General features: G+C 39.8%; 1 protein-coding gene across 2 annotated transcripts; it reads left to right on the top strand.

Annotated features, from left to right (window-relative positions):
• The first annotated feature begins 5,509 nt into the window (after window positions 1–5,509).
• homer1b (homer scaffold protein 1b) lies at window positions 5,510–104,006 on the top strand. 2 transcript variants are annotated; one of them, XM_057831299.1, is made up of 9 exons: window positions 5,516–5,916; window positions 35,794–35,950; window positions 45,284–45,415; window positions 61,405–61,497; window positions 71,099–71,247; window positions 93,906–94,062; window positions 99,744–99,854; window positions 99,927–100,007; window positions 100,093–104,006. In XM_057831299.1, the coding sequence occupies exons 1-9, from the start codon at window positions 5,543–5,545 to the stop codon at window positions 100,282–100,284; spliced, it is 1,446 nt and encodes a 481-aa protein (XP_057687282.1). In that variant the 5' UTR covers window positions 5,516–5,542; the 3' UTR covers window positions 100,285–104,006. The 2 variants fall into 2 exon arrangements, with proteins under 2 accessions (XP_057687284.1, XP_057687282.1); XM_057831301.1 differs by lacking the exons at window positions 93,906–94,062; window positions 99,744–99,854; window positions 99,927–100,007; window positions 100,093–104,006 and adding an exon at window positions 71,464–73,453 and having other exon boundaries at window positions 5,510–5,916.
• Window positions 104,007–110,177: the final 6,171 nt, after the last annotated feature.

Raw genomic sequence — 110,177 nt, 5'->3', positions numbered from 1 at the left:
GCAATGGCTGTCCGCTTTGCAGTCGACGTCAATCATGACCAATCAAAATGGCTCCTCTCATTACCTTTTAATATGTAGCGTGCTAGTCCTGTGATGACAACTTTCACTTGGGGGACGACGACCACATTTTTCTTGTAAGTAAAAACTGATTTGCTTGTCTCGAGAGGTCTAAGCACACAAAGTACATTTACACAGACCAGCAAGCAGACTCCCCCAGGCGGATGATGTAAAGTTAGCTTGAGAAAAGGCCACAAATATTGTGAATGAATTGTCTCACGGCTCACTGAGAACTGATACCCAGTGCGAGAAGCGGTTCAATGATGTAAGATATGGGCCAAAAATAAACTTGTGTCCACAAAGTGCCGTGGGCAACGTGTGGTGGCCTATTTCTCTTAGATGTATTACATCAATCTGCATTAGCCAACATGATCCACCCACCTCAGGTATGTATTATGATGCTTATTATTACTGTAGACAAAATGTTTAATGCACGCGCATTATAGATTGTTCGACGATTGAACAACTGGACTGGAAGGTTCGAGAATGGTCAATAACAATCTTCTGTGACCACCGTTTGCTACATGCAATTCACCCTTCTCCTTTAATTAGTTCTGTGGACACAAAATGTCTAAGAATTAATAAAAAAAAAAAGTAAAACTGAAGAAATAATATCTACTGAGAACAGTTGAAAAATACCCACATTGAATGTAAGTGATTTTCAGATTAAGCAGTGAAAATATTAAATGCCTGAAGTATGTGGGTTTTTTTATTTATTTATTTTTTTTCCGGCTGACACAAGACCCATCTCCTCTGTGACTCATTCTTGTTGCTGACAATTTTATGGATGATGATCTTGTCATTCCTCCATTTTGCTGCTTTCCCACCGACCTCATTTCAAGATCTTAACCCCATATTGTGAATGATTATTGCCAGCCCTCTCAATCAAATGAATTGGACGTCAAGCACCTTCAATGGCACTGAAAGACAAACATTCACAGCCAGTCCAACGTTATAAATTTGAGGTGTGAAAGTTAGTACAGATTTACTTTGCATTAATTATTTAGCCTATCAATTAATTAGATTCATATTGGGGAGAAATGTAGCCCGATTGGCATAAGCGGATTTTAAGGGGGGGGCCACAGGGGTCAGGCCCCCCTGGTGGCCGAAAAGTGTTATTGCACGAAATTGACTTTCCTATATATATAAAAGTTGTAAAGCAATAAAACTGCAACAAAAATGAAATAAACAAAAAAAAATTTTTTTTACATTGGGTCAAAATTATTGTCGAACAGATCATGTGACTAGCACCTTTAACGGTCATTAACGTTGCATATAATTTTCAATAACAACAACAAAAATTAGGTGAGGGCAATTTTATTTTTCAAATGATTTTTTTCTTTGATTGAAAGTTTTTTTTTTTTTTTTTTTTTATTGAAGCAACTTTTTTCTGGATTGAATGATTTAGAAACAAATGTCCTACCCCATAATATGGCCCAAACACAAAAAGGATTGCTTCAATCAAACTTTTTCAATGAAAAATTAAGTGGTCAAATGCAAATTTTTAGATCTCAAATATTTTTTCGCATTCAAAAACATTTTTCTTATGATTGAATTTTTTCTTTTTTTGATTGAAATGATTTTTCTTTTTGAAAAAAAAAAATTTTTTTTTTGATTGAATAATATCAAAAACAAAAACGTCCTAGCCAAAATGTGGCCCAAACACATATCAACATTACTTCAATCCAAAAAGTTGCTTCAACCAAAAAAAAAATAAATCCCCCCCCAAAAAAAATCATCACAGAAAAATAGCTTTCACATGCAGTTTTTTGAGTTCCAAATTTCTTTTTGCATCCAAACACTTACTTTTTTTTAATTGAAGTGACTTTTTTTTTTTTTTTAATTCAACACTATATATTTTGATTGAAGCAACTTTTTTTTAATTGAAGCAACTTTTTTTTTTTTTAATTCAATAATAAAGACACACATCTACCTCCATATGGCTCTGCCCAGGGGATACAATTTTTGACTGGGGTAACTATATTGGCACGACACCGGCGGGCATACCATATTCAATTGATGACGATCTTGGCGAAAAGTATTGCCTAAGCAGCCTGATTTAGAATTCCCCTCAAGAATGATAGGAAACAAAAAACGCTCATTGTCAACTTATTATTATAAATATTCTTGTAAGTTAACTTTATTGCTGACACTGCGTTTCGTGGTCATCAACATGTTGTGCCTCCCCTTGCCCCAAAAGTCAAACTCCGCCTATGATGTTTGGTCTTATTAATGTTTCGTCCCCAGCAAAAAGTGTACATGAAGGTTATGCTGTTATATGGTCCCTAACCAAACCTAGTTTGGTACAGCTCTGCTTCACTTTAAACTTGGTCAACAATACTTAAAAAAGAAACGAGTCTCTAGAGTAGCTGTGCAGTGATGTCACTGCGGGGGATGGGGTTGTGACGTGGAAGTTCGATAGTGACACGCTGCTCTGTGGGAGGAAAGGACGCATCATAATTCTCAAGCAAATGTGGAAATCTAATTGAATCGAACCTTCAGCCCTACGACACAGATATAGGTGCATCGTTTTTAATTCATGCTTTGTCACGATAAAGAATTAATTTCCAAATAAGAGTGGAAAATAAGTATTTGGTCACCTACAAACAAGCAAGAATTCTGGCTGTCAAAGAGGTCTAACTTCATGTCTAACGAGGCTCCACTTGTTACCTGTATTAATGGCACCTGTTTTAAGTCATTATCGGTATAAAAGACACCTGTCCACAAGCTCAGTCAGTCACACTCCAAACTCTACTATGGCTAAGACCAAAGAGTTGTCGAAGGACACCAGAGACAAAATTTTACACCTGCACCAGGCTGGGAAGACTGAATCTGCAATATGTTAAACGCTTAGTGTAAAGAAATCAACTGTGGGAGCAATTATTAGAAAATGGAAGACATACAAGACCACTGATAATCTCCCTTGATCTGGGGCTCCATGCAAGATCTCACCCCGTGGCGTCAAAATGATAACAAGAACGGTGAGCAAAAATCCCTGAACCACACGGGGGGACCTAGTGAATGACCTACAGAGAGCTGGGACCACAGTAACAAAGGCTACTATCAGTAACACAATGCACTGCCAGGGACTCAAATCCTGCACTGCCAGACGTGTCCCCCTGCTGAAGGAAGTACACGTCCAGGCCCGTCTGCGGTTCGATAGAGAGCATTTGGATGATCCAGAAGAGGACTGGGAGAATGTGCTATGGTCAGATCAAACCAAAATAGAACTTTTTGGTAGAAACACAGGTTCTCGTGTTTGGAGGAGAAAGAATACTGAACTGCATCCGAAGAACACCATACCCACTGTGAAGCATGGGGGTGGAAACAGTTTGTGGAGTAAGGATGTGGAATGCTCTGAATGTAGAGTTAAAACAATGTCAAAGTATTTATCCATTTAAGAGAATGTTTTAACAGTCAATAATTCAGTGTTACATGTGTGAACCTGTGTAATGATGTTTTTTGACGTTTTTATTTATCTTTTAGTGTTTATTTACTTATTGATTTATTTTGTGATATTGATATGCATGTACAGCATGTAACGTTTTGAATTATATGGAGATGCGTGTTATGTATAAAATTCATTGTATTTTGAATGTGTAGGGGTGGGGACCTTATAAGCCATGCCTCTTGACTCCTTTTCAGGTGTTTTTGTTATTATTCCAGAATCGAGAAGTCATGAAAGAATTACAGCTGATGCGCGCTGAAAACGAGAAGCTCAAGCAAGTGGTTGAGGAGAAGGAGGCTCGCATCAAAAGGCTGGAAATTCTGGCTGATGATCTCGACCAAGGAAGACGCGCAAATGATCTCATCATCTCTGGATTACAACTGACGCCCAGATCATATGCCGAGGCCGCTAGCCCACCTGTGGCTCAACAGGCAATTGCCAAGCTGCAAGAATTTGGAATAAAGGTGGACCCGCAGGACATCCGTCACTGCTTTCTGCTCCCAACTGGGGGGAGAAGACTGGCCACAGTGGTCGTGAAGTTGGCAGACCACAAGAGCAAGGTTGCCCTGCTTGACCAGCGCCACCGCCTGAAAGGAACGAAGATTTTTCTGAATGACAACTTGACTCGCCGAAATGCCCACATAGTGAGAAAAGCACATCAGCTCAAAAAAGAGGGGAAAATTGCCAGCACCTGGGTCTCTGATTGCAAAATCCTTGTCAAGTCACAAGACATGAAGATAAGAGTCGTGAGAAGCCTGGAAGAGCTGACCTCATTCGAAAATTAATAATGACACCTGTTACCACCTTTTGGATGACCAGATTGATGAGTACCATGATGACCCAACTGATAATCTTGATCCTGACCTCTTACAATAACGTCGAACAACTGTAGGTACTACACAGCGGAACAGTACTACAATTCCATGGATGTGGACGGTAAGCTGAAACAAATCCACTTCAACGCCAGGAGTCTATACAAAAATTTTGAAAGCATTGACGAATATCTACAGAGCTTCAATAACAAGTTTGATGTTATTGCCGTATCCCACGAGACAAAGAATGCAAAACAAACCATGGATGACCAAGACGCTTATCAACGCTTGCAAAAAGAAAACAGCGCTGTATGAGTATTTTATCTCCCAAGGACAGGGCCTGCGAGGAGAAGTTTAAGAAATATAGAAATAAGCTAAACTCCCTACACCAACTTGGACATCAACTGATACAATGAACCCACTCAAATTGACAATATGTGAAATTCCATGGCAATCAATGACTTTTGAATGATATGTGAAAAAAAAAAAAAAAAAGATAATAACTGGACTGTAACACAAACATGGTTGACTGTGTGTCCCGGGCTGTTGAGGGACGTGTTTCGATAAGCATTTGCTTTTTCCCGTCTTTCCTTTGTCTGTCATTGTCTTTCTTTCGGGCAAATTCCACACTCTGAAACTGTCAATGATTATGATGATGATGATGATGATGACAATGACAATAAATTCATTCATTCATTCATTCCAATTAATTATTTTTGTGTGGATTATTTTGTTTTAACACCTGAAATAAAATCAATCCAATCAATCAATCAATCAATCAATCAATCAATCATTTAATCAATATCGTCCCTACCAATATTGAGACCAAACCTTCGCCCTTGTTTCTAAGTTTGGTACAGCTTTGCTTCGCTTTAAACTTGGTCAACAATACTTGAAAAAGAAACGAGTCTCTTGAGTAGCTGTGCAGTGACGTCACTGCGGAGGACGGGGTTGTGACGTGGAAGTTCGATAGTGACACGCTGCTCCGTGGGAGGAAAGGACGCATCATAATTCACAAGCAAATGTGGAAATCTAATTGAATCGAATCTACAGCCCTAAGAAACAGATATAGGTGCATCGTTTTTAATTCATGCATTGTCACGATAAATAATACACATCGACTGCAGGCTTACAAATGCAGTGCAGAAGTGATGCACTCAGAAACGTGGGGGTGTAGCCTGTGAGCCAATGGTAATAAGGGAGAAGGAGGCGGGTGGACACTGTGATGCTGCTGTGTGTTATCCACTGCCTCTGGTTTGTCTTTCCCAGTCCACGCAGCGGGGCTTCTCCACCCTCCTCTGCCTCCTCCGGCTTGGAATCTGTCATTGACGCCCTGCAACCTCGCGGATCTTCAGCCTCGGATTCGGACTGGAGCCATGCGCACGGCGACGTTTCTGCGTGGGTCCGCGCAGTGACAGCCAGCCGCGGGGGATGGAGCACTTGTCTTCACATTCCTGCAGAAGCAACCGACGGTGATATAGCGGGGAGAGGCTGCGGTGTGGACAAAACAACATCATATATACGCAGCGTCTTATCCGACGAGGGAGATTGCTTCTTGTTACCAGAGGTGTCGCCTTGCGTTTCATCCTCAACAATGGGGTAAGTGATTATTATCGCAGCTTGGCTCACGCTACCCTCCATGGCACATGCAAAACACTGCGAAGACAGCGCAATGGGTGTATTTTATATCAGGAAAAAAACTATTCAAATGCACTGCCAGATTATTGCCAGGAATGTTATGCATGGCTGATCATAAAATGCCATCCTAATAGTTCTATTTCTCATAATTAGGTTTGTTACTAAGCCAGACTTGAGGCCCAACATGGAAAGTTGCATTCATTCCTTAACTTTCGAAATCCTAATTGAGAGTTTGGACCCAAAGTAACAAGAATCTGAAGTCTAAAAGTTTTTTCCCCCTAATTTCATACACTATTATGACCATAGGCGGAGTTTGACTTTTGGGGCGGGGGGCGGGGGGGGGGGGGCACAACATGTTGATGACCCCGAAACGCAGTGTTATCAATAAAATTAACTTCCAAGAATATTTATAATAATAAGCTGACAATGAGCGTTTTTTTGTTTCCCATCATTCTTGAGAGGAATTCTAAATCAGGCTGCTTAGGCGATACTTTTCGCCAAGATCGTCATCCATTGAATATGGTACGCCCGCCTAAGTCGTGCTAATGTAGTTACCATAGTCAAAAATAGTATCTCCTGGGCGGAGCGATATGGAGGTAGATTTGTGTCTTTAGTATTCAATCAAAAAAAAAAAGTTGCTTCAATTAAAATATATTTTTCAACCAAAAAAAATGTCGCTTCAATCAAAAATAAATGTGTTTGAACGCAAAAAATAAATTTTAAACTAAAAAAAAAACTAAAAAAAAAAATGCATGTGAATGCTATTTTTCTTTCCAAAAAGAAAACCACTTGAATCAAAAAAAGAAAAATTTCAATCGATAAAAAGTTTTTGAATGCGAAAAAATATTTGAGATCGAAAATTTTGCATTTCAACACTTAATTTTTCATTGAAAAAGTTGTCTTTGATTTAGGCAATCCTTTATATGTTAGAACGTTTGTGTCTAAATCATTCAATCCCCCCCAAAAAAGTTGCTTCAATCGAAAAAAATATATATTTTCAATCAAAGAAAAAAATCATTTTTTAAAATATTTTTTTCTAATTTTATTTATTTTTTGTTGAAATTCATATGCAAAGCAAATGACCGCCTAAGGTGCTCGAAAAATAATTTTGACCCATTACAAAAATATATTTTTTTGTTCGCTTCATTCATTTTCGTTGCAGTTTTATTGCTTTACAACTTATATATATATATATATATATATATGAAAATGAATTACATGCAATGACACTTTTCGGCCACCAGAGGAGGCCTGGCCCCCCCTTAAAATCATCTTACGATTATGACCTCTTACGCAACGTAATGATGGCCAATAGAAAACTGAAACGACGTTGCTCAAACACTGTAGGTATTCGTTTAACATGCACTTTATTCACTTGAATTATTATTATTATTATTATGGATAGTTTTCAGCAGAAGTGGGCAAGGGTTTGGTCTCAATATTGGTAGGGACGATAACCCTAACAAAAATAAATAAAAATTGAGTCTTCCTTTAAGTAAAACACTACTGCGTTTTTCCACAAGCACAGCCAAACTCAACTAAAAAATGAAAGCTCCTTTGGGCTCCTTAAAGGCAACATAAATAAAATAAAAATGAAAACTGGGGAAAAGGGGCTAAACCTTGGTTCACTACATTTCTTAAAGTTTAATTAACTTAACAGTAGAAAAAATACAGGAGGATATTTCTCTCAAAGCAGCTTCCTGCTAGAGTTCGAGAAATTCATATAGATGAATGTTATCCTAACTCAGATGCAGGTTGGACTTTCAGTAGCAAAATTAGTGGTGTGTTCCCCACATCCACAACATTGACGTCTTTTCACATTACTTACAATGGGTGCTGCTGGCGGAAAAAAAAACGTATATCCGTTGTCTTCCAAGGGAGTGGAGGAGGCGACATGTTGCATTTCTGTCGGGGCTGTGAATGCGTGTGTGTGTGCCAATCAAACATGTGTTAAAGGAGAAAACATTCAGCAAGTGAAAAGGGGTCAATGTACAGTAAGTCTGAACATTATGACAATACTGTAATTCACCTAATAAAGCTAGGGTCTATTCCATCCTTACAACATATCCTATATACCTGAAGTCATGATATAATACAAATAAGGTTGCTTAAAAGTTGGTGGGGACAATTTCAGCATCCTTAAAAGTTGCTAGTGTTATGTCCCTACCGTCCCTATGCAAACCTACGCCCTTGGAAGTGGGTAGTAAACCGTTACATGTACTCCGTTACATTTCCTTGAGTAACTTTTTGAGAAAAATGTACTTCTCAGAGTAATTTTACTAATCCATACTTTTTACTTTTGTTTGAGTAGATTTGTGAAGCAATAAGCCTAATCTTACTCCGCTACTTTGGGTTTAACAGAGTCGTTATATTTTTCCTCTTTATTCTACATATTCGATTTTTTGTTTTTTGCCAGCGGTGTCAAGTGTAGCTATACTAATTTCACCAATGAGACGTCGCAACAATAATCCCGACTCCATTACACCAATCAGACGCAAGCTTGCCGTTCTATGATCACGCCAGCCTGTTCAATCAAGTGGCGTCTTTAAAGCACCGTAAAAAAATGAGTATTCGACATAGAGCGCTGCTCTCAACATGACTCGAAATCGCGGATTAAACCTCTCTCCCAGTTTTTATTTGGCACCGATTGACCAAGGAAAAGTGGAGATATGATCATTTTAATTTCATAATATTAACAATGAAGGAAGTATTCACTAATCTAGGAACAATTTTTTTTTCCACTAGAGGGCACTCATGCTCTTTGGATGAAAAATGCTTCATTTCTGTCTTTTTTTCTTTTTCCCTCTTGCCAGAGCTCAATTTTTTGTTGTTGTTATTGTTGTAATTTTTTGGCTTAATGTGGTTATGTAATGGGTTATTGTACAGGATAATTATAACAACAGTTCATATTAAAAAAAAAAAAATCAAAAATAAATTAAAAATAAATAACAGTTCATATAGATAACTTGGTGCTGAGAAAAATACCATTGTTAAAAAAAAAAAAAGATGTCTCAACAATAACCCCGACTCCATTACACAAATCAGGTACATGCTTACCATTCTATATTCACAACAGCCTGTTCAATCACGTAGCATCTTTAAAGCACAGTAAAAAATGGAATATTTGACATAGGGCGCTGCCCTCAACATGACTCGAAAACGCTGATTTAAACCTCTCTCCCAGTTTTTATCTGGCACCAAGGAAAAACGGAGATATGATCATTTTAATATCATAATAGTAACTTTGAAGGAACTATTCACTATTCAAACTAGGAACATTTTTTTCCACTAGAGGGCACTCATGCTGTTAGGACGAAAAATGCTTAATTTCTGTCTTTTTTTCTTTTTCCCTCTTGCCGGAGCTAAATTTTTTGTTGTTGTTGTAATTTTTTGGCTTAATGTGGTTATGTAATGAGTTATTGTACAGTATCATTATAACAAAAGTTCATATAAAAAAAAATTGAAAAAAATTAAAAATAAATAATAGTTCATATAGATAAGTTTGTGCTGAGAAAAAAAAATACCATTGTTAAAGAAAAATGAGACGTCACAACAATAATTATATGACTCCATTACACCAATCACACGCAAGCTTGTCGTTTTATGATTACACCAGCCTGATCAATCACGTGGCGTCTTTAAAGCACCGTAAAAAAAAAGGAGTATTTGACATGGAGCGCTGCCTTCAACATGACTCGAAAACGCAGATTTAAACCTCTCTCCCAGTTTTTATTTAGACCGATTAACCAAGGAAAATTGGAAATATGATCATTTTAATTTCATAGTAGTAACTATGAAGGAACTATTCACTATTCAAACTAGGAACTATTTTTTTCCACCAGAGGGCACTCATGCTCTTTGCACAAAAAATGCTTGATTTCCGTCCTTTTTTTCTTTTTCCCTCTTGCTGGAATTCAATAATTTTGTTTTGGTTTTTTTTTTTGGTAGTATTTATTTATTTATTTTTGGCTTATTGTGGTTATGTAATGGTTTATTGTACAGTATCATTATAACACCAGTTCATATATATATATATATATATATATATATATATATTTTTTTTTTTTTTTAAATTAAAAAAAAACAGTTCATATAGCTTTGTGCTGGAAAAAAAAATACCATCTTTAAAAAAAAAAAAAAAAAAAATCAAAAATCAAACATCGTACGCAGTTACTCACAATGTTACTCATTACTTGAGTATTCTTTTCACTAAATACTTTTTACTTGTACTTGAGTACATTTTTGGGATGACCTGCTTTTAATCTTACTTGAGTAATGTTATTTTGAAGTAACACTACTCTTACTTGAGTAAAATCTTTGACTACTCTAGCTACCTCTGGTTTTCAGTGATGTGGAACTACCTAACCCTACTCACTGATACGAATTGTTCATAACATTTGTCCTCATGCTTGTACTCATAGAATGTGACAACCAAAATACAAACTCATTAAAATACGTTCGTCAGTATACACGTCACTTAAAAAACAACAAAAATGCTGAACATATCTCGAGGCAAAGAGCATAAAAAGAACAAACCTCCGCCAAGGCGTAAATATCCATCCAACGGTTACTATCTAAAGGTATTAAATTTGATTTTCCATGGTAACTTTTATTGCCAAAAGAGCTATCTGGATATGTTAACATTACAGCTTCTGACCCTGTATGCACATAACACATTTAATTCCAATTCAATAAGATTTAATGTGGTAAAAATATAGCCCTCTATTGTTTTAAAGCTTCATTTAATTTCATGCCATCATCATTAGCGAAACATGCTCTATTCATGAAACAGTCAAAGATGCTATATTTGAAAGTAAAGCAACACACGAGCAACTGGGAGAACTTCCTTGACAGAGGTAATAATGCTGCTTCGCCATCGCGATGCACGCTCCCTCCCTATGTTATAGATGGTTATGTAAGTTTTGAACAGTGGCATAAGTAACATAACACTGGTTTTTCTCCCATGTTGTCAGGCATCTGTGCTGTGATGCTCTGTACATCCTGTTCCGGGTAATGCAGCTCCAACGCCGAACACTATTTCTGTGACCGTTAGTGGCATCCTGTCTCCATGGCAGCAGCTGTAACCTTAAATATCTCCCACAAAATGCGCCCACCAGCAAGATATACCTGCTTGGTGTGCAACAGTGCTCATTTTCATGCCTCCTACCCGGCCATCTTGAGCCCAGTGGTCCCTAACCCCCACCAGGCCTTACTTTCATTAACAGATGTCTCCCACAGTTTAGTGGGATTAATGACCCACTAGGAGGTTGATAATATTGTGCGAGGCATGCTGCAATTTCAAGCCCAAACTCCTGCATTAGCTCTAATACACAGAAGGCTTCTACGGAGCGCTTTCACACCTCCCACAGCGTGGGCAGCACATCATCCATCCATCTAACGGTCTCCCACCTAGCGCCAGCTCTGCTATGCTGGTGACTAAGTTACTCTTATGCAACTGACTTACTGAGTCAATTGATCCACAATGGAACATATCAAATGCGATCGAGAGCACAGCGGGCAATCACGCGTCGGTATATGAATACGTAGCAGCGGAGAAGGGTAGAAGGTGTAACGACTCAATTAAATCCTATTTGATGTTTCAACCTCCTGGCTCACGACCAAGCCTGTTGCAGTTTCTAGCTGGCCTGATAATGTCAGTGCTTGCATTTCAACCAATGACAAAAACTGTTGTCATGGTAACATGTAAGTATTGATGTTAGCAGTTTCAGCTGCACGTCTGCCATCCATTCATTTACTACGCTGTTTGTCCTCATTAGGACAACAAATTGGAAAATTTACTTGCAACGTGTTAAAATTTTAGGTGCAAGATGCCACAATTTAGGAGTCTGGAGCCATGTACCTGGTTTTGAAACAAGTAAATGAGTAATCTTCAGAAACTACAGTCCCTGACAAAAGTCTTGTCGATTATCCATTTTGGAGAAACAGTTGCTAATAACCTGACTTTTAATTATTCAATTGGTTTCAGAAATGGCACATACAAAAGCTAAGACCCTCCCAAATGATGTTGAATGTACAAAAATATACCGTACTTTTTGGACTATAAGCCGCTACTTTTTTCCTTCGTTTTGAATCCTGCAGCTTATAGTCCAGTGCGGCCTATTTGTTGATTTATTTGGGATAATAGGTAGCACTTTATTTGACAGCAGCACCATAAGAGCGTCATAATTGTGACATGACACTATCATGAGCATTACTGAATGCTTATGACTAGAGATGTTCGATCACGTCATTTTCAAAGTATCGGAATCGGCAAAAAAATATCGGCCATGCCTTTTTTTAATATATATACTGTATATTTTTTAGTTAAATCGTTTTCTAATTGTATTTAACGTTACAGACATAATATGTTACACTCATCCAGAGTCTTTAGTTTGGGCTTAAGGTAGGATTATCAAATTTATCCCTATGACGGTGGTAATTAATTTTTTAAAAAATGTATCACGTTAAAATATGCGCTGCACGACCCACTCACGCATTGTCGCGCCCAATCTGTAATGGCGCTGTTTTACCTATACAGGTATAGACCCTACTCACGTGACGTCACAGCCACGCCCCCGCGCCATGTTGTCCGTATACTCGTCACGTTAATGCATTAGCGCTTCGTAAATTCCTCCTATTATGGCGTGTTTTTCAGCTCGTTAACATTAATAATCAAAATGGTGAAGTCGTGTGTGGCGGTCGGTTGCAAAAACAGAGAAGATAGACGGAGAGACTTGAAGTTTTACCGTATTCCAAGAGACCCTGAGAGGAGAGCGAGATGGACTGCTGCAATTCGACGAGAAAACTGGGCTCCAAACGACTACCACAGATTATGCAGTAGTCATTTTATATCTGGTAAGATGCATTTAATATATATTTAGAGGGTTTTGGGCTGACAACCACAATTAAGATCGTTGCTAGGCTAATCGCCGACAACATACACTCAGACGTTGTGAATGAACTACCTGAAAATATATAATTATAAGGGGATAATAAGACAGTTGTCATACAATTAATTTACAATTTCACCATTGAGGTCAAAAGCCAAAAAATAAATTCAACTAGGGACAATCTGGAGTAGTGCTATCGCACTTCATATTTATTACATATTATAAATGTATGTAGTGAGAGTGCTATCGCTAAACCATATAAACATTAAAAGCCTTAGCTCCATTGACAAATTACATGAAATACATTAGACTTGACAGTGGATGTTAGCAAGAACTAAAGATTTTGAATTGAAAATTTCGTAACTCACCTTCCCGAGCACAAGATTCCTGCCGAATTTTCGTGTACGAGGACCTGTTTCACCCAACCAGCAACGTAGCATTTATAAGCCTCCAAGCTCTTAAAGTTTTTCAAACTTTTGTGAGAATAGGCTGATTTTGTGTGGACAAGATAGTTGTAAATATCAGGGTTAGGCAAAGACGGCGAAGACAGCGGGTCGAAAAACATCGATTTAGGCATCAAATATGGATCTGGCGAATGGATAAACTGAAGCTTTTCCACATAACGCCTTTTATGCAACGCATCCAATGAGTTTACTTCGTCAGATAACACCGGGGCTTCCATGAATTGCTCTATAACTTGCACGACTAATTGAAAACAATGAGAATAGGTCTAAAAAATACGGACAATATGGCGGCCGGATACAGCAACACGTCATTTTGTGACGTAGGTGAGTAGGGTCTATAGAGAGATGAAAGGCAGCGTAAAATGAGTAGAGTGAATTTTGGCAGCCTTTGGAGCCTTTTTTTAATTGGCTAAAGCCTTACAATCCCTCTCTTTACGATTAGAAATATCATGGGAAGCAATGTGGGGAAGCAAGGTAGCAATTGATCTTTTTCTTAACACCTTATGTTATTTCCCAACGCAGAGAAGATATATCAATTGGTAGAACTACGCACAGTCATTGTTCCACTTCCCATCATGCATTTGTGCATGGCTACAGTATCATTTACTGAAAGCTCAACAAATACACTAGATGGGAATATTTAGTCACAATATACAAATTCACAAGTCTTTCTATCCGTGGATCCCTCTCACAGAAAGAATGTTAATAATGTAAATGCCATCTTGAGGATTTATTGTCATAATAAACAAATACAGTACTTATGTACTTACTGTATGTTGAATGTATGTATTCGTCAGAGTTTTATTCATTTTTTTCTTAATGCGTTGCCAAAATGTATATGATCGGAAAAAATTATCGGGAATGATTGGAATTGAATCGGGAGCAAAAAAAAGCAATCTGATCGGGAAATATCGAGATCGGCAGATACTCAAACTAAAACGATCGGATCGGGAGCAAAAAAACATGATCGGAAAAACCCTAACTTATGACAGATGATGTCCATTTATGTCCAGATTGGATCTTTTACATCCATTCAAAAGTGAGATAATTTGCCGGATAACACTAAATGACATCTGTTATATGCATTCATTAACGCTCATGACAGTCTCATGTCATAATTATGATTGTCTAATGACAGTCTTATGGCTCCACTGACAAGTAAAGTGTTACCAAATACCATAACTAGCAGTTAATGAAACAACTGGAACAGTAACTGAAGAAATAATTAGCACAGAACATGAATTTTATTGTTATTTACATCTCAGCACTGCAATGCATGCTAGGAGGCGAGTTGGACAACAAGTGTTGATAGCAGGTGGCAGCAGAGGTTGACTGTCTCCCCCAAGGGAGCAGTGATGGCCAAATGAAGCTTCTCGAAGCAATGCAGCTTTACGGCCAATTGTTTCAAAGCTTCATGGTGGTTCATTCCCATATTAAAGTAAGGACAGCTGCGACTTATAGTGTAGTGCGGCTTATCTATGAACAAATGTTGTTTTTGTGTCAAATTTGGTGGGTGGCGGCTCATAGTCAGGTGCGCCTTATAGTGTGAAAATTACGGTATTTGTTTCAGTGAAAAAAGATTTATCATTTAATGAAGACATACAGGTCAAATTTTGTCAAGACAAAAGTTTTGTCGCCTAAGGAAAATAGTGTGAAAATTGAAGAAAAAATGTAGTTCAAATACAAAAATATGTTACATAACATAAGCGAATTTAGTAGGGGTGCTGTGAGATCCAAATTTAATATTTTGTATGACTTCCATGGCATTCGGCAAGGATTCATACACTTTATTGATGAAGTCATCAGGATCATTAAAGAAAGCAGTCTTGCATGCCTCCCAGAGTTCATCAACATTCTTGGGTTTCGTCTTCCATGCTTCCTCTTTCATCCTACCCCAGACATGCTCAATGATGTTCATGTCTTGTGACTGGGCTAGCCAGTTCTGGAGGATCTTGATCTTCTTTACCTTGAGGAACTTTGAGGTAGAGATTGAAGTATGCGATGGAGACCCATCCTGCTGCAGAATTTGTCCCTTTTTATGGTTAGGAATGTAAGAGGCAGCTAAGATTTGTTGATATTTCAGACTATATATGTTGCCTTCCACCCTGCAGATCTCTCGCACACCCCCATACTGGATGTAACCCCAGACCATGATTTTGTTAATGATGTAACCACCAAACTTCACTGTTTTCTGAGTGAATCTCGGATCCATGCGGGCTCCATTAGGTCTCCTACAATATTTGTGGTGACTGTGGTGTAATTTAATGGAGGATTCCTCTGAAAAATCCACCCTTTGCCACTTTTCCAGCGTCCATCCTTTTGACAGGCTGTGGGCCTTGGCAAATGCCACACTGTTTTTTAATTGTCTGCACCCTGAGAGATAAATAGTATGAATCTGCATCTGATTCAGGATAATACATGGAGTGGAGGTGGACTTTTCATCGGCGGACTAACAGGTCTTTCAGGGTCAGAATTCTAGATGATAGACAGGTGTTCAAATACTTATTTGCAGCTGTATCACACAAATAAATTGTTAAAAAAATCACACGTTGTGATGTCTGGATTTTTCTTTTCAGATTATCTCTCTCACAGTGAACATGGACCTACGATGAAAATTTCAGACTCCTCCATGATTTCTAAGTGGGAGTAATTGCAAAATAGCAGCGTGTTCAAATACGTATTTTCTTCACTGTACATGTGATAACTGGCGAATGCATTTATTGCTTTCCAAAAGGATCATTTCTGATAGGGTCATTCTCCCATATTTTCTCCCCAACTTTCTGTAAATGTAGTGTGACTTTCTTCAGTCCATCAGCATTCACAGTTCAATACTAACACTCTTACTGCTTGCTATTATGACACATTTGGAGAAAGTCCATTTCGGACAATATCTAGCTCTCTATCAACTTCCAATGGGAAAATACTGTCTGTTTCTGTCTTTCTCTCAAGAGTGCGTAGAGTGTTTTCACAGTACAACACGGGTCATCTAAGGCACTTTCAGTAAATAGAGCAACTTGAAGCGCACTCATTAATAACCGTATCCTGCCTAATATGTGAGCTCAACTCTCTCTCATGCTCTTCTCTGTGGAATTAGTAATAATTAAATAAAAAGAAACTCCAAAGAAGGGAAGCCTCTTGGGTGCTGGTTGGGGGGGTCAAGGTGTCTCGGGAAAGTGAGCACTCCTGGGGCGGACCACTATTATGTAATGCTTGTGTTTTTTTCCAACAGAAATAGGGGCAGCTGCATAGTTAAAGGGGACACACTGAAGTAGAAAATAGCATGCAACCGTTTGTATGATAAAGTGACTCACGTGAAAGCAGTTTGGTTTCACAAGGTAATTGTGCATCTGTGCGTCAAGCCCCTGCAGTGCTTTGTATAGACAGCACCTGTCACCTAACAATTGTAGAGGTTTATATTTGTGTGTTCGTTATCGTCGTGTCCTTTATGACACGTTCTCCTAATGTTCCCAAACAACAAAAGTTCTTGATTAGTTGTGTTTCGAACATAATATTTTCTACACAAATCAGTGACAAGTTTATTGTACAGCAATTTGAGCTCAGGGCTTCCTGCCATGTTGTGGCACAGAACAGAAGAAAATAAGTATTTGAACACATGGTGATTTTGCAAGTTCTCCGACTTGGTCATTTTTGTGTGAGACCATAAATACATGTATTTTTGTGTGAGACCAAAAATACAGCTGGGACCGTGTTGTGTGAGACCAAAATACATGTATTTTTGTGTGAGACCAAAAGTACATTTTTTTGTGTGTGTGTGAGACCAAAAATACACACGGTCCCAGGCTTCAACTGGGACCATGTGCTTTGGTCAGATGAGATCAAGATTGAGCTTTGTGGCAACAAACACTCTCAGTGGGTCTGGCGTGCCACGAAAGATGCGCATGCTGAAAAGCACCTCATACCCACTGTGAAGTATGGGGGTGGGTCAGTGTTGCTGTGGGGCTGTTTCGCCTCCAATGGCTCTGGGAACCTTGTTAGGGTGCATGGCATCATGAATGCTTTGAAATACCAGGACATTTTATATCAAAATCTGTTGCCCTCTGCCCGAAAGCTGAAGATGGGTCGTCACTGGGTCTTTCAGCAAGACAATGACCCTAAACATATGGCCAAATCTATACAGAAATGGTTCACCAGACACAAAATTAAGCTCCTCCCATGGCCATCTCAGTCTCCAGACCTTGTTTTGTTGGCAAAAGGGGGTTGTACAAAGTATTAACACCAGAGGTGCTAATAATTGTGACACACATTATTTGATGTCAAATAATTTTTTCTTTATGTGGGATTTTTTTCCTCACTGAATGAATGCACTTGTATTGAAGGTTGGATTTTCTCTTTTTTCCATTAAGGTCCCATATTATTTGAATAAAAAAACATATACTGTATATTAGAAGCTAAAAAACACATCTTTTTCAGGGGTGCCAATAATTATGGAGGGCACGGTATTTTCCTCACCATATGTGTTATTTTTTTCTTCTTGAAACTAACAAGGAAATGTCCATAATTCCAAAATATTTTTTGGTTGAATGTTGAGAAGTAGCATTTCCAATCTGCAAAGGGAGGGGCAAAACAACAGTAGTTCATGTTCACTAATAATATCTGAAAGAAATTTTATGACATCTTCTCTCCATGCAAATGCATATATTGTAGGGCTGTCAAAATTATCGCGTTAACGCGCGGTAATTAATTTTTTAAATGAATCACGTTAAAATATTTGACGCAATTAACGCACATGTCCCGCTCAGACAGTATTCTGCCTTTTGGTAAATTTTACAGCAAGGCTTTTTGTGCTGCAGCACAACAGCGAACTCTTGTGGTCGCTTTGCGACATGGTTTATTTTTTTTCTTGCCAGTTCATATGGCTGCACGACGTCTCGGGCTGATAATGTTGTGCTTATATGATCCTTGGACAAGATTTGTCCGTAAGTATGGTTGTTGTAAAGAATGTACGTATTATGTTAGTAAGCGAAATGTTCTATTTTTTGTATGAGACGCTTTTCGTTTATGTTTAGTGAACCTGTATAGCGTGCTAAGCTAACGTTGTTGCTAATGCAATGCTTGTGTACTTTTTTTTTGGTAGTTTTATAACGGTCTAAAGAGGACAATGGTTTGAGGCTATTTTATTAATAAATCAGATGAAAAAGGAAGAAGTCTAATTATTAAGGCGTTGTTCACTAGCTGTCTAGCTTTGGAAAAAGTAGACGCTTCGGAGTGAGGACAGCATAGACAGATTTAAATGACAGTAGAGTGAAATGCCCACTACAGTCCTTATGTACCGTATGTTGAATGCATATATCCATCTTGTGTCTTATCTTTCCATTCCAACAATTTATTTTACAGAAAATATATAATTTAGAGAAAAATATGGCATATTTTATAGATGGTTTGAATTGCGATTAATTACGATTAATTAATTTTTAAGCTGTAATTAACTCGATTAAAAATTTTAATCGTTTGACAGCCCTAATATATTGTTGTTGCAAGTGTGCACTAACAGTTGATGGAATCCTTTATTTGACAAAAATGGCTGCATCATCAGCTCCTACTCCTTTGCATTCATCACATAACCCTTTTTCTCTCCCTTCACTTGGCTGCCTTCAGTCTCGTAGCATCACCTGCTCTTGTGTCACGCAGTGCACCCTGCACGCCAGCCAAAATCTCTCTACTTCCCCTTTTTATACGTCAAATCTATTATTGTAAATGTTTTTTTATCTAAATCGGTGATGTCCAGACTGCGGCCTGGGGGCCAACTGTGGCCCGCGCCGTAGTTCTTATTGGCCCGAAGCAAATTATGAAAATATTATTGAATTTGGTCCGCACAAGAAGCTTAAATTCAGCCAACATTCTGTTGCGCTTCATACTTTTATCACTAGATGGAGTTTAAATAGTTAACTACTTGTGGTACCTCTACATACAAATTTAAAGTGCATGTGACACGAAAAAGCATGTTTATTTCATAATACACGCGGTATTTTATGCTCCTGAATGATATGGACCGCCTGGATGTGTGTGGAAGCGATCGCTATATTTATTTAGTTTTTTTAATCCCGCGCCATGAAAATGAGTGACTTCCGGCTTCGGTCTTGCATTGAGGAGGAGGGCGCTGTGACGTGTACGGGTGAAGGCATCCTCTTCACTAAACAGCCGTACTGTTGTGTATGAGGACAAAGGATTCAGCTGATTTTGCCGATTAATACGTTTATTTTTCGCATCACGCCAGCCAAACGGCTGCAGAAAAATCTTGCTTTATGAGGGAGAGGCGTGTGCACTTTTTGGAGTTTCAAAAGTTTCCCATTCACCGTGGATATTGGCCAAGCCCTACTACTGTGGGACTATTGGACTTACGAGGAAGTGAGTAAACATCTTGTTTTGTATTATGTCAAATATTAATACAGCGATTACAAAGTAAACACTACAAACTTTCTTTAAATAAAGGACTACTTACGTTTGATCATTGATTGGCAAGTAAAAAGCTCTCCTCGTGCACATTAGCTGGACGTTAGCTGCACAACAACTGCAGCCGCCCTCCTCCGGGGAACGAACTGTAAATTGCTCTCTGCCGGGTGGTTTGCCGATCCGCAAAGACAATCGACAACCCAGTCGTCATGTCAAATAATCCGGGCTAGTTATGTGTGATTTTCCGCTTCAAAGACTTTGAAACATCACTCAGTTCGGGCTAGCTGTCACGCCTCTTGGTTTGTTTACATTCTCCGAAGCCGGGGAAGGGAAATGACATACGTCCGATTTAGGTGTCATAAAATATCGTTCGGGAGGTGCGACAGTAAAGGTGAAGTCGACAGTTTTGACCATTATGGAGTAATTTTGCCATGTCGTCCTAAAGAAGTGCATTTTTATTATTTCATATTCCATTTAGCACAAGACTGTTATTTGTCATGACCATGCCATTTATTTAGCAATTGGGGAAAATACTTGGATAAAAAGAATATCCTGTAAAAATATTGAAGTAAAGAGACAGAAATAATGACATTCTGCAGCTCTCTTCATCGCGTTTTCCTCGTTGTGAATAGTTCCCCCTCGACGGGCTGACTGGTCCTTCTCAAGCCATTTATTTAGCTATTGGGGAAAAATACTTGGATAAAAAGAATATCCTGTAAAAATATTGGAGTAGAGAGACTGAAACAATGACATTTTGCGGCTCTCTTCGTCGCATTTTCCTCGTTCTGAATAATTCCCCCTCAATGGGCTGAATAGTAAAACCGATGAGCCCAGTCACCTGCTGACGTCATCCACCTGTTGGGGACGCTAGAGCCCTATAATGGTAGGCGTGGCTAACCGGCAGATTAAAAGACTAATTTCTCGTCACCTGCGCTTTGCTAAATTGTTGTATATAGTCGAATCGTCTCAAAATATGATTGTAATTCACATAATAATGCTATTTAAGACTTTTTTTCTCATGTCGTATGCTCTTTAAATCATTCCAGGAGCTGGTTTGTAAGTAAAAATATTGGTATTACGAGCAGGATTTTCTAAAAGAATACATTATAAATAGGTAAATTCGTCCGACAGCCATAAAAACCTACGCTAAATCCTTCATCAATACTGTATGTACAATGACAAATGGCAATTACACATAGCAAAATAATTGAATTAAATTTAAAAATTTGAATAATAATAACAATAATGTAACGAATCGGGTTCTAATGTGGTAGTTGTGTTTTGCAAGCTGTTCATAAACAGTGACTGACGAGAAAGTGAGCGGTGCGGAAGAGTTGGGAGCTTTTACTTTCTCTTTTCATCTTCTGTTGCTGTTGGCTATTTTATTTATTTATTCTTTTAACTTTTGTAGTTCTTTCTTCACCCCAATATTTGCTGCAAGCTATCGACATAATCATAATATACTGTCCCTGACAAAAGTCTTGTCGCTTATCCATTTTATAGAAACAATTGCTAATAACCTGACTTTTAATTATTCAATTGGTTTCAGAAATGGCTCGTATGAAAGCTAAGAGCCTCCCAAATGATGTTGAATGTACAAAAATATATTTGTTTCCCTGAAAAAAGATTTATCATTTAATGAAGACATAAAGGTCAAATTTTGGCAAGACAAAAGTTTTGTAGCCTACAGAAAGTAGTGTGAAAATTGAACAAAAAATGTACTTCAAATACAAAGTATGTTAATAACATAAGCGAATTAAGTAGTGGTGCTGTGAGATCCAATTTTAATATTTTGTATGACTTCCACGGGCTTGAAGGACTGCATCCATGTGGTTCGGCAAGGATTCATGCAATTTATTGATGAAGTCATCAGGAACATCAAAGAAAGCAGTCTCGCATGCCTCCCAGAGTTCATCAACATTCTTGGGTTTCGTCTTCCATGCTTCCTCTTTCATCCTGTTCATGTCTGGTGACTTGGCTGGCCAATCCTGGAGGATCTTGATCTTCTTTGCCTTGTGGAACTTTGAGGTAGAGATTGAAGTATGCGATGAAGCACCATCCTGCTGTACAATGTGTCCCCTTTTATGGTTAGGAATGTAAGAGGAAGCTAAGATTTGTTGATATTTCAGACTACTTATGTTGCCTTCCACCCTGCAGATATCTCGTACACCCCCATACTGGATGTAACCCCAGACCATGATTTTGCCACCACCAAACTTTACTGTTTTGTGCCAATAGGTGGACTTTTTCAGATGAATCTTCCATTGAATTACAGCACAGTCATCGCAAATATTGCAGGAGACCTACTGGAGCCCGCATGGATCCGAAATTCACTCAGAAAATAGTGAAGTTTGGTGGCGGCAAAATCATGGTCTGGGGTTACATCCAGTATGGGGGCATGCGAGATATCTGCAGGGTGAAAGGCAACATAAATATTTGGAAATATCAACAAATCTTAGCTGCTTCTCACATTCCTAACCATAGAAAGGGACATATTCTGCAGCAGCATGGTGCTCCATCGCATTCGTCAATCTCTACCTCAAAGTTCCTCAAGGCAAAGAAGATCAAGATCCTCCAGGACTTGCCAGCCCAGTCACCAGACATGAACAGGATGAAAGAGGAAGCAGGGAAGACGAAACGCAAGAATGTTGATGAACTCTGGGAGGCATGCAAGACTTCTTTCTTTGATGTTCCAGATGACTTCATCAATAAATTGTATGAATCCTTGCCAAACCTCATGGATGCAGTCCTTCAAGCCCATGGAAGTCATACAAAATATTAAATTTGGATCTCACCGCACCACTACTTAATTCGCTTATGTTATGTAACATATTTTTTAGGGCTGTCAAAATTATTGCGTTAACGGGCGGTAGTTCATTTTTTAAATTAATCACGTTAAAATATTTGACGCAATTAACGCACATGCCCCACTCAAACAGATTAAAATGACAGAACAGTGCAATGTACACTTGTTACTTGTGTTTTTTGGAGTTTTGTCGGCCTCTTCTGGCGCTTGGTTGCGACTGATTTTATGGGCTTCAGGAGCCATTAGCATTGTGTAATTATTGACATCAACAATGGCGGGCTAGTAGTTTTTTTTTGTGTGTGTTTTTTATTATTACAATTTTTTTTTTTTTTTTTAATATAAAATTTCTATAACTTGTACTAACATTTATCTTTTAAGAACTACAAGTCTTTTTATCCATGGATCGCTTTAACAGAATGTTAATAATGTTAATGCCATCTTGTTGATTTATTGTTATAATAGACAAATACAGTACTTATGTACTGTATGTTGAATGTATATATTCATCTTGTGTCTTATCTTTCCATTCCAACTATAATTTACAGAAAAATATGGCATATTTCATAGATGGTTTGAATTGCGATTAACTGCGCTTAATTACGATTAATTAAATTTTACGCTGTAATTAACTCGATTAAAAATTTTAATCGTTTGACAGCCCTAATATTTTTGTATTTGAAGTACATTTTTTGATCAATTTTCACACTACTTTCTGTAGGCGACAAAACTTTTGTCTTGCCAAAATGTGACCTTTATGTCTTCATTAAATGATGAATTTTTTTTCAGTGAAACAAATATATTTTTGTACATTCAACATCATTTGGGAGGGCCTTAGCTTTCATATGAGCCATTTCTGAAACCAATTGAATCATTAAAAGTCAGGTTATTCGCAACTGTTTCTTCAAAATGGTTAAGTGACATGACTTTTATCAGGGACCATAGGCGGATCTACTATTCAGGCGAAGTAGACGATCGCCTTAGGCCCCCAACCAGTAGGGGGACCCCAACCAGCTGCCCTTGCCCCAACAAGCAACGGCTTGGGCCCCCGGAGCCAGCAGCACCCCCAGCTATTCGTCATGTATAATTATGTCAGCATAGCAAACAAAAAAATAACAAAACAAAAAAAGAAAGCCATCTGAATGTGGAATTTATATTACACCCCCCCCCCCCCCACACACACACACACACACACACATACACACACACACTACAATGGACTGTTCCTTGATGACGGACTGAGTATCAGCCGCTTAGCTTCATTTAGCACCGTTTAGCATCGCTTAGCTCCGCTTAGCTGTTCGTTAGCTTCACTGAGCTCTCCCGCGGTTTTCACACCACTAAGCTCGCTATTTTTACAGCTCACTTGCTACTTTGCACGTCGGCTATTGTTTATTTAGAACACATGAGCGAACGTGCTCTCCATGAGAGCCAAAGTGCAGTGAGGGAGAAGTTGAGAACAGGCCTCTAATGCCTCTTTTAACCTTCTTCTTCTTCTTCACACCGAACATAAAATACACGACAGCACACCGTGTGGCGAAAACAATGTAGTACAGTTCCAAACAGTCAAACACTCTACAGCTGGTTTACAGCAAAAGCACGTCATATTCGTCATATAAATAATGATTTCTGGAGTTAATCCCACATACTTCAGAATTAATATTATAATATGTTGAGTAAATACTACATAATACAGATACTACACTAAGAATAGCTTTCAAATGACACTCTTCATGACGAATATGATTGGCAATTAATAATTATACTACTATTACATATAGTAGTATACTATAATAATATTGCTAGAATTTTTTAAAGAATTGTTTTGAATAATGTTGGAAAGGCAAAGTCATTGTTCTGAATCTGTTTACTTTCCATTCTTTTACACTAGTAAATGCTATCAGCATTTAACCTCATTGTTTGTTTGTGATTAATGATTGTTATTTACATGATTATTTGTACTTTAATAAAGAATTTAAGTGTTCCAAAGTAGTTTTGTGAATTAATAAGCGTCAACAAAAATTTATTTGCTAAATTAGTAAAAAAAAGAAAATTATTAGATTAGTCGATTAATCGTAAAACTAGTCGGCTGACTAATCAGGAGAAAATTTGTCGTTTAGGACAGCCCTAGTGTACCAAAACATATTTCCTCCACACCCTTCTCACCTTTTTAACCCCTGACCCATGAAGAGGGACCCTGGATATGTTCGCCTTAGGCCCCAAAATCGCCAAGTCCGCAACTGGATGCGGGGCCGATAAATAGGGGGACTGCATTGTTGGCAAGGCCGTCAAAGCTGACCGAGTGGAATCACAGACAGATTTTTTTGTTGAATTCTTGTGAATAAATGCTTAAATCCCCAAATTCTTTATAGAAATGTACGGTAAACTGTCTGGATTCTTTAAACGCAAAAAAAAAAAAAAAAAAAAAAAAAACACGTGCAGTTAACATTTATTTTTACATAAATATGTCGAAGTACAATGCTAGTCTGTTAGTAAATGTAGCTAGCGGCCGCCTGATGTAAAAAGAGCTTTTCCGGTGAAAATTCTTGTGAATAAATGCTTAAATCCCTGAATTCTTTATAGATATGGATGTAAAACAGTCTCGATTCCTGGTTAAAAGCAAAAAAAAAAAAAACGTGGAGTTAGCATGTATTTTATGTAAATATTTCCAAGTACAATGCTAGGCTGTTAGTGAATGTAGCTAGTCAGTCCGCCACTGTCAGGGACTGTACATTAGAAGGTTAAAGCAGCAGAAAGACGTCTTTTTTGTAGCAATTGGAGTTCTAATCTACAATATTTTAAACTTCATAATAACCTAACAATGACAATAGTAATAGTATTAATAAACAAATTTAAATCATACTTCTCTGAGCGTTCCAATGAGAAAAACACATTAATTTTATGCATCTGGATCTGATGAGCCTTAAACTAATGAAGTGCCTGATGAATATACTGTAATTTGCTACTGATGACCATAGCAAGGTCATTATGAGTGCAAACGAGGTCAGTTGTGATTGTAATGGACCTCCAGGAAATAACTTTTAGGTAATTTGGCTGCTGATTAAAAATTAATGCAAAACTGTTCAATTTTATAGGGCATGTGAAGATTTTTATTCATACTTAATGTAAAAAAAAAGAAAAGGTTATCTAAATCTAATCATTTGCATGAGGGAGTCCATCGGACATCCCCCCCCCCCCCCCCCCCCCGGCAACTGGTGAGTATCATGAACAGTTTTTAACAAAATACTCAGGTGATTGCATTCATGTGAGAATCAAAGCTCACGAATGTTGTGGTATTTGATGTGCACACAAGCGATGCCAAATTAGCCACAGCTTTGTGGAATTATGCAATGCGATAGGACGCCAGTTGCCAAGCAGCTATTGCACAGATCACACAGACAGACCGTGCTTGTGTGATGTGCGCACAGTTGAAATGATTCACAGTTCTGCCACTAGCACTGCTGTCCATGATTATGATAATTTGCACTCCGCAAGCAGCTTTGTGGAGGAGCAGTAATCAGCCCAAATTCACTCTCATACTTCCTATAACCCTCCAACCCCCACCCAAACCCCCACTGTGCTCCACCCGATTAACTTCCCTCTGTTTCCATGTTGTTCTGTCTTTCCCAGTCTGGGCTAATCACACACAGGAGGGGTACTGCTGATGAATTTTAATATTCATTTATACACCAAGCCTTTGATGTCCCACCATCACCCCCTCAGTGCAGTGTAAGCACTTCTCTATCTCCCGCTCTGCCAACACTGCCAGCTTAGAATATATCCCAATGCACCCTGTGCGTTGACTATGTGAGTGCGTATGTGTGGATTGACTGGAGATTCCACCCAAAAACCCTACACAATGCCATAAAGGATGACAGCATTGTCAGAGGTTAAAACCAGTGGCGGTTCTAGGATTTTTCTGAAACAGGGGTCAAGAAGGAGCCAAGTGTCGCTGCCATCTTTGTTCAGTGTTTGTTTTGGTCAACAAGGTAATACGCAGATTATCCTGCATGAGGTGACAAAACATCTGGTAGGAACTACTACTGGTCAAAAAACAATAAAGTTTATAATACAGTGATCCCTCAGTTTTCGTGATTAATGGGAACCAGAACCCGCCACAATAAGTGAAAAACCACGAAGTAGCCCCCCCCGCCCCATATTTTTTTTTGTGTGTTTGTGAGATCCCGACAATCCGGCCTGAAGGCCAAACTCTGCATGTTCACCTTAAGTCTTAAAGAGCATACGACAGGAGAAAAAAAGTCTTAAATAGCATTATTATGTGAATTAGAATCATATTTTGAGACGATTCGACTATATACGACAATTTAGCAAAGCGCAGATGACGAGAAATTAGTCTTTTAATCTGCCGGTTAGCCACGCCTACCATTGTAGGACTCGAGCATCCCCAACAGGTGGATGACATCAGTGGGAGACTGGGCTTATCGGTTTTACTATTCAGCCCATTGAGGGGGAATTATTCAGAAGGAGGAAAACGCGACGAAGAGAGCCGCAAAATGTCATTGTTTCAGTCTCTCTACTCCAATATTTTACAGGATATTCTTTTTATCCAAGTATTTTTCCACAATAACTAAATAAATGGCTTGAGAAGGACCATTCAGCCCGTCAAGGGGGAAGTATTCACAACGAGGAAAACATGACGAAGAGAGCTGCAAAATGCAAAATGTTTCTGTCTCTTTACTTCAATATTTTTACAGGATATTCTTTTTATCCAAGTATTTTCCCTAATTGCTAAATACATGGCATGGTCATGACAAATAACAGTCTTGTGCTAAATGGAATATGAAATCATAAAAATGCACTTATTCAGGACGACATGGCAAAATTACTCCATAATGGTCAAAACTGTCGACTTCACCTTTACTGTTGCACCTCCGGACGATATTTTATGACACCTAAATCGGACATATGTCATTTTCCTTCCCCTGCTTCAGAGAATGTAAACAAACCAAGAGGCGTGACAGCTAGCCGACATGCTAACCCGAACCGAGTGATGTTTCGAAGTCTTCGAAGCTGAAAATCACACATAACTAGCCCGGATTATTTGACATGACGACTGGGTTGTCGATTGTCTTTGCGGATCGGCAAACCGCCCGGCAGAGAGCAATTTACAGTTCGTTCCCCGGAGGAGGGCGGCTGCAGTTGTTGTGCAGCTAACGTCCAGCTAATGTGCACGAGGAGAGCTTTTTACATGGCTATCAATGATCAAACATAAGTAGTCCTTTATTTAAAGAAAGTTTGTAGTGTTTACTTTGTAATCGCTGTATTAATATTTGACATAATACAAAACAAGATGTTTACTCACTTCCTCGTAAGTCCAATGGTCCCACAGCAGTAGGGCTTGGCCAATATCCATAGTGAATGGGAAACTTTTGAAACTCCAAAAAGGCGCACACGCCTCTCCCTCATAAAGCAAGATTTTTCTGCAGCCGTTTAGCTGGCGTGATGCCAAAAATAAACGTATTAATCGGCAAAATCAGCTGAATCCTAAGTCCTCATACACAACAGTACGGCTGTTTAGTGAAGAGGACGCCTTCACCCGTACACGTCACAGCGCCCTCCTCCTCAATGCAAGACCGAAGCCGGAAGTCACTCATTTTCATAGCGCGGGATTCAAACAACTAAATAAATATAGCGATCTATTCCACGCATATCCAAGCGGTCCATATCATTCAGGAGCATAAAATACGGCGTGTAATATGAAATAAACATGCTTTTTCATGTCACATGCACTTTAAGCCTTTGTACTGACTCTGTTTTGAAAGGTTTAGGGAAGGTTCACCTAAAACAAGTTGACAATTTATTCAGGTTGACAGCAATCAAAACGGCAAAGCGAAACAGAAACACTCAGGCAGGCAGGCAGGCAGGCAAGGTCACCCTATCCCACGTTAACAAAAGGTTCCCGAAAAAAATGACAACACTTAGTTAAACATTCCGTCTTTTGAAGGCTCTCGCAGGGCGGCTGTGGGCAGGAAGAAGGATGTGTTTAGGTTTATTGTCTGTTTGTGGATTGGACAGGAGGATTTGGGAGTTACTGTTGTCCGGGGAACGAGGGTTGTGGATTTTGTCACCTCAGCGTCAAAGGGGCTCTTGGAGTCTTGTCAGTTGTGTTATCAGTTGGATATCGGGTAGTGTCCAGTGCTCCTTGTGTTGGGACAGAGTGTCCCGCCATTTGTTCTGGACTGTCCGGGAGAACTGATAGCGAGAGTTGGTGCGTCACTCTTGCTCAGTCAGTTGCATGAAGCACGCTTCCGTGATAAGAAGGAATTGTTTATGTCTTATACCCTTTCCTTAAACAATGGTATAAGTGTAATTTATTTTATTTTATATTGAGTGTGTTAGAGTAATACAGACAGTAAATACGAGAAACTTGCCTTTATTAAATGCTTCATTCAGTAAGTCCACTCAAACTGCTCACTTACACACATTCAAAACTCACTCAAAAAATGCATGTGAAAGCTATTTTTCTTTGATTGATTTTTTTTTTTCTTTCTTGGATTAAAGTCAAGTTTTTTTTTAATTTAAGTAATGTTGATTTGTGTTTGGGCCACATTTTGGCTAGGACATTTTTGTCTTTATTATTCTATCAAAAAATAAGTTGCTTCAAAAAAGTTTTTTTCAAAAAGAAAAATCACTTTAACCAAAAAAAAGAAAAAAAATTCAATAATGGAAAAAGTTTTCTAATGTGAAAAAATATTTAAGATTCAAAAATTTGCATTTGAACACTTAATTTTTCATTGAAAAAGTTTCCTTTGAATGAAGCAATCCTTTTTGTGTTTGGGACATATTATGAGTAGGGCATTTTTGTCGAAATCATTTAATCCCCCCAAAAAGTTGCTTCAATCAAAAAAAAAAAACATTTTCAATCAAAGAAAACAATCATTTAAAAAATAAAATTGGCCTCGACTAATTTATTTTTGAAAATTATATGCAAAGCAAATGACCGTCTAAATTGCTAGTCACATAATCTGTCCGAAAAATAATTTTGACCCATTATAAAAATATATTTTTTGTTGATTTCATTCATTTTTATGCAGTTTTATTGCTTTACAACTATGAATATATACAGTGGGGCAAACGAGTATTTAGTCAACCACTAATTGTGCAAGTTCTCCCACTTAAAAATATTAAATAGACCTGTAATTGTCAACATGGGTAATCCTCAACCATGAGAGACAGAATGTGGAGGGGGGAAAAAAATAGAAAATCACATTGTTTGATTTTTAAAGAATTTATTTGCAAATCATGGTGGAAAATAAGCATTTGGTCAATACCAAAAGTTCATCTGAATACTTTGTTATATACCTTTTGTTGGCAATCACTGAGGCCAAATGTTTTCTGTAACTCTTCACAAGCTTTTCATGCACTGTTGCTGGTATTTTGGCCCATTCCTCCATGCAGATCTCCTCTAGAGCAGTGATGTTTTGGGGCTGTCGAAGAAGTTAGACCTCTTTGACAGCCAGAAATCTTGCTTGTTTGTAGGTGACCAAATACTTATTTTCCACTCTAATTTGGAAATAAATTCTTTAAAAATCAAACAACATGATTTTCAGTTTTTTTTAAAATTTTATTTTTTTATACATTCTGTCTCTCATGGTTGAGGTTTACCCATGATGACAATCACAGGCCTCTCTAATCTTTTCAAGTTGGAGAACTTACACAATTGGTGGTTGACTAAATACTTATTTGCCCCACTGTATTTGCAAATTGGCAGATATTTACAATGGCGGAAGACTTTACGAAAGTAGGCTAATGGTAGAGAGGAAACTAGCTAGCTGTCATGGCATGGTAACTAGCCATGTTATTGGCCTCGTTAACAAGCTTACGTTAAAGTACCTTATTGGCCCGAATATAAGACGGCCCTGATTATAAGACGACCCCATCTTTTTCAAAACTCAAGTTTGAAAAAAGACTTTTTGAACACCAAATTAATCTTTATACAGAAGATAATTACAGTACATCAGAAACAAATGATTATAACAATATATTTGAGAGAAAAAGCATGTTATTTGGCCTCATTCAAATCTTAATATCTGAACATTTAAATATGTGAAACTAAAGTGCAATCACATTCGTAAATGAATGGCTTCTGGTTTTTGAAATGTAAATAAACCAATCTATTGTGATAAAACAACAACATTGCAATAACTGCATTAACCATCAAAGTGAAGTCTAACTGTAACCGTAGTCTTGAAACAAATCTGAATAAGGAAAAACATTCTAATAAAATAATGCAAACTGGTTAAACTAGTAGCTGAGATCTGTCATAACAGAACATCGCTTCAATGATATATGGCGTCATCTTGCGTCGTGGAAGGGTATAATGTCTAGACCGCGAATATAAGACGAGCCCCTCTTTTTCAATCTTATTTCAATGCAAAAAACACCGTCTTATATTCGGGCCAATACGGTTTTTGTTTTACCATCGCTAGACACACTAATCCAGTTTGAGTGAACTCTCATAGCTGGTGGGAAACATTAATGACAGCGTTTTCTTATCACTTACGTAAATGTGAAATCATGTTGGAGGTGTTGCCTGCACGTCATTTGTCCTTCCTCTTCAAAGCCGCGGCCGTGTGTTTTTTTTGGTTTGCAGAAGTACTCTCATACTAGCGACTTTGTCTATTTTTGAGCGGGGAAAAAGCTCAGGTACAGTGTCACTGACCGACACAGGACAGAACAACAACTGGAAAGGAATGGGTGAGCACTGAAGTTTCAAGGCACGGATTTCACGCTACATTTTTGAGACCACGAAAATGGCTAGTACCGTAACTACCGTGACGTTTTCATACCACGATATACCTTGAAACTGGTAATCTGCACATGCCTAGTATGAACTACTACTGGTAAAACCCAGTAAAGTTTATAATACAGTGACCACTTATTTTTCACCGTTAATGGGGACCAGAACTCGCCACGATAAGTGAAAAACTGTGATGTAGCGCCCCTCCCCTCACCCCCAGACATTTGTGTGTGTGTGTGGGGTGGGGGGGTGGGGGGGTGTATCCATTTGTATAGGAAGAACATGCCTTTCATAACACAGCAGCAACATGGTTACAAAAACACCCAAACTTTGTGGTGGCACGAGTTTGGTTCCACATCTGCCTTCATTAACATGTTGTCCTCCCCTGTCGTGATAATGGCAAATGGATGCGGTATTAACAAATTGTCTTTTTTAAGGGATTTTGATGAGTAACGTTACTCCAGCTCCACTGTTGTTTTGGATGGATAAATTCTAAAACGGAGGTTTTAGTCAAAATTGTCCTACATGCAGGAGGGCATTTAAAAAAAAAAAATTAAACCCTGAAACCCAAACTGGAGGTGAGAGCATGAGAGAGTAAAATCAAAGACACCATAAGTTTAATTAGATATTAAAGCGTACTTACCTCTTTTCGATCCAAAAACGTGTAGCATGTATCACAGAGTGTCAAGACACAGCTGTGAATGGCCACAGCCGGATTTTGGGGGGATCTTATGGGTGAAACATGGTAATATAACAAGGGTAGCGATGCAGAAATCGCAGACATCAAGGAGTGGTTGACATTTTCTTTTTCATATATTTACCCTTTTAAACGTTTTTTTTTTTTATGTTTGTTTTTTCTTTGTTTGGATGGATTATTTATCATCCAACATATCGGAGAAAATGCGACAGTAACAAACAAAAAAAAATTCAATTAAGCGATAGTTATGAGGTAGATATCCGTGACTTATTTACAGACACTATTTTTTTCATCATGACATAATCTGTTTAAAACTTTAAAATATGCGAGTGAATAATTTTTAATTTTAAGTTTAATTTTAATTTTTTTCAACTAAATATTGGACATCAATTAATGATTCTAAGCTAAAAATGACAGACATTTCGAATAATAAATATAATTACTTACCTTCTTTATATGGCTTGGTTGAAACAAAAGCGGTCGCACAATGTCTGTAAACGGGGGTCTCCAGGGTAAAACGGACAAATTGAAAATAGTTCGGGGGCTTAATGCGCCATGAATCTGCTATGGCAGCATATGGCGGAAAACACTCAGGTGATTTGAAGTTCCGCTCTGTGTACCCCAATTTGGCCAACTTTCAAAATTGTCCGATATGCATGTGTGATACATCATTGGAAAGCTTAAAATCTCCATTTTCTGGGGGAAGAAAATTTTTGAACAGCAGGACATTTTTTGTTTTAGAAAAAACCTATCTAGAGGTGAGAGCACGCGAGAGCAGAATTACAGACGCCATGACTTTAACGACATATTATCGCGTGCTTACCTTGTTTCGATCCAAAAACACCATGTAGCATGTATCACTGAGTGTCAAGACACAGCTGTGAATGGCCATAGCTGGATTTTGGGGGGATTTTATGGGTTAAACATATTAATATAACAAGGGTCGCGATGCAGAAATCGCAGACATTAAGGAGTGGTCGAGATTTTCTTTTTCATATATTTATCCTTTAAAATTTTTTTTTTTTTCAATTTTTCTTTGTTTGGATCGATTGTTTATCATCCAACATATCGGGGAAAATACGACAGTAACAAAACAAATACAATTAGGCTATAGTTATAAGGTAGATATCAGTGACTTATTTACAGACACCATTTATTTAATTGTGACGTAATTTGTTTAAAAGTTTAAAATATGCGAATGAATCATTTTTTAAAGTCGTTTTTTTTTTAAACGAAATATTAGACATCAATTAATCATTCTAAGCTAAAAATGACAGACATTTTGAATAATAAATATTAGGGTTGTTCCGATCATGTTTTTTTGCTCCCGATCCGATCCCGATCGTTTTAGTTTGAGTATCTGCTGATCCCGATATTTCCAGATCCGATTGCTTTTTTTTTGCTCCTGATTCAATTCCAATCATTCCCGATAATTTTTTCCGATCATATACATTTTGGCATTGCATTAAGAAAAAAATGAATAAAACTCGGACGAATATATACATTCAACATACAGTACAAAAGTACTGTATTTGTTTGTTATGACAATAAATCCTCAAGGTGGCATTTACATTATTAACATTCTTTCTGTGAGAGGGATCCACGAATAGAAAGACTTGTAATACATACATGTGACTTGTATATTGTGACTAAATATTGGCATCTAGTGTATTTGTTGAGCTTTCAGTAAATGATACTGTAGCCATTTAACTGTTCTGCCCAAATGCATGATGGGAAGTGCAACCATGAGTGTGCGTAGTGGCACCAATTGATATATCTTCTCTGCGTTGGGAAGTAACATAGGGTGTTAAGGTAAAGATCAACCACTACCGTTCTTCCCCACATTGCTTCCTACGATATTTCTAATTGTTGATAGAGGGATTTTAAGGCTTTAGCCAATTAAAAAGAGGCTCCAAAGACTGCCAATATTCTCTCTACTCATTTTACGTTGCCTGTTAGCTCTACAGTGGGGGTATATATATGTGAAACGGCACCATTATAGATTGAACGCAACAATGCGTGAGTGGGTCGTGCAGCACATGCGTTAATTGCATTAAATATTTTAACGTGATTAATTTTTTGAAAATTAATTACTACTGGTGTCAACAATAATCGATGCGGCGATGCATCCCGATGCGGGCCATGGACGATGCGATTCGATGCGGGCAACAAGCCGAATCGATTCAGCACATATTAAAATATATAAGTCCGTTCAAAAATCTTCCAGTGATGCAATGGATTTGGTTTCCACATTTGTATTATTATTCTCATGTTTACCTTTAGAGGGAGCTTTTGTACAAGCAACGCAGGGGGGACGAGGAACTCAAATCTGTTTCCTCAGGGGAGTAACGTCACAGACATGCGCAATTGCGCAGTGGCACTCAAGAAAGCAGAGATAAGACATACTAACAATGGCTGAAGCGGTGAAAGAGGAAGCGCGAAAGATTACTGACGCACCAAAGACATTGAAAGCAGGCATATGGAGACATTTTGGCTTCTATGAGGTTGGTGGGAAACTTGACCAAACTTATGCGGTGTGTAAAAAATGAAAGACTGCTAGTGTGTGTAGAAAAAAAAAAAAGAAAGCCCTGGTCTCATTCAAAGCACTAATTAAATGCTGTGATGTTTTTTTTATTATTTTTATATATATTACTATTTTCATTTAACTACAACCAGGAATGACACAAGAGCCTATAAAAAGGTGTTTAATGTCTGACCGCTTGTGTTGCCTCATGATTCACGAAAAATATGCTTTGCTTTAGCATTTTAATGCATCCCAGGCTTTAATGCATCGTGATGCATTGCCGAATCGAACTGAATCGAATCGTGGCCCTCTTAATCGAATCGAATCGAATCGAATCGAATCGTGGCCCTCCGAATCGTAATCGAATCGAATCGTGAGGTCAGTGCCGATGCACACCTCTATTAATTACCGCCGTTTACGCGATAAATTTGATAGCCCTACTTTAAGCCAAAACTAAAGACTCTGGATGAATGTAAGACATTTTGTCTGTAACATTAAATACAATTAGAAAACGATTTAATTAAAAAATATATATATATTAAAAAAAGGCATGTCCGATATTTTTTTGCCGATTCCGATACTTTGAAAATGACGTGATCGGACCCGATCGATCGGGACATCTTTACATTTGATCCCTTATTTTTTGACATTTTGGGGGAACTTGAACTTCTCTTGCAGTTTTACAGCAATGCCTCGTATGGAACTAATGGTGTTTCTCTATCTTCTGATTAGTCAACCAAACTATAGGGCATGTTTCACTGGGAACTGTGCTTCTTCTTTGACGGTGTTCCTCAGGGTCTGTTTATATATACACACACACATACAGTAAAGTCAGTCCATGTGGCAAGTGTAGTCCAGTGGGGTGTGTCTTTGGCAGTAAAGCGTAGCCTACTGTCTATATTTAGCCTTAAACGCTCTCTTTTCTCCCCTGTGTGACCCCCGCTCCTTGCTGCAGACATTCCCATATCGGCGCATAGAGAGAAGCCACTGCCTGCAAAGAGGGCAAACACAGTGAGAGTTTATGGTGCAGTTGGATGGTAGTGATGACAGAACGACTCTCCACCTCGTGCACTCAGTTATAGTCAAGAATACACCTGGAGCATGTGCATTCGTAGTTGTTTTGGCTAAAAGTTTATTTCTATGCGACGATGGAGCACGGCGAGTTGGCTATTCGGTTGCCAGGGCGATCCGACTCTCCAGTGGACAGCAAGCGTTTTGCCGGCGGATTCGGACAGACGTTGGTACTCAGACACAAGGAAGTTCATAACTTTTTTTTCATTCCCTTCAGGGAACAGCCCATCTACAGCACGCGGGCCCACGTCTTTCAAATTGACCCCAACACCAAGAAGAACTGGCTGCCTACCAGCAAGCACGCCGTTACAGTGTCCTACTTCTATGACAGCACGCGCAATGTCTACCGCATCATCAGCCTGGATGGAACCAAGGTGAGCTTAGATCTTCTCCTGCAGCTTGCGTGCTGTACTTTTTTAGACTGCTGATCACTGACTTGCTTTTATCAAGATATCCTCCTCTCGCACAATCTTGCAGGACGTGCTTTTGCTCTTAAAACGCTTACCGCTGTGAATGCACTGCACGCTGTCACAAGACTTCTAGCTCATGTTTCAATGTGTGCGTGCATATAAATACTATCTGCACGTGCTATATCTGCAAGTCCGAAGAGTTTTGTGAACAACACTCTATTTGAACATGCGTTTCGTTTTGACCTTGTTTTAATGTGCTATACTACTGTGTAACAGTATTATTCACTTATTTTCAAGAAGGGGAATTTACATTGATTTACCACACCATGGAATATATGAACTAGGAATATGCAATGTGCACAAAGGAAGAGTAGAAGAATATTAGCCGTTTCAGGGACAGTGGTTACTTCAGTGGACAACTCTTCAGAAGTTGACACTTAAAGAGCATACGACATGAGAAAAAAAGTCTTAAATAGCATTATTATGTGAATTAGAATCATATTTTGAGACGATTTGACTATATACAACAATTTAGCAAAGCGCAGATGACGAGAAGTTAGTCTTTTAATCTGCCGGTTAGCCACGCCTACCATTATAGGGCTCTAGCGTCCCCAACAGGTGGATGACGTCAGCGGGAGACTGGGCTCATCGGTTTTACTATTCAGCCCATTGAGGGGGAATTATTCAGAACGAGGAAAACGCGACGAAGTCCAAAATTTTTACAGGATATTCTTTTTATCCAAGTATTTTCCCCAATAGCTAAATAAATGGCTTGAGAAGGACTAGTCAGCCCGTCGAGGAGGAACTATTCACAACGAGGAAAAAGCTGCAAAATGTCATTGTTTCTGTCTCTTTACTTCAATATTTTTACAGAATATTCTTTTTATCCAAGTATTTTCCCCAATTGCTAAATACATGGCATGGTCATGACAAATAACAGTCGTGGTAAATGGAATATGAAATAATAAAAAAACATTTATTCAGGACGACATGGCAAAATTACTCCATTATGGTCAAAACTGTCAACTTCATCTTTACTGTCGCACCTCCCGAACGATATTTTATGACACCTAAATCGGACATATGTCATTTCCCTTCCCCGGCTTCGGAGAATGTAAACAAACCAAGAGGCGTGACAGCGAGCCGACATGCTAACCCGAACCGAGTGAGGTTTCAAAGTCTTCGAAGCGGAAAATCACACATAACTAGCCTGGATTATTTGACATGACGACTGGGTTGTCGATTGTCTCTGCGGATCGGCAAACCGCCCGGCGGAGAGCAATTTACAGTTCGTTCCCCGGAGGAGGGCAGCTGCAGTTGTTGTGCTGCTAACGTGCAGCTAATGTGCACGAGGAGAGCTTTTTACATGCCTATCAACGATCAAACGTCAGTAGTCCTTTAATTAAAGAAAGTTTGTAGTGTTTAATTTGTAATCGCTGTATTAATATTTGACATAATACAAAACAAGATGTTTACTCACTTCCTCGTAAATCCAATAGTCCCACAGTAGTAGGGCTTGGCCAATATCCACGGTGAATGGGAAACTTTTGAAACTCCAAAAAGGCGCACACGCCTCTCCCTCATAAAGCAAGATTTTTTTGCAGCCGTTTGGCTGGCGTGATGCGAAAAATAAATGTATTAATCCGCAAAATCAGCTGAATCCTTAGTCCTCATACACAACAGTACGGCTGTTTAGTGAAGAACGCGCCTTCACCTGTACATGCCACAGCGCCCTCCTCCTCAATGCAAGACCGAAACCGGAAGTCACTGATTTTCATGGCGCGGGATTAAAAAAACTAAATAAGTATAGCGATCGCTTCCACACACATCCAAGCGGTTCATATCATTCAGGAGCATAACATACTGCGTGCATTATGAAATAAACATGCTTTTTCGTGTCACATGCACTTTAAGACCTTTAACCAGGGGTGAAAGTAGGCTGGAACGGTCCGGAACGCTGTTCCGGTATAAAATTTGGGGCCGATCACCGTTCCGGTATAAGGTAGGGTGACCATATTTTGATTTCCAAAAAAGAGGACACTCAGCCCGACCTCAAGATACTTGAATTTTATTCGAAGTTCACTCAAAGATGCCTATATCAACTTTAATATATTTATAGTGTTCCCCTCCCTCTGGATGGAAAAATGCAGTTTGAAAAAAAAAAAAGACTTTAAAAAAAAAAATATATATATATATATATATATTAGGGCTGTCAAACGATTACAATTTTTAATCGAGTTAATTACAGCTTAAAAATTAATTAATCGTAATTAATCACAATTAATCGCAATTCAAACTATCTATAAAATATGCCATATTTTTCTGTAAATTATATATATATTCTGTAAAATAAATTGTTGGAATGGAAAGATAAGACACAAGATGGATATATACATTCACCATACGGTACATAAGGACTGTAGTGGGCATTTCACTCTACTGTCATTTAAATCTGTCTATGCTGTCCTCACTCCGAAGCGTCTACTTTTTCCAAAGCTAGACAGCTAGTGAACGACGCCTTAATTATCAGACTTCTTCCTTTTTCATCTGATTTATTAATAAAATGGCCTCAAACCATTGTCCTCTTTAGACCGTCGTAAAACTACAAAAAAAAGTACACAAGCATTGCATTAGCAACAACGTTAGCTTAGCACGCTATACAGGTTTACTAAACATAAACAAAAAGCGTCTCATCCAAAAATATAACATTTTGCTTACTAACATAATATGTACATTCTTTACAACAACCATACTTACGGACAAATCTTGTCCAAGGATCACATAAGCACAACATTACAACGTAGGCGTCAGCCCGAGATGTCGTGCAGCCATATTGAACTGGCAAGAAAACAATAAACCATGTCGCAAAGCCACCACAAGAGTTCGCTGTTAGACAGCACAAAAAGCCTTGCTGTAAACCTTACCAAAAGGTAGAATACTGTCTAAGCGGGACATGTGCGTTAATTGCGTCAAATATTTTAACGTGATTAATTTAAAAAGTTAATTACCGCCCGTTAACGCGATAATTTTGACAGCCCTAATATATATATATATATATATATATATATATATACATACATACAGTGCCTTGCAAAAGGATTCGGCCCCTTTGAATCTTGCAACCTTTCGCCACATTTCAGGCTTCAAACATAAAGATATGAAATTTAATTTTTTTGTCAAGAATTAACAACAAGTGGGACATAATCGTGAAGTGGAACAACATTTATTGGATAATTTAAACTTTTTTAACAAATAAAAAACTGAAAAGTGGGGCGTGCAATATTATTTGGCCCCTTTACTTTCAGTGCAGCAAACTCACTCCAGAAGTTCAGTGAGGATCTCTGAATGATCCAATGTTGTCCTAAATGACCGATGATGATAAATAAAATCCACCTGTGTGTAATCAAGTCTCCGTATAAATGCACCTGCTCTGTGGTAGTCTCAGGGTTCTGTTTAAAGTGCAGAGAGCATTATGAAAACCAAGGAACACACCAGGCAGGTCCGAGATACTGTTGTGGAGAAGTTTAAAGCCGGATTTGGATACAAAAAGATTTCCCAAGCTTTAAACATCTCAAGGAGCACTGTGCAAGCCATCATATTGAAATGGAAGGAGCATCAGACCACTGCAAATCTACCAAGACCCGGCCGTCCTTCCAAACTTTCTTCTCAAACAAGGAGAAAACTGATCAGAGATGCAGCCAAGAGGCCCATGATCACTCTGGATGAACTGCAGAGATCTACAGCTGAGGTGGGAGAGTCTGTCCATAGGACAACAATCAGTCGTACACTGCACAAATCTGGCCTTTATGGAAGAGTGGCAAGAAGAAAGCCATTTCTCAAAGATATCCATAAAAAGTCTCGTTTAAAGTTTGCCACAAGCCACCTGGGAGACACACCAAACATGTGGAAGAAGGTGCTCCGGTCAGATGAAACCAAAATTGAACTTTTTGGCCACAATGCAAAACGATATCTTTGGCGTAAAAGCAACACAGCTCATCACCCTGAACACACCATCCCCACTCTCAAACATGGTGGTGGCAGCATCATGGTTTGGGCCTGCTTTTCTTCAGCAGGGACAGGGAAGATGGTTAAAATTGACGGGAAGATGGATGCAGCCAAATACAGGAACATTCTGGAAGAAAACCTGTTGGTATCTGCACAAGACCTGAGACTGGGACGGAGATTTATCTTCCAACAGGACAATGATCCAAAACATAAAGCCAAATCTACAATGGAATGCTTCAAAAATAAACGTATCCAGGTGTTAGAATGGCCAAGTCAAAGTCCAGACCTGAATCCAATCGAGAATCTGTGGAAAGAGCTGAAGACTGCTGTTCACAAACACTCTCCATCCAACCTCACTGAGCTCGAGCTGTTTTGCAAGGAAGAATGGGCAAGAATGTCAGTCTCTCGATGTGCAAAACTGATAGAAACATACCCCAAGCGACTTGCAGCTGTAATTGGAGCAAAAGGTGGCGCTACAAAGTGTTAACGCAAGGGGGCCAAATAATATTGCACGCCCCACTTTTCAGTTTTTTATTTGTTAAAAAAGTTTAAATTATCCAATAAATTTTGTTCCACTTCACGATTGTGTCCCACTTGTTGTTGATTCTTGACAAAAAATTAAAATTTTATATCTTTATGTTTGAAGCCTGAAATGTGGCGAAAGGTTGCAAGGTTCAAGGGGGCCGAATACTTTTGCAAGGCACTGTATATATAATGCAGACCCATAGAAATGTAGTCCAGTCAATACACATACACACAGTAGGCTATATGCCAACCAAACATTTTTATAAATTACTATCACGTCAATTGTCCTTGACAAATTGTTATTCCCATTCAATTGATATTCTCATTCAATGTTCTAGATTGCACACAAACAAAAACAGAAATAAACTGACAAACTATTCAACCAGCATGTTTCCAAATGTAGCAGTTCAAAACTACGTTTCCCATAATGGAAAATGGTTGACTAAATACTTATTTGCCCCACTGTAAATGAATACAACATTAATGAAAACTAAATAAAATGAAATTGAAATGAATTAGAGGTACACACTGGTTACAACTCCAACTGAAACTCCAAAGTTTATTTTTTTAATTATTTTTTCATTTCAACGTAGTTAATTGATTGTATGCAAATGATGGCTATAACTGTTCAATTCATTCCAACCGGGAAGACTGGCTGTGAATGTTCATGTTGGAGTGCCTTGAGGACTGAGAATCATTGTTGACTCATCATTTTTTAAGTTCAACCACCAACCAGACAATTCATTATGTGGCTCAGTGGTGTACCTCAGCATCTGAGACGATCATTACTTCATATATTTTATTTCATCAACAGTTTGTGTGTAATGATTGTGATGCCGGGTCAACATTCTGTCATCCATCTCGCATCGCATTAACCCGAGCAAATTAATTGATCACGTAACACACACACACACGCTGAATGTAACCCTTCCCATACTCTTATTGATGTTAGTTCATCAGAATGTTCCACAACATCACCACCGATTGATCAGCTTTTAATTAGCTCTGCTTTAGGGATTTCGGATTACAGTATGGAACACTCTAAATGACCCCCCACCCCCACACACCTATCGCTGTCAACAATTCTCATTAACAGACCAAAGTGTACTGAGTAAAGTCTCTCAATAATTCATGACCTTTCAACACTGTGTCCATCTCTCAGTTAGCTAAGTAGATATTCAGGAAGAGTCGCTTTCTACTACTTGATTCTGTTATAAACTGTAACTACCAAAAAAAAAAAAACATTCGTTTTAAATAAATATATAAATATGTAGACATTAAATTTATGTTGAAATACTTGCATTCTTGGTTGCCAGGATTGTACTTACCATTTTACTTACAACCTTAAACCAAAACAAACAGAAAATTGCTAAACATTTCTGTCAAATTTACAATAAACTACTGTAAAAAGAACTAGAAACTGCAATTTCTGGAGAAATTACTCTGGGTCTTTGCTGTGTGGAGATACAGATCTTAGCCCCACCCAAGGCTATCAATAGAATGGACGAACATGCCTGTAAATGGCATTAAACAAAGTAAATGCCATTAGAAATCAATGGGAAATTTGAACGTCCATGGCCGTCAATGGCAGCACCCTCCATAAGCGTCACTGGAATCGGCGAAGTTTGGGGGACACGTCCAATTGATATCTAGTCATTTCCTATTGATTTGGGGACATTGGTTTTTTTGTCTTTGAAAATGAATGGGAAAAATTTTGGATGTCCATGGCCATCAATGGCATCGACTTACATAGGCGTCAATGTAATCCAAGTATATCGGCATCAATAGAATGGAAAAACATGCCCTTCAATGGCATTAAACAAAGTAAATTCCATTAGAAATTAATGGGAAATTTGGACGTCCATGGCCGTCAATGGCAGCACCCTCCATAAGCGTCAATGGAATAGGGGAAGTTTGGGGGACACATCCTATTGATATCTGGTCATTTCCTATTGATTTGGGGACACTGTTTTTTTTTTTTTTGCCATTGAAAATGAATGGGAAAAATTTTGGACATCCATGGCCGTCAATGGCATTGACTTACATAGGCGTCAACGTAATCCAAATATATCGGCATCAATAGAACGGACAAACGTGCCCTTCTATGGCATTAAAAAAAGTAAATTCCATTAGAAATGAATGGGAAATTTGGACGTCCATGGCCGTCAATGGCAGCACCCTCCATAAGCGTCAATGGAATAGGGGAAGTTTGGGGGACACATCCTATTGATATCTGGTCATTTCCTATTGATTTGGGGACACAGTTTTTTTTTGCCATTGAAAATGAATGGGAAAAATTTTGGACATCCATGGCCGTTACTGGCATTGACTTACATAGGCGTCAGCGTAATCCAAGTATATCGGCATCAATAGAATGGACAAACATGCCCTTCTATGACATTAAAAAAAGTAAATTCCATTAGAAATGAATGGGAAATTTGGACGTCCAAGGCCATCAATGGCAGCACCCTCTACAAGCGTCAATGGAATAGGGGAAGTTTGGGGGACACGTACTATTGATATCTGGTCATTTCCTATTGATTTGGGGACACTGTTTTTTTTTTTTTTTTTTGCCATTGAAAATGAATGGGAAAAATTTTGGACGTCAATGGCATTGACTTACATAGGGGTCAACGTAATCCAAGTATATCGGCATCAATGGAATGGACAAACATGCCCTTCTATGGCATTAAAAAAAGTAAATTCCATTAGAAATGAATGGGAAATTTGGACATCCATGGCCATCGATGGCAGCACCCTCCATAAGCATCAATGGAATAGGGGAAGTTTGGGGGACACGTCCTATTGATATCTGGTCATTTCCTATTTATTTGGGGACATTGTTTTTTTTTTTTTTTTTTGCAATTGAAAATGAATGGGAAAAAAATTGGACGTCCATGGCCGTTACTGGCATCGACTCACATATGCATCAATGAAATCCAAGTACATTGGCAGGATGCATTGTCATCTTGGAAAATGACAAACATATTTTCAATTGAAGGGATATGAAAGTGGTCTAAAATTTCAATGTAAACTTGTGCATTTATTGAAGATTTAACCAGAGTGCCTTTGCCTGACATGCAGCCCCATATCATTAAGGACTGAGGGGAATTTAGATGTTTTCTTCAGGCAGTCATCTTTGTAAATCTCACTGGAACAGCACCAAACAAAAGTTCCAGCATCATCACCTTGGCCAATGCAGATTCTTGACTCTTGACACCTTGTCCAATGCAGCTTCTTGACTCTTGACAAGGTGATGATGCTGGAAATTTAGTTTGGTGCTGTTCCAGTGAGGTTTACAAAGATAACTGCCTGAAGACAACATCAAAATTCTAGAGGCGTGCAAAATTTCCGATTCTTAAGATTATTCGCGATTCGGCCGTGGAAGATTCGAGAGCGATTCACAAACATCCAAATTCCGATTATTGAATTATACCAGGTAAAGCGGAAATAAAACGCAGTCAGTGTGGTCTTCCGGACCCAATGAGGAACGGACTGAGAGTAAATATCATGTGCAGCTCATGCCGCTAGGTAGAAAAAAAACAATAATACCTGACTGCGGCCATCAACCGTTACAAACAGCGCCCAGTTGCTAGTTGCTACAAACATACGGCAATATACGGCTATGGTAGATATCACATATATCTAGACTAGATGTGCAATGACAGACTTTCCCGCGCTAGTAAACAGGCGCCATCTTAAAGCAGTAGACTTCTCTAGAAGGCTCTGTTGTAGAGAACCTAATTACTTTTTATTTAAAATACCCCTAAATCGGCAAAATCTTGACTTGAATCTATCTTTAAATGATGAAACAGTTTTAAAACTTTCACATGTCGAAAGTAGACGTGAGGGAAATTATGGAATAACGGCCGCAATTTTAGCAACTTTAACGGTTGATTCACAACATTAAATTAATTGAATGAAGTTTAAAGCTGCTGATACAGAATGGGGACTTGAGTATTTTATTTACTGTTTTTAACCGGTAACTTGATACTAAAATAGTAGTTTGGTTTATTTAGCCTAAGAGGATTTTTGAACAATTTTGGAACAAATATACAAAACCAGGGCCGACCCAGGCCATTTGGGGGCCCTAAGCAAAATAATGCAAAGGGGCCCATATTTTTGGCCCACCATTTCATCACAGTGTACTGTGAAACCATACATGCAATCCAACCCATTCGTCCATATTTTATATATTAATCAGATTTTGTTGCACTGCATGCTTCAAACTTCTCACCCCAAATGATTGTCATTACGTACAGTAGATAGCGCCAAACCTTTTTCTAAAAGAGGAAAGAAAGAAGTTAAGGAAGAACTTTTATTTTTTTAAGCTTGTAATCAAGTCTCAAAACTCACAAAAGTCAAATAAAGCAAACTGTAGTAAACAAAATAGAACACAAATTAAACAATTGCCAGATTGGGGCCCCCCTGGTGGTTAGGGGCCCTAAGCAGCTGCATAGTCTCCGTATAGGCTGGGCCGGCCCTGTACAAAACTTTTTTTTTTTAATGGGGGAGGGGTGGGCATCAATAATCGATTCATAATCGAATTGGAGTCTCTGAATCTTAATCGTAATCGAATCGTTAGGTGCCCAAAGATTCCCACCTCTACAAAATTCCCTCAGTAAGTAAGTAATAGCAGTGAATTCTTTATATTGCAAAAGTGTTCCCATGAATTGCTTTCCTTTTGAATCACATGGACTTGCACATGCATTAAACACACTGGTGTAAGTTAAATGAAAACGTAAGTGGGTTTCCTCTGTGCCGTAGGCAATAATTAACAGCACCATCAGCCCCAACATGACGTTCACAAAGACCTCCCAGAAGTTTGGCCAGTGGGCGGACAGTCGAGCAAACACCGTCTACGGCCTGGGTTTCTCCACCGAGCATCATCTGTCCAAGGTAGCACAACCAACAAACACATGGCTCACATACATATATTGGATTTTCTTACACTTCCTCCACCCACCCTTTTTTTTTTTTTTTTTTTTACATTATGGTCGCTATAGCTTTTTTTCCCTCTGAAACCATTTGGCTTTTTACATTAATGAGGCTTTTCTTTTAATGGAAGTCATGTATCTGATAATGTGTGTAGGTGGCGGTTTCTCGCTTCTTCAATATGATTAAGCGCTGATAAAAACTCAGACACACTAACCATAGCTAAACTCAGCAATAGGACCACATTCTAAAGTGTCAGCCAAGCCAAGCAGAAATGAAGGTGCTTATAACACAAGCTGATAAAGAGGACCTTTCCTGTTTCGCTTTATATGTTGGACATTAATATTATGTACTGTGGTTGCCTCTTCCCCTTCCCTCACTAGATTTTCTTAATATCACCCATAAATCCTTTCACCTTTTTGCTTCAAGTTATTTATAGCCAATGGTTTGAGAGTGCATGATTTTTTTTTTTTTTACACAATCTGATGTGGTTTGGTCATCTGCCAGGCTCTCAATTTTAATGTAAGGTAGACTAATACTCGGGTAAATTATTGGACTATAAGCCACTACCCACCAAATTTGACACGAAAACGCCATTTCTTCAAAGATAAGCTGCATCGGAGTACAAGCCACAGCTGTCCTCACTGAATATTTTGCACTAGAGATGTCAATATGGGCAAAGAAATGTGCATCGGTATCGGATCGGCCAACACAGAAAAATTTCGATCCAGACTTCCGATCCAGTTTTTTCAAAGTCCGGTCTGGGTTTTCCAGCGTACCGATTTACATAATCCATTCCAGTTTTTGCTTTGGTTTCCCTAAAATCCGGTCCGCATTTTACAGCACACGTTCAACACACTACATTTACATTACCGTCTCCCAATTTACCGGAGACTTTATCGGTAAAAATGTCAGCTGTGTGGGATCATTTCACCTTAAAGGACGACAAAGACGAAGAGGCAGTGCAACATATGCCGCAATAAAGTCAAGCGTAGTGGTAAAGCTGTAAGAAGTTTTAATACAACCAACCTAATCAAGCATTTAGCGAAATACCACCACAAACAATATGAGGAGTATGTTAAGAAAACCGAAGACAAAAAGAAAGGTCCTACGCAACGAACACTGGCAGAAACTTTTGCTATGCGTGACAAACTGGCACTCGACAGTCCCAAAGCCCAGGGAATAACAAGAGTCATCGCCGAAGAATTCATTCTGGATGACGAGCCATGATCTCTCGTGAGAAAAGTCGCACCATCCGACACTTAGAACTACGGTACAACATGCCTAGCCGTCATTACATCGTTGAGCGATTCGGCCGTGGAAGATTCGAGAAAGATTCACAAACATCTAGATTCCGATTATTGAAATATGTCAAGTAAAGTGGAACTAATACACAGCGCGGTCTTCGGGACGCAATGAGAAACTGACTGCATTGCGTCCCAAAAGTAAACATAATGTTAGGTTTTGTGTTGGGTTTTTCCTAGTGTGACTTGTCTCTGTGATTACCCATTGATTTCACCTGTGTGTGTTCTCCCAGTGTATCCTGCAATCTGCATCCACCTGTGTTACCCAGCTGTTCCTCGTCTCGTTACCCCTTGTCTGCGTGTGTATATAATGACCCAGTTCCTTGTCACCCCTTGTTGCGTCATTGTCTATGTCAATGTCTACGTCTATGTCTACGTCAAAGTCCGGTCCAAGCCTTCGTGTACCAGTCCCTCCGATTTAAGTAAGTTTTGTTTGAATCTTGCCCTTTTGATCCTCAGTGCTTTCAGTTGTACTTTGTGTTTTTGTTAGATATCATTAAACGTTTTTTGAGTTCACCTGCCTTGCCGCTTTTGTTTCCCTGCAATTGGGTCCACACAACCTGCCTGCCTGCCCGCGTCCCTGACAGAATGACGCAACCAATTGTGGACCCAGTGGGAAAAAGCCGGCACCGGCGTGCACGCCGACGACCATCCGCCCGTTCCCCCGATTATGTTCTGCCTCGCCACGTTTTTTTTGATTCAGATTTTTCTGATTTTGAAGAATATAGCAATTCATATGATTTTCTTTCTGACACCGACTCCGACCCAGATTTTTATTCCATGCCCTATTCTTCACCCTCTCAGTTTTTGTCACGCCTCAGTCATTCCACGTCCCCTTCCCAGCCTTTTTCTCTGGACCCTTACCTGGGTTCCCGTTTGGCCATCTACACTGGACCTCCGCGTGGTGGCCAGCGGGGGCGCCCAGGTAAGGGCCGTAGCTCCTTCACCCCTCCTTCAATCCCACCATGTCAAGTTCCTCCCGCGCCGGCTCCCCGCAGTCAAGTTCCTCCCGCGCCGGCTCCCCGCAGTCAAGTTCCTCCCGCGCCGGCTCCCCGCAGTCAAGTTCCTCCCGCGCCGGCTCCCCGCAGTCAAGTTCCTCCCGCGCCGGCTCCCCGCAGTCAAGTTCCTCCCGCGCCGGCTCCCCGCAGTCAAGTTCCTCCCGCGCCGGCTCCCCGCAGTCAAGTTCCTCCCGCGCCGGCTCCCCACAGTCAAGTTCCTCCCGCGCCGGCTCCCCGCAGTCAAGTTCCTCCCGCGCCGGCTCCCCGCAGTCAAGTTCCTCCAACGCCGGCTCCCCGCAGTCAAGTTCCTCCAACGCCGGCTCCCCGCAGTCAAGTTCCTCCCGCGCCGGCTCCCCGCAGTCAAGTTCCTCCCGCGCCGGCTCCCCGCGGTCAAGTTCCTCCCGCGCCGGCTCCCCGCGGTCAAGTTCCTCCCGCGCCGGCTCCCCCCGGTCAAGTTCCTCCCGGGCCGGCTCCCCGCGGTCAAGTTCCTCCCGCGCCGACGTCCAAGCTGCCCGAGGTGCCAGTCCCGGCGCCTCGTCGCCTAGTCCCTGTCCCGGCACCTCGCCGTCTGGCCTCCGTTCCAGTGCCCGCGCTGACTCCACGCAGTCCAGTGCCTGCGCCAACGTCCAAGCTGCCCGAGGTGCCCGTCCCGGCGCCTCGTCGCCTACTCCCTGTCCCGGCACCTCGCCGTCTGGCCTCCGTTCCAGTGCCCGCGCCGACTCCACGCAGTCTAGTGCCCGCGCCAACGTCCAAGCTGCCCGAGGTGCCTGTCCCGGCGCCTCGTCGCCTAGTCCCTGTCCCGGCGCCTCGCCGTCTGACCTTCGTTCCAGTGCCCGCGCCGACTCCCCGCAGTCTTTTGCCCGCGCCGACCACTCCTGTTGACTCCTGCGACTCCGCTGCTGTCCCGCCAGCAGACGACGACGACAACGACTCCGCTGCTGTCCCGCCAGCAGACGACGACGACAACGACTCCGCTGCTGTCCCGCCAGCAGACGACGACGACAACGACTCCGCTGCTGTCCCGCCAGCAGACGACGACGACAACGACTCCGCTGCTGTCCCGCCAGCAGACGACGACGACGACAACGACTCCGCTGCTGTCCCGCCAGCAGACGACGACGACGACAACGACTCCGCTGCTGTCCCGCCAGCAGACGACGACGACGACAACGACTCCACTGCTGTCCCGCCAGCAGACGACGACGACAACGACTCCGCTGCTGTCCCGCCAGCAGACGACGACGACGACAACGACTCCGCTGCTGTCCCGCCAGCAGACGACGACGACAACGACTCCGCTGCTGTCCCGCCAGCAGACGACGACGACAACGACTCCGCTGCTGTCCCGCCAGCAGACGACGACGACAACGACTCCGCTGCTGTCCCGCCAGCAGACGACGACGACAACGACTCAGGCGCTGTCACGCCAGCAGACGACTCCAAATCTGTTCCTGGTCCGCCCGACGACGACTCTGTTCCTGGTCCGCCCGACCCCGACGACGACTCTGTTCCTGGTCCGCCCGACTCCGACGACGACTCTGTTCCTGGTCCGCCCGACTCCGACGACGACTCTGTTCCTGGTCCGCCCGACTCCGACGACGACTCTGTTCCTGGTCCGCCCGACTCCGACGACGACTCAGTTCCTGGTCCGCCCGACTCCGACGACGACTCAGTTCCTGGTCCGCCCGACTCCAACGACGACTGCGTGCCTGACTCTCTTCACGATGACGACGACATTGCTCCCCGCTTCTTGCCACGGCTTGGCGGCATGAAAGACCGAGCACTGCCTCGTCTGGGACGCCCACCTGATCGGCCCGTGCGGTCGCCCAACGTCTGGCGCCCTGGACGCCCTCCAGATCGACCCTTGCGGTCAACCCATGTCTCGCGTCCTGGACGCCCGCCTGACTGGCCCTGACGGGCTGGTGTTGCTCCCTCCCCCGAGCAACCTTCTGACTTTTTCTTTCTTCAGGACGTCTGGGATCCGTCCTTTGAGGGGGGGGTACTGTTAGGTTTTGTGTTGGGTTTTTCCTAGTGTGACTTGTCTCTGTGATTACCCATTGATTTCACCTGTGTGTGTTCTCCCAGTGTATCCTGCAATCTGCATCCACCTGTGTTACCCAGCTGTTCCTCGTCTCGTTACCCCTTGTCTGCGTGTGTATATAATGACCCAGTTCCTTGTCACCCCTTGTTGCGTCATTGTCTATGTCAATGTCTACGTCTATGTCTACGTCAAAGTCCGGTCCAAGCCTTCGTGTACCAGTCCCTCCGATTTAAGTAAGTTTTGTTTGAATCTTGCCCTTTTGATCCTCAGTGCTTTCAGTTGTACTTTGTGTTTTTGTTAGATATCATTAAACGTTTTTTGAGTTCACCTGCCTTGCCGCTTTTGTTTCCCTGCAATTGGGTCCACACAACCTGCCTGCCTGCCCGCGTCCCTGACACATAATGCTTTTCATAGACCCGGGTAATGCCAATGCTCAACTCACGGCTTTAGCTCAACTCATGCCGCTGGATAAAAAACACAATACCTGACTGCTGCTGACAGCCGCTACAAACTACGTCCAAGTCGTTTTACTAGAGATAATAGATATCATATGTATATAGAACTAGATGCAAAACGACAGACTCGACTGCGTTAGTAACATTGAAGTATTGAAAACCAGATGCGTTAGTAAACAGCCGCCATCTTAAAACAGAAGATTCAGATTCAGAATATTTATTGTCATTGTCTAAAATACTCCTAAATCGGCAAAATCTTGACTTGAATCTATCTTCAAAACAGTTTTAAAACTTTCACATGTCAAAAGTAGACAGAAGGGAAATTATGGAATAACGGGAGCAATTTTAACAACTTTAACAGTTGATTCGCAAAATTAAATGAATTGAATGTAGTTTAAAGCTGCTGATACAGAATGGGGACTTGAGTATTTTATTTACTGTTTTAAAATGTTAAGTTGATACTGAAATAGTCGTTTATTTAAACCTGAGAGGCTTTTTATACAATTTTTGTAACTAATGCACGAAACATTAAAAGCATCTAATAGCTTGGGGGATTTGTGGGATTTTCCGCTGAGGTTGTTGGTGTGTTTTGCTTTTTTAAGACAGTTTACAATATTATTTGCATGTTTTACTGACTGACTATGCCATTTCTGTTTGTTATTTATAATGTTTTGTGTTTGTCACTGAATAAACAGGTCACTTTCTTGTTACCAACTGTTGTGTGTTATTCAAACTCACCTGATTCAGCTGGCTAGTTGTTATCAAGAGTACTAAAACCTCTTTCAACATGAGTCTGACAACTAAGTAAGGAGGCTAAATAACTTTAACACATGCTCAGATAGGCCGGTATCGGTATCAGCCAGTATCGGTATCAGATCGGAAGTGCAAAACATTATTGGTATCGGATCGGAAGTGCAAAAACCTGGATCGGGACATCCCTAATTTACACCAAAAGATATTAACCGGTAAGACTTTATTTGACAGCGGCATCATAAGACTGTCATAAAACCAAATGAACCACCGTGATGCTTTAAACTATTTGGCTGCAAAGCTTCATTGCTTCAAGAAGCTTCATTTTGCCATTACTGCTCACTTGGAGAGACAGTCAACCTCTGCTGCCACCTGCTGTCAACACTGTTGTCGTCCAACATGCCTCCTAGCATGCATTGCAGCAGTACAGATGTAAATAACAATCAAAATTCATGTTCTGTGCTTATTATTTCTTCAGTTACTGTTCCAGTTGTTTCATTAATTGCTAGCTATGGTATTTGGTAACACTTTATTTGACAGTGGTGCCATAAGACTCGTAAGACCATCATACTATTTTTTTTTTACCTGTCCTTTTCAGCTGTTTGACACGGAGAATGGAAGTCTGAGTGCCCGGTTGGTCTGAACAGTTTTAATGTTTCACATTGAGAGTATGACATACTCCCATTGTGATCATTCACAGACCTCTTTTATTATGACAAAACAGCAAGCAGGAAGGGGTTATGAGTTATGTTGGTGCTATCGTCAGCTAGATGTATTTCCGGTTGACACCATGTGGGGGGCCTGTTGAACAGGGAAAAAAGTCTATAAGCTAAGTGATTGAAAGGGGACGAGTGTACACAAATCAGCTCTGTTATCTAGTACCCAGTAATCATGTGAATCACTCGTGAGTAGAGCTGGGAATCTTTGGGCACCTAACGATTCGATTACGATTACGATTCAGAGGCTCCGATTCGATTATAAAACGATTATTGATGCACCCCCCTCCTTTTTTTCTCTCTTTTTTTTTTTTTTTTTTTTTTAATGTTTTGTACATTAGTTCCAAAATTGTTCAAAAATACTCTCAGGCTAAACCACACTCCTATTTCAGTATCAAGTTAACATATAGCAGTAAACAAATATACAAAAATAACATTAAATAAAAAACTCCAGTCCCTATTCTGTATCAGCAGCTTTAAACTACATTCAATTAATTTAAAGGTTTGAATCAACCATTAAATTTGTTAAAATTGCTCCCGTTATTCCATAATTTTCCTTTTGTCCACTTTCAACATGTGAAAGTTTGTAAAACTATTCTAAAGATAGATTAAATTCAATATTTTACCGATTTAGGAGTATTTTAGATAAAAAGTGAATTAGGTTTGCTTGGAAGGTTCGCTACAACAGCCTTGCAGGGAAGTGTACTGCTTAAAGATGGCGGCCTTTTATAACTCCCGCATCTAGCTTTTTGTAGATGTGCTGCTAACACTACCAAATCTATAATGCATCTAGTCCTATATAAATGATATCCACCGTAACATTATACGGATGTACTTTTCTAGCAGCTTTTCGGCAGCAGTCAGGTATGTTGTTGTGTTTTTTTTATCTCGTTACATGAGTTGAGCTAGAGCCGTGAGTTGAGCATTGGCATTACCCGAGGGGCCGGGTAATGGGAAGCATGATGTTTAGCTACTCTCGCTCCGTTCCGTCCCGAAGACCGCGCGGCGCGCTGAGTGTTGTGTACTTCCGCTTTTTAATAATCGGAATTTGGATGTTTGTGAATCGTTCTCGAATCTTCCATGGCCGAATCGCGAATAATCTAAGAAACGGAAATTTTGCACACCTCTACTCGTGAGTGTAAGCCTGTTGGCGACCGACCCTACGCCGCCAATCCCGGCACCGGGACCCCTCACCCGAGCGCACCCCATCACATCCAGCCGCATGTGAGCCTCACTAAGCGTGCGTCAGCCACGCAGACGAGCGGAGACGCCACGCGGGCGCCAACCCAGGGCCACCGACCATCATACTTTTGGCATGACACTGCTGTGAGCATTAATGAATGTTAATGTTCTGGAGTGGCCAAGTCAAAGTTCAGACTTGAACCCCATTGAGATGCTGTTGCATGACCTAAAGACAGCGATTCATGACAGATATCCCAGGAATCTGACTGAACTACAGCAGTTTTGTAGAGGAGAATGGGCCAAGATTAGTCCTGATTGATGTGCCAGACTGATCTGCAGCTACAGGAAGTCTCTGGTTGAAGTTATTGCTGCCAAAGTGGGGGCCACAAAATATTAAATGGGATGGTTCACTTACTTATTTTTCCCCTTTCGGTCATTGTTTGCATACTATCCTTATAAAAATACAAAAACCTATAAATGTTTAGGTGGTTTCAGTCAAAGCAGACACTGTTTTTTCATCTGTGTGATTTTGACAAAGATCAGCTCGCATTTGATGGTGATTTTATGCAGAAATGTAAGAAATTCCATAAGGTTCAGATACTTTTTCATAACACTGATTTAGTGACATAATTTGCCTGATCTGTCATAAGCATTCATTAATAACCATCATTGTGTCATGTCATAATTATGACTGCCTTATGACGCCGCTGTCAAAGTGTTTCCTATTAACCCAAATAAATCAACAAAATAGCCACACTGGACTATAAGCCGCAGGATTCAAAGTGAGGGGAAAGAGTAGCGACTTATAGTCCGAAAATTACGGTATACACGCTCCGATTTCTATTCGATTTTATATCTGACAAGTCTTATGTTTAAATACAACGCTTGTGACTTGTGAATGACCTTCACATCGGACGTAAACCCTGATCTTGATGAATGACTAACCAACCGCATGTTAATTCTGCTGCTATTAGTAATCAGCTCACATGTATTGATCTCCTTACATACTAAACATACTAATCTTAGTCTTCATTTATATGATTTTCTACGAATAAGAGTGAGCCGTTAGCATTAGCCTAATCCGGGGGGAATTTTTAATTGGTGTGTGAATGTGTGTGGTATAGGTTAAATGTGTGCAAATGTAAAATGCTTTGGGCATTGTGGCAACATAGAAACATGTGCCATAGAGTTCACTATGAGTTGATGGGACACAGGGCCGATCGGTAGTGGGCCTATTTTAAAAAAACGTAAAATTCAAATATTGTCAAAACCAAAGCCACTAGTGATCTAAAACCAAAACATGAACCTACCTTAGGCATATATGAGTCTCCATGAGCAGCGGCATCAAAAAATTCAAAGTCGTTCCATAATAAAATCCGGATTATTTTTCATATAAGTATAACAAAACTTAAAATGGCTATAAAATTCTCAGATTTTACACTACATACCCAAAAATCACCAAACGCAGAGATAATCACCTATATTTTCAGGATTAATAGCAATATTTAACATATCATATCAGTTGTTGCCGGATATAGCAACTTTTTTTTTTTTTTTTTTTTTTAAACCTGTCCTGTTCAGCTGTTTGACACAGAGAATGGAAGTCTAAGTGCCCGGATTCTGAACAGTTTTAATGTTTCACATTGAGAGTCTGACATACTCCCATTGTGATCATTCAAAATACCTTTTTATTATGACAAAGCAGCGAACAGGAAGGGATTATGGGGGGACAGAAGAAAAGAAATGCAAGAGAAGAAAGAAAAGAAACACATACACAAACAACAACAAGAAATACATTGAACATCTAAACTAGTTACTAATATGCTGGTGCTATCGTCAGCGAGATGTATTTCCGGTTTACACCATGTGGGGGCCTATTGGCCAGTGAAAGAGGAGAATGGGGGTGGGGGTGTCTATAAGACTATAAGCTAAGTGATTGAAAGGGGTAGAGTGTACACAAATCAGTTCTGTGATCTAGAACCCAGTAATCGTGTGAATCTCTTATGAGTGTAAGCCCGTTGGCGACCAACCCTACGCCGCCGCATCGCCAATCCCGGCACCGGAACCCCCAACCCGAGCATGCCCTACCACATCCAGCAGCACGCAAGCCCCACCGGGCGCGCGGCAGCCACGCAGACGGGCGGAGAAACCGCGCGGGCGCCAACCCAGGGCCATGGCCCCCACCCAGCCAGCCCGGGGAGGGAGGGCGATGGGGGGGCCATGCACAGCCCATCCCTCCTCCCGCCGCCCAGCAAAGGAGCCACCGTCCCCCCCCCGGGACCCAGGGTGGTCCCCCGGGCCACCCGCGCGCCCATCAACCGGCCTTCAGGGATGGCAGGAGGGGACGCATCACCAACCCCACGCCTACACCCACCCCCGCCCGCCCACCCGGGCCCGAGCCACAGCCACAGCCCCCCGGAAATAGCAACTTAAATTACGCTATTGTGTAGAGATACAAAATCCAACATGGCGGCCGTCACAAAACAAAGAGCTTTCTAAGTTGAAAAAATTCCTCTAGATGAATGCTTAAATCGTGGAATTTCTATAGGTATGAACGTAAAACAGACTAGATTCTTAGTTAAAAGCAAAAAACGAGCAGTTATCGTTCATTTTACGTATACTGCATATTTCAAGCAAAAGTTACGGTATTGCGTAATCCAACATGGCTGCAATCACAAAACAATGAGCTTTTTAGTTGAAAATTCTTGTAAGTACATGCTTAAATCACAGAATTTCTCTACATATGAACGTAAAATAGTCTAGATTCTCGGTTAAAAGCAAAAAACTGGCAGTTATCGTTCATTTTACGTAAATATTTCAAGCAAAAGTTACAGTATTGTGCAATCCAACATGGTGGCCGTCACAAAACAAAGAGCTTTTTAGTTTAAAAGTCTTGTAAATAAATACTTAAATCATGGATTTTCTCGAGATATGAACGTAAAACAGTCTAGATTCTTGGTTAAAAGCAAAAAATGGGCAGTTAGCGTTCATTTCACCTAAATATTTTAAACAAAAGTTACGGTATTCAGTTCAATTCAATTTTATTTGTATAGCCCTAAATCACAACAAGGTTGTCTCAAAGGGCTTTACAGGGGCAATATAATACACAATAAGAAACAGCAAATGAAGCAACAAAGATGAATAAATAAAGTTCTAGTCCTGGGCATCCCCCATCCTTAGACCCTCCATGTTGGCAAGGAAAAACTCCAAAAACTCCAGAGTCTTTGGGAGAAAATGAGAAACCTTGGGGAGTACCACAGTCAGGAGAGATCCACTCCATGGACGGATAGACAGGAAGCACCAGGACTGCTAATGGGAATTAGCAGGCGAAGTTACAGTCCGTAAAGATGCAGTGGAGTAAAGGAACAAGAAGAGGTCCATCTAGCCAGATGAGACGGGGGTAGCAATGAGGACGTCCATCCAGCCAGGGGTCCGGACAGTCAGGAGGCTGCAGCTGAAAAATAGCACCCCCCCCCCCCCCCCCCCCCCCAGAGGGGAGGGGGGAAAGGGGACACCGGGTGACTAGTGATGAAGAGACTAGACAACTAGATATTAACATTGGAAAATAGAAATAAAGTAAGACAAGTGGTAGGTAGAGTGAGAAAAAGGAGATGGAACTAAGTGGCTAAGCATTATAGCTTCTAGTGCAGCTTAGACTAAACTGTAAGTCTACTCCGACTTCAACTAGCCTGACCATAAGCTTTGTCAAATAGGAACGTTTTTAATCTAATCTTAAATCTGCAGACTGTCTCGGCTTCTTTAATATTAGCTGGAAGCTGATTCCATAAAACGGGCTTGGTGGCTAAAGGCTCTAGCTCCGACAGTACTTTTAGAAGCCCTGGGAACTACCAGTAGACCTGCATTCTGAGAGAGGAGTGTTCTGTCGGGGCGGTAAGGAACCAGAGCATCGGTGAGATAAGATGGCCCCAACCCATTAATGGTCATAAATGTTAGAAGGAGGATTTTAAATTTAATTCTAAACTCGACTGGAAGCCAGTGAAGGGCCTGGAGCACAGGGGTGGTGTGCTCTCTTCTATTAGTTCCTGTTAAAAGTTTTGCTGCTGCGTTTTGGACTAGCTGAAGACCTTTTACAGAACTTTTAGGACAAGCTGCAAGTAGGGAGTTACAGTAATCCAATCTCGATGTAACGAACCCGTGAATCAATTTTTCTGCATCGTTTTTAGATAAAATATTTCTAATTTTGGCTATGTTGCGCAGGTGAAAGAAGGCCGTTCTGCAGGTTTGTTTAATATGAGCTTTAAACGATAACTCAGGGTCGAATAGAACGTTTTTAACTGTGGTGCTGGAGGCTACACTTACATTGTCCAGAGTGACTATCTGGGCAGCTAAAGAGTCTCTCACACTTTTCGGGCCTATTATAAGGACTTCTGTCTTTTCAGGGTTAAGTAGAAGATAGTTAGTGCTCATCCAGGTATTTATATCTCGGATGCAGGTGCTTAGTTTGTCCACTTGCCTGATCTACTCAGGTTTAAGGTATTCCGTAATCCAACATGGCAGCCGTCATGAAACAAAGAACTTCCTAAATTGAAAATTATTGTAAATAAATGCTTAAATCGTGGAATTTCAATAGATACAGTATGAACGTAAAACAGTCTAGATTCTTGGTTAAAAGCCAAAAACAGGCAGTTATCATTCATTTTACGTAAATATTTCAAGCCAAAGTTGCACTAATTATATCCATCCATTCATTTTTTCACGTTTCTAAGTGCATGCATGGTGCTATTTAATATCATAATTAAACCTTGAATCCTCGACCGTATCACTCTTGAGACACACCTGCCTGCTTGTATGCAGTAAAACCTTTGTCCTGTTTCCACCTAAATCCGGTTAGAACGCAGCGTGTGTTTGAGTTTATCACAGTGAAAGCAAGTTCAACTGGGTCGGCCCCCTACGGGAAGGCGTGGCGCAATGTCTGTGGGAGCTGTCTTGTCAAGTGATGTTGGATTCAATGAATGCGCTATAAAAGTACTCTACATTTACCAATAATTTAAGTTTAAAATATATAGAGTGGAACACACTCAGGTGACTTGTTCCGCTGTGGGACCCCCAATTTGGCCAAATTTCAAAATTGTTCTATATGCATGTGTGATACATCATTGGAAAGCTTAAAATCTCAATTTTCTGGCGGAAGACCAATTTTGAACTGGAGAGCATTTTAATTTTAATTTTTTTTATATAGCAAAACCCGAACTGGAGGCAAGAGCACGCGAGAGCAGAATTAAAGACGCCATGATTTTTAACGCGAAATTATCGCTTACTTACCTTGTTTCGATCCAAAAACGCCATTTAGCATGTATCATCGAGAGTCAAGACACAGGTGTGAATGGCCACAGCCAGATTTTTGGGGGATTTTATGGGTGAAACATGGTAATATAACAAGGGTCGCCATGCAGAAATCGCAGACATCAAGGAGTGGGGGAAATGTTCTTTTTCATATACGTACCCTTTTAAACATTTTTTTTTCCCAATTTTTCTTTGTTTGGATCGATTATTTATCATCTAGCATATCGGGGAAAATGCGACAGTAACAAAAAATAAATAAAACAAGTCATAGTTATGAGGTAGATATCCGTGACTTATTTACAGAAACCATTTTTTTCATTGTGACGTAATTTGTTTAAAAGTTTAAAATATGCAAGTGAATAATGTTTTTAAATCTTTTTTTTTCTTTTTTCAAACAAAATAGACATCAATTAGTGATTCTAAATTAAAAATGACAGACTTTTTGAGTAATAAATATAATTACTTACCTTCTTTTTATGGCTGGGTTGAAACAAAAGCGGTTGCGCGACGTCTGTAAACGGGGGTTTCCAGGGTAAAACGGACAAATAAAAAATAGTTTGGGGACTTAATGCCCCATGAATCTGCTATTGCAGCATATAGACATATTTTTCTATCAAACACAACAGTTCTTTTGTCTTAAAATACAGCAGTTTATTTTAAAGAGGGTTGCAAGAGCAGAAACTGCTTTTTCAGTCTTGTCTGTGTTTTCTGCCATATATAATTTTTAAATATATATTGTTAATTATATTGTGTGAGCAAAGCTCTACTGCTATCTCATATCCAAAGTCTCCACGTTGTGCGCCTACAACTATTGCTTTCGCTTTCAAGAGCCTAGAGCTATCCTATTGCGCCAAAGTGGAATGCTATTGAGTTACTTGCTGCCTTTCTACGGATAGCAAACATGAGCACATCTCCGGTGGATGTGTAAGTTACACTTTTAAAGCTAGCGGTGCCCTGCTTGACTTGAATTTAAAACGGAAATATCTACTGTCATGTTACATGACACAGCAGCTAATTCTGTTGATTCTGTCATTTCTCAGATGAACTGTTCATAGACTTGCTGGATTCTTAGGCCTGTCAATCAAAGTAATGACTAGCTCTGTTAATAGGAAAAGTAAATGAGGATGGAACACTAAATGACACTCATTTGCTCACAGATCAATCCTAGTTTGGAACAGCTCCAAGCTGATGCTCTACATTTTGTCATAATGATGAAAGTGGCTGTTTTTGGTGATTTTAGAAACTTGTATTTGATTATTTATGATTATTAGTGATATATGGTGATAATTTGCATCCCACAAGGTTATCGATAAGCTCATGCCTAGAATCGAGATATCGTTTTATAAAGGTGGGGGAAAAAAGGAACCAACAAGTTGCTACCAAATCTTATACAGCCTAATTTTCGGACTATAAACCGTTATTTTTTTCCCTAATTCTGAATGCTGCGGCTTACAGTGCGGTTTATTTGTTGATTTATTTGGGTTAATAAGTAACACTTTATTTGACAGCAGTGTCATAAGACCATCATAATCATGACATGACACTATCATGGGAATTAATTAATGCTAATGACAGATGCAATTAAGTGTCATCGGGCAAATTATGTCACAACTTCATTTATGTCCAGCTCGAATCTTTTACAGCTATTCAAAAGTCAGATAAGCATTCATTAATGTTCATGGCAGTATCATGTCATAATTATGATGGTTTTATGACAGTTTTATGGCGCCACTGTCAAATAAAGTGTTGCGAAATACCATACATACCTGTCAACCCGAGGCTGTTGGCAATCTTACAAATAGTGACATATGCCCTTACAAATTGGTGACTAATCTTACGTTGTATATAGCATGCTGTTTTCCGAAATTTCCAGGTTCGCGGTGAATCAGTAACAGGCACACTTTTGCTCAATAGACGATGTTTATTGATTAGAAAATGTAGAATAAATTAGATTTATTGATTACAATCCCACAAGAGCAAGCAAACAGATATCAAAAACAAGCAAACAAATGGTAACATGATGCTAGATTTGAGTTTGTCAATCTCAGAATCCCCGCGTTACGTTACAGCACAACTAGTTGTCCTTTAGAAATGAAAATCACTTACCGTGACAAACAAGTGGGAAGCCAACAACACTCCAGTAAAGCGGCAAAGGGACAAAGCTGGGCGATCTGTACTTAATCCACCAACGGACTTCACTGGTCGCCCGGAAATGTCCGGTTTTGTAAGGACACACCCCTCGGAGGCGGAGAGGCCAACTTCCGCCCCCGAGCGGCGCGGCCCCGTCCAATCACAAACGTTTAAGCTAATTTTGTTTCAGCCCCCTTGAAAAAGGGCTTTTCACATGGGACAAATGAGCTGTGCTGCAACAGATGCCAACAAATGGTAAATATTATGGGTGCAAAACAAGTTATCTCTATGGGACCTAGGCATGTAACTATGGGACCCAGGCGTGTAGTAAAACAATACTATGGTGCAAAACAAGTTATCTCATGAGATTCTCAAGCGCGTCTCCTAGCTATGGGAACAAGGTGAAAAACAATAGAAGTTGTTACAATCTATGTCACAGAAGCAATCATACATCACAAAAGCATAATGTAATATTTTCCCACATCACATGCAATATGAAACAAAAAGGAAACTCAATTTTTAAAATAATATGAATTTATTGGTAATATTGTACCATATAACCTGGTTCAATCAAATATCTTCAGCTACATCATGATTACGTACTAAAATTTAACAGTGACTTTTGTTATAATTGTATGTAGCACTTTTGGCAATTTCTATCATGTCTTTATGGCAGCACTACATGGCACTTCAGCTTGCAATTCGGTTTGACTTGAAGGTAGTTAGTTTCATCATTTAAAGATAGATTCAAGTCAAGATTTTGCCGATTAAGGAGTATTTTAGATAAAAAGTTACTTAAAGTAACGTGCCCAACACTGGTCATTTTGACAAAAAGTTTGTCAACAGTGACCTAGTTAGCTTATGTGTCTGGGTTTGTAATACAAGTTGACTAGGTTCAATTACAGCACATTATTGGAATCAGCTTCTGCCCTATCTAGCCCTGGCTTTATCCATGGATGACCTATCACACTCTGAACTCTCAATATATGTGCATGTTGGTGGGGGAGAAAGCGTGGCGCCCTCATATTTTCTGAATTTGACTGATCTTATCTCTGTTTCATGTCTATGTTCAGTTTGCGGAGAAGTTTGCAGAATATAAAGAAGCAGCGCGACTTGCTAAAGAGAAAAGTCAAGAAAAGATGGAAATGGCCACCTCACCCTCGCAGGTATGTTCAGTCGTAAACACCATGAAACATTTTCAACTTACTGACTTACTCACCCTGTATAATCTAATGCAATGGTTCTCAAAGTGTGTTTTGAGGACCACTAGTCGACTAGTTTTATTTTTAATTTACAACAGTGCATTTATTAAGTAAAGTTCTGTTAAAGTCAATTTTACACAACACCGGTGAAAGACGAAAACGAAAAAAACTTTCCCAGATGTCGATATCCTCTAGACGGAGTTAGCCTTTTGGGGGGCTGACACCCTAAAAATGTTAGCCTGCCTTCCAGAGTGGAAATCTTGACGACGCTCCAACCTGCACTGGAAACAAATTCCATTTCTAAAACGAATAAACCAGTTACCAGTCTTGAAATCAGTTATATTGAACCTGTTTTAAAGAAGTCTTTGGGCTTATAATAAGCCTTTAAAATGGATATTACTGCACTGTTAAGTACACACAAGTACACTTGTAGTACAAGTACATGCAAGTATATTCGTTTTTAGTACAAGTACATGCACTTTTAATACAAGTGCACACTAGTACAAATACTTGTAGTACTACTACACGCAAGTATATGTGTTTGTAGTACAAGTACGCATACTTTTAGTATAAGTGCACTTGTTCGTAGAACTTGAAAGTACACATACTGGTAGTACACGACACGTACATGCCAGTGATTAGCGCAAGAGAGAGAGAGTTCACTGCTGCAACTGCTGCTGCAACTACAGCTTTTGGGTTACTTAGTCAATAATATTATATTACGTGTCAAGAGTTAGATTGTGTTTTGTGTTGTTAGATCTAGTGTGCCTCCATCAGAGGTGAGATGTGAAGTGAATTATATTGTTTGTTTTCTTTGTTGATGAGATGTTAGTACTTACTTAAAAATTTAAGTCAGGGCTGTCAAATTTATCGCCTTAACAGGCGGTAATTAATTGTTTTTAATTAACCACGTTAAAATATTTGACGCATGCATGGAATGACCCGTTCATGCGTTGCCTCAAACAGTTTACAATGACCCCCTTTTAGCACATTGAGAGCGAAAAGGCAGAGAAATGCGAGTGGACACAGGCGTTCATTGAACCGCGCCTTTTATTGGCTTAAGCTTTGGCAGCCACTACTAACAGTCAGGGTTGCCAAGTTCCCATCATGCATTTGGACGGAGCAGGAGATGTTCTTTTTCTTACCACGTCTAATTGAACACAATGCAGAACATACTGTATACCATTTGCAGCCACCACTGACAGTCATGGTTGCCCAACTTCCCATCATGCATTTGGGCGGAGCAGGAGACGATCTTTTTCCTAACATGCCTAATTGAACACAATGCAGAACATTCTGTATACCATTTGCAGCCACCACTGACAGTCATGGTTGCCCAACTTCCCATCATGCATTTGGCCGCTCGGCGACGTCACCAATGGCGAGCTATTAGTTTATTTTTTTGGTTGAAAATTTTACAAATTTTATCAAAACGAAAACATTAGAGGGGTATATAAATTTACTAGAACTTGTACTCAAATTTATCTTTTAAGAACTACAAGTCTTTTTATCCGTGGATGCCTTTAACAGAAAGAATGTTAACAATGTTAATGCCAGCTTATAATAAACAAATACAGCACTTATTTACAGTATGTTGAATGTTTATGTCGGTCTTGTGTCTTATCATTCCATTCCAACAATAATTTACAGAAAAATATGGCATATTTTAGAGATGGTTTGAATTCCGATTAATTACGATGAATTAATTTTTAAACTGTGATTAACTCGATTAAAAATTTTAATCGTTTGACAGCCCTATCATAAAACGATCGCTTCCACACACATCCAAGCGGTCCATTTCAGGAGCATAAAACACCACGTGAAATATGAAATAAACGTGCTTTTTGGTGTCATACGCACTTTAAATGGTGAAGGTAATTGAAAAAACAGACATTTATCTGATTAATTTTTTAATTAATCGATTTTATATGAAATGAATTATGAAAATACTTGTTAGTTACAGCTTTATTGGTCATGTTTCAGTTCCATTGACAGGTTGCCAACCCTTCCTAGTTTAAATGGATCCATCACCGTCAATAGCAGCCAATGAATTAATGTTGCTCCTTATGACTCCACTAAGAGAGCCTTGTACCTTCGAAGTGCTTGACTTTGAACTGCAATGGCCAAATTTATAGTCATGAAGTGAAATAAACAAAGCTCTTCTGGATCACAAGTAGCCTGCATGTCAGGGGTTTTCTATGGAATATTACATAATAGAAGGTTGTGGGAGGAAATGAGTGGGTTTTAAAGGAGAATCTCTTCAAAGAAAGATGTGCTGTCGTTGAAATGTTGTTAACAGGCCTTCGGTTGCTTTAGTATGGGCGCACAAGATGGATAATCTTGGCTCCAACAGTAATGGAAATCTCACAGTGAAAAATTTGGGATTTTTCATGATAATAAAGCTTCGAAAGCAAGGATGTTCTTCTTTAAAATAGAGGTTGGGGGGAAATACTGTAAAGCCGTGAGTGCCATGCGTGGCCCATTAAGCCAAATCCCAATAGGACCTCACTACTTTTGAATGAAGAGTGTAACACGAGACATAATCTGTCTCTTATCTTGGACTTCCTTCTTGTCCATTAGGGACGCACAAGTGAGGCCATTGTGTTACCGCCTGTAAGTCCTAATAGCTTTGTTTCATGTATGTGCAACATTTAAATGATTTGTCCTAGCTTGTATGGGGCATAAAGATAAGACACAGTTGTTCAATTTTCCTACTGTTACAGTGAGCTGTTTAATGACCTGTCAGCATGTGTGAGAGCTCATAAAGAGTTCATCAGTGTTTGAGGTAGCCGAGCAAGCACATACAAACACACCTCCATCATTTCCCAAGTCAACTATTTATGTATATGGGAAAGATGATTCATTTATGACCCTGGAGATTGGGTTTGTTGTTCTGGATTTTTCTGTTCTGTTGTTATGCAACAACTTGATAAAATGGAAAAAAAAATAGACTGAATACACGCACAGTGGTACGTCTACATACGAATATAGGCGGAGTTTGACTTTTGGGGCATGGGGGGCACAACATGTTGATGACCCCGAAACGCAGTGTCAGCAATAAAATTAACTTATAAGAATATTTACAATAATAAGTTGAGCGTTTTTTGTTTCCGATCATTCTTGAGGGGAATTCTAAATCAGGCTGCTTAGACAATACTTTACGCCAAGATCGTCATTCATTGAATATGGTACGCCCGCCAGTGTCGTGCTAATGTAGTTACCCCAGTCAAAAATTGTGTCCCCTGGGCGGCACCATATATGGAGGTAGATTTGTGTCTTTATTATTCAATCAAAAAAAAAGTTGCTTCAATCAAAATATATATTTTCAACCAAAAAAAGAAAAAAGTCGCTTCAGTCACAAAAAAAAAAAAAAATGTGTTTGAATGCAAAAAAAAATTTGAAACTCAAAAAACTAAATTAAAAAAATGCATGTGAAAGCTATTTTTCTTTGATTGTATTTTTTTTTTTTTTTTTGAGTTTCAAATTTATTTTTTGCATTCAAACACTTTTTTTTTCATTGAGGCGACTTTTTTGGAGTGGGGGGTTGAAATATATATTTTGATTCAAGCAACTTTTTTGATTGAACTAATGTTGCTTTGTGTTTGGGCCACATTTTGGCAAGGACATTTTTGTCTTTATTATTCAATCAAAAAATAAGTCGCTTCAAAAGCAAAAAAAAAATCCAAAAAGAAAAATCACTTCAATCAAAAAAAGGAAAAATTTCAATCATAGAAAAAGTTTATGGATGCGAAAAAATATTTGAGATTGAAAAATTTGCATTTGAACACTTAATGTTTCATTGAAAAAGTTTTCTTTGATATTATGGGTAGGCCATTTGTGTCTAAAATATTCAATCCCCCAAAAGTTGCTTCAATCAAAAAAAAAAAAGTTTTCAATCAAAGAAAATATTTATTTGAAAAATAAAATTGCCCTCCCCTCATATTTTTTTTTGGGGGGGGGATTATATGCAAAGCAAACGACTTTTAATAATTTTAAAATTATAAAAAATATATTTTTTGTTCATTTCATTCATTTTTGGAGCAGTTTTATTGCTTTCAACTTTTATATATATATATATATATATATATATATATATATGTATGTATATGTATATATACAGTGCTGCTCAAAAGTTTGTGAACCCCCTCAACATTTTGGAATTTTCTATTATTTCAACCTGATTTCCTAATCAATCAATTCAGTAGTTTTTTTTTGTTTTTTTAACAGTTGTGTTGTCGAGACTAAATTAAAAAGAGTTTTCATCAACTGATGTAGGTGCAAAATTGAACTGTTTGGTCACAACCAAAACCGCCATGTCTGGCGAAAAGTCAACACTGCATACCACCAAAAGAACCTTCTCCCAACAGTGAAGCATGGAGGTGGGAATGTCAAGATCTGGGCTTGCTTTTCATCCTCAGGACCTGGACAACTCCACATAGTCCAGGGAATCATGAATTCTGAGGAATATTGTCAAATCCTAGAACATAACCTGACGCCATCTGTTTTGAAGTTAAAGCTTGGCAGAAGGTGGATCATGCAACATGATAATGATCCAAAGCATTCCAGCAATACAACCAAGGAATGGCTGAAAAAGAAGAAGATTCGTGTTCTGGACTGGCCCAGTCAAAGTCCTGACCTAAATCCCATTGAAATGCTGTGGCGGGACCTGAAGCGAGCAGTTCATGCCAGACGCCCATCAAACCTCTCTCAACTGACTGCGTTCTGCAAGGAAGAATGGGCAAAAATCCCCCAAAGTAGATGTGAGAGGCTGATTAGTCACTACAGAAACCGTTTGGTTGAGGTAATCTCTGCAAAAGGAGGCGCAATATCCTATTAACTGAAGGGGTTCACATACTTTTGCACACATGATATCTGAGTTTTTCTTAAATCAACCACTTTTGTTAAATAAAGAATGACAATATAACTATTTCTTTTGTTTCAGTCCATTATTTGGAATGTCAGTATTGTGGATTTGGGTATAACTTAACATTTAATAAGGTTATTTTAGTTTTTTTTACAAAAAATCTGACCATCGCTGTGGGGTTCACAAACTTTCGAGCAGCACTGTATGTATATATATATATATATATATATATATATTAGGGTTGTTCCGATCATGTTTTTTTGCTCCCGATCGTTTTAGTTTGAGTATCTGCCGATCCCGATATTTCCCGATTCGATTGCTTTTTTTTTTTGCTCCCGGTTCAATTCCAATCTTTCCCGATAATTTTTCCCGATCATATACATTTTGGCAATGCATTAAGAAAAAAATGAATAAAACTCGGACGAATATATACATACATATACATAAGTACTGTATTTGTTTATTATGACAATAAATCCTCAAGATGGCATTTACATTATTAACATTCTTTCTGTGAGAGGGATCCACGGATAGAAAGACTGGTAATTCTTAAAGGATAAATGTGACTTTGTATATTGTGACTAAATATTGCCATCTAATGTATTTGTTGAGCTTTCAGTAAATGATACTGTAGCCATTTAACTGTTCTGCCCAAATGCATGATGGGAAGTGCAACCATGACTGTGTGTAGTGGTACCAATTGATATATCTTCTCTGCGTTGGGAAATAACATAGGGTTTTGAGAAAAAGATCGACTACTACCTTTCTTCCCCACATTGCGTTCAAGGATATTTCTAATCATTGGGAGAGGGATTGTAAAGCTTTAGCCAATTAAAAAAGTCTCCAAAGGCTGCCAAAATTCACTCTACTCATTTTACGCTGCCTTTTAGCTCTATATATAGGTATAACGGCGCCATTAAAGATTGAACGCGACAATGCGTGAGTGGGTCGTGCAACGCATGCGTTAATTGCGTTAAATATGTTAACGTGATAAATTTTTTAAAAATTAATTACCGCCGTTAATGCGATAAATTTGATAACCCTACTTTAAGCCTAAACTAAAGACTCTTGATGAGTGTAACACATTATGTCTTTAACGTTAAATACAATTAGAAAACGATTCAATTAAAATACATATATATATTAAAAAAAGGCATGTCCGATATTTTTTTGCCGATTCCGATACTTTGAAAATGACGTGATCGGACCCGATCGATCGGGACAGCTCTAATTAAAACCCTTAAGAAATTAAACCAGGCTTTCCCCCAGAAAGGCGAGTCTAAAAAAGGTGCGTCTTTAACCGAGATTTATAAAAGACCTAAATTCGTAGTGGTGCGGATTTCGGGGGGACGACTATTCCACAACTAATCCAGCAACCGCAAAATATCAGTCTCCCCAATGTTGAAGTTTGGACCTCGGAACGTGCAAATGAAGTTGGCTGGTAGAACGAAGAGTCCGGCCAGAATTACGGATGGTTAAATTTCCGATAAGTAAGTAGAGATGTCCCGATCACGTCATTTTCAAAGTATCGGAATCGGCTAAAAAATATCGGCCATGCCTTTTTATAATATATATATATATATATATATATATATATATATATATATATATATATATATATATATATATATATACAGTATATATTTTTTTTATTTAAATCGTTTTCTAATTGTATTTAACGTTACAGACATAATATGTTTACACTCATCCAGAGTCTTTAGTTGAGGCTTAAAATAGGGTTATCAAATTCATCCCGATAATGGCGGTAATTAATTTTTTTTTAAATGTATCACGTTAAAATATTTAATGCAATTAATGCATGCGCTGCACGACCCACTCACGCATTGTCGCGCACAATCTGTAATGGTGCCGTTTTACCTATATGGAGACCTAAAAGGCAGCTTAAAATGAGCAGAGAGAATTTTGGCGACCTTAGGAGCCTTTTTTTAATTGGCTAAAGCCATACGATCCCTCTCCTTACGATTAGAAATATTGTGGGAAGCAGTGTGGTGAAGCAAGGTAGTAATTGATCTTTATATTAACACCTTATGTTATTTCCCAACGCAGAGAAGATAAATCAATTGGTAGCACTACGCACAGTCATGGTTGCTAAAGGCGTGTTACATCCACCCATCATGCATTTGGGCATGGCCACAGTATCATTTCCTGAAAGCTCAACAAATTCACTAGATGGCAATATTTAGTCACAATATACAAAGTCACAAGTCTTTCTATCCGTGGATCCCTCTCACAGAAAGAATGTTAATAATGTAAATGCCATCTTGAGGATTTATTTTCATAATAAACAAATACAGTACTTATGTACTGTATGTTGAATGTATATATTCTTCCGAGTTTTATTCATTTTTTTCTTAATGCTTTGCCATAATGTATATGATCGGGAAAATTTATCGGGAATGATTGGAATTGAATCGGGAGCAACAAAAAAAAGCAATCGGATCGGTAATATCGGGATCGGCAGATACTCAAACTAAAACGATCGGGAGCAAAAAACACGAACGATTGAACTAGATGCGAATTGACAGACTCGGCCGCGTCTGGGCAGCGTTAGTAAACAGCCGCCATCTTAAAGCAGTAGAGCGCTAAGCGCTAATAAAGAGTACTAAACGCTAATAAATAAGATTAACGTTACTGTTGCTACTAGCTCACGTAACGTTAGCCCTGCGGAGGGCTAGGTTTCAATTAATTATGACTAGGGCTATCAAACGATTAAAATTTTTAATCGAGTTAATTACAGCTTAAAAATTAATTAATCGTAATTAATCGCAATTAATCGCAATTCAAACCATCTTTAAAATATGCCATATTTTTCTGTAAATTATTGTTGGAATGGAAAGATAAGACAAGATGGATATATGCATTCAACATACGGTACATAAGGACTGTATTTGTTTATTATAACAATAAATCAACAAGATGGCATTAACATTATTAACATTCTGTTAAAGTGATCCATGGATAGAAAGACTTGCAGTTCCTAAAAGTATAGTAGTAGTATAGTAAATATTAGTACAAGTTATAGAAATGTTATATTAAAACGCCTCTTAATGTTTTCGTTTTAATAAAACTTGTAAAATTTTCAATCAAAAAATAAACTAGTAGCCCTATTCTGTCCTCAATGTGTGTGAGTACACAAATTGACAGTTGGCGAACATAAGTTCCAAAAAGAAATCAGATGGTGTGGCAAAGTTGCATGGGCTTTACTGAAGTCATCTCTTTTTGACAGGAGCACGTTTGTTGTATTTTTGTAAAACTGAAAATAACAAGGCAATGTGTCAATAACTTGCATAAATCACAAAATAACATAAAATGTACACACACGTGTCCATTTGAGCAGTAGCACTAGCCAATTAGCTCACAAGCATCTAACAATGTAACTGCATTTCACCATATATGTGAACAAATTCAAATACACATCATCAATAACTATCTAATGCTCATGAATATAAACAAAGGAGGAATATAACTCACAAGCGATGCATGTATTAGACACAAACAGTGTGATGGGGCTATGAGAACTGCCACTGAATACTGGATGCGGACGTTAGCTGGTCTGAATAGCACTGTCTATTAGTGTGAGTTCGCGTTGACATATAATCACGTCAGAAAAGCGCGCCGAAACCCAAATAATCAGCTGCACTGAATCGCCAGCAGAGGGCGACATTACGCCACATAACATATTCAAGTCACACCCAAGCGCCAGCAGAGGGCGGAAAAACTCCATAAAACACAATTAACAAGTTGGCCTTTCACTGTACTGACATTTAAATCTGTCTGAGCGGGCCTAGTGCGTTAATTGCGTCAAATATTTTAACGTGATTAATTAAAAAATTTAATTAACGCCCGTTAACGCGATCATTTTGACAGCCCTAATTATGCCACTGTCGATGCGTGGCTAACGTGTCTTACATACAGGCTTTAACATAACATAGCATTGTGGAGTGATGAGGGTGTAAAATAAAAACTTAATCATGCTAACTATCAATTTTCACTCAGTAGTCATTGCTGGATAAAACACCAAGTAGCACTGGTCCCTAATGTGCTCCAATACAGCCTGTATCATACATTTATTTTGAACACTGCAAAAACTCAAAATCCTATCAGGACTTACAGTTTAGACTAACTTAATAACTAGAACTTTAAAATGGCTTGACACAAAGAGAAATTCAATTGAAACACGTGGGAAAAAATCCAAACTTTTAAGTGATGTGTGTTATCAAGCGTAACTGCATTTTTAGGTAATATAAATTATATATATATATATATATATATATATATATTTTTTTTAAATAAGATCTAAAAGTTTTTTGAGTGAAGGCAGTGAATTAGTCTTTTTTTTTTTTAATTCTAGTTACATCTGAGATGCAATTGTTGGCTGTTTTCAACAATATACATAAAAAATAAAGACATTGATTGACTGAAAATGGTTCAAGATTAGATGAAATGTCTTGTTTTCTCATGCATATTTATAATTGCTCTTCACCTAAAAATATATTTCTTTTATCCGATTACTCGATTAATCGATAGAATTTTCAGTCGATTACTCGATTACTAAAATATTCGATAGCTGCAGCCCTAAAATCAATTCTAAAATGGACTGGAAGCCAACTAAATATCGTTTGTTACTTTCCACCTATGCTGACTATGACTAAAAATGTTCCACTTTCCTTTGACCTAAAGGAGTCTCCAGCCGGGGAGCTCTCATCACCTTTGACTCCTGTAACTCCGCCCATGGAAAACATCAACGGCACAGACGAAATCTGCGACACGACCCCAAACTCTGACTCCAGACCTGAACCGTCGCAGAACGCGCTGGCCTTCGCTCATAGGTACGTCGCCCACGCTGGCGTCCGCCATATTTCACCAGACACAGGGGCTCTACTTCCTGTCCTGTCGGTTTAAAGTACACAATGAGCACATCACCTTTTTTTTTTGCCTGTATGAGCCAATAAATGTGTATTTTTGATTATTTTAAGTTGTGTGTCAGCATGGTATTGGTGCTCTCCTTCTATTCATCACTCCTTTCTCATGTCTTTTCCCTCTAGGGAGCAGTTTAAGACTTGTCGGGTCTGCTCCTTCTGATAGGGCTGTCATTACAAGGCGGAATACTGCTGTACACAATACAATAAATAAGCAAAAAAAAAAATACGATCAGGCTAATTTCTGCTAAATATGCAAACCGTGTCCTTGACGTGGTGATGTATTGGTGTAATGATTAGTCTAGTAGAATCTCAAGTTCAGGGAACTTTTGGAATCAAATTTGAACATTCTTGTTAATTCACATGTTTATACAATATGACTGAGTATGTTATGCAATAATTTGGCATGCAACTGGAATCTAATGATGTCTATATATTCAACAGAGCATGTTACTGTTGTTTTGTTCTTTGTAATAGTACTAATCTGATCGGAATGCTAATGTCAGATCAAATCTCAAATATTTTGAAGTTGAATGGTTATGTCCAAAAAGGTGTTAATCATTTGTTTTATAAGACTTATACAACATATTGTGTGGAGTGGGCGGTGGGAACAAGACGGACTGAACAAAGAGTGTACAAAATCTGTCTTCCGTACACGCACACACCCCCACTAAACAATTAAAAATAAATTCAAGCTTCCAAAACTGAGCTGCTCTGTTCTAAGGAATCTATCATTTACTGTCACGTCTCTGTAATCTTGTATCAATCATTTCAATTTTTCCTCTCAGTCGTCTGAATTGAAGACATCCATCACCTAATGTAATATCAGTCATTAGTTTCAAATGAAAGGGCTTGTCGGAGGCCTTTAATCTTATGTTTCAAAATGGGTTTAAAATCCAAGGCATGAATTCTTTGGAATTCCCAGTGTTCCATCATGAATTTTTTATGGCTCCAGAGAAGCTGTGTGCAGTGAGGGTGGCTTGTACCGAGGTGTGTGTGTGTGCGCGAGTGTGTCCATTAATGCTGGGTGCGTGGGAGACGGGCTCCGCTCTGGGATTGGCTATTGCAAGTGTGGACATAACAAGCAAACTGCTGTCTTTTTACATTTTCAGAGGTTGTTGCAAAAAGGACAGCTGCAATAACCTAGCCTTGTCTTGTGTTTTACTCCGTGCTGTCAGAAAGGGTTTTTAATGAAATATTGCTGGCTGATCAGCCACTTAGGTAGGCTAAATACTCAATTAAGGCCTTTTCACACTAGTGTCAGCTCAGTGTGAAAAGCGGTCCACAGCAAGCGCAAAACAGGATGAGCCACGTAGCCTATACAGTGGGTCAAATAAGTATTTAGTCAACCAATAATTGTGCAAGTTCTCCCACTTGAAAAAATTAGAGAGGCCTGTAATTGTCAACATGGGTAAACCTCAACCATGAGAGACAGAATGTAGAAGAAAAAAAACCCAGAAAATCACATTGTTTGATTTTTAAAGAATTTATTTGCAAATCATGGTGGAAAATAAGAATTTGGTCAATACCAATACTTTGTTATGTACCCTTTGTTGGCAATAACGGAGGCCAAACATTTTCTGTAACTCTTCACAAGCTTTCTTAAAAATTAATTAATCGTAATTAATCGCAATTCAAACCATCTATAAAATATGCCATACTTTTCTGTAAATTATTGTTGGAATGGAAAGATAAGACACAAGATGGATATATACATTCAACATACGGTACATAAGGACTGTATTTGTTTATTATAACAATAAATCAACAAGATGGCATTAACATTATTAACATTCTGTTAAAGCGATCCATGGATAGAGGGACTTGTAGTTCTTTAAAGAAAAATGTTAGTACAAGTTATAGAAATTTTATATTAAAACCCCTCTTAATGTTTTCGTTTTAATAAAATTTGTAAAATTTTCAATCAAAAAATAAACTGGTAGCCCGCCATTGTTGACGTCAATAATTACTTACACAATGCTCAAGGGTGCTGAAGCCTATAAAATCAGTCGCACCCAAGCGCCAGCAGAGGGCGGCAAAACTCCATAAAACACAACAAGTGAGCGTTTCACTGTACTGTCATTTAAATCTGTCTGAGCGGGGCATCTGCGTTAATTGCGTCAAATATTTTAACGTGATTAATTTAAAAAATTAATTAACGCGATAATTTTGACAGCCCTATGAAAAATAAAATTTAATAAAATCAGTAAATAATAATAAATTCAAAATGATTAGCAACATTAACTCATTTGGACAATATGTCAAACAATTGGACCAAAAAAACAAAAATTAATAGAACAAAAACGATGTGGCATTGGACAGAGGGACAGTTTTTATTTTTGCTATAGGCAGTATCAGCTCCTTTGCTATGGTTTGTGGTTATTTTGCACTGAGCAACTTGGTATGCCACCTTATATGATGCTGACAGTGCTCGCTGGTTTACTGATGTAACGCTGACAAAGCGGGAGGATTGTTGGCAATATTTGGCACTCGCTGAAAAAAATAATTCCTGGTGTCCGCTGCGAACATTTTTAGACAAAGTAGACGGACTGGTCTTTCCTCGTCTCCCACTGTACTAAAAGTCAAAGCCAAAAGCTAAGTGCTACAGGCGCTTCGTCATATTTCCTTGTCTTAGCTTTTCATATCTCCAGTGCTCTTTGCTGTGTGCTCTTGTTTGGTTCAAAAATACTGCGCACACGCTGAAAATTAGAGCAGCACTGCCACCCACTAAGTGGATGTGCAATTACACTTTATTCTAGTTCGACAAAAAAGTATGTTCCCCAAGGTCACATGCACCACCCCCAGCATTGGTGGGCCCGCCCCACTATTTGAGAAGTACTGCGTTAAGCTACCGTAATTTCCCGAATATAAGGCGCACCCGTGTATAATGCGCACCCCAAATTTACTTGTAAAATCTAGGGAAAATTATTGTACTCGTTTGTAACGCGCACCCTAATTTTAGCACCAATAAATAGAAGAATACAAGAAAACAGAGCTCGTGTACAGATACAGAAATGTCATTTTACTGACTGGTGAAACACAGCACAAGCATAGCATATTGGTAGTTCAAAACATTACGATAAACTGACAATATTTACGGTAATAATATGATTTGACAACTTCTCCAATTTACCAGAATCTAGGAGAAAACAAAACAGATATGACTTTTCTTTTAAAGGCTGCTGTATAACTTGCTCGTTTCATCATGATGAATAAATGTTTCTTCCATGGATTGATACGGTAAAATGAAAGTGAGAACGTAAATCGGAAATCCGAGAGAGCTCATCGCTGTCGACACTGTGATTTATTGATATTCTATGTTATGTTGTTCTATGTTGTGGCATTGGTGGATCCATGCTGCTGTATTGTCATATCTATGTTGTGATTGTCTATGAGCCAGAGGGCCGCTGAGGCTAGACTAGTGCTTCTCAATTATTTTCTGTAATGCCCCCCCCCCAATGGAAGACGTAAATGTTTTGCGCCCTCCCAACTCTCTCCCTCCACTGTAAATGTATCATTTGTCTATAAGATTATTATTATAATCAGTACAACTCTGAATAACGTGTCCTTTTTAATATTAAAGAAATATAGATCAACTTACAATAAAATACAATATGACTTTCCTAACATTGTTTTGTTTTTAACAGAAAAGACTTCAAGCACATCAATTTGCCTGAATTAAAAAACAAACAAAAACACTTCCAAATTGTAAAAAATACACTCAAGGCACATTTGTTGACCGTTTGATACTGAAAAATAAATAAAATCAAAAAAATATTATAAATTCAAATTGATTAGCAACATTAACTTTTGAGGAATAAATCCCAAACAATTTGATTGGAAAAAAACAAAAATTAATAGAACAAACACGACATTGTCATTGAGCAGAGGGACAGTTTTTACTTTTGCTGTAAATTTACATATAATTATTGATAATGAATCATCCGTATATGTGTTTTTTTAATACAGATTAAAAAAAATATGACTAAGATTACAACAAGAAATGAGAAAATGTGAAAAAAAATTTAAAGAAGATATTTAAAGAATAAAAAAATATTGTAAATGGACAAAAAAAGGGGAATCATTAAAAATAAAAATGAAATTTATTCTTTTTAAAAATTCTTTAAATTTCTCAAGTTTTTTATTTTCATTTTTTTAATGTCCAATTTTCTATAGTTTTTTTTTTTTACATCTCATACCTGTTTTTTTTTTTTGTTTTTTTTTTAATTTAGACCTTTTTTTTTTTTATTGGACAATTTACATCCATAATAATTCCTGACTCATATTCACTTTTTTTTCTCCATTTAATTTTATTTTGATCAAATTGAGATGTCTAATGTCTTTATGTGACTTTTTAATCGATTTGGCATCCTGCTGTCCGCTGCGAACATTTTTAGACACGGTAAACAGACTGGTCCTTCCTGTTCTCCCACTGTGCTAAAAGTCAAAGCCAAACACTACATAGGCTTCGTCATATTTCCTCGTCTTAGCTTTCCATATCTCCAGTGTCCAGAGCGCCACTGGCACCCACTGAGTGGATGTCCAATTACACTTTATTCTAGTACAGCAAAAAAACATATGTTCCCCAAGGTCACATGCGCCACCCCTGGTATAGCTCCGTGCCCCCCTGGGGGGGCCCGCCCCACCATTTGAGAAGTACTGGGCTAGACAAAAGAGCGCCGCATTATAGCCGGACTGTCGGCATTTAAGTTCATTGAAAGCAAGAAATAAAACGTTGAACACGGCACTCATAGTATTCTAGTTTTTTTTTAAGACTAGATAAAACAGACACGATAGTAATAATAGGAACAATTGTTATTTGGGTTAGTTGACGGACACACATAAGAAGTCTGTGTTGTTACGTTTGTTATGGTCCGAGTTGCGGAGCTGCAATACACGTTGACTCAAATGAGTTCAAGAAACTAAATTCTGTGGTTTATAAAGAGTGAAAAAAGCAGAATTTAACAGAGACGAAATCATTCGGCCAATCAGAGTGAAGTATTACCGAAGCAAAATGGTGACGTCAGGTACCGTAAGGATCGCCACATACGTTTCTTCAACACAACGTGGCCGTGTCAATAAAAAATAATCGGTTTGTGTATATATACAGTGCCTTGCAAAAGTATTCGGCCCCCTTGAACCTTGCAACCTTTCGCCACATTTCAGGCTTCAAACATAAAGATATAAAATTTAAATTTTTTGTCAAGAATCAACAACAAGTGGGACACAATCGTGAAGTGGAACCAAATTTATTGGATAATTTAAACTTTTTTAACAAATAAAAAACTGAAAAGTGGGGCGTGCAATATTATTCGGCCCCCTTGCGTCAATACTTTGTAGCGCCCCCTTTTGCTCCAATTACAGCTGCAAGTCGCTTGGGGTATGTTTCTAGCAGTTTTGCACATCGAGAGACTGACATTCTTGCCCATTCTTCCTTGCAAAACAGCTCGAGTTCAGTGAGGTTGGATGGAAAGTGTTTGTGAACAGCAGTCTTCAGCTCTTTCCACAGATTCTCGATTGGATTCAGGTCTGGACTTTGACCCTGCCATTCTAACACCTGGATACGTTTATTTTTTAACCATTCCATTGTAGATTTGGCTTTATGTTTTGGATCATTGTCCTGTTGGAAGATAAATCTCCATCCCAGTCTCAGGTCTTGTGCAGATACCAACAGGTTTTCTTCCAGAATGTTCCTGTATTTGGCTGCATCCATCTTCCCGTCAATTTTAACCATCTTCCCTGTCCCTGCTGAAGAAAAGCAGGCCCAAACCATGATGCTGCCACCACCATGTTTGACAGTGGGGATGGTGTGTTCAGGGTGATGAGCTGTGTTGCTTTTACGCCAAACATATCGTTTTGCATTGTGGCCAAAAAGTTCAATTTTGGTTTCATCTGACCAGAGCACCTTCTTCCACATGTTTGGTGTGTCTCCCAGGTGGCTTGTGGCAAACTTTAAACGAGACTTTTTATGGATATCTTTGAGAAATGGCTTTCTTCTTGCCACTCTTCCATAAAGGCCAGATTTGTGCAGTGTACGACTGATTGTTGTCCTATGGACAGACTCTCCCACCTCAGCTGTAGATCTCTGCAGTTCATCCAGAGTGATCATGGGGCTCTTGGCTGCATCTCTGATCAGTTTTCTCCTTGTTTGAGAAGAAAGTTTGGAAGGACGGCCGGGTCTTGGTAGATTTGCAGTGGTCTGATGCTCCTTCCATTTCAATATGATGGCTTGCACAGTGCTCCTTGAGATGTTTAAAGCTTGGGAAATCTTTTTGGATCCAAATCCGGCTTGAAACTTCTCCACAACAGTATCTCGGACCTGCCTGGTGTGTTCCTTGGTTTTCATAATGCTCTCTGCACTTTAAACAGAACCCTGAGACTATCACAGAGCAGGTGCATTTATACGGAGACTTGATTACACACAGGTGGATTCTATTTATCATCATCGGTCATTTAGGACAACATTGGATCATTCAGAGATCCTCACTGAACTTCTGGAGTGAGTTTGCTGCACTGAAAGTAAAGGGGCCGAATAATATTGCACGCCCCACTTTTCAGTTTTTTATTTGTTAAAAAAGTTTAAATTATCCAATAAATGTTGTTCCACTTCACGATTGTGTCCCACTTGTTGTTGATTCTTGACAAAAAAATTAAATTTCATATCTTTATGTTTGAAGCCTGAAATGTGGCGAAAGGTTGCAAGATTCAAGGGGGCCGAATACTTTTGCAAGGCACTGTATATATATATATGTGTATATTAGAGTTGTTCCGATCATGTTTTTTTTAGTTTGAGTATCTGCTGACCCCGATATTTCCCGATCCGATTGCTTTTTTTTTTGCTCCCGATTCAATTCCAATCAATCCCAATCATTTTTCCCGATCATATACAGTGCATTTTGGCATTGCATTAAGAAAAAAAATGAATAAAACTCGGACGAATATATACATTCAACATACAGTACATAACTACTGTATTTGTTTATTATGACAATAAATCCTCAAGATGGCATTTACATTATTAACATTCTTTCTGTGAGAGGGATCCACGGATAGAAAGACTTGTGACTTTGTATATTGTGACTAAGTATTGTCATCTAATGTATTTGTTGAGCTTTCAGGAAATGATACTGTAGCCATGCCCAAATGCAGGATGGAAAGTGGAACCATGATTGTGCGTAGTGCTACCAATTGATGTATCCTCTCTGTGTTGGGAAATAACATAAGGTGTTAAGAAAAAGATCAATTGCTACCTTGCTTCCCCACATTGCTTTCCATGATATTTCTAATCGTAGGGAGAGGGATTGTAAGGCTTTAGCCAATTAAAAAAAGGCTCCAAAGGCTACCAAAATTCACTGTACTTATACTGCCTTTTATCTCTCTATATAGGGAAAACGGCGCCATTACAGATTGAGTGCGACAATGTGTGAGTGGATCGTGCAGCGCATGCATTAATTGCGTTAAATATTTTAACGTGATACATTTTTTAAGAAAATTAATTGCCGCTGTTATCAGGATAAATTTGATAACCCTACCTTAAGCCTAAACTAAAGACTCTGGATGAGTGTAACATATTATGTCTGTAACGTTAAATACAATTAGAAAACGATTTAATTAAAAAAAAAAATATATATATATAAATATAATAAAAAAGGCATGGCCGATATTTTTTTGCCGATTCCGATACTTTGAAAGTGACGTGATTGGACCCGATCGACCGGGATGCCGATTGATCGGGACATCTCTAATATATATATGTATATATATATTTCTGTCTCAATCCATGTACCTGTCTATAATGCGCACCACGATTTTACAAGTTGATTTTGGGGGGAAAAAAGAGCGCGTTGTATTCGGGAAATTACGGTAACTGAGTTAGTAACTCAATTCCTTTTTGGGAGAGGTAATGTGTAACCGTAACTAATTACTTTTTTGAAGTAAGATTAACAACACTGGTGAGCCGCAACAAATATTTGACACAAAAACTTTCAATTTCAGTTTATTTAGATATAATTCACATCACACACCAGGAAAATCGCCAACAACGTGCATGGTGCTAAACAGCTCATTTCTGAAAAGGAGACTACTGTGTGTTAAAGCATATGCTTAATATGCCTACACCCTTGCACACATAGTCAAATTGACCTAGAGCAGCTGGTGTCACCAAGTCAAAAAGAAAATTGCATCTACAGTAAATAACAAAAATATAGAGTCAACATAAAAAATCTATTTTGAAAGACCACTGTTTCAAGTATTTTTTTTTAAATACAGCTAAACTAAACAAATGTGTCGATATTTAAGAGCATTATTCAAAACATTAACTGTTCTGCATAGCCAACTTCATTCCTCTGTCTGACATTATATACATATTAGAATCTACTCAATTTCTAGAGCACTTTATAAACAATTGCTTAAACAAGTATCTTTTAAAAGAATGAACAGTCTGAGTCGTTGAAGTGATAGCTGAAAAAGAAACTACAGTGGGGCAAATAAGTATTTAGTCAACCACTAATTGTGCAAGTTCTCCCACTTTAAAATATTACAGAGGCCTGTAATTGTCAACATGAGTAAACCTCAACCATGAGAGACAGAATGTGGGAAAAAAATGATTTTTAAAGAATTTATTTGCAAATCATGGTGGAAAATAAGTATTTGGTCAATACCAGAAGTTCATCTCAATACTTTGTTATGTACCCTTTGCTGGCAATAACGGAGGCCAAACGTTTTCTGTAACTCTTCACACGCTTCTCACACACTGTTGCTGGTATTTTGGCCCATTCATCCATGCAGATCTCCTCTAGAGCAGTGATGTTTTGGGGCTGTCGTTGGGCAACACGGACTTTCAACTCCCTCCACAGATTTTCTATGGGGTTGAGATCTGGAGACTGGCTAGGCCACTCCAAGACCTTGAAATGCTTCTTATGAAGCCACTCCTTTGTTGCCCTGGCTGTGTTTTTGGGATCATTGTCATGCTGAAAGACCCAGCCACGTCTCATCGTCAATGCCCTTGCTGATGGAAGGAGATTTTCACTCCAAATCTCTCAATACATGGCCCCATTCATTCTTTCCTTTACACAGATCAGTCGTCCTGGTCCTTTTGCAAAAAAATAGTCCGAAAGCATGATATTTCCACCCCCATGCTTCACAGTGGGTATGGTGTTCTTCGGTTGCAATTCAGTATTCTTTCTCCTCCAAACACGAGAACCTGTGTTTCTACCAAAAAGTTGTATTTTGGTTTCATCTGACCATAACACATTCTCCCAGTCTTCTTCTGGATCATCCAAATGCTCTCTAGCGAACCGCAGACGGGCCTGGACATGTACTAGCTTCAGCAGGGGGACACGTCTGGCAGTACAAGATTTGAGTCCCTGGCGGTGCATTGTGTTACTGATAGTAGCGTTTGTTACTGTGGTCCCAGCTCTCTGTAGGTCATTCACCAGGTGCCCCCGTGTGGTTCTGGGATTTTTGCTCACCGTTCTTGTTATCATTTTTTAAGCCACGCTGTTACAAGAAATTTCCGGGTTCGCGGTGAGTCAGTAACAGGCACACTTTTGCAAAATAGACAATGTTTATTTATGACAATTGCAGAATTAATAATGTTTCTTGATTACAATCCCACATAAAAGCAAGCAATACAAATATCAAAACAAGCATAAGTGGTAACAATAACGCTAGATCTAGATTGTCACTTCTAATATCCCCGCGCTCCTGTCCAAGCACAAATATTCCTCTAAGAATAAAAAGAACTCTTACCGTGACAAAAGGGCGGAGAGCCAATGCCTTGATCAGAGTCAGAAGAGGAATAAAGCCAAGCGATTCGTACGTCATCTGTTGGCGGACTCTGACGGGGTGGAGAATGCTCCTGGCTTTATCTCGTGAGCACGAAGGTGGCCAGCCTCTAAGCTCAGAAGATGAACCATTTTGCCCATATTCCCTCCCCGCTATGGTATGAGATTCCCTCCCAGTTGAGGTTTGTTGTGTTACAGGGGCGCCAGTATGACGTGAGTGCAAAACAGGCTATTTCGTTAGATTCCCTCCCAACTGTGGAACCCAGACGCCAGGATGGTGTGAAGAACAATAACAAGTGTCGAAGTGGCGGAGTAAACAAGGAGAAGTTGTTACAATCAAGGTCACAGAGGCAATCATACATCACAAAGGCATAATATGCTAATGTTAAGGCATAATGTGCTAATTCACTTCGGGTCACATAATATTTTCCCCCATCACACGCAGTGAGATCTTGCATGGAGCCCCATATCGAGGGAGATTATCAGTGGTCTTGTATGTCCTCCATTTTCTAATAATTGCTCCCACAGTTGATTTCTTTACACCAAGCGAAGAGTGAAGAGTTACAGAAAACATTTGGCCTCCGTTATTGCCAACAAAGGGTACATAACAAAGTATTGAGATGAACTTTTGGTATTGGCCAAATACTTATTTTCCACCATGATTTTCAAATAAATTCTTTAAAAATCAAACAATGTGATTTTCAGTTTTTTTTCCACATTCTGTCTCTCATGGTTGAGATTTACCCATGTTGACAATTCCCGGCTTTTCTAATCTTTTCAAGTGGGAGAACTTACACAATTGGTGTTTGACTAAAAACTTATTTGCCCCACTGTATGTACAATAGAGCAGTGGACTTTTTTTAACTTGGTAAACTGGCAGCTAGTGTGTGGAATCAGATGTGTTTTTTATTTTTGTTTTTTGCAAACGAAGGCCACACTATGTGTGGGTGCGAAGGGCAGAGGCAGCAAGCGGAGGATGACAGACAGCTTTTATTGCACTTGATGCGTTGGAGGGGCGCGAGGAGTTTCTTTCCATTTTTTTCGGCAGCAGTCTCGGGTGAACGGGGGCGTTGCGTATGCCAAACGTCACGGTGCCGTGAGCGCCTTCCTCCGCTGCTGCCATGGCAACTGCTTCTTGAAGGTGCTCAGTGAAGGGGGGAAGAACTAACCTGACGACGCTGCCTCGTCAGGGCACGTGCGATGCAGGAAAACCTCCGGAATCACACGCATGTAGTGGAAGGAGTAAAACACAAAACAGTTTTAATGGATTTATGGGCATACGAGCAGTGTTAGAGGAAAAACATCAAAACTGATCAAATTGACAACAAGAATCAGATGATGCATTCAAGTAAGCACAAGTAAATGGCTCACAGAAACTTTGACACGCCAATAAAGGTCAACTTTTAGAACTTTTATGTATAGTTTACTTACTTTAAGATGATTGTTATAGACTTACTCAAAATAATACAAATAAACAGTAGGTAAGCGTCATTAACATAATAACAATGCCTAACAAATGCAACAATTCAAAGACAAAAGTTAAACTTACCGTCAACGTCGTCCTGAGCCATAATTCAGCCTCCATTCACTCATTTAATGCCCGTAACCGCCATTTTTCTCGAATTGTTCTTGCTTTCTCTGTCTCTATCCTCACTTCTTGACGTCTCGGCTGCTCTCCTGCTCTCCGAGCGCCTGTGTGGGGTTTATACATTGACGTGCCTTGGTGACAGCATGTGTGTGTGCGTATTCGTGTGTGTGTCTGTCAGTTCATATGTGTAGGATGGAGTGTCGTCTCCCTCCTATGCGTCACAGACACGCTTGCACTCCAAGAGGGGGCGGCTGTTGTGTAAGAAGCGAAGGTGCCGGAGGAGTGTTGAGTGAATTAGATCAGGGATTTTTCTCCTTTACAGCTCACAGAGTGGGTGTTTTTGGAAATAGCGGAGTTCTGCATATGTGTGTGTTTGTGATGATGAGAGGGTTGAAAAGAATTCAACGTAAGTAACACCGTTGGTCATATACTGACCCGGCCTGTTCAAAGACTGTCGATGTTTGTATCTGACAATATCTATATAAGAGAGACATGCAGTGAGCATTATATAAACATCCATACTGAATGTAGTTACAACATCAGATAGAAGGTGAATTACCTCAGTTCTGAACTTTTAACTTTGTGGCCCTTAAATCATTTCACTCTCATGCAGAGGTTGCGCTAGACTTTTTCGTTGTCTGTCATTTTGACTGACAGTGTCATAAAAATCCGGTCATAATCTATTTTTACCCGTCACTTACATTTTTAAAATGATAATAATGACATATTCAATAGTATTTAGTTTTCATTCATTTTTAACTAATATTCTGTCCGAACAAGCTTTACAAGAGGCAAACAGACAGCGGAGTGCACCAATCAGCGACGGGCAGACGTGCCGTTAGCAAAGCGACGAGGGCAGGACGAGGGACTTGCGCGCGGAAGTAAACATACGAGGAGAACGGAGTTTATTCAACATGGCTAGCGCGAGACAGACTGTTGTCAATGTCTCGTGTCAATGTGTTTTAGCTCATTTAAAACTGAATTTACCGCGGATTGGAACATATTCTCGGCTCTCCCGTTCGCCATCCGTGTTGCTGTAGAGATGACTTTCGGTGCGCAAGAGTGACGTTGCTCGTGAAGAACACGTCACGCAATAAAACAAATCTGATTTGTCGATTGATTTTGTACCTACTTGAGAGGCTGTGTCCCAGACTTTTCTCTCAGTGTTTGAAAAATACAGGGAGAACAGTCTGGCCGTGCCAGGCAAACACTGACATTTTTCCGAGTAAGGCCAACGACGTCATGCATCAAGAGAGACAATAGCTAATTAATATGCTCACTCGCCACCCTGTGGTCTGGGATGTGAATTGCAACCTGTCAAAATGATGGATGGCCTTCAGTTTTTTCCGTCACCGTTTTAAAAAACCGGTCAACGACGGAAAATATTCGGTTAACGCGACCCCTGCTCTCATGCATTCCGTCTCTAGTTTAGATCTGAAACGAATACTCGAGCAACTCGAGTAACTCGAGTTTAAAAACTGATCTGAGTAATTTTATTCACCTCGAGGAATCGTTCAATTTTGCCACCTCTCAGCATTACGTTTTGCTCGGAGTACTTTTAATGCGGGACAACGCGCTGACATCACGTGCGTAGAGGAAGAAGCAATTAAAAAAATAATAATAATAACAATTACCGCTACAAACTACGCCGACGTTGCTAAAAACTACGCCCGCATGATGCTAGTTTGGTAGCAGGTAGTGTCCGATGCGTCTCATAGATATCGCATGCATTTAAGACTAGATGCGAAACGCTAGGCTCGGCCGCGTCTGGGCAGCGTTAGTAAACAGCCGCCATCTTTAAGCAGTAGACTTCTCATCGCTAATAAATATAACGTTACTGTCACTCGCTAACTTAACGTTAGCCCTTCGGAGGGCTAGGTTTCTATTGATTATGACCAGTGTCGATGCGTCGCTAACGTGTCTTACGTACAGGCTTTATTTAATCTGTAAAAACACAGCGCTGTAGAGTGATGAGGGTGTCAAATTAAAACATAATAAAGCTAACTGTCAGTTTTAGCTCAGTAGTCATTACTGAATAAATGTGCTCCAATACAGCAGGTATCATACATTTATTTTGAACACTGCAAAAACTCAAAATCCTACCAGTACTTACAGTTTAGACCAACTTAAAACTTAACTAAAACTCAAAAACTGCTTGACACAAATTGAAATTAAATTGAAACACGTGGGAAAAACACGTAGCTTTCAAGTGATGTGTGTTATCAAGCGTAATTACATTTTTAGGTAAGAAATATGTTTTTTTTTAAGAAGATCTAGAAGTTTTTGGAGTGAAAGAAGTGATTTTTTTTTCTAGTCACATCTTAGATGAAATTGTTGGCTGTTTTCAACAATGTACATCGAAAATAAAGACATTGATTGACTGAAAATGGTCCAATATTGGATTAAATGTCTTTTTTTCTCATGTATATTTATAATTGCTCTTTACCTGAAAAAAAAGTTCTATCCGTTTACTCGATTAATCGATAGAATTTTCAGTCGATTACTCGATTACTAAAATATTCGATAGCTGCAGCCCTACTCTAGTTGTTTTCAGACATAATATACCGCGTCATTTAAGGTCAAAGGTTTGCACAAGGACAGTAGGGACACTCCACTAACAACTTTTCAGGATGCTCAAATTGTCCCTAGCAACTTTTAAGCAACCTTATTCGCATTATAAAAAGAGTTCTACGGAGCCGCTAAAGTCCTGTCCTCGAGCGCCTCTATCTAGCTTGTTTTCCATGACTCCATCCTTTAACACTTGTCTTGTGCTGACAGTAGGGTTGCCACCTTTCAGAAATAGAAATAAGGGATGCCCCCCTGGCGCCCAAAGCCTTACGGGCGAAAAAAAGGGGCATCCCCAAAACTCCTAAAATGCATAGAAATGTGTCTATTTTTAGATGAGAAAACTGTCTTGTGCACTATGTGGGCATGGCAGTTTCCTTGCAGCAGATTGTTGTTTTTTTCTGCAGGTTAGTGAAAACGAAGTTGTGAATATCGTAATTGACATTTGTGTTGTCGGCACTGAATCCGGTCACGTGATCCATTGACAAGCCAAATTTCTTAAGGGAATGTTCCAGGAGAGCTACAATTCCAGCAGCTGACTCGTCTGCATTATCTATGAAGTCCAGCATTTTGTTGGTGAACCCAGACTCTGGACTGAAGAACTGGACAGCAAGGGGAAGCATCTTCCTGCTCAATTTATTCGAGGCATCGGTCTGTATGGAGAATGGGATGGGTGACGTTAAAATCTTGGGCACATCACCCACTGCCTTTGGACCCAGGACTTGTTTCAACAGTGCCTCTTGCTTTGTTCTCCCCAAAGTCATTTTCTTCACCATTTTGGAATCACATCAAAATCTTCTGATTGAGCCTGTGTCCACAGTCAGCACTATTGTAGCTCTGGCTGGCTACGTTTTACTGTGTGGTATACCTGTGTCACCTCAGCTGCAGTAATTTAGAGGGTAGGAGTGGGATGATGTCAAATTCACTATCAATCAATCAATAGATAATATATATCCGCAGTAGGACTATTTAGTCAGTGTTATTTGCTGTTAATCTATTAGGAATGATTCCAAATGAGTAGCATTAGTTAGCGTAACAAAATATGATGTTCTTTATGGGTACATAAATTCATTCCATATTGATTGATAATAAATGCACGTTTCAAAAAAAAAAAAAAAAAAATCAACATTCCTGAAAATAATCAGCAACTGAAATAGCCTAGCTGTGCTCCTATCAATGCAAGATGTATGAAGGTAAATATAAATATAGCCTATTTGTTATCCATATACAAGAGCATAATAACATACCGAATCAAGCTCAGGGGGTGTTTCAGGTAAAAATAATTGTGACGAAGGCTCTTCTGGGATCATATTCCATTTGTGGAGGTCCCCTGCAGCATGCTGTTTTACACTTCCGTGAGACGCTGCCAAAACTTTCCTGCCTGCCTTGCAGTTTGCTTTATAATCATCATCATCAGTGACTCTATCGAGCCACGGGTTCCCCTCTTCCCACTCCACTGTATTTTTTTGGAGACGTTTCCCCTTTTGAGGATAAAGTGGGGTGTCCCGAGCTTCTGCTGCTGAAGAAGATATTTTTGATTTGAAAACGCGCGGGGCGGTGTGCTGAACAGAGCGAGCGAGGTAACTAGGCAACGAACCCGGAAGGCGAGCGCAGTGCAGGGCAGACGGCAGCGGGCAGGCAGATAACGATCTTGCTATCTGTAATATCTCCTGCCCTTTTTGTTCATTATTGTTGGCTCAGTGGTCACTCATGAACGCAGGAGGTGTTTGTTTGTGACAGACGTTAATGGGCTGGGCGCACCGCCGGAGCCTCGGGTCGCGCGGGGTCGCCCCATGGGACAATTGTGAAATACGGAATAAACTGCGTTCCGTATTGGTTCAAAACGGAACGCAACTTTTAATTCCCAATTACGGAATGATTCCGTATTTCAAGAGACGGGTGGCAAGCCTAGCTGACAGCACTCCTGTAACGAGTCACATGACATTTTGGAGGGAAAATGACAAGCAGTACTCAATTTGGACATTTAGGGATGTACGTTTTTTTCACTCACTTTTGTTGCCAGGGTTTTAGATATTAATGGCTATATTTTGTGTTATTTTGAGGGGAAAATAAATTAACTCTATTATGTAAGCCGCACACAGACTACTTCTCATTGTGTCAAAGTGTCATTTTGTCAGTGTTGTTGAAAAGATATACTTAAATATCTACAGAAAATGCGAGGGGTGTACTCACTTAAGTGATACACTGTATATAGAGATACATTTTTTAAGGTAAGACTTTGAATCTCTTCCCTCTTCTATCTTAACTCTAGTTGTTTTGATTTTTTTTTTTAATCACACAAAGGTTTCTTGATACGCCATTCAAGAAAAGTTTAGTGCAAAAGACTATTTTTGGTAATAGAAAACAAAAACAAATGATTATGTAGCATCTACAGGACAACCCCCACATGGTGATGATAATGCATACTCAACAGGAAAACAATCCATTATTTTCAATTAATTGCACCCACCTGAATGCCACGAACAACATGCTAATGCTAGCGAGAAAGCGAATGCTATGCTAACGCTCCGAGCCACCCAGCATCTCGTTTGCGATGGGGTCACAACCCACTTCCCTCCTCCCCCTCCCGCTCTGCTCTCTCCATGTCTCTCGATCGCGTTATTCAACGAAACTGTAGTAACGCACACGTTTACACCCTGAGTAACGGTAACAGTGTTACAAAGGTGGGAAAAGTAATTAATTAGATTACTCACTACTGACAAAAATAATGCCATTAGTAACGCTGTTATACTCTAACACTGTTATTAACAACACTGGAAGTCAGCCCATATTTATGCTAGTGAATCAAATTTGATCGGTCAATTAACTTGGCCTGAAGATACTAAACCTTTGCAGTATATTGTTTCCGGGTCAAGATTGACCTGTTTTCAAGTTTGGGTTTATCAAAAGTAGTAAATTTTTGCATAAGAAAATTTGAAAACGGGTCAATTCTGATCCCAACACAATACGAAAGTTAGGCACACCTGAATCAAATGATCAGACAATCAGCAATCTCTGCAGGAGCCTGATAACGATCCTGATTATTTGATTCAGGTGTGTTGGAGGAGGGACACATGGAAAATAAGATGGATAGGGGCTCTCGAGGACCGGATTTGGGCACCTCTGCTCGAAAGGTACATCGATAGAAATCAAATAAATTTAAACTCAGGCTGCAGCAATCCATTATTTTAGTAGTCGATTAATCTATCAACTAGTTAGTTCGAATAATCAGGTAATCGGATTAGGAACATTTAATGTGTTGCAGAATAAATTTTCGAAGATGTAAAACAAAGCCTTGCTAAGATTGCACTTTTAAAAGTGTATTAAATGTGAATACAACATAAAATTTCCGAGTTTTTCTTCAAACCATGCAGAATTGCACATTTAAATTAAAAATAAATAACAAATACCTGAGCCTAGCCTATTAAAAAAAAAAAAGACGATCCAAGTACAACAAACGAACAATTAGCTAACTTGTATAGCAAAACTCCGCAAGCTTGAATGCTATAAAATGCTAACGTTTTTTTTTTTTACAATGCTCTTCACAAATCGTTCAAACACATATTCCCACAAAAATCATCTAAATATACCTATAAACTAAATTACGAATGCATAAAAAAATGCATCAGCTCAAACAAAAACGTACCTTATGTTAATCTTAACAAGGAGCAGCTGGATTCAACCATGTTAAATGAGGGCAGTGCATCCACCCAAATCAATAAAACTAAATGCAAACACTTTCAAAACAAACCATGACAACACCACTCTAATTAAATACTCGAAGCAGCAAAATTTGATTCGAAGCTTTTTTCTCATCGAATTACTCGAGTTAATCGATTAATCGTTGCAGCACTAATATCGTGATACTCTGCATCCTAAATGCTACAAAATGCGAACGTTGTTTTACAATGCTATTTAAAAAAAAAAAAAAAAAACACGCACACATTAGTTCAAACAAAAACTTACCTTATGTTGGTCTTAACAGGGAGCAGCAAGATTCAGCCATGTTAAATAATTTATGTCATATTCACTGTTGCCACTTGAGGGCAGTTTATCCACTTAAATCAATAAAACCAGATGCAAACACTTTCAAAGCAAACCATTACAACACCACTCTAATTAAACGGATACTCGAAGCAGCAAAATTTGATTCGAAGCTTTTTTTCTAATCGAATTACTCGATTAATCCAAATCAAATAGTTTGGTTAGATGGTTCAAATTTTATTTCTGCCGATGTCCCTTTAGGGTCTTAGTAGAATGTTTAGGTAATTTAGATTGTCTTCCCATATGTTGTAACAATAAAAGTGACCCTACCATTATTAAGTGAATTATTTTCATTGTGTTCAGACCTATATTTACCCCTTTTTACTTGCTAAATTTGCTGATCCTGTCCTCAAGATTCCATTTGCTCTCTTCCCCGGTCGCTCTTCTCATTTTTCTCATGGAGCTGGATCAGATTAGGTTTCCGACTGTCTGGTCCTATAATCTCAGATTACAGTCTATTTGTCAAATACTACTTACTATGCGGGGAGATGGTTTGAGGGCTTGGCATCTACTGCAGTCTTTGTCAGGATGGACAGAAAGGATCAATGCATGGTGATGGATAACGGTTGCTTAATAGATGAATGGATTGATGGATGATGAAGAAATGGAAGGCGAAATGGATGGATGGTTGCATTGTAAATGGATGAATGATGGATCTGGGGCTGTATGGATGGATGATTGATGAATGGATAAGTAAAATGATTGGTGAGTAAGTGGGTCTGTGGGTTGATAAATTGAAGAACGGATGTCCATGTAGTGGAACGGTTAACAAAATTCACTGTTTACTGTTTTGTGCTCAGTGTTTGTGGTTGAATATGTTTATGCAGTCAATTTTTTTGTATAGTTATGGATAATATACATATATATATTATTATTATACTGTAGCGTCTACAAGTAACAATGCCAACTTGATGATGATAATGCATACTAAAGAGGAAAACAGTACATTATTTTCAATTAATTGTACCCACATGGACGCCACGAACTGTATGCAAAAACGAGTTGCCCGAAAGTTTAAAATGACGCTTGTCATGCTAAATGCTAATGAGAAAGCGAATGCTATACTAACGCTCCGAGTCACCCAGCATCGCATTTGCAATGGCGTCACCATGCCTTTTCTTCCTTCTTCCTCCCAGGCAGCTTTGACAAAATCAGACAACTCGCGGTTCATTCAACCAAATTGTAACGCCGCTGACGCATCCCTTCAAATTCCTCAGTACTGGCATTGCAAAGATAGGAAAAGTAACTAGAAACTGTAATTTCTGGAGAAATTATTCTGGGTCTTTGCTGTGTGGCGATACAGATCTTAGGCCCGCCCAGGTTTGTTTGGAGACATTTCGGGGACAAATGTCCCCAAATCACTGTTGTTTTGGGGACATTTGGGGGACACGTCCTGGTCATAACAGGTCACTTCCTGTTGATTTGGGGACATTTCGGGGACATGTCCAGGTCATATAAGGTCATTTGGGGACATTTGGGGGGCGTGTCCTGGTCATATCAGGTCATTTGTGGACACATGGGGGGCGTGTCCTGGTCATTTGGGGACATTTTGGGGGGGGTCCTGGTCATATCAGGTCATTTGAGGACATTTGGGGGGCGTGTCCTCATCATATCAGGTCATTTGGGGACATTTGGGGGACATGTCCTATTGATATCTGCTCATTTCCATTTGATTTGGGGACATTAGTTTTTTTTTGCCATTGAAAATAAATGGGAAATTTGGACTTCCATGGCCGTCAATGGCATCGACTTACATTTGCGTCAATGGAATCCAAGTACATTGGCAGCAATAGAATCAACAAACATGGCTGTCAATGGCATTAAATAAAGTAAATGCCATTGAAAATGAATGGGAAATTTGGACGTCCATGGCCGTCAACGGCATCGACTTACATATGCGTCAATGGAGTCCAAGTACATTGGTGTGAATAGAATCGACATACATGGCCGTCAATGGCAAGGACGTGCATAGCCCTCATTTGCAATTGTGTACTTGTGCGTCATTGCAATGTGAATGACATTAGAAATGAATGGGAAATTTGGACTTCCATTGTAGTCAATGGCATCGACTTACATATGCATCAATGGAATTCAAGTACATTGGCATCAATCGATGCGACATACATGGCCGTCAATGGCATCAATGCAATGTCAATTTCATTGGAAGTGAATGGGAAATCTGAACATTGCATCCCAATAAAAATGAATGGGAAAGTTTTGGCAAAATTTTTTTTTAAAAATTCAGAATGCTGTATACAACTTTTATGCCCTTCACCGTCCCAGAATTTTTGATGTCCAAATTATGTGATTTGGTCAAAAATTGTAGGAGTAGATACATTTTGAAAACGTGTTTTTTTTTGTTTTTTTTTTGTTTTCTGTTTTTCAAAAAATCGGTGAAAAATCAGCGTTGACGGGTGAACAGAAAATTTTTTGGGGTCATGCTAAAAATTCCCCGCATCGTGGGAAAATTTGGTCGTTTCGATATTTGAACGATGCCGATCGGTCAAACGGTTCGGGCTGTGCGGCACACCGAAGAAATCCCATTTAAAAAAAAAAAAAAAAAACAGAATAACACTATCTGGGTCTTTTCAAAAGACCCAGATAATTAATTAGATAACTCACCACTACTGAAAAAAATAACGCTGTTATAGTTTGACACCGTTATTAACAATACTGCATTGAACACACACGCAAAAAAAGTTTGTTTCTTTTTTAGGGGGAGGGGCTACTTTGCTGTTTTTCACTTATTGCGGCGTGCTGTAGTCCCCATTAACTGCGAAAAATGAGGGATTACTATATATCCCTACTACAAACCAAAGTTCACGTACAGTGGGGCAAATAAATATTTAGTCAACCACTAATTGTGCAAGTTCTCCCACTTGAAAATATTAGAGAGGCCTGTAATTGTCAACATGGGTAAACCTCAACCATGAGAGACAGAATGTGGGGGAAAAAAATAGAAAATCACATTGTTTGATTTTTAAAGAATTTATTTGCAAATCATGGTGGAAAATAAGTATTTGGTCAATACCAATAGTTCATCTCAATACTTTGTTATGTACCCTTTGTTGGCAATAACGGAGGCCGGACGTTTTCTGTAACTCTTCATAAGCTTTTCACACACTGTTGCTGGTATTTTGGCCCATTCCTCCATGCAGATCTCCTCTAGAGCAGTGATGTTTTGGGGCTGTCGTTGGGCAACATGGACTTTCAACTCCTTCCTCACCCCGTGGCGTCAAAATGATAGCAAAAACGGGGAGCAAAAATCCCAGAACCACACGGGGGGACCTAGTGAATGACCTACAGAGAGCTGGGACCACAGTAACAAAGGCTACTATCAGTAACACAATCCACCACCAGGGACTCAAATCCTGCACTACCAGATGTGTCCCCTTGCTGATGAAAGTACACGTCCAGGCCCGTCTGCGGCTCGCTAGAGAGCATTTGGATGATCCAGAAGAGGACTGAAAGAATGTGGTATGGTCAGATGAAACCAAAATATAATTTTTGGGTAGAAACACAGGTTCTCTTGTTTGGAGGAAACAGAATACTGAATTGCACCATACCCACTGTGAAGCATGGGGGTGGAAACATCATGCTTTGGAGCTGTTTTTCTGCAAAGGGACCAGGACGACTGATCTGTGTAAAGGAAAGAATGAATGAGGCCATGTATCGAGAGATTTTGAGTGAAAATCTCCTTCCATCCTTCCAATGGCATTGAAGATGGGACGTGGCTGGGTCTTTCAGCATGACAATGATCCCAAACTCACAGCCAGGGCAACAAAGGAGTGGCTTCGTAAGAAGCATTTCAAGGTCCTGGAGTGGCCTAGCCAGCCTCAAGGTCTCAACCCCATAGAAAATTTGTGGAGGGAGTTGACAGTCCGTGTTGCCCAACGTTAGCCCCAAAACATCATTGCTCTAGAGGAGATCCGCATGGAGGAATGGGCCAAAATACCAGCAACAGTGTGTGAAAAGCGTGTGAAGAGTTACAGAAAACGTTTGGCCTCCGTTATTGCCAACAAAGGGTACATAACAAAGTATTGAGATGAACTTTTGGTATTGACCAAATACTTATTTTCCACCATGATTTGCAAATATATTCTTTAGAAATCAAACAATGTGATTGATGTTTGGTTGTTTTTTTTTTCCACATTCTATCTCTCATGGTTGAGTTTTAACCATGTTGACAATTACAGGCCTCTCTAATATTTTCAAGTGGGAGAACTTGCACAATTAGTGGTTGACTAAATACTTATTTGCCCCACTGTATGCGGATTCGACCAAACCATTGAAACCAGCGTTTTGGCCGGTTCTCAAAAATAGTGATGGCCGCATTGCTAGTTAATTGTGTCTCGATTGGTCGACAGGTATATGAAACGATGTATGATGTGGATGAGGAGCAGCTGGATTAACAAACGACAGATGGACATAGAACAAAGGAAAATTGATGGATAGATAAATGGATTGATGCTAGGCCGATAGATTACACCCCCTGCAATATTTATGTATGTGATGTAAAATTGTAATCTGAGTGTCGAGTGTGTTGAAGTCACTGTGTGATCACCGTGCTTGATTGTGTCCCGCAGCCCAGCGATGACAAAACACTGGGAAGCTGAGTTGGAGGCGCTAAAGGGGAACAATGCCAAGCTAACAGCAGCGCTGTTGGAGTCCACTGCCAACGTCAAACAGTGGAAACAACAACTGGCTGCCTACCAGGAAGAGGCCGAGAGACTACACAAACGAGTAAGCGGGGGGGCACAGGAATGTTTAATTCCACGCGCAGGGAGGTGACTCATTCTTATTGATATGCCAAATACATTTGGTGCAAAATGAAGCGCTCAACATCAGAGGCTTGGAGGAGAATGTAAAGAAGCGTTTAGGCTAGGGGTGTCCCGAGCCAAAAATCGGGCCGATCGCGCCATTTTTTTTGTAGGATCGGAATCAGGTGAAAAGGATCGGGTTTTTAACTAAAATATATATAGAGGAAAACACTCAGGTGACTTGAAGTTCTGCTCTGAGACTCCCAATTCGGCCAAATTTCAAAACTGTCCTATATGCATGTGTGGGACATCTTTGGAAAGCTTAAAATCTCAATTTTCTGGGAAAAGAAAAATTCTGAAGAGGAGGGCATTTAAAAAATTTTTTTTTTTAAACAGCAAAACCCTAACTGGAGGTGAGAGCACGCGAGAGCAGAATTAAAGACACCATGATTTTAACAAGATATTATCGCGCACTTACCTTTTTCGATCCAAAAACTCCATGTATCAGATGTGAATGGCACCAGCCGGATTTTGGGGGGATTTTATGGGTGAAATTATATAACAAGGGTCGTGATGCAGAAATCGCAGACATCAGAGAGTGGCCAAAATTTTCTTTTTCATATATTTGCCCTTTTAAACTTTTTCCCCCCCCCCATTTTTTATTTGTTTGGATCAATTATTTATCATCTAAAATATTGATGAAAATGCGACAATAACAAAAAAAAAATACAATTAAGTGATACTTATGAGTTAGATATTCGTGACATATTTACAGACACCTTTTTTTTTTTTTATTGTGACGTAATTTGTTTAAACGTTTAAAATATACGGTGAATAATTTTTTAAAGTCGTTTTTTAACAGGATATTCTTTTTATCCAAATATTTTTCCACAATAGCTAAATAAATGGCTTGAGAAGGACCAGTCAGCCCGTCGAGGGGGAAGTATTCACAACGAGGAAAACGCGACAAAGAGAGCTGCAAAATGGCATTGTTTCCGTCTCTTTACTTCAATATTTTTACAGGATATTCTTTTTATCCAAGTATTTTCCCCAATTGCTAAATAAATGGCATGGTCATGACAAATAACAGTCTTGTGCTAAATGGAATATGAAATCATAAAAATGCACTTATTCAGGACGACATGGCAAAATTACTCCTTAATGGTCAAAACTGACGACTTCACCTTTACTTTTGCACCTCCGGAATGATATTTTATGACACCTAAATAGGACATAAGTCATTTTCCTTCCCCGGCTTTGGAGAATGTAAACAAACCAAGAGGCGTGACAGCTAGCTGACATGCTAACCCAAACCGAGTGATGTTTCAAGGTCTTCGAAGCAGAAAATCACACATAACTAGCCCGGATTATTTGACATGACGACTGGGTTGTCGATTGTCTTCGCGGACCGGCAAACCGCCCGGCGGAGAGCAATTAACAGCTCGTTCCCCGGAGGAGGGCGGCTGCAGTTGTTGTGCAGCTAACGTGCAGCTAATGTGCACGAGGAGAGCTTTTTACATGCCTATCAATGATCAAACGTAAGTAGTCCTTTATTTAAAGCAAGTTTGTAGTGTTTACATTGTAACCGCTGTATTCGTATTTGACATAATACAAAACAAGATGTTTACTCACTTCCTCGTAAGTCCAATGGTTCCACACTAGTCAGGCTTGTTTTGGCCAATATCCACTGTGAATGGGAACCTTTTGAAACTCCAAAAAGGCGCACATGCCTCTCTCTCATAGCGCAAGATTTTTCTGCAGTCGTTTGGCTGGCGTGATGAGAAAAACAAACGTATTAATCCGCAAAATCAGCCGAAGGCGGAAGTCACTCATGTTCATGGCGCGGGATTCAAAAAACTAAATAAATATAGCGATCGCTTCCACACACATCCAAGCGGTCCATATCATTCAGGAGCATAAAATACCGCGTGTATCATGAAATAAACATGCTTTTTCGTGTCACATTCGCTTTATCAAAGAAAGTTTGTAGGGTTTACTTTGTAACCGCTGTTTTCGTGGCCTTTTTTAACACAAAGTCGCAATTTCTGATGGGGTGCAAAATTTGACAGAACACTTGCTAACACTGGCGGGCGTACCATATTCAATGGATGCCGATCTTGGCGAAAAGTATAGCTGTCCTAAGCAGCCTGATTTAGGATTCCCCTCAAAATTGATGGGAAACAAAAACAATATTTTCAATTTATTATGATAATCATTGTTTTCCGAAATTTCCAGGTTCGCGGTTAATCAGTAACAGGCACACTTTTGCTCAATAGACAATGTTTATTGATTAGAAAATGCAGAATAAATGAGATTTATTGATTACAATCCCACAAGAGCAAGCAACAAGCATCAAAAACAAGTATAACAAATGTCAACGATGTCGCTATATTTGAGTTTGTCAACCCCAGAATCCCTGCGTTACCGTTACAGCAAAACAAAATGCAATAAGCAATTAATTAATTTAGTTAAATAAGCAATGAAAATCGCTTACCGTGACAAGTGAGTGGGAAGTCAGCAACACTCCAGTAAAGCAGCAAAAGGACAAAGCTGGGCGATGCGTACGCTTAATCCACCAGCGGACTTCACGGGTCGCCCAGAAACGTCCGCTTTTGTAAGGACGCACCCCTCGGAGGCGGAGAGGCCAACTTCTACCTCCGAGCGGCGCGGCCCCGTCCAATGACAAACATTAAAGCTCCTTTTGGTTCAGCCCCCTTGAAAAAGGACTTTTCACATGGGACAAATGAGCTGTGCTGCAAGAGATGTAAATATTATGGGTGCAAAACAAGTTATCTCTATGGGACCCAGGCGTGTAACTATGGGACCCAGGCGTGTAGTAAAACACTTTGGTGCAAAACAAGTTATCTTGTGAGATTCTCAAGCGCGTCCCCTAACTATGGGAACAAGGTGAAAAACAATATAAGTTGTTACAATCTATGTCACAGAAGCCATCATACATCACAAAAGCATAATGTAATACAGTTGTGGTCAAAAGTTTACATACACTTGTGAAGAACATAATGTCATGGCTCTCTTGAGTTTCCAGTTATTTCTACAACTCTGATTTTTCTCCGATAGAGTGTTTGGAACAGATACTTCTTTGTCACAAAAAACATTCATGAAGTTTGGTTCTTTTATGACTATTATGGGTTAACAGAAAAAATGATTAAATCTGCTGGGTCAAAAATATACATACATGGATCTGAAAAAGCGAATCATTGACTTGAACAAGTCAGGAAAGTCACTTGGAGCCATTTCAAAGCAGCTGCAGGTCCCAAGAGCAACAGTGCAAACAATTGTTTGTAAGTATAAAGTGCAAGGCACTGTTTTGTCACTGCCACGATCAGGAAGAAAACGCAAGCTATCACCTGCTGCTGAGAGAAAATTGGTCAGGAGGGTGAAGATTCAACCAAGAATCACCAAAAAGCAGATCTGCCAAGAATTAGAAGCTGCTGGAACACAGGTGTCAGTGTCCACAGTCAAGCGTGTTTTGCATCTCCATGGACTGAGAGGCTGCCGTTCAAGAAAGAAGTCCTTGCTCCAAAAGCGGCACCTTAAGGCTCGACTGAAGTTTGCTGCTGATCACATGGACAAAGATAAGACCTTCTGGAGGAAAGTTCTGTGGTCATACGAAACAAAAATCGAGCTGTTTGGCCACAATGCCCAGCAATATGTTTGGAGGAGAAAAGGTGAGGCCTTTAACCCCAAGTACACCATGCCTACCGTCAAGCACGGTGGTGGTAGTATTATGCTGTGGGGCTGTTTTGCTGCCAATGGAACTGGTGCTTTACAGAGAGTAAATGGGATAATGAAGAAGGAGGATTACCTTCAAATTCTTCAAGATAACCTAACGTCATCAGCCCGAAGATTGGGTCTTGGGCGCAGTTGGGTGTTCCAACAGGACAATGACCCCAAACACACATCAAAAGTGGTAATGGAATGGCTAAATCAGGCTAGAATTAAGGTTTTCGAATGGCCTTCCCAAAGTCCTGACTTAAACCCCATCGAGAACTTGTGGACAATGCTGAAGAAACAAGTCCATGTCAGAAAGCCATCAAATTTAACTGAACTGCACCAATTCTGTCAAGAGCAGTGGTCAAAGATTCAACCAGAAGCTTGCCAGAAGCTTGTGGATGGCTACCAAAAGCGCCTATTGAAGTGAATATGGCCAAGGGACATGTTACCAAATATAAGCGCTGCTGTATGTATATTTTTGACCCAGCAGATTTGATCACTTTTTTCTGTTCACCCATAATAAAGTCATAAAAGAACCAAACTTAATGAATATTTTTTGTGACAAAGAAGTATCTGTTCCAATCACTGTATCAGAGAAAAATCAGAGTTGTAGAAATAACTGGAAACTCAAGAGAGCCATGACATTATGTTCTTCACAAGTGTATGTAAACTTTTGACCACAACTGTATTTTAGCCCATCAATCATTCTTGGAAAGTAATTTTATTGCTGAAACTGCGTTTTGGGTTCATCAACATGTTGTGCCCCCCCCTGCCCCAAAAGTCAAACTCCGCCTATGTACTCTACCCACCTCTGACTATTTGATAAGTACTGCTCTAGTGAGCAATTTCATTGATTTTTCAAGTACCGTATTTTTCGGACTATAAGTCGCACCTGAGTATAAGTCGCACCAGCCATAAAATCCCCAACGAAGAGGAAAAAAACGTACATAAGTCGCACCGGAGTATAAGTCGCATTTTGGGGTGAAATTTACTTGAGAAAATCCCACCCATAGAACAGATCTGTCATCCTGAAAGGCAATTTAATTTGAAAATACAATAGAGTATATAATATATATATATATAATTTATAATACAGTATGATAATGGCGAATATACTGTCCTCAACAGGACGCTACGTCTCGGTCCTGGCTATACAGCGAGCTAAACTCCCAAATGACGCTGCTGGACGTCCGTATAATTTGCTGACTTTATCTTAGCCATCGTTATGACACCATCATTTGAAGAGTGAAATTAAAAATAGAAATAATACTAATCAATTTCGTCCTCGATACTAAACAGGTTCGCATCAACGTAAATAAATCATATTTAGCTGCTATTACAGCAATGACACAAATGGTTAGCATGCATTCGCTAGCGTTAGCACATCGTTCAAACAACCACACAACAATTTTACAAGCATAAACAATGAACGTGTAGGTTCGCAGCCGTGTTCCTCTCTCTCTCGCCCACTCGCTCAGACGCTGCGTAGCTGTCAGTCTTCTTCTGGCGTGTGAGCGCTCTTCTCAGCGTAAACAAGTGTGAGTGCGCCCCCACTTGGTCGTGAAAGTGCCACAAACTAAAAGTATGCATTTCAATATAAAAAAGTAGAATAATAATAATGCAAGAATACGATACAATACAAGAATAATATAATTGAACACATATTGCCAAAGGCAGAACACGAATGTGGCCATAGCTATTAAGTTATTCAGATAACTATAGCATAAAGAACATGCTAACAAGTTTACCAAACCATCAGTGTCACTCCAAAACACCAAAATAACATGTGAAATGATATCATAATGTGTTAATAATTTCACGCATAAGTCGCTCCTGAGTATAAGTCGCACCCCCAGCCAATCTATGAAAAAAGCTGCGACTTATAGTCCGAAAAATACATTATCTGACTTGTGGAGTGTGTCCTTGTAGGTGACGGAACTCGAATGCCAGAGCAACCAAAGCCCGGCCATCAAGTCCCAGAAGACAGAACTCAACCAAACTATAGAAGAGCTGGAGGCAACCCTGAGGGAAAAAGAAGAGGTGATTTTGTGTCCAAACAGCACTTAACACTCTTGTTTGACACCATTTAAAAGCTATTCTGTCATTTTCCAGGAAATGGAAAAGCTGAAAGAAGAATTGGAAAACATGAATGACCTGATGGAGCAGAAAGACACCCTGGCCCAGAAACTGGAGGTAAGCCTTCGTCCCTCTGAATTATTGATACTCTATGTCCCAAATGTGGCAGCGACAACCATGCCTTCTGCCTCTCACTCAACAGGAGACGGAGCTCCGCAGTCGGGTGCTGGAGCAGCAGCTGGCGGGGGCCGAGCAGCGAATGGAGGAAAATCAAGAGGAGCAGGAGAACTTTAGGAAGAGTCTTCGAACGCTACTGGAGCTGCTGGACGGCAAGATCTTCGAGCTGACCGAGCTCAGAGACACATTGGCCCGACTCATAGAAGAAGCCAGCTAAGAGAAGGAGCTGCCACACGTCTTCGTTACAGAGCCATACGACCATTCATCCGACCTTCCACACGCACCGCGGGCATATTGAAGTTGGGAGCCAGCAGAAATCTGATTGCTCCCCTCGTAATGGCAACATGAGCCTCATCTTTGCCCTCTCATTGAATCTGCGAATCATTCAGGCCTAAAATTGAACTACAAATAAGATGACGGCTTTCTTTTTGCAATCTTAAAACAAAGAACAACATAATCCGGTACTTCATTGGACGATTTTTAATTGAAAAAAAGAACAAACGATACACAGATTCTCCCTGACTCCGTGCTGGAAGAGATCGTTTAGCCCCTAAGCTAATTACAAACTACTCTCACATGCCCACCTGCACACCCCTGCCCTCCCACTTAACAACTGTGCCTCAGTGCCATCTGTTGTTTGACTGCTAAAACTACACCACATCACAGCTTGCAGCAGCGCATCACCCACTCGCCCCTGACAAACGTGGAAAGTCATGTGGAAATAATTGCTGTTAAGACTCTTGAAAAAATGTCGCCAAAGCTGCCAAATCTCCTCAAACAGTGTCCTCTCACCACATTGGTTCAAAGTGACTCCACTGTACAGGGAAGCAAACAAAGTGTCACACTACCCGAGAATTAAAAGGACGACTTTTCAGAAAAAATACAGAGGATCGAAGATGTTTCTGGACGCACAAAGCTGTCACCAAACTGCGTTACAATAAGCTGATCCGCCACTTACAGAACTTACATCCCCTGTGACAGCAGTGACTTTTTATATGGAAAAAATCAGTGGGGCCTTCACCTTTTACAGTCTAATTGTAAGTGAGAAGTTGGATTATTGGGCAGAATTTTTGGAGTTCGGCATACCCAAGCTCACTTGTACCTCAAATTTACTCATAAATCAAGATAGCTACCCCTCAATGATTACACATAGACTTCACTATCAGTTGACGAGAAAGCTCGGACAGACATTGCGCCATGGCTTTCTGTAGGGGGCCGGGCCAGGCAGAGCGTCGCGGAAGCTTTCACTGCGATAAACTAAAAAACACTCTGCGTTTTAACGCCGGATTTAGATGGAAACAAGACGAAAGTTGTAGTGCATACAAGCAGGCAAGAGTGTCTCGAGAGTGATTTGGTCGATGATTTAATGTCATTATTATATAGTGTGGGGCAGAGCAACTTGCTTATTTAAATTTGGCGCCCTGAAGTGATGGTTGCTCTGAGGACGGTAGGGATTGACCTAATTGAGAGGATGGGGCTTAAAGTTTTGGTTCTTAACGTGCGTTATTTGTAGGGTTGTTCCGATCATGTTTTTTTTCTCCCGATCGTTTTAGTTTGAGTATCTGCCGATCCAGATATTTCCCGATCCGATTGCTTTTTTTTGCTCCGTTTGTCCCTAATAGGAAATGAATGGAAATCGTGTACGAAGGAGATGTTTACAGAGCTAAACCTACCAATTCTCTCTGAAAATGATGTGCCTGGGGCCAAATTGACTGGCAAAGATGTGGAAGAACATAAAAATGTTCAGTTAAAGAGATGGCTTTAGTGTCGAAGGCTGAAAAAGACGAAAAAAACGAGCCGACCTAAGCATAGCTTTAGTTTTTTTTATCGACGCGACTGACAATGACATTCTCCTGTTTCAACAAAGCTATCCGTTACCATCAGCCCTGTCTTTCTTATATATATCCTCTGGTTGTCCTACGTCTCTTACCGTTCTTGGGGGTAATTTAGTTAGCTTTGTGTAGCGATCGCAAATGCTACTCAGTGACTTTTTTCATTGATAACACATCTTAATCCTATAATTTATTTACACTTCCCCCTTACTAAAGTTGTTTATATATATATATATATATATATACAGAAACGGTAACAGTGGCAGTCAGATACCATTGTAATTCTTTTCAGGTCATTCATTGTCAGACAGAAGCAGTACGGCACAACGTCACGCAAAAAAAAAAAAGTTAAAAATATAAAAATGGCTTACCTCTTTGTCCTCTGAAAGACCATGCCAACCCAACATAATGTTTACTGCATATGAAACCGAGCTGGTGTTAAAGTCCGCGCAAGTTGATTCGGTCTTCACATTTTTTCCTCCCGAGTTTTTGGTTTCCGGAAACGTATGAAGAAAACATCCTTCATGTGTCGTAATGTCTAGAATCGTTTCTACAAGTTCCAAAAAAGCAATGCGTGATCGGCATGTTCGTTTTTGAAAGATTACTGGAGAAAAGTAGCACTAATTGTGTTGTGTCAATGCAAGGGCGGGTCTATAATGTCCCACTTCGGCTTTACTTCCACTTTACGATGCGACGTCACGGTCTAAAAATAGCCTGCGTGCGGTACGCCATTACAGGCCTCTAATATTTTCAAGTTGGAGAACTTGTGCAATTAGTGGTTGACTAAATACTTATTTGCCCCACTGTATACAGTTGTGGTCAAAAGTTTACATACACCTGTGAAGAACATATTGTCATGGCTCTCTTGAGTTTCCAGTTATTTCTACAACTCTGATTTTTCTCCGATACAGTGATTGGAACAGATACTTCTTTGTCACAAAAAACATTCATGAAGTTTGGTTCTTTTATGTCTTCATTATGGGTTAACAGAAAAAGTGATCAAATCTGCTGGGTCTAAAATATACATACAGTAACACGAATTAGCAATTTCTTGTGAGTGATTATTGACATGAACAATCATTGACTTGAACAAGTCAGGAAAGTCACTTGGAGCCATTTCAAAGCAGCTGCAGGTCCCAAGAGCAACAGTGCAAACAATTGTTTGTAAGTATAAAGTGCATGGCACTGTTTTGTCACTGCCACGATCAGGAAGAAAACGCAAGCTATCACCTGCTGCTGAGAGAAAATTGGTCAGGAGGGTGAAGATTCAACCAAGAATCACCAAAAAGCAGATCTGCCAAGAATTAGAAGCTGCTGGAACACAGGTGTCAGTGTCCACAGTCAAGCGTGTTTTGCATCTCCATGGACTGAGAGGCTGCCGTGCAAGAAGGAAGCCCTTGCTCCAAAAGCGGCACCTTAAGGCTCGAATGAAGTTTGCTGCTGATCACATGGACAAAGATAAGACCTTCTGGAGGAAAGTTCTGTGGTAAAAATCGAGCTGTTTGGCCACAATGCCCAGCAATATGTTTGGAGGAGAAAAGGTGAGGCCTTTAACCACAAGTACACCATGCCTACCGTCAAGCACGGTGGTGTTAGTATTGTGCTGTGGGGCTGTTTTGCTGCCAATGGAACTGGTGCTTTACCGAGAGTAAATGGGATAATGAAGAAGGATGATTACCTTCAAATTCTTCAAGATAACCTAACGTCATCAGCCCGAAGATTGGGTCTTGGACGCAGTTGGGTGTTCCAACAGGACAATGACCCCAAACACACATCAAAAGTTGTAATGGAATGGCTAAATCAGGCTGGAATTAAGGTTTTCAAATGGTCTTCCCAAAGTCCCATTGAGAACTTGTGGACAATGCTGAAGAAACAAGTCCACGTCAGAAAGCCATCAAATTTAACTGAACTGCACCAATTCTGTCAAGAGGAGTGGTCAAAGATTCAACCAGAAGCTTGCCAGAGGCTTGTGGAAAGCTACCAAAAGCTCCTAATTGAAGTGAAAATGGCCAAGGGACATGTTACCAAATATTAGCGCTACTGTATGTATATTTTTGACCCAGCAGATTTGATCACTTTTTTCTGTTCACCCATAATAAAGTCATAAAAGAACCAAACTTCATGAATGTTTTTATGACAAAGAAGTATCTGTTCCAATCACTCTATCAGAGAAAAATCAGAGTTTTAGAAATAACTGGTAACTCAAGAGAGCCTTGACATTGTTCTTCACAAGTGTATGTAAACTTTTGACCACAACTGTATATACCTAAGGGAGGTGCCTTTTTTGGTTTTAGGTCGCTAGCAGTTTTGGTTTTGAAAATATTTGAATTTTAAGTTTTTGAAAATAGGCCCCGCAATTGATAGTGAAGTCTATAGATTCCATTATTGAGTCACTACTTTGTATTTTTCAGCACCATCAGCTGTATCTGCCCTCCGTGTAAAATCCCCACTGCTTGATAGAAGATGTAAGCCTCCCATCGATGTTATTTATTTCTCACGGAAATTTTGGGAAGGCCGAGCGACAGCGTCGGAGCGGGCAGGAGAGTGTCTAGCATCCAGACTGCTTCCACCTTTGCAGGAAACTGAGCTGTCTTCCTGCCAAACTCGGTGTGGCGTGCGTGCGTGTGCTCGTGTACGTTCGTACGGAGCTTCTGCTTAAAAGTGTGCCTTCCGAGCACAGACCAGCGGACATGCCGAATCTTTGTACATAAAATGTGTGTTTGTGCTATGAGAGAGCGATTGTATTTTGGAGGACAAAGACAACGGTGGTTGACATGCACACACACACACACACACGCACACCGAGCAATACCAGACAGGCTCTGTACAACACCTCGACGTCATTCTATCAGGTACTTCTTCAAGTGGACCGCAAACACATCAATGCAGCTGATCCACAACCCCAACAACAGGAAGTGTACTGCTGTTGACCGCTAACCTGTGTGGCAGCCCTGCTGGTCAAAGCGGTGCATTACGAAGGGCTTCTAGAGTGTTCTATCTACTTAAAAGTGTGTGAGACTTTCTGGCCACAGCTTTTCACTTCTACAGGTAGTCCCCGGGTTACGACGTATCGACCGGCGCAATTTCGAGACTCATCCGCCATTTTGTCTTCAGTCATTTTTTTTGTACAAACGATACCTTATTGTATCTCACAATATCTTATTTTTTACTTTACTCGATTAACATGACTAAACGTGAAGTTGTTCAGTTTGACAGGAAAGAAAGCAATTGTGCTTTTTTGATGCTTCTTACTTCCTTCACTTTTGACAATTTGTACAGTGCCTTGCAAAAGTATTCGGCCCCCTTGAATCTTGCAACCTTTCGCCACATTTCAGGCTTCAAACATAAAGATATGAAATTAATTTTTTTTGTCAAGAATCAACAACAAGTGGGACACAATCGTGAGGTGGAACAACATTTATTGGATAATTTAAACTTTTTTAACAAATAAAAAACTGAAAAGTGGGGCGTGCAATATTATTCGGCCCCTTTACTTTCAGTGCAGCAAACTCACTCCAGAAGTTCAGTGAGGATCTCTGAATGATCCAATGTTGTCCTAAATGACCGATGATGATAAATAGAATCCACCTGTGTGTAATCAAGTCTCCATATAAATGCACCTGCTCTGTGATAGTCTCAGGGTCTGTTTAAAGTGCAGAGAGCATTATGAAAACCAAGGAACACACCAGGCAGGTCCGAGATACTGTTGTGGAGAAGTTTAAAGCCGGATTTGGATCCAAAAAGATTTCCCAAGCTTTAAACATCTCAAGGAGCACTGTGCAAGCCATCATATTGAAATGGAAGGAGCATCAGACCACTGCAAATCTACCAAGACCCGGCCGTCCTTCCAAACTTTCGTCTCAGACAAGGAGAAAACTGATCAGAGATGCAGCCAAGAGGCCCATGATCACTCTGGATGAACTGCAGAGATCTACAGCTGAGGTGGGGGAGAGTGTCCATAGGACAACAATCAGTCGTACACTGCACAAATCTCGCCTTTATGGAAGAGTGGCAAGAAGAAAGCCATTTCTCAAAGATATCCATAAAAAGTCTCGTTTAAAGTTTGCCACAAGCCACCTGGGAGACACACCAAACATGTGGAAGAGGGTGCTCTGGTCAGATGAAACCAAAATTGAACTTTTTGGCCACAATGCAAAACGATATGTTAAAAGCAACGCAGCTCATCACCCTGAACACACCATCCCCACTGTCAAACATGGTGGTGGCAGCATCATGGTTTGGGCCTGCTTTTCTTCAGCAGGGACAGGGAAGATGGTTAAAATTGACGGGAAGATGGATGCAGCCAAATACAGGAACATTCTGGAAGAAAACCTGTTGGTATCTGCACAAGACCTGAGACTGGGACGGAGATTTATCTTCCAACAGGACAATGATCCAAAACATAAAGCCAAATCTACAATGGAATGGTTCAAAAATAAACGTATCCAGGTGTTAGAATGGCCAAGTCAAAGTCCAGACCTGAATCCAATTGAGAATCTGTGGAAAGAGCTGAGGACTGCTGTTCACAAACACTCTCCATCCAACCTCACTGAGCTCGAGCTGTTTTGCAAGGAAGAATGGGCAAGAATGTCAGTCTCTCGATGTGCAAAACTAATAGAAACATACCCCAAGCGACTTGCAGCTGTAATTGGAGCAAAAGGTGGCGCTACAAAGTATTAACGCAAGGGGGCCGAATAATATTGCACGCCCCACTTTTCAGTTTTTTATTTGTTAAAAAAGTTTAAATTATCCAATAAATTTTGTTCCACTTCACGATTGTGTCCCACTTGTTGTTGATTCTTGACAAAAAATTAAAATGTTATTATCTTTATGTTTGAAGCCTGAAATGTGGCGCAAGGTTCAAGGGGGCCGAATACTTTTGCAAGGCACTGTAAAACTGTAACACATACAGTCATATGAAAAAATTAGGACACCTCATGAAATATTCAGTTCTTTATTAAGAAATGTTCATATATCAATGTCTGGGCTTGTTTTTCTTTATTTCTGGAAAAGAAATGATTTAATTGAAGGTAAAACAACAAAAAATAGTATTGTTTTACTCATTAAAACAAATATTTCTACAAAATTGCATATTCTAACTGAGGAAAAAGTTAGGACACTCTACCACCTAATAGCTAGGTTACCCCCCTTTGGCTGAAATAACTTCAACGAAACAGTTTTTGTAGCCATCTACCAGTCTTTGACATCAGTCTGAAGAAAGTTTGCCCCACTGCTCAACGCAGAATACTTTTAGCTGTGAGATGTTTGAGAGGTTTTTTGCATGTGTAACTGGTGTGTCTGCATCACACCAACCACGTTCTGATCCCACCTTCTTTGATATCAGTCTGAAGAAAGCTTGCCCCACTCCTCAACGCAGAATACTTTCAGCTGTGAGATGTTTTTTGCATGTGTAACTGGTGTGTCCACATCACATCAACCACATTCCGATCCCACCTCGCTCAGGTCAAGACTTGAACCCGCGCCACACGACGCGTCCGCTTGGCAGGCGGAAACACTAACCGCAAGGCCATAAGCCCGAACTAATGGCCTAGCCGCCAGCGCGCCCACATGAGGGCATCAGAGGGAAGGTTTTCCACACACCGCTCACAGACGCGGACCCGTTACACCAGGGGTACCCAACTCCAGGCCTCGAGGGCCCCTATCCAGCTTGTTTTCCTTGTCTCCCTCCTCCAACACACCTGACTCAAATAATCAGGATCGTTATCAGGTTCCTGGACAGCTTACTGATGAGCTGATCATATGATTCAGGTATTTTAAAGGGGGAGACATGGAAAACAAGCTGGATAGGGGCCCTCAAGGGCCGGAGTTGGCTACCCTGCGTTACACTCACCCCACGAAAACATTTGCTGCCGATCTGGGTCACGGCACCAATGTAATCGGTGTGTCCACACCGCACCGACCACGTTCCAATCCCAACTCGCTCACGTGCCACACGAGGCGTCCACTCAGCAGGCAGAAACACTAACAATTAGGCCATAAGCTCGAGCTGACAGCCTAGCCGCCAGTGCACCCACATGAATGCATCGGAGGGAAGGATTTCCACACACCACTCACACACGCAGACCAGGTTACACCAGGGGTACCCAACTCCAGTCCTCGAGGGCCCCTATCCAGCCTGTTTTCCATGTCTACCTCCTCCAACACACCTGACTCAAATAATCAGGATCGTTATCAGGCTCCTGGAGAGCTTACTGATGAGCTGATCATTTGATTCAGGTGTTTTAAAGGGGGAGACATGGAAACCAAGCTGGATAGGGGCTCTCGAAGACTGGAGTTCGCTACCCCTGCGTTACACTCACGCCGCGAAAACCTTGGCTGCCAATCTGGGTCACGGCACCAATGTAACCAGTGTGTCCGCGCCGCACTGACCACGTTCCGATCCCAACTCACTTACGTGCCACACGACGCGTCCACTCGGCAGGCGGAAACTTTAACTGCTAGGCCATAAGCTCGAGCTAACGGCCTAGCCGCCAGCGCACCCACATGAAGGCATCAGAGGGAAGGTTTTCCACACACCTGCGTGTACCCGTTACACATGCACAGCCCTTTTCTTTTCAGCTTTAAGTTTTATCACAGATGATCTCACATGTTCCTCAAGCATCCTCTGATACACGATATAATTCATGGAGGATTCTATGATGGTGAGCTGGCCAAGTCCTGCTGTAGCAAAGCATCCCCAAACCATGACACTTCCACCTCCATGTTTCACAGTTGGTATGAGGTTCTTTTCCTGGAGTGCTGTATTGGGTTTACGCCAATCACGTCCTCTGTTCTGGTGTCCAAAAAATTCAATTTATATTCATTTGTCCAAAGAACATTACTCCAGAAGTCCTGGTCTTTGTCTTCATTCAAACTTCAGTCTGGCCTTCATGTTCTTCATGGAGGGCAAAGGCGTCCTGCATGCACATCTCCCATGAAGGTTAAACTTGTGAAGTCTCTTTCTGATTGTAGAGGCATGCACGTTCACATCAACAGTAGCAAGAGCCTGCTGTAGGTCCCGTGATGATATTTTAGGGTTTTTGGAGACTTCTTTTAGCATGCTCTCGGGGTCAACTTGCTTGAATGGCCAGACCTGGGCATGTTGGAAGTTGTTTTGTATGTCCTCCACTTGTAGATTATTTTCCGGATAGTGGAATGGCTAATTTTACATTCTTTTGAGAAGTTTTGAAATCCCCTACCAGACTCAGAAACGTCTACAATCTTCTTTCTGAAAGCCTCAGACAGCTCCTTTGATCTCACCATGGTGTTTTCTCTCACTTCAACAGTCAGGGGCGCACCAAACTAAATTTGAGGTTTAAATATGGCAAGCCTCCTTCAAAACACTGGGTAATGATGTTCTAATAATGTGCACCCGATGTGATACACCTGTGTGTTATTTTAGCCATTTTAAGTGAGATTGATTGTGGAGTGTCCCACTTTATTCCTCAACAGAAATTGCATTTATTTAGAATTAATTTTTTACGCTTATAACAAAGTTTGGTTTTTTTTCACTTTCATTTGTTTAGTTCTAATACTTGAATCTCTCAAGAGTGTTAAAATTGATATTGAATATCCATATGACCAAATGTTAGAAAACACACAGGCTTCCATTAGGGTGTCCTAATTTTTTCACATAACTATATGTACCAGGGCTGCAGCTATCGAATAAGTAATCGATTAACCTATCAATCAGTTGAATCGAGTAATCGGAATACAAACATTTAATGCATCGCAGAATAAATTTAAGGATATGCAAAACAAACAAGTGTTTATGCTTGCAATAATATTTATTTTGGCGTGCTAAGATAACACTTTCAAAAGAGCATGAAATGCGAATAGTAATTAAACGAATCCTCGAAGCAGTAAAATTTGATTCGAAGCTTTTTTTAATGGAATTACTCAGGCTAATCGATTAATCGTTGCAGCAGCAATATGTACATTATGTTCAAAACGACACGCATTTTAACGATAAAACACTCCACACAAAACGATTAGTGTTCAAACGTCCATCCAGTCTGATCAATATGTAAATTTAGTAGATTAAATTAGCCTAATTTGCTTCACAAACATCCCCTAGTTTAAATGCTACTAATGCTACAAACACATTAGCTGAAGTGGGGCTGCAGCCATCGATTATTTTAGTAGTCGATTAATCGTTGAACTAATTAGTTCGAATGATTGGATAAGGAACATAGAAAATTAAAATACCTGAGCTGAGCCTCAAATATTATTAAAAAATAAATAAATGAGGATCTAAGTACAAAAAAAGAACAATTGG

The sequence above is a fragment of the Corythoichthys intestinalis genome, chromosome 3 (assembly GCF_030265065.1).
Source record: "Corythoichthys intestinalis isolate RoL2023-P3 chromosome 3, ASM3026506v1, whole genome shotgun sequence".
Lineage (NCBI taxonomy): Eukaryota > Metazoa > Chordata > Actinopteri > Syngnathiformes > Syngnathidae > Corythoichthys > Corythoichthys intestinalis.
The sequence above is the reverse complement of the archived record's forward strand: the minus strand, read 5'-3'. Positions and strand labels throughout refer to the sequence as shown.

Excerpts from the sequence above, each read along its gene's own strand:
- homer1b (XM_057831299.1), top strand. The coding sequence starts at position 5,543 with ATGCTGCTGTGTGTTATCCACTGCCTCTGGTTTGTCTTTCCCAGTCCA. Across the intron at positions 45,416-61,404 it reads CCGAGCATCATCTGTCCAAG|TTTGCGGAGAAGTTTGCAGA; the intron begins GTAGCACAACCA and ends GTCTATGTTCAG. Across the intron at positions 71,248-93,905 it reads GCGCTGGCCTTCGCTCATAG|CCCAGCGATGACAAAACACT; the intron begins GTACGTCGCCCA and ends TGTGTCCCGCAG.